The sequence below is a fragment of the Trematomus bernacchii genome, unplaced genomic scaffold, assembly GCF_902827165.1.
Source record: "Trematomus bernacchii unplaced genomic scaffold, fTreBer1.1, whole genome shotgun sequence".
NCBI classification, from domain to species: domain Eukaryota; kingdom Metazoa; phylum Chordata; class Actinopteri; order Perciformes; family Nototheniidae; genus Trematomus; species Trematomus bernacchii.
The window spans coordinates 4,424,519-4,568,697 of record NW_022987313.1 but is presented as its reverse complement, the minus strand read 5'-3'; the positions used below and the strand labels follow the sequence as shown (position 1 = coordinate 4,568,697).

General features: G+C 39.9%; 11 protein-coding genes across 17 annotated transcripts; 8 read left to right on the top strand and 3 right to left on the bottom strand.

Moving 5' to 3' along the window:
* Positions 1–765: 765 nt before the first annotated feature.
* LOC117476897 (uncharacterized protein C14orf132) lies at positions 766–25,623 on the top strand. Its single transcript, XM_034123619.1, has 2 exons — positions 766–1,018; positions 23,578–25,623. Exons 1-2 carry the CDS (start codon positions 992–994, stop codon positions 23,812–23,814), a joined length of 264 nt encoding a protein of 87 aa, XP_033979510.1. The 5' UTR covers positions 766–991; the 3' UTR covers positions 23,815–25,623.
* A 12,476-nt stretch (positions 25,624–38,099) lies between these two features.
* On the top strand, positions 38,100–40,931 carry LOC117477055 (B2 bradykinin receptor-like). Its single transcript, XM_034123768.1, has 2 exons — positions 38,100–38,281; positions 39,610–40,931. Exons 1-2 carry the CDS (start codon positions 38,262–38,264, stop codon positions 40,649–40,651), a joined length of 1,062 nt encoding a protein of 353 aa, XP_033979659.1. The 5' UTR covers positions 38,100–38,261; the 3' UTR covers positions 40,652–40,931.
* A 1,140-nt stretch (positions 40,932–42,071) lies between these two features.
* Positions 42,072–43,100, top strand: LOC117477263 (B2 bradykinin receptor-like). Its single transcript, XM_034123937.1, has one exon. It carries the CDS (start codon positions 42,072–42,074, stop codon positions 43,098–43,100), a length of 1,029 nt encoding a protein of 342 aa, XP_033979828.1.
* A 1,611-nt stretch (positions 43,101–44,711) lies between these two features.
* Positions 44,712–46,325, top strand: bdkrb1 (bradykinin receptor B1). Its single transcript, XM_034143617.1, has 2 exons — positions 44,712–44,778; positions 45,234–46,325. Exons 1-2 carry the CDS (start codon positions 44,761–44,763, stop codon positions 46,323–46,325), a joined length of 1,110 nt encoding a protein of 369 aa, XP_033999508.1. The 5' UTR covers positions 44,712–44,760.
* A 3,018-nt stretch (positions 46,326–49,343) lies between these two features.
* LOC117475977 (B2 bradykinin receptor-like) lies at positions 49,344–53,055 on the top strand. Its single transcript, XM_034122481.1, has 2 exons — positions 49,344–49,441; positions 50,760–53,055. Exons 1-2 carry the CDS (start codon positions 49,422–49,424, stop codon positions 51,802–51,804), a joined length of 1,065 nt encoding a protein of 354 aa, XP_033978372.1. The 5' UTR covers positions 49,344–49,421; the 3' UTR covers positions 51,805–53,055.
* Positions 53,056–54,048: 993 nt separating this feature from the next.
* Positions 54,049–57,640, top strand: LOC117477253 (psychosine receptor-like). Its single transcript, XM_034123925.1, has 3 exons — positions 54,049–54,733; positions 55,426–55,441; positions 56,615–57,640. Exons 1-3 carry the CDS (start codon positions 54,049–54,051, stop codon positions 57,591–57,593), a joined length of 1,680 nt encoding a protein of 559 aa, XP_033979816.1. The 3' UTR covers positions 57,594–57,640.
* A 7,826-nt stretch (positions 57,641–65,466) lies between these two features.
* kcnk10b (potassium channel, subfamily K, member 10b) lies at positions 65,467–81,288 on the bottom strand. 2 transcript variants are annotated; one of them, XM_034124201.1, is made up of 7 exons: positions 81,258–81,288; positions 76,945–77,360; positions 69,600–69,717; positions 68,173–68,333; positions 67,873–68,065; positions 67,064–67,206; positions 65,467–66,262 (listed from the first exon to the last, which is right to left on the bottom strand). In XM_034124201.1, coding segments are annotated over exons 1-7 (1,674 nt in total). In that variant the 5' UTR covers positions 81,259–81,288; the 3' UTR covers positions 65,467–65,620. The 2 variants fall into 2 exon arrangements, with proteins under 2 accessions (XP_033980092.1, XP_033980084.1); XM_034124193.1 differs by lacking the exon at positions 81,258–81,288 and adding an exon at positions 80,678–80,808.
* A 1,448-nt stretch (positions 81,289–82,736) lies between these two features.
* On the top strand, positions 82,737–88,656 carry spata7 (spermatogenesis associated 7). Of its 2 annotated transcripts, none has more exons than XM_034123256.1 (12): positions 82,737–82,943; positions 83,622–83,678; positions 83,785–83,874; positions 84,141–84,188; positions 84,683–84,786; positions 84,865–85,331; positions 86,002–86,047; positions 86,545–86,669; positions 86,774–86,824; positions 86,991–87,068; positions 87,194–87,251; positions 87,401–88,656. In XM_034123256.1, the coding sequence occupies exons 1-12, from the start codon at positions 82,901–82,903 to the stop codon at positions 88,034–88,036; spliced, it is 1,803 nt and encodes a 600-aa protein (XP_033979147.1). In that variant the 5' UTR covers positions 82,737–82,900; the 3' UTR covers positions 88,037–88,656. The 2 variants fall into 2 exon arrangements, with proteins under 2 accessions (XP_033979147.1, XP_033979155.1); XM_034123264.1 differs by having other exon boundaries at positions 86,548–86,669; positions 87,401–88,036.
* Positions 88,657–88,968: 312 nt separating this feature from the next.
* ptpn21 (protein tyrosine phosphatase non-receptor type 21) lies at positions 88,969–105,294 on the top strand. Of its 3 annotated transcripts, none has more exons than XM_034140658.1 (20): positions 88,969–88,985; positions 90,161–90,459; positions 91,570–91,739; positions 92,016–92,113; positions 92,999–93,066; positions 93,183–93,253; positions 93,498–93,585; positions 93,713–93,801; positions 94,249–94,336; positions 94,679–94,758; positions 94,880–94,987; positions 95,593–95,653; positions 95,794–95,875; positions 96,007–97,526; positions 98,470–98,610; positions 99,818–100,036; positions 100,975–101,103; positions 101,194–101,428; positions 102,074–102,234; positions 103,456–105,294. In XM_034140658.1, the coding sequence occupies exons 2-20, from the start codon at positions 90,280–90,282 to the stop codon at positions 103,582–103,584; spliced, it is 3,717 nt and encodes a 1,238-aa protein (XP_033996549.1). In that variant the 5' UTR covers positions 88,969–88,985; positions 90,161–90,279; the 3' UTR covers positions 103,585–105,294. The 3 variants fall into 3 exon arrangements, with proteins under 3 accessions (XP_033996549.1, XP_033996510.1, XP_033996616.1); XM_034140619.1 differs by lacking the exon at positions 88,969–88,985 and adding an exon at positions 89,180–89,353; XM_034140725.1 differs by lacking the exons at positions 88,969–88,985; positions 94,880–94,987 and adding an exon at positions 89,180–89,353.
* Positions 105,295–106,111: 817 nt separating this feature from the next.
* On the bottom strand, positions 106,112–109,649 carry fam98b (family with sequence similarity 98 member B). The gene is made up of 8 exons (XM_034140830.1): positions 109,408–109,649; positions 108,659–108,807; positions 108,445–108,573; positions 108,176–108,348; positions 107,712–107,792; positions 107,466–107,582; positions 106,610–106,777; positions 106,112–106,526 (listed from the first exon to the last, which is right to left on the bottom strand). Exons 1-8 carry the CDS (start codon positions 109,455–109,457, stop codon positions 106,287–106,289), a joined length of 1,107 nt encoding a protein of 368 aa, XP_033996721.1. The 5' UTR covers positions 109,458–109,649; the 3' UTR covers positions 106,112–106,286.
* A 1,765-nt stretch (positions 109,650–111,414) lies between these two features.
* spred1 (sprouty related EVH1 domain containing 1) lies at positions 111,415–143,228 on the bottom strand. Of its 3 annotated transcripts, none has more exons than XM_034141552.1 (6): positions 142,287–143,228; positions 130,394–130,661; positions 125,607–125,775; positions 122,149–122,195; positions 116,845–117,039; positions 111,415–116,695 (listed from the first exon to the last, which is right to left on the bottom strand). In XM_034141552.1, the coding sequence occupies exons 1-6, from the start codon at positions 142,316–142,318 to the stop codon at positions 115,997–115,999; spliced, it is 1,410 nt and encodes a 469-aa protein (XP_033997443.1). In that variant the 5' UTR covers positions 142,319–143,228; the 3' UTR covers positions 111,415–115,996. The 3 variants fall into 3 exon arrangements, with proteins under 3 accessions (XP_033997443.1, XP_033997515.1, XP_033997365.1); XM_034141624.1 differs by having other exon boundaries at positions 116,884–117,039; positions 130,394–130,667; positions 142,287–143,227; XM_034141474.1 differs by having other exon boundaries at positions 130,394–130,667; positions 142,287–143,224.
* Positions 143,229–144,179: the final 951 nt, after the last annotated feature.

The following is a 144,179-nucleotide window of genomic DNA, read 5'->3' as shown; positions in this document are numbered from 1 at the left end:
TGTGCCTATATTGTTGTTCGATTCTTACAAAATAATACGAAGCCGCAGATAGATAAATAAAATCTTTAAAATAAATAATAAATGGCTATAACAGGGAGTAAGGGGCTTTGCTCAAACAGTTCTAACCATCTTGATGATCTTATGATGGAAGCCGGGAACGACATAAGAAATTGACTCATACTCAATAAGGATGATGTGAACCAAAATTAAATCGTTCTAATGAGTTATACATACTGGTGTTACTTTATATCCTATATATATATTCTTAACTATGTTGTGTCATACAAAACAGGTATAGATTTTCCTAAATACATAAATATAAACAAATGCTCTGAGATTTGAATAGAAATTAAACAAGAGAGCAAAAAAATATGAACAAAAAAGGCCTAAGTCGAAAGAAAACAATAGTTGGACAAATGGACATGTGTGTTTGAAGGCACATACACGTTTCAATGAGTGGAGATTTCAATGACAATATTGTAGACACATTTGTTTGCATAAAAGACTGAATGAAAATCTAATACATAGACAAATGAAGAAAGAGAGAGAGAGAGCGAGAGAGAGTGTGAGAGAGAGAGAGACAGAGAGAGAGAGCGAGAGAGAGAGAGTGAGAGAGAGAGAGACAGAGAGAGAGAGAGAGACAGAGACTTGCACCTCCTTCGTTACATGTGACAGTCTAGCTCCCCCTCTGCCTCCCCCCCTCCCTCCCGCCTCACGCTCATGCCGTCTCGCGCGCGTCTACATCTTTTCATTTCTCCGTCTGCTTAGCTTCTTTCTGACACATCCTCCTCATTTCCCCCCGGTTCTTCTTTCTCGTTTTTTCTTCTTTCTTATCTGCATCTTCGACATGCTCACGTGAAGTCCACCAACTTGCAGAACACTGTGGATGCCGAGTTAAAAAATAAAAAATAAGGCAAATCGGGGAATAATAGAAACAACTACGCACGTTTGCATCTTTCGTTGAGTGCCTTGGCTTGAACCGAGCAACAGGATGGATCTGTCCTTCATGGCTGCGCAGGTGAGATATCTTTTCTCTCATTTGCACAAAGAGGTTCATCAGGTTCTAACTTTTGTACATTTATCTATTGATTTCATGGGCGTGGCCGGTCAACAAGTCCATGCACTTTATCAATTTTACATGTTCTGTACGTCTGGACACCATTTATCAAGCCGTTTAGCATAAATGGGTTCCCTTAACTGGACAATCAATATCCATAATGTGGCTAATGGGACTTTATGACACTTAGTACTCCCCTTCTATGGTATTTTAGTAATTAGTTTATATTGTTGTCCTTTATATGCTTTGTATAGGTTTTAGTTTTGGGGGATTTTATGGTCATACTGTACTTTTCTGTGTTTTATTTAATTAAAACTTTTTTTAATCGTTTTTTTAATTACATTTTATTGTTTTGTTTTTGCAGTGAAATTACAACAGTTTGATTCGACCAAGACCCTGTGGTCTATTGTGTTGAGGAATATGGCTGTTTGAATTGATTTTGGATTAATGGAGAGTGTTATTGTGCATCTTTTTGGGCATGTGGTTTGTTTCCATAGGAGCTGATAGGCTATTATTATTATCCTCTCCTCTCTCAGTGTCTGCCTGCGTATGGTTTGTACTGTGCCATTTTCTGTGCAACTGCTATTAAAAGACTTTACAGCATCATATTGGCTGCCAATGGCTGTTGTGCAGGACCGAAATGCCCCCAAATCTTTATAAATCATAAACCCCTGAATTAAATGTCATTGGAGCATGGAGCCATCCGAGAATACATTTTTCTTCAACATGAGAGGTAGAGTGATAACAGTGGAGAAAATGAAATCTTACATCCAAAAATAGTCAGCATTATTCATAATAATTATGCAAACTTTTGGTGAATGAAGTTATCAAAATCAGGGTTATAATTCACATTACTCTGGTGATCCATTGTCTTTAAGGACTAAATGTGCTCTTGTGTTTTTAGAAGCTGTATACAGATAAAATAGACATGCACATGAACCACACTTAGAGCAGCTGACAGCATGGGAAAGGCAGGTCAGCCTATGTATGTGGGCAGTCAGTTACTCATAATCACAACTGGGAATGGTTGAATACCACAGTGTTTGAACACACTCAGCTGGAGCCTGGGACTCCGCTGCCAAAGTAATATGTTTCTTCTGCCCTGGCGATGCATGAGGATGCACAGCTATGCAGAAAGCGCTCTCAGTAATGGTGGCAGACAATGAGCTGGCCTTAAAAGTAATTACAGAAAGCAATTTTAAAGAATGTGGAAACCATATTGCACAACACATTTGGTGAGAGCATTTTATTAACTTTTATTAAAAAAAGAGCAAATGTATTCTCAAAATGGATAAGCAAGAGGGAAACACAATTATCAGCAGTTTAGCATTACTGCAACATGTGTGATGAATTTAACCTACACTTAACGATGGCTGCAACAAAAAATCATAATAATCCCTGCAAATACAAGTACAAAAAAAAGCAGTATTAGCAGAAGGTTCAAATTGTCTCTTTATTGCTCCAGACATATCTGTTTTATCGTTCCTCAAATTAATGAGACAATACCATTTTCTACAATGTTTTAAAACTGAATGAGGTATGGATTGCCACTCAATTTATTACGCCATCCTGTGGCGCCCTCTTCTTCTGCAACGGTATAATTGTCTTCAAGTTTTGGTGCCACCTGCTGCTTGTCTTGACAAATGAACTCATAATTACATAAACGCAAATTTCGTTTTGCCATTTTTTTGTAAAAATGTGCCTACATTTGCTTTACATTTGTATGTATAATGTCAGTTAAAATGTATATGCTATGGGCCAGTTGTGTTAAGAGTTAAAATGCGAAGAGTCATGGTAGAAGGTGACAACTATTTAGTGCCAGGAGTCATGGCCTCACTTAAATAAGGCTCTGCTTCCAGTTCCCCATGACCCCATCTCATCAAACTTGTTTCCTACAGTTCATCCAGTTAACCTTTTCTCGGAGCATTCATATACACCTCGACCTCCAGACTGCAGACCCATCAGAAGGCTAATGGCTAATTTTACTGAGGTGAAAATCCTCCCATTGCCTTGATTCATTCACTAATGGTGACTGTGAATTAAGTCAGGAAAATATCCCTGGAGTTTTGAAGATTGACTTCACAATGGATGGTTCTTTTGACCATCCATCTCAGCGTAGCTCTGCCGCCTGCAAATCACTGAACCTTTGCCATCACTTTGACTCTTGAAGATGACTGATGCTGCCATAACTGTTCTCTCATAAAGACAGGGAAAGTTTTAAAGGGGTCTAACTTAGAGGACCTGGCTGGGTGTTTTCTCCCTGTAGCAGACGATCAAGAATAAGTATTTCAGACGATCTACTACTCAGTGTATTTAAAGAGAACCCATTAAGCTCATTAGTGGTATAGATCTTTCAGAATCTAATTTCCCGAAAAAACTAAGTCTGGCATGCAACAAAAACACATTCTCCAAGACAAGAGCATGCATCATATGTTTACCACAGAATACCACTTCAGACTGGCAACATAATTGGCAATTTGTTCACTGTTCTTGTGTTTAAATGATATTGTACGATATCACAGAAACATTCTAAATAGGTCTCTGCAGAACAATGGGTGCGCTTTGTGTTTGGTGAATCATTTGCATTTGGCAGCAATGCCTCACTGGTTCGAAATGAAAAAGTGCGTACTTCATTAGGCTGAAAGTGGTGGCATCCTCAAGCATAGCAAAACATGGATTAATAGGTGACAATCACAGTTAAGCTTTGAATACTAAGGTGGAATGCAATTTATTTTTTATCTTTTCAAATAGACTGAATTGTTTCAGATAACTTCCCTTAGCTCCTTATTAAGATCTATTTTTAAGGTGCCTTACTTTTTGCTACATGTATTTTTCAAGACCAACTGCACCTTTGCACTTTGTGATGTCGAAATTATTGCGATGGCAGATGTTAAGGCATAAAAAATGAGCCGGTGTGTTCCCTGGTCACTAACTGATGTTGAGGTCAAGTTTAAAGTGTAGTAGACGGGCTTCCTGGGCATTTTCCATTCTCAGCCTTGCTCCAGCTGACAGATCTGCCACACAGGACAGCAAAACCCTTAAGGCTGTGTCTATTCAGTGCACAGTGACCCACTGGCCTTGGCCTTTTACTCATTTATGCATGTGCACATGGATTGCATGCACACACAAACCCTTTTAAAAAAGTACTATTGTGGCATTTTTTTATCCCCATGTGTAAAAAAAGGCAAATAACACTCTACATGTGTTTCCTTTCCATTACTGTCTAGACAGTTAGGTATTGACCGTCTTGAGTTCCCTGTGGGCAAGGTTAAGGGGTGAACATATTCTAAATGTGGCTTACACATACTGATATTGATTTCTTTGGACCGATTTGTCTTTTAGGTAAAAGAAAATATATTTATCCAAACTAGGGGTGTGCCAACCACAATCTACTAATACCGGGACGATGGATACCTTATACAACCCCACTTCAAACAATCCAAGCTATGCCTTACAATGAGACGCTTAAGGTCTGTTTCCATTCTCTTCATTTGAGATATTTTGTCTTTTCATGACAGGCCATCAGCCGTTCTCATTACTCAATTACTTATTCAGTGAAGCTGTGGCTCTGAGTCATTCTACCTGACAGGGTCGTATATATCTGCCCGTGTTAGAGAGGATAGATGAGAATGAAAGGATGGGGATGGAAGGCGCAGTTTAGAGGCTCAACACAAACAGAGACATGTGTTAACCCAAAGCAACAAGAGCAGACAGGACTAGAAAACAGACCTTGTTATAATAATAGATCAAAAGATCTAGATAGTCAACACAAAAAGATTAGACTATTATACGATGAAAATTATGGTAGATATGGTAGATTGTTTAAATACATTGACCTGATGCCGCATTTATTTGCAAAGTTACTTAGATTATATAACCATTGAAGCAAATTAACTGTCATAATGATCATGGCTGGAGACATACAGTACAGTAGTGAGGAGACTTGTTAGTGCACCACTGATATGAAGCCAGAAATGGTAATGAAAGATGAATAGTTCACAGATGAGATTATTTTCCTATTAAACACACTTTGCAAAATAGCAGCCGCCACAAGGGCTATATCGAGACCATCTTTGTTCTAAATTGCATAAAAGATTCAATTACATAATCATGTTATCTCCCCGTGGATTCTTCACGCACGGACTGTCCTTTTTAAAGAATAAATATCCTGGTCTCTATAGTAGAGGCTTATTTGAAGTGTGTCATAATGGCAGACAAGCCTTTTCATTTATTGGACTTCATTTCCCCTCCGGTGTTTTGTCTGCCTTTTCCTCAATTGGTTTTATATAAAAGCTATATTCTTGAGATAGGGAAAAAACTCCCAAAGACCTTTCCCAGACTTCTTCCACTTTTATGAACCTCCATGGTTGTAAATAGGTTGAGAACACAACATTAACCTTAAATCAATTAGATGGAGCTGTATGGACTAAGATAATCAATGAATGATTTAAATAGATGAAAAGCCGCTCTTTGTTAGATCTGGTATCTTTATTTAGCGGCTGTCCCGGGTAGAACTGTCTAAGGGTTTAAATGTACTTGCACATTTCCTCCCTTCATGTCTATGCCTCCATTGTAGATATAAATAAAACTTAAATTGATAGAATAACGTTAAAAACCAAAGTGAGTGAGATTTGTTGTGTTTCGTTGTGAACAATATATGAAAGTGTTTGATGTGAAAGCCAGCAGAAGCATCAAAGACATTAATACGCTGCAACCGACCAGGATGCCATGTTAAAAAGTAGGTCCTTTAAATGAGGAAAATGTACCGGAAGCCATAAAGTGATGAAGATGTAACCCTGCTTTTCACAGCAGGGCCACTTTGTGGTTTACTTTCACTTGATGGATGCACTGCATGTAGAGAGGGAACCACAAAATACACTGGGGGCAGAAACATTAAGAACAAACACATTGTGCAGCATTTTGTTGGGGATTTGCTTTGGATGACTGATTTTTATGTCATACTCCCCACAATCAAACAAAACCTCATTAAAAAATGATGGTGTAGGTTTTTGTAACTGTTGCTTTTGGGGAGAGTTGCTTCAGCTGCAGGTGGTCGGGTTAAATTAGCAGCATCGGTCTCTTGCTGTTGAAGTGAGAAATCTTAATGCTCTCACTGGGAACTATTGACTTAGCACCAGGAAGCTGCAGGTCTCTATTTTTGGCTCTGATAAGGTTGAAGCAGGCGCCAAACAGCATGTAAACAGATTGAACATTTGCTTAACCCTTTCCCCTTAGCAGCAATTGTCCAATCATTACTTAGCAACCGTTACTAGGCACAGCAGGCCTGTGAAGGTTTGGAATTCACAAAAGGTTGAAACTCTTATAAATAATTTGCGTTATAGATAGATAGATAGATAGATCGTACTTTATTGATCCCAAATTGGGAAATTGTTTTTGTTACAGCAGCATAAAAGGCATTTTACAATAAAACAAAATATACAAGAATAGAAATAAAATAAAATAAAATAAAATATAAAATATAAAATATACATGTCAAAATACAAAATAGAAAATATACATACAGATATTATATATATATATATACAAATATATATATTCAAAATATATGGAATTATGGAGTATTAAATATGAAACAGATTATGTATGAGTAAAATGTACAACGTGGTTTTATTTCTAGAGAAACTATGGAGCAGAGAGTTCTCTTCCAGCCAGAGGTGATTTATTGTACAGAGTTATTGCAGTGGGCAGGAATGTTTTCCAGTATCTGTCCTTGTGACAGGGGAGCTGCAGCAGTCTGTTGGAGAAGGAGCTCCGTTGACTGTCCAGCTGCAGGTGGAGAGGATGGGTGGGGTTATCCATGATGGACAACAGCCTGTTCAGTGTCCTCCTCTCCACCACAGCTTCAAAGGGGTCCAGCTTGATGCCGATGACTGACCCAGCTTTCCTGATCAGTTTATTGATCCTGCTGGTGTCACCGGCTCTGATGCTGCCCCCCCAGCAGACCGCAGCAAAGAAGAGTGCACTAGCCACAACAGACTGTTATTGTTTTTTAAACTGTTTAATTACAGCCCAAAACCAAAATAAAAGAGGAAAAGTGTGATCCAAGATTGTTTGACCAATCCTAACATGGGACATTTCATACTATTATTCTGTGGGGTTCAGCTAAAATAGCTATAAATGATTCATTTGTTGTGAATGTAGCCTGATGTATTTATGGTAGCTTCTTTGAAATAGGAAGCCAAATTACCATCCTTTTCAAAATGAGCTTTTGAGGAGTCAATCTGCAATATCATTGTAAAAGGAAAAGGAAGCTTGACAGAATCAACCATAACTAAGGGCTTACAGAGGCGTTAGTTACTGGTTAAATTAGGGGTTCGGTTCTCACTGAGAATACAGTGATTGATGAATATAATGCGACTCAGCTGCCACAATACTGCACGTAATCTCCCAGTGTCTCCATGCTATCTCAGCTTACAATATGTTTGCACTGTAGATGCAAACATCTCCCAGCTGTTTTGAACCTGAAATGAATGATTGCATATTGAAAAAAGTCCTGGGGAGAATGAAAGGGAGATTTAATGGACTGTGACAGCCAAGTATGAAGTAATAACATCTTTCCCTGATAGACCTAACCCCCCTAACTGCATGATGCTTCCTATATAACTGTGCCTCTGATATTCAGCTGGTATGAATTATGGATTCCCGTATAAATTATCTATTCTCAACTCATCCTGACATAATTTAAAACAGCTTTATCCCCTGTATTGATATGTTCCTGAATTAAACAGATGCTGTGATTGAGGCTGAAACTTATGATTATTGACTCAACTTAAGAATAATACAAGAAAAAAAAGCTCCATGCACATAAACTTGAAATTGAAATTCAGCCCATGATCAGTTCTTTTAATTAAAGGGAACTCGGGATGTATTTATGGAAGTTAAGCATGCTTTGGTTTTTGTGAAGGCTCGCAAAATGGTGAATGACAGATAACAAACCATCAAGGAGGAAGCTGAGATGTATTATGATTGTAGTTAAATAGATCACCACAGATGCTGTAATTCATCATTACTTTGAGTTTTATTCATTAGCTTGCAGAACAGAACATTTAGTAATGTTTTCTATGGAGTCTCCAGCACAGCTTTTTTCTAGTTTGCCAAGAGTTGTCAATTATAATATTCTGTTCCCTGGGTTTAATTTCAGTAAATCTCCCCTGTATACACAAAGAGAAAAACATGTTTTCTTCATTTTTTAGACAACAGAATTTCTGGTGCAGCTTTTCAGCAATTTAAGTCAGTTCTCACCCCAAGCTTTAATACTCTAGTGACTTCAAACAATGCTTCTATATTAACACCAACAGCAAAACCTGCTTTTGATTTGATCTGTTTCGCTGGGCCTTACTCTTTGAGTCTGACCTTGGCTTTGTTCAAAGGAAGCTGCCCTGAAACTAATGACTATAGTCTTCAGACGGGCCTCTCTCTCCGCCCTTCCCGCTCACTCACTCATGTTCAATCTGCAAAGAAGCTGAGGTTATATCGCACATAATATACCTGCACTCTCCGAGAAACACTGTTGCCCTAAGAGAAAGTTAAAGTTTCACTGACAGTCTCAGTATGTAGCCACGGCTCAGGCACAGTCTGTAAAGAACCCACAGTATCCACACACCATCTCATTATCCTGGATTATATAACACCCGTCCTATTAGAACTCAATTACCATATTTCAGTCTTATAGCTCATTTGTGTCATATGCATCTGATCATTATACCACAAATGGAATAGTTTCAATTTCCCTGCTGATGAACTTCCCAAAAGGTAAATTACACCCGTCATCTGGGCATTACTTCAATCAGATTTATTACAGCTATTTTTGTCGTACAATGCTAGCCTCGCTTAATGCTCCACAGCTCCTATTATGTTTTATATGAAGCAAATCCGACCTTCTCATTTTGGGTGCATGCAACTTTAATTCCCCGATGATGAATCAGGCACTTACGGTACAGTCAGTTGTATTACGTATGGAAATCATTTGGAATGCCCGCTGGTATGCATGAGTGGTGGAGAAGTACACTAACTTGGATTTTTCTTAAAATGTTGAATTTTTCATGGTTCTTACAAGGAGTTTTTAATCAATTCAACGCTAGAGCTTCAAGCTTTTTTTCCCCAGATGCTTTTATGTGTTTGAGCTAAATACCATAATGTAGTAAACACAGTATCAGTCCTAACAATGCATCACTCTCAGTAGTGTGTGGCTCTTTGGTCTGTTGTGTTTCACTGTTTTACCCCTGAGCTATTCGCAACATATTACCTTATGAGGTTTCTCTGTGATCGCAGGCATTTTTCTCCAGTGAAAATGGCTCATTGAGTATTGAGCTTCACCTTGTAGTGCAACACAACACTGCATTATGTACGTCACACATCCATTTCGGCTTATAGCTACTCTGTTGTCTTTACACAGCACCTACAGGTCAATGCAATGTGGGATCACTATTTACTCACCCATGTGTAAACAATAAAACATTCAAACAATTGTAACATTTAGAAGAAATGATTTTTGTTTAGTGCTGCAATTGCTGATCAGAGAGTGTGAACACGGTGTAATTGATTAATTTCACACCTGAGACTCTTTTATGGGATGCTACCAGCTTACACACAAACACACGCCTGCTGTTCAGACAAGGCTCTGTGTCCTGACACCCACATCAATGTGATATATTTCCATCAGAGTGGGAATACAAAAAATCAATTTATTTGTAGCTGTTATTTATGGACAGTAGGTCCGTAGCAATAAATGCAGCTCTTTCAAGTGTAAGTGGTGTGTGTGTGTGTGTGTGTGTGTGTGTGTGTGTGTGTGTGTGTGTGTTGTGTGTGTGTGTGGTGTGTGTGTGTGTGGTGTGTGTGGTGTGTGTGTGTGCTGTGTGTGTGTGTGTGTGTGTGTGTGTGTGTGTGTGTGTGTGTGTGTGTGTGTGTGTGTGTGTGTGTGTGTGTGTGTGTGTGTGTGAGTAAGTGTGTTTTAATGCATGTAATAAGATGAATAAGTACCTTTGCCAAGGAATAATTCACACGATTTGGCTGATGCATACATGTGTTTTGTCACATTATCCATGAACTAACAAACATGCCTGACACTGTACGTGCTCAAACTAACATAAATACAAGGACACACACATACTGTAAACATCATATTAATTCAAGACTGAGGGCATGCAGAGTAAGGCAGCACCGTTGAACTGTTACAGTATCTGAAATCACTGTAACTAGGCCAACATGGCACTCGCGTGACAAATTTATAACACCCCCAGCAACCCCCTCCTCCCACGGGAGAAATAGGTACAGCGACCATTCATAAATGCGTATGCCAACCTGCAGCGGTATATGCTGCGCTGTAGCAGCTACACCAGTACATGCGGTAAAATGCTAACTTCATATTACAGCATTTGTGTTGTTACGCTGAAGGCAATTTAAACACTGAAGAAAGATTAGATTCAACCATGGCTTTATTATGACATTGGGCCTAATGCAATCTTACTTTTTTTTAGGTTTGCGTGAGATGTTATCACTTGAATTCAGGAAACTCGCTTAACTGTACCATCATGTTTTCAACCTTATGAATTACATGAGGCAGAGGCAGTACGCTTAAGTTAAGTTTCCCAACTAAAATGTTCTTAGGTTCTGCAGGATTTCTAGGCAAGTTCAACTCACAAATAAAAAATGCAAATTGTAGAACCTTAAAGTAATGTTGTAAAATTACAACCAGGGTTACAGGGTTAAGGGGGATGCTATCAGAAAAATCAGCAGACAATTGCAAAATAATGTGTTTCTAAAGCAAAGCAGTTCATCAATATTAGCGTACGAGAGAACATGTGACATGTTATTGATTATGAGAAGAGACAGGATGTTATAGCCTACACAAAGTTACACTTATAGTGCATCAGATGATGATACTGGACAGCGACCAGCATAAAGACTCGGAGGCAGCTGTCAGAGAATATTTCCAACAAGTTTATTTTCAAAGATATGCCAGTAAAATGTATGAAATCCAAAGAAAACCTTGGCGAGTCATGATGATCAGGATGTAGTGAACAGTATCAGGGTTTTGCATTAAGTTTTTCTTTCAGTATATATATATGTCATGTCTTTTATTTTGGTACATTTTTTGTGTAATTTTTTTATCTCCATGAGACCAGAGTGTCCTGTGTGAAACCAAAAGTCATTGTTTACTTATTTGAACTTATATACAGATGTAGCCACACATTTCGTATGTATGTTTAGTACTTATGTCAGCCCCAAACAATGACCTTTTTGATACATTTAACTAAGTATGTCTGTTGCCTAAACCTCATCAACTGTAAGCTTCCACCAGGAGTTTGATACTGTGACCTTACTTAGGGAGTAGATATATGTGATTGTAATGTAATTGAGAATTTGGTTTGGTACTTTTTATGAGCAAGGGTTGATTGAGTGCTAGATCTTATCATCTAAATTACATATTCAGTTGTAGAAAGGCATGCGTAGAGTAATGCTCTTTCTCTGTCATTTGCTGCAAAATGGACTGCCTTAATAAAGTAGTAGAACTACATTCAAGAACAACGTTAAGAGAAACTAGACAGATACAGGACCTAGAGTATTTGTTAACAATCATTAAATCAACATCACACTGGGAGGTGTATTGCCCAGGACCCAAGAAAGCGTATCGTGTTATCATGAAGTTGTTCTGCACTGCAGTAGTTTAGTTACACATGAAGCAAGAGGATTCAAGATGAGTCATTATGGACTGACAGCTTGCTCATTTATTGAACAGATTTAGGTGGTCAACTAAATAATTGTTTAAGTGTGCATTTTAACTTTTGAGTATACTTCAAAGTTGTCTCTTCCAGTGTAAAAATAAATATGTTTTCAGAACTTCCTAAGAGTTGGAAGTGGTAAACATCTCTACAAAGGGGATAATTAATCACGTTTCTCCATTAGATTGACAGTTTGTGACAGCAGCTAGCAGGCTATTACACAAGAGAGGAATAGAACAAGGGACAAATAATTGCAAAAGTGCTTTTATATGCTAAAATAGAGATGAAAAACACAAACAAAACAGCGATGAAGCCTCTGAGGAATTGAAACGTGTTATGCTTAATTTATATTTGACAGGAATACTGAAGGTTCAGAGGGGTCTCCGGCAAGAGCTGAGGTTGCAAAATATGTTTACGTATACACAACAAGAAAGACTGCAGTGTTTGATTGGCAGATAAGAAAAGAGGATTTTCATTTATATCAAATCTAAATTACATCTTTTATCTTGATATATTCCACACACAGGATTTTATCCGTATAAATAAAGGTTAGTGGTTGTATAATACTGTAATGACTGATACTCTCTTGTAGGTGTACTTAAATGTCTGCTCTGTTGATCTGAATTTCATCACTTAAAGGTGGGGTAGGTAAGTTTGAGAAACCGGCTCGAGATACACTTTTTGTTATATTCCATGGAATGCTCTTAACATCCCGATAGCAATGAATATCTTAAGTGCTTTGACAAAAAATCCATAAAAAAATGTCATCTGTGGAAGCCGTAGTACTGTAAAAAGCACGACCAATTATTTTAGCCAGCCCGGCTAAAATAACTGGATGGCCTACCTGCCTGTCAGCCTGTCATCTGTGCACAAACTTATATCGTGCCCTCATTAGTCATGTGCGCGTTCGTGTGTGTTGGAGGAGGGGCTCTGTAAGGAAGTGGCAGATTTGTTCCGGCTCCCACCTTTAAACCATGTAAAATACACTAAACAGAATAGACTAAAAAGGAAATAATGTCGACCTACAATTTGTGTGCTGTATGTTTACTTCAATGCAAACTGTATGTGCGAGTCAGAGGAAGATAAATTCCTCCCATCTGGCTTTCGTTCCTGAGTAACTTCTGCTACCTCTCAGTCTCATGTCCCGGTGGAGTTCTCTTACAGTACAGAAAGACACAGCACTACAGTGTAAGCCGCTGTAGATAAGAGCATCTGTCACATGCTGTAAATGTAAATGCTAATATTGCATGGTATGTGAGGTCATGAAGATCACTTTGGCTGTACGCAGAATCAGAGAGGATATTAAAGAGAGAGCTAAAGAAATGTTTGAATACAAAAAGGCCAGGAAAAACAAAAGCTAAAATGATTGAATGATTAACAATAATTGTAGAACTCTAATTGTAAAAATTAAATGCAAGTCATACGATAAGAATCAGTGGATTTAACTTTCCTTTTTAAAAACATTCTTTATCCTCAAATGTTGCCTGGAATTTGAATGATATGATGCAGTTTAATAGAAAACGTGAAGATGGTTGAGCTAAAATGAGAGCTTTTCATCTCCCATTGGGGTGTTTCTGCTTGCTCTGTATATTAAGTCTCACAGTCTTGGCTCACCCTCAGCAGAGTCTTACATGAGTGGAGATTCAATTAAGGGCTACCATCTCTCCGCCTGAACTGTCTCTGTACTGCACAATGAGCAGGCATGGATGGAGCCGTAGGGGCGTCTGACGCCAGCAACAGATACAGAGGGTGGTGATCTTTTTTCACCTACTCAGCCAGTTTTCTGACTGCTGCTGATATACACAACATACCTCAGGTTGGATAATGACTTGGACTGTGCTTTTATCAGAACAAATCTTCTGCAGTAAAAAGATTTCATTTACTATTTTATTTTAGCCATTCTTTAATTAAACACATTGTTTTTACATTTTTGACAATCTACAGTAAGACTTGTTTTAATCAATTCTCTCCTCATTGTTCAAAATGCAAATCAGCGGAGCAACTGTTTCTACTTTTAACCAGATAAATATTTACATTTTAATTGCATTTGAACATTTGAATGGTTTTCAGTTTTCTACCTTTCTTTCAAAAAACCCAAAATATAATTTAGGGTTTGTTTACATGGCTTAGTCATACAGTAGACCTTATTTCTTAAAGAGGAGATATTATGCATTTTCATGTTCATATTTGTATTTTGTGCCTCCACTGTGACATGTTTACATGGTTTAATGTTCAAAAAGTGCTCATACTTTCTGTGCTGCAACACCCCATTTACCATTCACATTCACAAAAATCTATATAACACACTACAGGAAATGGAAAACCCCAAAAAGCATAATAGGACCCCTTTAAGAATGGGAAATGATACAAAATGCGTATACTCTATTCCGTGTGATCAAACAACCTAAAAACAACTTAACAAAAAAGAGTGTGAGCCAGGAGACAAGCAGAGGCAGACTGATGGTAACAAGCTTTTATAGTATATTGTGTAATCAGCACAGGTGAGCTGATCCTCATGATAAGCACCAAATCAGGCTGCTGCACAGAGAGGCTCTCCACATCGAGGGGGTGCGTGCCAATTACCTTAATTGCATCCAGATTTTGCACCAATGCTGATAGCACATAAGCGATTTATTTTTGCCAGAATGTATTTTACTGTTAATCTTTTTGTCAATTCATGACTAAATACGGTTTATGATGTGAATTATGTATTACTTTAAGAAATTATTTATTTGCTAAGTTTTTTGTAGTTTAACTTATTACATTGGTATTCCTATTAGTCTGTTGCCTTCACTATAAAACTGTAGCAATGTTGTGATGTAGTTTCAGATCAGCACATAGACTTGATTTGCCATGAATGGAATCTGTCTGCTTAACAGCCATGAACATGCAAGAGGCAACATCTGACTCCACTGGGTGTGTTTTAATTAAAATTGCACATAATGTAAAATACATGTGCCCTGCATGGAGATTTTGAAGTGGTGTGCAACATTGCACAGTAAGAAATCTCTGTAGCTATAGCATGCTGTGTTCTTTGGTGTAAACTGTACCATAAAACACATGCTGCACATAATCCAGTTTATGCATATTTAAAATATCTGCTCCTTTAAATAATATATGGCCCTAGGCTTCAGTGAAAAAGCATTTTTCTGTAGATTTAGAGACGTATCTGAAAAAATTAAGGTGTGAATAGTTCATGAATCAAGTTGATATATGCCAAAATATAACAGGGATGTATTTATGTGCAGGGATTTGGCGGTTCGTAAGAAGCATTTTCATAAGTTGAACTATTTTTCTTCTAACAATAAAGACTATAAGGAAAGTGTGTTATATACTCTATATCGTTGACACGCTTGTCATTAATCTATATTTAGGTGAAAACCTTATGTTGATAAGTCTCAAATGTAGGCCCTAAATGATTGTCCCACTAAGACAGTTTAACACATTTTCAATTCAAAAGATAATAACTTTATTATCTTTAGTTTTCTAATCACACAAACTAAACAAACATAGCTTATGCCGCATATCACCAGGTAGCCAATCAATATAAATATATTGATTCTAATGTCTAGTTGGGTCAATAATACTGTAAATAAAGCATAAGCAGAATTGTAGTAGTGTAATCTAGAGAGTTGTCACCGATAATAACAATCAAAACTGAATAGATTGAGTGTTGCATCGTCTCTGATCTGAGATTCATTATCAGGAGAAAAATGTGGGTGCAGTCAGTGCTTCTTCTGCAAGATAAAGGGTATATTTGTTGTCTTGTTATCAACATGTAGAAGTCTTTCAACTTCCATGCTCAAATATTCCTCCTCCCGTCGGCATGTGTTGTATTTTAGACGATGCTGACAGTTGTGAACTGAGTCTCTGCAGCAAGCGATGTCACAGACAAATGCAGTACAAACATTCACATGTCAAGTCAGACAGTATGACAAAAGAAACACTCACACACAAACGCACACGCACGCACACACACACACACACACACACACACACACACACACACACACACACACACACACACACACACACACACACACACAGACACAGACACACACACACACACACACACACACACACACTCACACAAACACACAGAAAAACACACACACCACCTCTGTCTCTTTCACTCTTTCTCGTCACTTTCAATTCTTGTTCATCTGGCACTGCTTCTCCGTTCTCATCTGGCGAGAATAAGAAATCACTCTTTCTTTGTGGTGGATTTGAATGTTTAATAGCTGCGGAGTTAAGTTTCATCTCAAATGTCATCACGCAACTGCAAATTAGCAGCACATTTCACTGAGTAACAACTCCAGATGTGAACATGCATTATTTCCTCCACTTGCGTACCAGCGTGTGGCTGGTATTGTTTTCACCTTGTTACTCTGTGACTGTGTGTCATTATAACAACGGTGGTCTTTGAAACACCTAGCAGAAACTACCACAGAAGCCATTTTGAGTACCTTGCCAGGTGTCTATGTTTCTGTTGTTGGATAGATGTGGTTAACACAATAGCTTAGAGTAAGGAGACTTTACGCCCCTGGCCTGATATGGTGCCGTGGGAAGTGTGATTCCATTACAAGATGGTCTTTTAGCTGTGATTGTAGATAATAGACAAGAAAATCAATCACATTGAGGGTAACTACTCTATTGATAAAGGAAACATGAAGGTGAGACATGTATTATTCATAATATCAAAGACGTGTAATAAACGTTCCCTTGTGCTGCACAATTTTTCCCTTGAGCTGACAGGTTGACCAGGGTGTCAAGCAAGGATCACTTGTTCCACTTGTTCTTTTGAATCATAAGATTTATTGTTAAACGCTGCTGGGCTGCGTAGACAGTGAAAATCAATGAGAGCACAGCTGTAAATCTGACCAGCAGGAACCAGACCTGAAACTACAGGTCTCGCCACTTCTGTGCGGGTGAACAAGCCTCCTTAAAACCCCTTTAAATCTTCCTTCAGATTTATGTCAAAACTAGCTGTGACGTATGGTACAGACCAAATCTATTGTTTTGTCTTAGTAGCTGCTTTTGGCTATGATATTTTTCAATACTCTAATCCCATTTATGTATATCCCTGATCATAGGTGTTCTGAGCTGTGCAGTATAGGTTATAGATAACCTCACCTGTCAAAAAACTGTCCTCATTTTCATCTTATCTTTGGGACATTTTAGGCTTTGAGGAACTGTACAGCTGTAAAAAAACAAACAAAGACAAAGCAAAAATCGTATTAAGTTTTACTATAAATAATATAGTTTGTCTGAAATGGCTCCCTATTTACAGGATGTCAATACTTTCTGTCTGTTATTTGATATCAGTGTCTGACTTCTGAGTGAGGATGACTAATTTAAAACCCTAAACATTTTGATGAAAAATAACATTGTTTTATCTTTGTATGATTGTATTGGGGGTTAAAAAGCTGCATTTAATGCTTAATATAATGTAAGCTGACTATTAGGGATTATGTTGGGCAGTAAAAAGACAAGTGTCAACCCAACAGCCATGCATGCATTTTTCAAAAAGCAGTGCTTACCTAACTCCCAAGTCCACACACTAATTAAACATTAAATATATTTTGTTCAGTGATTTCCAAAAACACCACTGTGCCACAGTGCTTTGGAGATAACACGAGAAGTTCTCTGAAGTTGATATGAATACTCCCTTCAATTAAACCTGACCCATGTGACAGGTAAACGTTTATAAAGTGGAATAAAGCCAAAAACCATCTGATTGTGGATTACCATTTAGAAGCCCCAAGTCATAACGGAGTCATAACTGACCTGGACTTAAGGGATGAACAGAAACAGCTCAAGGTGTATGACATTGATACTACCTGTCCTACAGGGAGAACTCTCTCTGAACAGTGCTATTACTGTCTTGAAAAATGCATATTCAAGTTTGTTAAATAAAAGCTGTGAGATTTGGTTACATCAAACCTTGCAGTTGCTACATCGCTCTTTCTGCTTGTGTATTACGGTAATATGTAATCTGTAAAATCTGAATGTACTGTGATCTCAATACAAAAGTCAGATATAAATTAAAAAAGAAGATGACATCATATGGGAGACAGAGCCTACAATAACACCTGTCCAGCAGTAACGTAGTCAATAGAGCAGAGATGGTTGTGACAGATGGCTAAATAGTTTTCATTGATTGTGCGTGTGATGTCCAGCACAAAGTCTATGTTTGTTTGTTTGTAGCCTTTATTTAACCAGGTTAAAAAATCCCATTGAGATCAACGATCTCTTTTTCAAGGGAGACCTGCGGTACATCTAGTTACACATATAAAAACAAACAGAAAACAAAAGGACATCACAACATAATTACAGGGGTATACATTAGCAACCTATTTACATTTACTAATTTTCTTTGCACAGCAGGGGTCCTCAGTTTTCAGCTATTCAGTTTGTTCTCTCGAGTAAACCTTCAAGTTTGTTATCCACAAGGACACAAGTATCGACCTTTTCATTTGACCGCGTTTTATCCCTGAGGGCAGAACACCAGCTTGTTCTCTCTGATTTCGCTTCTTACCAGCCAATGCTTGAGTGCTTTTGTGGTTAGGTATATGTTTCGTCCTTCCCATTACCCAAATACATTTATTTGGTTTTTGCTTGTTTGTTCAAAAGCCATTTCACTGAGCTCTTACTGGTGGCAGCATCCAATCCCACAGGAGGCAATTACAGTCCATTCTATTTCACAATTACTGTGATCACCAGTGTAGGATGGCACAGCTCGAGGAACAGCTGGGAAGGATAAATCAAAGCTGTGAGAGCAGAGCAGGTGGAATTATACAGCAAATGGAGCTTCACTGTATCGTCTACCATAGATTGGGGTTTTCCTGTGTGTAATATTGCACAGGTGTAGTCATCACTCAGAACCAAGGAGGTGTGAAATATGCAAGTCAGGAGATTTTCTCTTGTTGGTTAATGGGGGGAGTTTTTTTTTTCTCAATGACGACACACAAGCTCTGCTCCGAAGCTCTCGGAAAGCAGTCTTGATGCTCATTTTACCCTTTTCTTTTACAGAGTCTATACAAGGTTACAACAAATGTTTACAAAAAATGCTTATATAATTACATGACATTCACACATTTTCACTCAGTCACTTTATTCTTCTTGGGTGGATCAGAAAAGCTATTGTTTTTAGCAGTGAACAAACAGGTTCATTACATCCAGCCGACAACCCTCATTTGCATGTCGCTCATGAAAACCAAGGAAGATTGTCATTAGAGGTGTGGTCTGGTCAACAGAGACTCATATACATGTGTCTGAGCGTGATGAAAGTGCATATAACATCATCTGGATTTTATCAGGAAATGTAATCCTTAAAATGGCAAAGGTAAATGGGGCCTATATATAATAAGGTATCTCTATTACCAATCATTCTAACATAACCAGACTACCATACTAATTAAGATAAAGTGATCAAAATAAGCTAGAATGGTCTGTTTTAAATGAGAGGACATCAAAAGACAACATTTGGGACATCTAAAATGTTTGTTCTTATCTCAATTCTGTCTCTCCTCTTTTTTTACCTGTTGCGTTTTAAAGGGCCCATGTCATGGCCATTTCCACTGATCATAATTCCATTGTTGAGGTATACTAGAATAGATTTATATTGTGCAATTTTCCAAACTCACATTGGTTTCTCATACAGCATCTCTGTAAACTACGTGTATTCACTGAATTTCACTCTCTGCCTTTAACGGCTCGTTGTAGCTCCAATAGCTCCAGCCCCCACCCTCCCTGTGAGCACAGTGTGCTCTGATTGGTCGGGACGTTGTGAATCGCGCTGAGCTCCGTGGAGGTGTTGTTTCCTTGTTAGCGATACACAGCCAAACACAGCCAAACTCATCCTGAGCACACACAAACTCACAGTCAAAGTAAAAACAATAAGTGTGGCTTGATATTGAGTAAGAAAAAGGTTGATAAACGCTGTGAGAATGGGTCTGCAGAGAGAATTTCGCCGCGATCCCAACTGTCTGTTATCAGCCTGCAGCCAGGGAGGAGAAATCAGCTGAGCTGCCTGCTCCGTGCACACAGATGTGTGTGTGAGGAAGTCCGTGGATTGGTCCATTTCGTTCCGGGTACGGCTTGACATCATGCCGTACCCGGAACTAAATGGAAGAATCAAATGGACAATGACGTATCTCCAACGAGGCGTTTTGGGGAGGTATTTTCTGTGTTAGAGTTTTACTCGCTACAGGGTGTACTTTGAGGGTTTGTGACTCTGCACACCGTTTACATGCATAAAAACCTTCATAACACACAAGGGGACGGGCAATAACCGGAAAAGCATGACATGGGACCTTTAATAAAACTAAACAAGTTAACATTATTTGTTTGAACACATTCTCCTGAGGTTTACATTTGCTGCATCTTGTATCATACGTAATGCTGAAGAGTAACACTCTTGAAGCCAAAGTGATATCTTCGAGGGTTTGCACACTAGAGAAGAAATGTATTGTAGAATAACCAAGACACACATTTTCACACAGTTTGAGTGTGAATCAGTTCACTTAGTTTTAATCTAAAGGTTAAAGGAAAGACTACTTCATAAGACGTGAAATAAAACCACTTTCCCTTTGCCAGGGGAATACTTGTGGAGTATTTCAGCTGTGTGTTCAGGAAGCTCTGTCCCAACACACTTAGCGTTCTGTGGGGATGTACTTGTTAAAGCCATTCTGCCATTGGTTTAATGTTATGCTGGAGAAGTGAGTGTGTATGGTTTCCAGGAAATGTTGGTCAGTGTAGTTGAACTTTATTACTCAAAGCATCCTTATATCTTAACAAGGAATGGTTTCCTGGCAGTAATGCTTGGGGCATGACCTTCATTCCCCGCATTAAGTGCTCAGATGCTTTAGGATGCTCCTTCTCTGGGTCTCTATTTCCCTCGTTTCCATTAATGCTTAACCGCTTGCTGTGCTAACCTCCATGCATGATCCACATGGGAGTTGTGGGCTTGGATGAAATAGATGGATGGAGGAGCAGGTCCCTTGAAGAATTATGATATACTAGTGACAAGTAATCGAAACGGCTTTCTAAATCTACTGCATATATATATATAGGCACACCATCTCCAAAAATAGTCAGCAATCAAATATTTAAAAATCAGGCTTACTGACGGGATATGTTTGCGCACACTCCCAGTATCCACTTCATTTTATCCGGTACACTTACCCATTTATGCAAACAGCTCACGCCTGTAGACAATGAGTTACTTATAAATAAAACAAAAATATGAAGAATGCAGACAGGGCTGAGAGCTTCGGTGATGGTCCGACTGAACGTTGGATTAGGCTGGATGTGGCTTTGAATGAAGGATAAGGTTTTTGACAGTGTGGTTGGATTTTTAAAAAATAAGATAAATCAGCAGCTATTTGATGATAGAGGTGAAACTTTCTATATACATATTATTGTTCTGGTCTGATATTTAATGCTATTAATACATGGTAAAGTTTCAAAGACAATTACTTTATTTTTCCATTATTGTTTGGTTTGAAGGTGACTGTATCAGCAGCACTACAGCTAAGTATGGTGATTATTATGTATTTTAAAATGGTACAACTCGAACATATATCTATAAAACATTTCAATTATATTTAGATTTCTGTTCATTTACGTGTAGTTTTGTTATAGCTTCTTATCAATAGTTGTCCAAACCGTCTCGATAATGCATGTATGTTGAAAGAAAACTCTGATGTATGTGTGTGAAATTATTTATTGTTTTATATGTTTTAGTTTTTCTTCTTTGTTTGTTGTCATTGTGTATGTCTTGAAATGTTTTATTAGTAGCTGTTGGGATGTACTGTAACTTGTAGGGGAGGTGGGATGGTTAACCACACCTGCTCTCATAGGCCAGTAGCATAAAAATAGATGTGATGTCTATTTTAATTATGAAGATCCAACAGAAATCCTAATATTGTCCTTTTCAATACGTTCATGGTTTTCAATCACTATGCCAGAGGAACATATTACTCTTTTGATATGAATCTTTTCATAACAGAAGACGAAATGTTGTATGAAAGGTCTTGATGACATGTTGTAGCAGAAGGAATCCACAGTGACTGAGTGGTGTGTGTGTGTGTGTGTGTGTGTGTGTGTGTGTGTGCGTGCGTGCGTGCGTGCGTGCGTGCGTGCGTGCGTGCGTGCGTGGGTGCGTGCGTGCGTGCGTGCGTGCGTGCGTGCGTGCGTGCGTGCGTGTGTGTGTGTGTGAGGGGGGGACCCAGGTTGCTGGACTTCATGCATGCCTGTCTGCCTCTATCATGCTCATGTGAACAGCAGGCGCTCCACGGGTTGTGTCATGTCTTTATTCTCCACCAGGGGCCAATGAACGTAGAGCAGCAGAATGCTTTCTAAACAGTGTTTTCCCCTCACAAAGACTGTCTTTGTGCATTAGCCTGTGTGTACATGAGAGAGAGAGAGAGAGAGAGAGAGAGAGAGAGAGAGAGAGAGAGAGGGAGGGAGAGTGTGAGAAGGACTGAAGGTGAGCAAATGAGCAAGCAAGAGAGAGTTCCTGTGTATGCGAGCGCTCGACATTCCTCCGAGGTATTTTTAGCATTGTTTTTCAACATCTTCAGCAGAGTCTGTTTTCTAGTCGAGCGTGGTACGGGTCTCTCATGCATTTCACAATCATATCCCCTGCTTTCAAGACACACACACACACACACACACACACAATCACAAATAATACTTTCTCACAAACACATGAAAGCATTTCGTTGCTTTCTGCTTTAGTGGCCAACATTAACAGAGAACTGATTGTCCAAGCAATAAATCATTTTCACTTCCATATCTAAAATATTTATTCCATGTTAATCAAGCACTGCTCCCTAAATACAAACACACACTCAGCGGTGTGTGAGATTAGAGTAGGACCCTGCACGCCTTGTAGCCATTTGCTAATGATGTCGTGATGCTGCTACCTCTCATTTCTTTTAATATAGCACTCACACTTGCTAATGCGTGACCAATAGGCAAACAATCTGGCGTGCAATGATTGGTGGAAAAGCCGAGATTTGCTTCCCTGCACTAGGACTGTTAAGTGGTTTGTTTTTATCGGGTTTAAATGACTTCTCATCTTTTAGCAATTCAACACTGTGAAAACATCATCACTATGCAAGCGGGTATGTGAGGCTACAACATGCTACACTGAACAATAACCTAAAAATAAATACACATATTCTTTGGCCTCAAATAAGTCCGTTTTAAAGGAGACACTTTGTCCATTTTCAGGTTCGTATTTTGGGGTGCTCCGATTGGCTTAAAGAAAGCATCCTTTGCAAGGGTAGTTCTTGAGGGTCGGAAAAGAGATAGGGAGCAATATATTCTAATAAGATGTACCTGACATACAGTAGGAAGCGGAGCCAAATATGAATGGCTTGTTGTTTTCTGACAGGCATCCTATAAAACACTGACTGGGTTGTCTTTTTCTTTTGGGTTCTTTGGCAGTCCAAATACCAAAATGTCTGCACACAAGCACTAAAAAAAAAAAAAAGATTATAATGTCCCCTACAAATATCATTACAAATTATTGGAAGTAGGATCAGTAATACGTAAAAAGTGCAATTTTAACTGTAACATGTAACTAAGGTTGCAGTGTACATTAGGTCATAGCCACATCCTTAGTAGCCAATGATGGATAAAGCAACACCTGAAATAAACACCAGATTTGAAATGTCTCCACATAGCATCTTTTCAAATGCAGCTTGACTAAAAGTGCCGAAATTGAAATGTATTCGAACTTTTCTACTTTTCCTCATCCCTTCTTAGATCCCAGTGATGACGGGGGCCTTCATGGACTCCTCGCCCAATGACGACTACAGTGGCGAGCATTCACTCTTCAACTCCTCGGCCAGCGTGCACGCCGCAGCCTCCGCCGCCTCGGTACACGGCCAGCAGGACGAGTCGCAGTCCATGTCCAGCGATGCCATCTGGTTGTGGATCGCCATCATCGCCACCATCGGAAACATTGTGGTGGTTGGCGTTGTCTATGCCTTCACTTTCTGATGAACATATGCTAAGAAAGACAAACACGCACACAAACACATCCTGCTTTCTCCAGATCTCTGGACCACCTGAGCGGAGCCTCTCTTCATGTCTCTCTCTCTCTTTCTCTTTTTCTCTCTGCCCCTGCACTTGGTTTTTGGATCAGTTTAAGCCCCTGAGGGTGTGGAAATTGTGATACTAGACAATGACATATACACTACTATATTTCTTTTTCAGAGAGAAAGATGGGACTTGGCTGCAATCGTCACAACCAAGCAATTTTGGATGCTACAACTTGAGAAGAAGCTTTTGTGTTCAACAGCTCTTCAGTTAAAAACAAGAAACATCAACCTGTGAACAAAAAATCAAAGCAATGTGGGTTTTTTCTTTGCCTAAGTTTGTTCCCATGTTTCTCCTCAGACAGCACCCTCATTTAAAATGCAGAGATGAGAATGGAGATATGGGGCTTAAGATTCAGGTTGATCCAGGCCATCTTAAACATCCTCCAGATAGTTGCTTTGCAATTCAGGCCAGTGCTGTTAAATGATGCGGCTGAGCAGAGATACTGAATGTTGAAACATTTAAAAGTGCTGGGATTATTTTCATTCAGACAGCCCCGAGGCCCAGGACATCAGAGCTCATTTAAGGACTAATTTGTTGATGGTGTGGACAATAATCATCAGTGTATATAGTATCTAAACACTTTTACTGACAGGAAACAAAGAAAAAAACACATTTAAAATCCCATCATCATCTCTAAATGGCTAACTCTATATATACAATGAATCATTACTTTATGATAATGGTCGTATTGTCAAATACTTACAGGATTAATCACTAGGGAATATTAGGAAATCTAATTGTATTGTCATGGTCTGTTCAGTCATGTTTAGATATTATCTACAGATGATAATGAAATACAATTTAAAGCACAAATTGAATCGCAAGATGACGTAGCCTACTAAACTTATTGCACCTTATTATTTTGTGTAGTTGTTTTTACAGTAAAGTACAGCTTATAAAGGTATTTCTTATCAATCAGAAGTAATACTGTCAACAGGGCAGATGTGAAGAATTGGTAAATGTATTTATTCAGAATCAATTTAACACTGAACAGATCTGTAGTGAACTCTGTGATTTATGTATGCTAACGTGAGTAGGGAAAGGACGTCTCAATTGGAAATCAAATGTTGTCACGTATTAAGCTACACCTATAAATTCGTCCAGTGAATCAAATGTCTCCATGGCAACTAATACACCAACAACTTTACTCTGAGACTATCAAGTATTAACCTGCAGGCACAGATGCAATTTATTCTGCTTATTCTGAGAATGTGTGCTTAGTTTTCACTGTTTTATTTCAATTTTTGAAGAAAGTAAGCTACATTAGGAGAACTGATCAAAAAAATCAAATGTGAATTTAAAGTCAGTTAGTAGTTTTCTTTTTGACAAAGAGAGAGAAATAGAAAGAGAGCACTCTCTGTTTTCAGTAAACTTATATTACTTCTGGGATTTATGGAATAACATCAATATGCTTTAGATGAAACAATACGAACTTGTCCTGTGAACACCATACTGTACATGTTCAAATGTTCATACACTGCGATTACAATGCTAGCTTACTGTATCAACTGTACCAATGTAAGGAGACATTCAGACACACTCTGTTATTATGAGTATACTTCTACAATGTTCAGAGAAGGACTTTTCAAGCCTGTTATTTTTAATAAATGGTTGATGTAGAAATGTATTTAGACATGTTGTAAACCACGTACACAATGCTCCTTTTGTAAAGATATATGCTATTATTAAAGTTTCTCTAATAATGCACTTTATTTTTACTCTGTCGACAGAAGATGCATTCCCCTTGACCTTAAGTGTCAAGTGAAGAATGATTCACTGGAAACATTGTTGGATAAATACAAACCTGTGGCTTTGTGCACATGCTTGATCGTGCAAGAAGGTGTTTTAGGTCCATCTTTTCTCCGCTTGAATCTGCTGGCATTGTTCCCGGTGAAGCTAACACGCTGACAGACATCAGCAGTCGATGCTGAGCCATCAGGTGATATTGATGCTTAGCGAAGATGGTGCCATCTGTCATTTTGACGCAGGCACATATTTTTTGGAAACCCCTCCATCTCTCTTCGTACTCTTATTTCTGAACCAACAGACTGTGTGGGAAGTAAAGACACTTACAAAAAAATCATACAATATTAAAAGAAAGGTTATGTGCAAAAATAAATGCTACAGGGGTTTTCTAAATGCAGTTAATATCCTACAGTTTGAAATCCTTATAGCTAAAATGACTTTACTTGATGAAGTGAGCTAACCATCTTACTGCAACAACAAAACTAGAAAAATAATCTACTGCCATGTCCGTGGCTTTATGAGTCTTTACTTGCATGCTAACATTTGGTAAGTAGTAAACACAAAGTACAGCTAAGGTTGATGATGGGATTGCCATTCTTTCAGGTATGTGGACATTTATTCATTATTATTCATTTGTGATCAAATTTGACTTAATGGATAAAGGCTATGGGAACAACAGAGTTGTGGGCAACACAGTTTCTAAGAATTCAGGAGGTACATGTTGAGATGTTTCACAGAATAAGTGGTGCCAAAGATAAGGTCACATGGGCATGGTTATTTTATGGCAATCCAACAACATTTTAGAAACTAAACACGTCAACCTGCAGAAGGAGGGGAACAGTAGCGATCAGGATTCATCCTCTCGGAAACATGAATGGTTTATACTGTATGGCAATCAACCGAGCAATTATTGAGATACTTCATTGCTGACCAAAGTGAGAGACATGCTGCTCGCGTAATAAAAAAAACGAAAAATGTAAAAAGAAGGTAAGATGTTTTTATCTACTTGCCAAACAGAAGTGCTTTTTTTTTACTTTACATGGGTGTATCCTATACAATTGTCCTGTAAGTTTGTGATGCTTTGCCATTCAAAATGACTGGAGGAATGATAAAGTAATCTAACATTTGTATCATGACTAACTTTGATCCACAGCATCAGAGGTGCTTTTATTACAGCAACAATCATATCCAGAACGGCTCACTCTAATAAGTCAGTGATTGCAAATGTCACCCCAGAGAGAAGTAATGTCAACAACATTTAGAAAGCTCATTCATAATTCCCTTAAACTGTACTGCTTAACCTTTTACACCACCTTACAGACTGAATCAGCCCTTTCAACACTGAAAAAAAGGCAGCTTAGTTTTATAAGTGGATCAGCCCCAAATTTCCATCTTCCATTTTGATCCTCCCCGCAGACGAGATATAGCTGCAGGAAGCAACTCGACACGATCATCAAACAACGTTTACAAAGTTTTTGCTTTACTTGTTTCTTTCCTCATAATCCGATCATGGGACTCAATTGGGAGAAGAATATAAAAGTCACCAGGGCCTTGCCACAGTCCCCAACTCCTTTAGTAATGGGAGTCTCAATAAATCCTAAAGAAAGATGAAATAGATAACGATTGACCTTGCCTTGGCTAATCTATGCTAATGCATGGTAATTATTAGACTTCATTTATAAGGTCTGCGCGAGATGAAGCCAGCTTTGCCTGTGAATAATAGATAGTGTCATTAATTTAAAGCCAGGAAGAGATTAATTGATCCGAAAAGTATGAAGCGATGAGGGGTAGGGAACAGGAGAATGTTAGGAAAGGTTGTCTCTCCTCCTCTGTTGCCCTCGAGTCTCGCGAATGTAACACTTCAGCCCAAGTCCTGTCCAGCCGAGAGTGACAGCTTGGTGATGAGGTGCAGGGTATGCTAATATATGCCAAGCCGCTTAGACACATCTTGTCAAACTGTCACTACAAAGACACATGAGAATGTACAGTATGGTTCTATACTTATCCTGTTCAATGACAAAGGCTTCACATTAACATCTACAGTATATAATGTGTCACATAAATATGCCCATAATAGCACTTTGCTGTTTGTGACAAAGCGCTGCAACAGTAAATTGAGAGGGAGGAGAAGATGTGTGTTATAGCGTGCAAGCTCACAGTCTGTGGGTGTGTGAGGGAGTGAGTAAAACTGGAGTTTCTTAGTATCAGGTATCAGGACACAAACTTCTCCATTAATAAGACAGCATCATGCAGGAAAATATAAAAATACACAATATTATGTTTACTTTTTCTACTTTTTTTGCACAACCAACTTTTTGAGACAATTCATAACTCAACTATCTCTTGAACCTAATCACCATTAATTGAGAACACCAGACCTTAGATGCAGCTCTATGACTGAATGGTTAGTTACATTTGAATAGATTTATTGATTAGTAATCATAGAGAAAATTGTAAAACACAATTGAAATTATAAAAAAATATGTCTTCAGGACATATCAACCAATAAACATTCAAAAAATATACTTATATGTGCTTTAACTATATAGTGGTATATACCATGATTAAATGTCTGAACAGTGTTTATAAATGCTAAATTATGGGTTAGGTTAAAGTCAATTGTTGTTTTGAGAAGGTGTTACTCTGTAGTCTCAATTTATGACCAAGCAGGGGAAGTTTTTCCTCCTGAATTTGGGATTGCTACAAACTTTATTCGACGTTCTTAAATACTAGGCTATCGTTTCAGCATGGGCACCTGACAGAGTTACTTACAGTGCAGTTTCAAAAGTTTAAAAACTGGACCAAACTTTGGAAAGTTGGCGCAGTATCTTCAGGCCTTGATTTGAACGTTTTCTACCTTCTGCACCTCACCAGATGCATTAGTCACAGAGTATTTTTTTTATAATGATGTTCCCAGAACTCAGCGCATCATGATATGGGATTGGTTGAGCAACAGGGACCTGAGGTCAAAAGTGTAATGGCTGTCCAAGGTTAGTGAGCTCATTGCAGCAGACCACAACAGAGGGAGGATAATGGAGAATCATTAGTTTGCTTCAAGTTAATTAATTTAGTTTTCTGACTCATGGGATTGGGTAAACGGAATCACTAATGGGCTTTTGCTCACTGTGTTTCCTGTTTGAGATTACTTTCCAAGAATAGGAAAGAACAACAGCATCCCACCTCTCTACGACACAACCTCTGATCAAAAGAGGCACTGGTTTGGCACAAGGTATCAGAGCGTAACATGAATTATGCTGTGTTTGCATCATGTGTAATCGACTCCGACGTTACAATGATAGATGTTTTTGATGGTAACTGCTTGAGCGCACAAGCAGGATGGAGTTTCATTCCCTGATCCGATCCAATGAAGACTTGAGGTACTGACAGCTGTCATCACACTAAAAAAGATAGTTACAGAGACATTGCCAGCTGGCATTGTGTGCCTCGTGGTAACACGAGAGGGAGAGCGGATGGTGATAAAATTATTTTAGGTGGGCTGCTACCATGGCAACAGCAGGCTATAATGGATTTGGACAGCACCTTTGGCTTGTGGCAGCCATTCCTGGTCCTTAATTCAGCTTGTGTGTTTCTTGGGTTTTTCTTCTTTCAACCTTTTATTTGTCACACACAAAGACACCCTCTAATGTTGCTGGTCATTACAGATGCTTGTCAATACAGCTAATTCCTTTTGATGAGGGGCTCACCTTCAGCTCTGATATGCAGAACGATTGAACAAGATAATAAACCCTGTGAGAGTTGTTAACCGATGATGTGCATCCTCAATATGATTTAATTTGTTAATGACTCTCCAATACGGAGTCGTAATTGAAATAATTGCTTCCCCGCTGATTTATTAGGTCTACTTGCCATTTGTTTAGGCACAAGCAGCAGCCGAAATGTAGAAGTAATAATATCTATTCCACTTCTGCATTACATTTTCCATTCTAGCTCCAATTGCATGTGATCGTAGTGTGGCAAGTTTTGCTGGGAACATAGAGTCTTTATTGCAATCCCAAGGGCTCCACCAACCCCTGATGCTACAGCAGTCTCAGGGAAAATGCTTCATTACTGTTACTCCATGATGGGAGCTCAGCATCACCCGTCATCCAAGGCGCCCTATTCTCTTGATTTAGTATCGCTCAGCCTCTCTCTCTATCTCTCACTCACTCTCTCTCTCTCTCTCTCTCTCTCTCTCTCTCTCTCTCTCTCTCTCTCTCTCTCTCTCTCTCTCTCTCTCTCTCTCTCTCTCTTATGGGAGAAGGACAAAGTATCTCTCTCGTGCTGATAACAGCCTTAGAAACTATTTATGAAGAAGGTGCCATTTTACAAAATGGCTACAGCCCTGCCCACCTGTGGCCTTTGCAAAGTATCTAACATAACAAGCGTTACAATCCGCCTGTAAAGTCCAAATAGCTTGATCCAGGATGCCACGATGGAGCCAAGTCACTGAAACAGTTTCTGAGGTCAGGGGGTCCGCCTTATTCCCTGTTGCGTTTGGTCCAGCATATCTGGCAGGATACCCAGAAAATTCAGTGGGCAGGGATCTTCTCAAGGTTTGTTTACCTTGTCCAATCCCCATTCTTCAATAAAAATAATGTTCTTGAACCTTGGTTATCTGTGCCACATGTAATGTCAATCAAATCAGGCAGCTGTTTTTACTATGAAGATTTAAAAAATGTCCACCTTGTGGTGGTGGTAGAGGAAAAAGTCAGGGCTCACTTAAATCAGTACGATTCATTCTCTATAGGGATCATTAATGTCTGCACAAAGTTTCAAGCTATTCAATTATCTTGACTGGAAATACAACCTACTTTAAATACAATTCTTAGAAAGTACCGGAGGATTTCTGGAAATAAGATGCCAATACCTCAGCAAACCACGGCCACAGCTCCGTCACTACAATGAAAATGTAGGACATCAGCATGCAGATCATTCAGGCTGTCACCATGGAGACTGACATGTATCACTCCAGCTGCCTGATTGGCAGTCACAGTTGAGTCTGTCTTTTTCGGTTGCTGGCCAAAATTAAAGTGGAAACCACAGCGGGGGTAATGGGGGATCCATTGAAGAGAGAGTGAAACAAGTAAAGAGACAGATAGACGGATGCAATGGCTAAAAGGAAATGACAGGATGATTTAGAAGAGCAACAATGTTATAAAATGGGAAGGGAAAGGATCGGGATTAACAGTGGAAACCTCTTTCCAGTTCCCTGTTTTGTAAAGGATGCGGTGTTCTCTCAGAGCAGAGATTGATTGATGTCATCTCTAAATCACTAAGTACCAAGGCAACCCTTTTTTCTGCAATTTGTATTCCTACCTTGTTATTTATGTTTCATGACAACTGTAAGGTCATTTCAGTACGACTTACGGCAGTAACGTGTTGAGGGATCTTCTTAATTTAAGTAGTACACTAGTATAGTATATATATATATATATATATATGGACTAAGGACAGTCATTGACTATCCCAACATTAGCCTTAATGTCATGAGGTCTCCCAGTTTAAAGTAAAGGTCCTTCATTCAAGTGAAGTAAAGGTTCACAAGTATAATAATCACAATAAGGCGTCAAAGGTAACGATTATAAAGAATCGTTCATTTCAGCGTTTAAATATAATTGTTTCTCAGTGGTGGATAGGAAATGTACTTGAGTTCTCACTTTGTGTTACTTTATACTTTATACTTCTATTCTATGACAAATCAGAGGCCATTATTGCACTTTAATTACAAAGTCACATTTGAGTCAATGTACTTGAAGTAGTGCTTAATGTTATGGAGTATGATAGCATATTTTAGGCAGACCAGATAAGGGTAATTTCTGGTCAGAAATCAGAAAGGTCACATCCTCACAAACCAAATATTTCAGTATGAGAAAAATAACAGGTCTTATGACACGCACATGGACATAATGTGTGTGTTAAGTATGTAATAGTTATTTTCATACATGTTTTATTGGGCCTGTGTATAAAAAAGAGGAGGGCTGACTGTCTGCACACTTGGTCTGTTGTCTATTTTATATCCAAAGCTCACACTTTATAGTTCATCCAGTAGAGGGCTCTATATCAATCATTTGTTCAGACGGTGAATCAAGGATGATGAGGGTAAACATTATTTACAGTGCATTACAAACTGCTCACTGTACCAGCATGTTTTCAAATGTAACTTTTTAATTTCATACATTTTAAATATACTCACACTAGTGTCTGATGGCATAACAGTGTAATGATGCTTTAAATCAAACAAAGTATAGAAATAACACAGCATGTTGTTTTTATATTTAGACTACACTGTTTACATAAGGGTCCATGGAGCATATATGTGTAAGTACAATAGATCCTTTTTTTATTGCAGGGATATTGCACAGACATTGCTCTGTAAAGATAATATGGGTGATTTAACAGTGCAAGATGTTCATTGAGCTGTGTAGCACCGGCTAGAAGGAACAAGTTGAAGGAAATTGATTACGTGCATGGTGTGAGGGGCCTGTGGGGATTACTTCTCCTACCTATCTCAGACTATACATCCTTTTGTTTTTGACATAAAATATCATTCAAATATATTGTTATTCAATTGATGTGTTACAACAACACATCATGGATTTCTATCTAGAAGATCTAGAAGCAAATCAATTAAATGAAGGTTTGAAAAAGTTTGAAAACATATGCCTCTATGTTTTAAAGGAGGTTTTCTTTTTCAATAGAAGCTGTTTCAAGGAGGAGACGAAGCAATCTTAAGTATCACTGTACTGTCAAAAGTAATGCAGTTACACAAGCAGTCATCTGTTTTGTCCCTCTGAGGCAAACATTTGTAGTCTGTCAGTCGGCATCAGAGTAAAAAGACATATTTGACAAGAGCTGTCTGTGTGTCCGTCTGTCACGTTGCATTTAATGTAATTTATTAGACATAACTTTAATGGTGGAAAATCTCAGAAGCTGACATCTTGTATAACAAATAGTTTCTATTGTGTTTTTTTATGGACTTTATGCATAACAAATGCTTCCATAGGAAATGTTCAAAAGATATTATGTGGCAAAGTAATTTGCTTGGGTGGTTTTAAGGAAATATAAGAATCACTCGCAGATGTTGAGAAACTTGTGGTCACTTAGAGTGTAGCCCAATAAAATCATTTGGAGTCATAACCACAACCATCCACTCTAATAGCGCCTGGATGATCAAATATTCATTCCCAATCAAGTGGCTTTCTCGCACTTAAGTGTCCCTCACTCAGTTCCTCTGTAAACTACTTAATTATTCTCCAAGTTTTCAGCTCGGTCATTGCGAACAAACATGTTTATTTTACCATAAATGGCAGATTTTCAGGCTTAGCTCAAGTATTTTTCTATTTGTTCTGACGTTCAAATCACAGAATGAAAACAAGACTAAGTCAGACAACAGATGTTTGGATTCCGCCCACCAGTAGTTTACTTAATGTATTGCATAATGTCTGGTTTGTTAATGTAAAAGAGGGATGTGAAATTGAAACCTTTTTTTATTAACTTCCAATAGTCGATGTGTTGATTTTGCGTTGCCTTTATTTGAAAGAAAGATGGAAATAATACATGAGCCATTTGAAATTCAAGAGGAAAATACGAGGGTAGACACAGATCACTATCCAAATCCTGTCTAAGCCTGTTGTGGAAAAAAGAAATTACCGTAAGTCCCTGTCTGTATAACAGTAAGTAAATAAATACTGGGTGGGCTGTGTTTTTGACGCCAGGAAAAAGTGAGCAGTCAGACACACATTATTAGAAGCATCGGTTGAATTTCACTTTCTTTTTTAAAAATGACTTATTGTTCCATGGCTGGCTGCATTAGTGGTATCACACAGTGTTCGTCAAAGTTGTATTCGTGGTTTCGGACATGAGCCAAGCCGGCCCGGGGCCACTACCAACATCAGTCCCTGGGGTTGGACCGATATCTCTTTTGAGGTCTCATTCACTCCCCATTCAAAGGCCCTCATTGTAGCTGACAGCTGTGAAAACATTACATATAAACTACACAAGAATGTATGGCTATGAATGGCTTAAGTCAGTGAGGAGTACTGAAAGAGGGAACTGGGCCGAAATCAGCACCAAGTTATGGAGCTCACAGCCTGGAAAAAAACATTAAGCAGACAGGCAGAAGGAGACAGGAAATGAGCTGAGTATTTTTGAAGAGAATCATGAGCATGGCCGCCCCCTCGTCCAGACATTAGTTTTATACCTCATTACACACCACTGAGACATAACTAACGGCAGCAGACAGACGTTGTAGTCTGTTGTCATGATAACTCAAGGACCTTTCAGTTTTATATGATAAATTACTTTAGAGTCTACTATGAAACAGTTATATATTGTGAGAAATCATTGGGTGTGTCTCTATATGAAGGATTAGCCAAGGATGGAGGCTTAAATCACTAATATTAGGCTTAAGTTTTGAGGCTGTTACATCTTATAAATGATGTATGTGGCCCAACACCTGTAAGAAATCGCTTCACTTTCTACACATAATTAAGGTTTAATTTGCTGAGGTTTGAGAAAACCATTGTGTTTTGTGGTGCTCGTGTCATTATTAAATTACAGCCTTCTGGTAACTTTTTCTTCTCGCATTGTTTTGGTAACATCACTCAGAGCACAAGCCAAAGACCAGTGATTTCTGGGAAGCAAGCCTGCAGAACAGAACATTCTCTTAAAAACTTTATAGTTATAGAGGTTTATATCTTTTTCCCTGGAAGTTTGTGCAATTACCTTTGTGGCTCAAACAATTACCAGAAGTACCAAAAGGAACTGATTTGGATAAGTTTGTTTTTTAAAATAGTTTCAACCTTTCTGTTTCTAATTTACGTTTCCTCATCTGACTCTGTGAGGAAGCACACACTCCCTCACTATCATTTGGATACACTATTTGTTTGTAAAGAAAGGTAGGCAATTTTTTTTCAGAATTGTCTTTATTTCATTTAAAGTTAATAATATAAATGTACATAGGCAAATTAATATACTATGTATTGAAATAAATCTCACTTCTTAAAAACACATAATCACAAAATGAAACACCATTTCCTTTGTTCAGACCTGGAAGCCATCTTGTGCCAGTGCTCAAAGGGGGAACACGCCTCTGGAGTACTCGTCACATGTTCTGTATGAGTAGGAGGAGTCTTGGATGTGATTGGTCAGAAAATGTGGGATGTCATGTATGCCAATTAACTTACAAAAATAAAATATCAGTTTTGTTTGTTTTGAATGTACAATCTTTTTTGTAGATAAAGTGATGTATTGACTTAGGCTTTGAGGATTTGGTTTGTTTTGTTTGTGTTATTTTTGTGTTTAACTCTTCACTTCCCTTTCAGAGTCATGCCCTGATTGGCCAGGATGAATTAGGGAAGGCTGGCAATCAGCTATAAATGTGACTGGGAAAAGAGTTGAAGGGTGGCATTTTTTTTTCCTTGTTGGTGAAAGAGCAGCACAAGGCATGTAGAGAAAAAGCAGTTTATGTTTCTGAAAAAGAAGGTTTTTGTTGATTTAAAGAAAACCCTCTCTCCTTGTGATGTTTTAACACCTGCACCTCACATTAAAACAGCCTAATTTTACTGTTTTAGATTTGGTTGAAAGAGATACGGCCAAATGTTGTTTTCACTGCAGAAATAATACTTCAGTCATAGCAATTCATCTACCAATACATGTCTACATATTTTGCATCTTAGGTATGTTGCAACATTTTGAATAAAAGGAACCAACAAGCTTTTCATGTTTATGTTTGGATCAAGATATTTAATTGTATGTGATATATGCATTGTATGCATCACTCCCACCCTCATCCACCTACACTGGTTGCCGGTCAAGTCCCGTATATCGTACAAAGTACTCCTCCTTACCTACAAGTCCCTCCATGCCCTTGCCCCCCAGTACCTATCGGACATCCTTCACCCACATGCCCCACCCCGGAACCTGCGGTCCTCAGACTCTGGCCTGCTTACCATCCCCCGCACCAAACTGCGAACCTTCGGGGACAGAGCCTACAGTGTGGCAGCCCCCACCCTCTGGAACGCTCTCCCTGCGGAGATTCGCAACATCCCCACACTCGACGCCTTCAAAAGGGCCCTCAAGTCCCATCTGTTTGCCAAGGCTTTCGGCCCCTAATCGATCTGTTGTTTTGTCTGTCTGACTTTTGTTTTGTTATGTTTGTTTTTCCTATATTAGTTGTAAAGCGACCTTGGGTCCCTTGAAAGGCGCTATATAAAATCAAGCTATTATTATTATTATTATTATTATTATACAAAGATAGAGGAAATATGTTGTGTATCATTCTCTATTTGTAAACACAAACATAGCTTTATTGATTAAAACTATTAATATCATTATGTCTCAATTAGGACATTGACAGTCTTAAAAAACAACCAAAAAAAGCAATACAGAAAGAACAAGGTTCAGAGAGAAAATGAGGACCAAAGCACCTAAATGAACAATTGATATCAATGTAGATATTCAAATATCTGTCATATCAAACGGGGACTTCCATTGTTTGAAACATGGGTGTTGAATAACAACACTTGTTCTTGTGTTTGGATATCCAATATCCGTCTAATGTATTTTATTCCAAGGAAATGTACTGTAAAAGTGTCATGAGTGGGAAGTCAATAATATACTCAGTACACAGACCAATCTATTATACAAGTGTATAAAAACATCCGTCAAATGGGACATAAGATTTAGATTCTTATTATATCTAAAAAGAGGAAAGGGAAGCAGGACAAAATGAGGAAACGATATCTCTGTTTCAACACCAGGAAGTCTCATGACTGGGCTGTTATTAGATTCTATGTTTGACAGCCTGACCTGTCTTAGAAAATTAATGGTGGGCGAGAGAACGGCGTCAGAATGGCGCCAGCACCAACTGGATGCTGCTTCAGATGCTGCCAAAGCACTGGAGGTCACTTCAAGGTTACCACTCAAATTGTCCTTTCACTCAAACACAGTTAAAGGAGCATGTGTCTTAATAACAGGTACATTTACATTACGGTAAAGCATGAAGGTCTTCTTCCATGTCTGTGTGTTTTAAGGACCAACAGGAAGTGGCATAACTGAATCATTATCATTGCAACATGTCTTTTTTTAAATCAGTCATGCATTTACTGCACGTTAATCATATGAATGTGACACACCAGATCAGTTTTCACACATTATTGGCTGCCTTTAAGCCCCATTGTGTATTCTAATCAATGCTAACTAGAAAATGGCCTTTTGGCTAAAGTGAATTCTCCCTATTTAGCTGCACTGTGAGATCTTAATGTCCCTCAAATGGCCATGTTGTTCATCCCAAATGCTGGCTCTGAGATAAAGACCTCAGCCCTCAGCCCACAAGCTGATAATCACAGGCTTGATGATTGAGTCACCAGTCAATCTTCCCGCACACACACACACAACCACACACAGCATAGAAAATCGAATTAGTCAATTATAAATATAGTTTAGTATATTTGAAAGATAATTGAAGGGGTCAATATTACATAACATAAGGAGGAACGGACTGAGTCCTTATATAGCCGTAAACAACAAATAGGAAAACGTTTTTTGTATTGTTATAACATAAATAACTTTGCTGTTCACAATTTCTACCCAATACATAACACCCTGCTTTCAGCAATAGAACAGCATGTGGAAAAAAAGCCACCATTATAACTCCAACCCTGTTGTTTTGGTTAAGTCCACCCTTTGGAAAACTAAGCACACTCATCCTCATGCCAAACTTGCAATGTGCCGGGCCAGGGGATTGTGGACACATGACGGGAAATGTTGGCTATGTTTTTAAGTGTTTTGTAAAAGCCTAATGTGGGAGAGGATCTTCAAATGGTTAAGATGATCTAGTCTAGCAGTGTGATTCATTGCACATTGTGTTAATCGTTTATAGGCATCAACATTAAAACATTTGTTTTCGTGATACAATGATCTGTTCTTGAAAATGACTTTTGTAAAATGCAACAATCAAATATTGAATTGGCCATTAAACTGGTTATGTAAGCCATGGTTTTAAGTTTACAACAGTAACCATAATGACTATCACAACGCCTTTCTAAAACCATTAAAAACGTTCAAACCAACCTGTAATAACAAACACAATGCAGTGCAGTAACTGGATGCACAGTAATCAGTGCACACACATCATTTAAAGGCTTTCATCATAGTCCAAGCTAAAATAAATTGGACTTTAATGCTGAGAAAATAACACCACTATGCTCACATGTGAAATGTCTATGCAATGGGATTTTGGTGTTTATACTGAAATTCTCAAATATCCACGCAAAGACAGATGTCACCCCTCCCACTTTGAAACTGTATACTTCCAGCTCAAGTGGCTGCAGGAACTAAAACATATTTATATAATGAAAAACATTTAGCAATAAAAAACTAAACGTGCTAGATGACTAACGCATATACATGCTGTGTGTGATGACGAGGGCAGGGGACAAACAGGAGAGAGAGAATGCAGACAGAAGTTCCCTGACATCCTTTTAATTACAGTTTTCTATAAGAGAGCGAGTCAGTCACAGACAGAGGAGAGTAAGGGAGGGTTACTGGAGCAGTCGTGCATCTGGAGGTTTCACATCTGGACTTAGGACTCAGGAGCAATGAATCTTCAAACTACAAGGTATTTATAAGCTTTATTTAGTTATTTATCGTGAAATATGTATACATGATATTTTTTCATGCATGGAAATATCTATAGTTTCAATGTCAATGACTATAAAAGTTGTTTTGTAATGACATTTTCAGATTTATTCTACTTCTTTTGTCAAGATTTATTGAGTAACAAAATATCTTGATACATAATGGTAACATATACAGTAAAATACATCCAAAACGTAGCATCTCATTTATTTAGTTTACATGTCAGCGAGCAGTAACCTCCCTCTCTTTTGTGCTAAGTACATTACGGTTATTTTTTTATTTTTTTCGACTATGCTGATACATTTAAAGTAACAATTTAAAATGTGTTGATTGAATCGAAATTTGAAAGAAAATGAATGAAATAACATTTATTGTGTTGATTATCTGAGCTCGAATTTTGCCCCTAAGCTAAAAACCAAACATTTAACAACAAACATTTGGCACTTTTCAAAAGTTGATTGTACATGCCACAGAACTGGTACCTTCTACATACTGTACAGTAATAAAAACAATAAAAACAATCTATTTAAAAGAAAAATGGGTTTAGACCTACACTCTTAAATCGCAGCTCTATTGTGATTGATTCTCAATAAATGTAGAAACATCCTCATGTACGTATCATTAAAAAATACAGTTGACTTTGATGTAAAGGTTCAGTGCAAAACAGACTCCCATGACAAAGATGATAGCCTATCTCATATTGTGCAGAGCAAAGCCAAATTACCCCCGGGGGAAATTAGGATGAACAGAGCCCAGCATGTTGCTCATTATGTGGAGATGGTGACCACTGTACTACGCAACTTAGATGCAAATACAATGGAGAGAGTAATCGATTGATGGGTGGCGGAAGGACTGCTGATGGAGCATTTCAAGATTACAATGCAGTGATCAGTAGTTCTGCCAGCAGTTAGATGTACAGTGAGCGGATGCATATTTAAATTCCCCGCTCTGTGTTATGATTAAGTTCGAAGAGATCAAAGACCTTAGAGACTACATTCGTATTTTAATGGTTGGTTATGTCATTTTAGTGTGGTACGATGCCCAAACAGCTTGGGAGTTATGAAGCTCAGGGGAGGACCCTATAAAGACCATTTCCCCACAAACAAATCACACAGTTTAACCAGGTTGAATGATGCCAGGTTAATGCAGTTAATTCCCATGGCTTTCAGTATTTATGCTAAGCTAGTCTAACCAGCTTCACATTTACTGTCATAAAAGGAGTATCGATCCTTTGACCTCCAAAGATTGTATGAAAATTATGTAAACGTTTTTATTAATATCAATGTTTAATTTACTTTTTTTCCACAGCGTCCCATACCTCAGCACCACAGCTTTCAATGGAGACCAAAACCACACCAATGGCACAGACTGTCCTCAACAGTACGACTGGGAGTGGCTCCACACCGGCCAGCCAGTGTATATCCTCATCATCACTGTGGTTGGGATTGTGTTCAACGTGTTTGTCCTGGGGGTTTTCTGCTTCCACAAGAAGGCCTGCACCGTGGCTGAGATCTACTTGAGCAACCTGGCGGCTGCTGACCTCATCCTGGTGGCTTGTTTGCCCTTTTGGGCTGTCTACATATCCAATGGTTTCAATTGGCCTTTTGGTCTGTTCATGTGCAAAGTCGTCAACCTGGGCATTAAGGTGAACTCCTACAGCAGCATCTACTTCCTCGTTCTGATTAGCATAGATCGCTATGTGGCACTTGTTCATACAATGTCCCATGCCAGAATGCGTCGGCCAAAATATGCCAAACTGGGCTGTCTGCTGATGTGGGGTTTCGGCTTGCTCTTGAGTGTACCCACCATTATCTTCAGGAGAGTGAAATATTTCCCTGAGTATGGTGTGAACGCATGTTTTCTGGACTACCCAAATGTCACTGCAGGACTGGTCTTTGATGGGATTTTGATAGTTTTTAGCTTCATCATCCCCATTTTGTTTATCTCATTCTGTACTATCAAAATTATTCAGGCTTTAAAGATCCAGGCGATAGAGAGGTTCAATGCTCAGAACACGGAGAGGAAGGCCACCAATCTGATGCTGGCCGTCCTCCTGGCATTCCTCATCTGCTGGGTGCCTTTCCATGTGGTCACCGCACTAGATGTTCTCTTAAGAGCTGACATCCTCGGAGGATGTCACCTGGAGTCTGTCCTAGATATCTGCAATCAGATCTCCACCTACTTAGCCTTCTTCAACAGTGTTCTCAACCCCATTCTTTATGTCATTGTAGGAAAGAACTTCCGTAAGAACGCTTGTGAACTCTTCCAGCATTGGAAAATTATTAAAAAAAACAACTATGAATCCTCACGTTCATCAAACCTGTCAGCTACACTGAAGACTTTGGTGTAAAATACTACTTTCATAATCACTGGAGTACATACAAATACTTATTTTTAAGAAATGTAGATATATGTGCAGGGACATAAAATGTCTTAAATGAATTGTTTTCTCAGTTTATAACAGTTGAACTACATGAATTAAACTAAACTTGTTTAAAACATTTCCAAACAACTGTATCTTTAACATACAGGTGATGTGATATAAATCAGCCTGGAGCTGTACAATTATTTATTTAACATACAGTTAACATATCCTGTCTTGTATATATTTGTTTTTGTTCTGAATATAAAAGGTCCAAATAAAAAATACTTATTGTTTTACAGATGCCTCGTGAATCTTTATAATATATTTAAATGTTGATTGGAACACATAAACTAGAATGTAAGAGAGAACCAACAACTGCTTGCTAAGTGTTTTCTGATGTTATGACTTAGTGTCTGCAGAGTTTAAAACAGTATCATGTCAAAGAGTTTCCAGTGCTGATACACAAACATTCCTCTTTTTGTTGGCTGTATGGACTTCGCTTCACGTTTCTTACCACACCACCATTTAACTGCCCGATGTTGACTCATTGTGGGCTGTGGGCAAGGGTACACCCCTACTTGTCCCTTAAATTAAGGCACGTCTTGCCAAACAGGAAATCTGTGTTAGGAGTCTGTATTTACCACCATTGCCAGAGCTGGAAAATATTGTGAAACAGAAAAATGCAGGCGGACAAAGTTACCTCAAAATAGAAATGATGCATGCAAAAAATACACTGTTTGACCTTGTTGCCTCTCTGGATTTTGCTAATTTGCCTAGGTTGCTTGATTTTACCCTTTGAAGGGAATGAACTTTTAACTTTATAATGCTTAAAGGTAAGGGAAATACAAACTTAGAAGGCAATACAGTATGATAACGTACTCCGTCAGTAGCAATCCATGGTAGTTGACTCCAATGTCAGCTTGCCTTTTAACCTGTAGCAAGAAGCTTGAAGTTTGGCCCAACAATGTGTATATTCTCTTCTGAAAAATGGGAAAACACAATAGTTTAGTTAAGCATATATTCCCTTAGACAACATCTGAGCAGATGCCAGTTACATTGTAGTTATGCTGTATGTGTTTGTGAATGCATGCACGTACGTATTACAATGACAGACATATTCCATACAGTATCTGTTGCTAGGACATCACTTTTTATGTTGGCATGAGCAGGCTGTGTGCTCTTACTGATAAACCACCATTAAATCACTAACAGTCCATTAAATCTATTATTCCTTCTCACCTTGGAACTAACATTATGATGTGAATGTAACAACAGAGACATTTAACCTGTGTTGACACAGTTGAAAGGTTTTTACTTGTATGTTCACTTTGAACGCAGCCTTTTTTTTTCTTACTCTTAAATCGTTGTTACTGTGGAACGGCCTTCACATTGAGCCACAGTTCTTATGGAGACTGCCACGAGAGATGAGCCTGTCTGCAACCACACAGATGCATGGGACTGGGTTTACACCATGCAGCCTGCCTACATGTCCATCATCTGCCTCTTCGGAGTGATCGGGAACTCCTTTGTGCTATGTGTGTTCTGTCTCCAGAAGCGACGCAGCACTGTGGCCGACATCTACCTGAGCAACCTGGCAGCAGCTGATCTCCTCATGGTCTCCTGCCTGCCGTTCTGGGTAGCAACCGTTATCAACAAGTTCCACTGGAGGTTTGGGGAGCCCATGTGCCAGCTTATCAACATTGTCATTGGGATGAATTATTATTGCAGTGTGCTGTTCCTTACGCTTGTGAGTGTAGACAGATACCTGGCACTTACCAGACCCCTAACCCATGGGAGAGAGAGACGGGCCTTCTGGGCACATGGGATTTGCTTCACTATCTGGATTGCTGGGGTCTTGCTCAGTATCCCTGCTGTCTTCTTTCGCTCCGTACAGTTTTTCCCTGATCTGGGCGTTGAAGCATGCTACCTAGCATATCCACATGAAGGCTGGAGACTGCGCTACAACGTGACTGTCAGCACTGTGGGCTTCCTTATCCCCGTTCCTATTGTGTCCTTTTGTAGTTACCACATCACTAAAGTCCTTCGCCACAGCCAGAAGCTGAGACAAGGAAGCAGAGGCAGTGTGGAAAGCAAAGCGGCATATCTTGTTCTTGTTGTTTTGGCTGTGTTTATTCTCTGCTGGCTGCCCTACCAGGTTTTGATCTTCTTGGACACCTTGGATCATTATGAAGTTGTCTCTGGATGTACTTGGGCGTACGTGTTGGACATTGGAAACCAGTTGGCTACTTACCTTGGTTATAGTAACAGCTCATTAAATCCTTTCCTGTATGTGATTGTGGGGAAGCACTTCAAGCAGAGGGCAAGGGAAGTGTTTAGACGTGTGCTGTGCAGGAGGAAAAGGCAGTGTGGGAAGTCCGGTCGCTCCAATGCCAATCTCAACTCAACTAAACAAACAGAGAGTACTAAATTCTAAATCTACACACACACACAAAGAGAAACGTTTTACCAAAAACAGCTGTTAAAAGAAAACAGTATCTATCTAGCTATCAGTTTAAATGAAGTACAACAAAAACACCAATTAAAGAGTCAATCATAAATCCACTGCCATTTGAAAGCCATATTTGGACCTTTTGGGAATACTCTTATTTGGTTTTTGCTAGAGGTTATATGACTAGGTCAATACTACTCTTATTTATAGGCTAAATGTGGAGATACAGCCAGAATCCCATTAGCTTAGCATAAAGACTGGAAGATGGGAAAGGGGTTATCATTGTGGTCGTGAGGTGACAAAATGTGCCTACCAGTACCTCTAAACCTCACTAATTGTCATAACATCTGTGTTTGATACAAAAACTTTAAAACCATACTATGTCGTTTTTGCACTTTTTTAAAGAATTAAATAAATGAGATCATGTGATGATACGTGATCTTAGAGGACCATCTTCCAAGGCTTTTTCTTAAGTAACTTCACATGTTGGAATCGGCTCTATAACTGATGCAACAGATATTAAGAGTAATAAATATGTCATACATTTTATCCTGCCACTGTGTTATACATGTACGTATGAAATATATGTTTTCCTTCTGCAATATCAATATAACAGAAATGACGTGAATAGTATATATCACCCACAAAACATTTGAATTCCAGATAATAAAGTTTCTATTAGGGCTCTAATAAAGATGTTTTTCAAGTGAGTTAAACTATGTATTGACTGTTTCTTGTTTTCAATAAAGTATCATCTATAATCCTCAAAATCAAAAAGTGTTTTTGTTTTGATAATAATGAACTGTGACAATGAGCGAGATTTCCTTTCAAAAATATCTAACTCGTCTGCATGATTCAAGCATGCTGTTATCATTTTGACCATAAAAGGATTTACTGCACCTTCATACTCATTTTTAGATGACACTTCCCACTGCATACTGACAGCAACACTGTTTATGTTGTATTCTGTCTCTGTTTGTTTGCTATTTAGTTGTTAACCATATCAAGTTGTTATGACGGCTTGAGTTGGAGGGACATTTAGAATAGATTAGGACAGAATAACATCACGGTACAAGGATAAATAGGAACATGACAACATTTGTTGGGATTAATTAGGCACATTTATTATCTGTATATGCAAAGGTAAAACTGATACAATAAAAAACACGTCAATCCTGATAATCGATTTGATCAGTTGGATAAAGATTTCTATCAACTGCACGTTATCTTCCCTTTGGACACGAGAATTGTTGATGTGATAACATAGAAACACTCTGAATCCCTCTTTCACATTATCATTCATTTGATTTTTCATATAATAAAAGACATACAACTACCTTACTGCCTTCCTTGACAGTCTGCACTACTGCTAATGGAGTTGAACACTCTCCAACACATTTGGTGTGATGCAGTTTCAGGTTGTCTATGACACTATTTGTGCATAGAGCACATTTTTACTCTCTCCTAAACAAGTTGATATATTGCATACTTGGCGAAGGGTGAGGAAGAATGCAACTGTATACAAAATCGTTCGTAACAGATCTCTCCTCTGACTTGCTTTGCACTCTCACTGGGATCTCAGTGTACACATGAGCCCTGTCCCAGACGTGCCTGTTATCATTAGCATCCTGAAAATAGGAGGAAAATGTTCATGAACCACACGGTAAGAACTTATTCATTCCATATTATTTCCTTTTTTCTTTTTTGAACATCAACATATGTACTTTAAAGATACTCAGAGATGATAGATAGTCTTTCAGCATAGACTAAGAATGACAATTAATTATGTAGACTGTTTAGCCTTTTTGGTAGCACAAAATGATTTAAGTTACCACATGAAAACACATTTCAATCAGGAGCTTTGACACATGTTGTCAAACTAAAGGAAAGTTAATCAACTGCTTGTTTTTTCTCGGTCACTTAAGCTATCTAAATTTAAAACATGTCTATCATGAGGGCAACATTTTTATATTTTTTGTATTTTCCAACATGTCTCATTTATTTTTGTTGAAGCTAATATCAAATGTTATGTCTCTGATGCAGTAGCTTTCAAAACGTGTTTTTCTCTCATTAAAAACGTTTTACTGATGAAGCATGCCTAAATATTTTGTTTTCTAGCCTATGGAGCCAATTATGCTTGTAGTTGTGGGGACAGTGTGGTCTGAAAACAGCAGTGCGTCCCGACCATCAGAGTTTCCTATCACTGCAGAATGGGAGCTTGTCCGTACCATCATTCCCCCGTACATCTTCATGTTGTCTCTGTTAGGCCTGCTCTTAAACATCTTTGTCCTGGGTGTGTTCTTCGCCCACAAGGATCGACTGACTGTAGCAGAGATCTACCTGAGCAACCTGGCGCTGGCTGACATTATTCTCCTGTGTGCCCTCCCCTTCTGGGCGATGAACATCCTCAACAACTTTAACTGGCCGTACGGAGACGCGTTATGCAAACTGGTCAACTCCATCATCATCCTCCATTTCTACACTAATATCTTCACCCTGGTCATGATTAGTGTTGACCGCTACCTGGCACTTGTAAAGACCATGAAGGCCAGGTGGCTAAGACGGACACTCTATGCCAAAGTGATCTGTTTCCTCCTGTGGATGTTAGCTCTTGCTTTGAGCACGCCAACAATGGTTCACAGAAAAGTGACGTACATCCAGGAGATCGGAACAATGTCCTGTATTTTGGATTATAGTCAAGGCGACTCTTGGAAGTTGGCCCATCAGATTCTGATGAATGTTGTTGGCTTTGTACTGCCTGTTCTGATAATTGTTTTCAGCAGTGGGAACATAATCAAGGCTTTAGTTCAGAGAAAGGAGAGGGTTGCATTCCATGACATTAATGACACAAAAGCCACAGTACTTGTGTATGCTGTCACACTACTATTCTTACTGTGTTGGGGCCCCTTCCAGGTCTTCACCTTTCTCGACACACTCTGTGATGTCAGAGTGCTGGATGAGGAATTGTGGTTCCATGCTCTCGATATAGGAACCCAGGTTTCAGCGTATCTGGCCTTCCTCAACAGCGCCCTGAACCCACTGCTGTATGTCTTCTCAGGGCAGTACTTTAGGAGGAAAGTTAGCGCCATCTACAGGAGGACCAGACATTATCGCAGAGGATCAGATACGACAATATATCAACGCTCAGTTGTGTCCACTTACATTAACAGAACAGAGAAAATTAAGCTAGTGGTCATTCTAAATGCATAGGATCCCATTACATTCTCGACTTGCATAGCTGATTATGGGGAAAATCTTTACAGTATACAGTACAGGATATGAGTCTCATAATTGTGCTTTCATGAGACAGTTAATGGTGTTATATGGTTAACTAGCACTATCATCGGATGTTTCAAACTGTTCTTATGCATACATAATTAACACAAGAGATAATGGCTGTAATTTGCAAAAGACATAAAAGCAGATTTTATGTTTACACTTATATCATGTTCTGAAGAAATGCAGGATGTATCTGACGTAATTAAAATTACTCGAGAAGTGCAGTTTACATTCTGCAGGCTAACCAAAGAGAAAGGCCACCCATGTACTTTGTGTGTATTCACATTCATAAATCCCCTTGTATGGTATATATCGTGACATCTTAACAAAACATCTACTCGGTGACAAACACATGCAAGCTTTTCTTCAGTATCAACAGTTATTACTCAAGTATGTTTGTGTCTTGCTGGAATAATGTGTGCAATCAACTCAATTAAAGTACTAACATGCAAAGACATAGCGTAAGGCATAACCTGTTGCAAACTCATAACTTTCCCAAACTTTTGTAAATGGATCCAAATGTATGTATGTATGTATTGTAAAAACATTGTTGACACCTTCTGTTACATACATTAAACAGTATTAGTCAAGCAGGCCCTCTAACAGTGTCTAATTCAAGGGGGAATATGTGCCCTTCTCTCTTTGCAAGATATATGTTTCCTGAGTTTAAAAAAGCAACCACATTTCTTATCTTTGTTGACCTCCAATGGTCTAATTCCTCACTGTATTTTACAGAATCACGCCAGGTTGTGTCAATGTTCACTCTATGCAGAAAGCTAACTTGTATTAGTAAAGTCTAATAATTTGAAGTTATTAGTGAAATTCACTCCTGAACAGAGGCGTACAGTAAATACTTTAAAAAGCGTAATAAGATTATTTATGAATGAAAAATGTACATAAGCTACTGAATAAACATGAGTATACAATGAATTAATGGTGAATGTATAGATTCACCATTAAATTATTACAGTAAATTATATACAGTAAATTAGATAGTTGGCTAATTATACAAGACCAGTTGAGTGATTTAAAACTTCAACAGATGAAACACTTCTGGAAATCAATGCCAGATAGGACAAAGAGGTTTAATATGGACAAAAAAAGGCAAGGAGAGAAAAGAAGGGGAATTACGATTAAGAGAACAATTCAGGGTTTCCTCTGTCAATTTTGTTTATTCATTACATTACATTGCATTTAGCTGACGCTTTTATCCAAAGCAACTTACAATAAGTGCATTCGACCAAGAAGATACAAACTTGAAGAAAACAGAATCATATAAGTACATCAGGTTTCATAGAGCCAAAACATTTCAAGTGCTACTCAACTGGCTTTAGATAAGCCAGTCCTTTATTAGTATATAAGTGCTTTGTTAGTAATTCTTTGTTAGTAATTCTATCGCTCGAAGTGGAGTCGAAAGAGATGAGTTTTCAGTCTGTCCCGGAAGATTCAGTAATGTAAGGAGTGTCCAGATGGCCAAAATAGAATAGACCTCTATGCAGCCTCACCCTTCATCTGATTAACATTTAACATTATAGGGTTAATTTCACTGGTTTCCATCGTTTTATGCTCAGAGGCAAGCCAGGAGGGCGGAGCTGATTCCCTTAACATTCACTATCTCCTGCAGGATTTTTTTTTTCTGCTTAGTATTTCATAACTTTTCCTTATTTAGTGAGGACAAATGGGTAAACATAAAATGAACATGATTTTTTTGTTATATGTCAATTTGACCCCAGGCTGTTTCAGTTGTATAAAAAATATAAAAATGTCAACATTTTACACATTTTTGTGTTGATTGTGTAGGATGATATTGAGGTGACAAATACATGCAAATGTGTTATTGTAAAAAAAACTACCCTCTGCTTTATTTATCTAATAACATACTGTACCTGAAGTACAAAAACCACTCATAATTTACATAGTGGAGGGGAGAATACTATATACTATACCAATATATACTACTACTACTATAAACTTTAATGATGTATATGTCCCGCATATGGTTCTCGCGATGACAGGGATGGGGGGGCATAATACCCACATTCTGAGACCTCTTATATTTGCAGCAACATTTTACACAACTTAGGGGAGGGGAAACATACTAAAGCTCACATAACAGCCTTCTTCTTCTGTGTGGTTTCTCCTATTTGTTTCTCTCTCAATTGAAAATGAACCTTGACGAAAGGGTTTTCTGTCAGTGAAGTTCTGTTCTGGGGCAGTTACAAGTGTAGTCCAAAAGGAGAAGCAACAGAAAGCCTTTTGTATCTGACACTGGAAGGGCAATATTTCCATATTGACCCAAAACACAATAAATGTAACTGTCCTTGATAATGTAAATAGTTTTTTCTTAAATACCAACATTGTATTTGGAAATAAAATAAGTCCTTTAAAAATAGCAAAAAGATCTTACTTTAACATTTTATTTCAATCAGTTAGATTTTATGGTGATTTATATATTTTTCGATAGTCACATAACAGGAATGTATAAAGGGGTCAGTGGGGGGGAAGATTGGGGAATATGTTAAGTTTAAACAGTTTATGAATTCTGGGTTTTGGAGAAAAGGCTGTTTTCCATGCAATTTAGGCAGACAAACTCAGCTACTTCTCTTACATCTCTTCTCAAAACTCAATTTTGTTTTCTGGCTTTTTCTTAATGTAAAACAGTTTGAAAATGTATTTCAGAGGTACTTTTTTTTCTCCCAGTTATTTCTTTATTAGTAGAGTCGAATGTAGTTTAACAACTCTAACATACAGGTCAAGTATATGAAAAACAATCTTGACCTTAATTTAATGCTCAAAATATCTGTGACCATATAAGAAACAAAGTTGAATATAATATGTAGACACAACTTAACTGAAACCAGAGTGAGGATGAAGGCGGGGTCTCAACAGCTTGCAAACATTAAGGAGTCTGTCTGACATCATTTTTCATTGGATTCCTTTCCCTTTCAGAGAGCGTCTCAGAGGCAGACCGAGGACAATGAAACACTGACTGAAGTACTGAAGCAGTGTATCTGCACAAGAAGAAGAATGGCTCTTCCGTCCACAAGGTAGGCATTAACATTCATATGGTTTGCATATTACTTTCTTAATGTTTTACCACGATTGACTGTAGTTTGAATGTTAGCATGGGTTATAAATAAGGTTCAAGGTTCAAGGCTTTTTTTTGTCATTTGTACATAGCTACAGTGTAGTTATGACAATGAAAATCTTAGGTCACAGGCCAACACAATAAAACAGAAGAAACAGATCAAATAGTGCAAGTAAATCAAATAAAATAGAATATAATAGAAATAGTGCAGAATAGTCGATATACAAGTAATTGGAATATTGATAGATATAAGTTGCAAACAGATTAATGTTATGGATGATGTTCTTTCAAAAGTTCAGGTGTTCAACAGTCTTAGTCGGTACCGCCTGCCAGACGGCTGCAGACAAAACAGATGGTTGCTGGGGGTGGTGGGGTTCTTTTATAATCCTGAGGGTGTAAATAAGTAACATCTGTAATGTGTTGTGCTTTGTACGATACAGACTCATCATGAAACTCATCATGAAACTGAGAATGGTTTAATATCGGCGCCACATTTAGACACAGTTCAAATGGAAGACAGTAAACATGTTTTTTCCAACAAATGAACAGTTCTCTAACTGCATAGTTTGTGTCTCAACATGTTGTTAGATGAGGGTTAGATGTTAGACGATGTTGAGGTGTGTACTATGTTAATGAATATTAGAATGACTCTTGATGCATTTATATTGAAAACATTTAAAATAGTAAATCAGTGGTGGCAGGTTTGGACATTTACTCAACTACTAAAATGATAGTAATTTCTGCTAATGTATACTTCTTTACCGTTAATCTGCATATACAAATATGATCAAATATTAAAGAGAACAATCCCAAGAGGGCAGGGGCATCCCTTGGATTCCACTTCAAGTCAGAGCATGTTTGCCCTCCAGCGATTCCTTATTTTGCTGAAATTCAAGATATGCTATAAAATTCCACAGAATGAATGACATATTCACAAAAGTTATAACAGGAAACAGCCTGTCAAGTTGCCGTGGGGAGAGAAATAAAAAGCTTGCAATAAAAGTTATTCATAAAAACATTTCATACATTTTTGTTTTGCTTATACATAAACATACATGTATAACATCCTTATTATTATTTTGTCACCCTTTTTATTCATCATAAACTAGTCTGGCACCTGCATTAAACTTGGAATACAACTATTTCACATTGTTCAGTGTAACTGTGTATTCAAGCATTATCTCTGCAAAACATATTTCAAAGGAAATGTTGAAGTTAAGTTGAATTTGTGTTTGTTTAAACATTTTGTCTTGTTTGCCTTCCTCTTACTTTCACAGCATCCTCGCTGACTTCAACACTACTATAAATGGACAGCAAAACAACATGAATGGGAGTCAGTGTTATAGTGACAAACCAAATTTTTGGCACACCTCCGTGCTGCCGGTGTATATCCTGCTCGTCGCTGTGCTGGGAATTGTGTTGAATGTGTTTGTCCTCGGGGTTTTCTGTCTTCATAAGAAGTCCTGTACCGTGGCTGAGATCTACTTAAGCAACATAGCTGCTGCTGACCTCATCCTGACGTCCTGTCTGCCCTTCTGGGCTGTGAACGCAGCCAACCAATTCAAATGGCCCTTTTCTTATCACCTGTGCCGACTGGTCAACTTTAGCATCAACATGAACGCCTACTCTAGCATCTACTTCCTCGTTTTGATAAGCATAGATCGTCGCGTGGCACTGACGGACCCTCTGTCCCATAAAGGAATATCTAGGCCAAAATATGCCAAACTGGGCTGTGTGCTGGTGTGGGGTTTCGGCTTGCTCCTAAGTGTCCCCACACTTGTCTTCAGGGAAGTGAAATATTTCCCTGATATGCAATCTAATATATGCTATTTGGCTTTCCGAAATCTCACTGAAAGGGCTGTGTTTAATGTGATGCAGTTTACATTTGGCTTCATCATCCCCTTTTTCATCATCTTCTACTGTACTATAAAGATTCTTCAAGCTCTGAACAACAGGATATTTGAGGGGTTAAACACCCAGAAGAAGGAGCAAAAGGCCACCACTCTGGTGCTGGCGGTCCTCCTGGCGTTTATGATCTGCTGGATGCCATTCCACGTGACAAAGATATTACTTTTGCTGCAAAAAGCTAAAGTCCTGACAGGGTGTAGCCTTGAGTACACCCTTAACATCTGCGGCCATGTCTTCACGTACCTCGCCTTCTTCAACAGTGTTCTCAACCCCATCCTCTACGTCATTGTAGGACAGCAATTTCGGCAAAAAGTGAGGGGACTCTTTAAACAGTGGAGATCTACCAGAAAATCGTCCGTTAATATCTCATGCACGAACTCAACCCAGATGAGTATTGTTAGACCTCAGTTGTAGGACTGAAGGGCATTCCTTAGGAGCTGTTGTTTTTGTTTACTTACTTTCACATAATGAAGTTATTAGTCATGTTCCCCGAAGAAGATATGGAACAGTAACTTAGTTATTTAGAATGTAGTCAGAATACACATTAAATACAATCCTGTCTGATGAGAGGATGTTGTCTCATACTCAGACCTTACTTTTTATTTCAGAATTAGATTGGTCTCTCCAAACAGTTTCCTTCATCTTATCTTCTTTGAGCAACAGGAGGAAACCGAGGGGAAGGAGGAGAAAGATAACCATAACATTTAGCAACATGTAAGCGCTACTAACATGAATAGACCAGAGGAAATCAATGTTGTGGTCACCTTTTAATGCATGGGATTATTACAGGATGTGGGAGCCAATTTGTATGCCATTAGTAATGTAATACTCAAAAGAAATGGAGACAGACTGTGTTTCTTTGTAAATGCATGTTATGAAGTCTTTACATGACACATCTTCTGTGTGTGCATGTCTGTGCATATGTGTTTCTGTGTACTGTCAAATGCTGTTGATCTTACTTTCTTTATTATATTTTTTATATTTTAATGTACATCTGAAAAACAAACCCTATATTTTTTTAACTATTTATTTATTCTCTTGTCTCTGTCACTGTTACTCATGTTTCCTTTATTCAACTCCAGAACATTAATCAAGTAAGGGTTTGACTTACACAGTCAGGTTGGTATTTGTTTACAATGTGAACAATGTTCTCTACGTTCCATGAACCACCTCTGTGTATCAATTGTTCAACTATTTGTTTAATTAATTGTAATACCTGGAGAAACATTTGCCTACCTATGAATACACTTACACCTATGTCAGTGTATAAAGACAGGGTTTTTTTGCAATGTTTTACTTTGCATGATGTATAAAGTTACAAATCTGTTAAGAAGTTAATTTAATTCATCAAGCAAAAGGCTTTTATAAGTATTACTTCACATTGGTTCTTATTTTCATAAATGTTTTTCTTGGTTATGATAACATTTTAGTTAAAAATGAATTCCTGCTATTTGTTTATACAATGTCATTACTATACATCTGAATCATGCAGTTTGAAATCAAGCCAACACTATAGCAAAAGGATCACCTTTTTTTGAAGTTTATTTAAAATTGAGTATGCATGCCCAAGTTATAATAAGGTCAAGGTTGGACTGAGCTGTGAGTTTGTTAACTTAACCAACCAGTGTTGTTTTATCTTATAATCATAAAATGTGTATTTACTGAGTTGTTCCCTGTAATTGCTGATGTAAGAAAGTAGTGACAATACAAGCAATGAGTCAGACTTAGTGATCAAATCTGTATGATTGTGAAAGCTGTTGGTTGTTTTTAACCTGGAACATTTGTATTGACGTTGCACTGTTCCCAGATCTTAACTCATTGAATATAACACTTTGCAAATGCAGGAGTAGCCAAAAGAAAACACAAGAGAGTGAGATTAGAGAATAACTTAAGAAAAGCATCCACACTTCCACACTCCAGATACATTCTCTTCACCAAACTTTAACTCCAGCTACTTAGTCTTATTTGGTGAGCTTAGATTCCTAATTATTGGATAAGTAAACGTTCAACCCTCTCAGCCCTCTCAGGCTTTTTAGCGTCACCATATTCTTGTAAATGTAGACAACAATCCGCCCCCTATTCCGTGTTGCTGTATGGCCGGCCCTTTGCTCCTGGCTTGCCTGAGGAGCTTTGCCAAATTTCCTATCCAAATTATATACTTTTAATTAAACTTTAAAACATTTTTGAATTAAATAATAGATAACTTTCTCTCTATATAGATCATAACATCTGAGGTTAATGGTAGAACTACTGTAGCTGACAACACAGTGCAGTTTCCATTTAATCCTACAAACACTCAGGTACAACGTAATGTTTTGGTTGACCTTATCATGATCTTTGAAAGCTGCATACAATTACAGATGACTACAATGAAAGCATTGGATGCTGTTTATATTATTAGCATGGCCAAACATTTTTTAGCAGGAACTATTTGCATTGCCAAGCTTATCTCAGTTCACCAGAATACAGGGCTCTCCATTTCAATCCACATTCAGGTTTGGTCATCAACGCGTGAGGATGGACGCAGCTAACCAGACCAACTCATCTACCTCCTGCACCGTGGAGTCCTCAGTGGAAACGCACATGTATCCAGCTGTTTATTCTCTTTTTTTTATTGTGGGCTTACCGGCTAACTGCCTGTCTTTGTATGTAGCCTGGATGCTGATGAGGAATGGCAACAGCATGGCAGTCTACCTCTTCAACCTGTCCATCTCTGACCTGCTCTACACTATCTCTCTGCCCGTGTGGATTGAGCTGGCCCTGCAGAGACCTCTCGGTGGCCTTTGCAGTTTGGTGGCAGTGATCATGTACAACAGCTTCTACGTAGGCTCGGGCCTCCTTTGCTGCATCTCTGTTGATCGCTACCTAGCAGTGGTCTATCCTCTCCACTTTCACTGGGTCAGAGAGGTGCGGACAGCAGCAATAGTGAGTATTGCCCTCTGGACTTTGGAGATTACCATTCACATCATCTTGCTTGACCACACGGGGGCACTGCAAGCTTTCTCCTCAAGAAAAGTATGTGAGGAGCGAATACCCATGACACAAGAAGACGGTAACCTCGCCCTTACACGTGTCACCCTGGGTTTCTTGGTCCCTATCTTCATCATGGCCTTTTGTTTTCAGCAGATCATGCAATCGCTCAAAAAGAACACCTCAATTCTGACAGTGGAGCGCAGGAAAGTGGGACTGCTGCTGTTTTACCTTCTTCTAACCTACATAGTGGCTTTTATGCCCTACCAGATTGTCATGCTGCTGAGAGCCATACTGGAGCCAGGGACCTGCTCCTGGGCCACAAGGCTTAGAGATCCATACCTGGTCACTGTTGCCACGACAACCATAAACAGTACACTGGATCCCATAATATACTGTTTAATCAGCGAGAGCGCTCAGAGAGAGATAAGGAAAGCTGTAGAGAAATGTTGGGGAGTTTTTCTGAGAAGGACATTTTCAGACAGTTCTAATCAAATTCAGTCAGTTTCCTAACCGAATTATCTATTTGTTTACATTTTAACCCATAATTGCAAATCAAATTAAATGTTAATGACAATTTTGTATTGATGCGAGGATGTCTTAGATAATTTAGAAGAGCACAGTGCTGTTTCTATCCAGGAAGGAAACTAAAATGTATCCTATGTACAGTAGGGGTAGTACATTTATAATACTTTCAATATAAATACAGTCATTTACATTTATATTTACATACACAGAGATGTTGTTTTTCCACTTCTGAGTGGGTATTTTATAACTGTAATGTACTGCTTTGTTTGATTTTGAACAAGATCATATTGGCCTTTATTTACTTAATTGATTTTATGTCTGATAATAAAACTTGAAAAGCAGGAAATCTAGATAATCTTCCTCTTTTTTTATGTTTAAGTTAATTTCCTTTTTGTGGGTTGGTATTACTTTGGAAGATCATTATTTTATTAGTTAACCTTTGATTGGCTAATAACATTTTTACTCAGAGCAAGGAATGTGGATTTTGTCCCCCTGTCACTTACACTGACATTTCTTTATGAAGGGATCTCCTTGTAGGCAGCATGGACCGGATGTAACAGCAAACAAAAAAAGCTCAAAAAAATGTATGTGCCTATCATTTAGGAGCAGGTAGGCTCAGCCAACATTATTACGCTATGGAAAAAATAAGTCAAACAGCCTTTATCAGACACTAATCAGCATCACCTTTACCCGGGTTCATGTCTATGTTGACACACCAAACATGAAGACAAGCAGTGTCATATAGACTTAGTTATTAAATTAAATCTGACATGTGGTCTGTAACACCGGTAGTTTGTTCTGCCATGGCCTGTCACCCAGAGTAAGACATACGGTACTCAGGGACGACTCTTCCTGTTCCTCTGATCCGCCTGACCAAGCAGTGGAAGAGGAGACAACCGAATGAATCCACTCTGCATCTGCTTTAATGTTTTCATGTTGCTCTTAATTACTTTTATGGACATCATTTGGAGCGGAAACACTTCTGAGTAAAGAGTAAGTAGATCTTTATATGAGTTCAATTTAATTGATGGTTTATTTGATCTGGCTAGAGGAATACATGAATGTTTATGGTGCATTTGAAGCCTAAGTATAACAAAGGTTCTTCATGTTCTAGCCCATTAAGTAGCCTTTTATTAGTTATTGCTAACCACTCAAAATGCATTAGTTTTAGATTATTGCCCACCTTCCAGGGGTCTATTGGTTTTGATGCATTTCAGAAAAGTAAAAAAAAATAAGTTTAGTCTTGATTTGACGTAGATAGTCTATGATAGCAAACATTTGATCAACAATTGCTTTTGTCACACCGTGTTTTTGTAATGCAGAAATGCAGGATGTGTTGTGAAATGACCCTCTTCCATAAAAGTGCAACATTAGAGATTTTAAAACGACATACTACTAAGTTTAAAGTAGACGACTACTAAAGCCAAATGTTCCCTGGAAGGTGAACAAACAAGACTTTGTCCAATATGTTAGTTAAGGAAAAGCAATCTGTGATTTATTTGTTAATACAAGTGAATCTTTTGGGAATTTAAACAGTCGCTACATTACATGTAAGTATGTCACTGCTATGAAGTTGAGAAGCTCAGATAAGACCTATAGGTTTTTGAATGTCAAATTATAAAGTAGCAGAGGCAAATATATTTGAATTTTTGTTCGTAAGCGTGCCACAGAAGACATAATTGAATGTGACATATTTGCTTATTTCGTCCCTTGTTTCTCTGCAAAGGTATGAGCACATAAACTCCACATCTGCAATGGAAAACTTAACCCTGAGCTCAAATCATTCAGAATGCTACCCAGTTGATAGCGCTTCAAGGAGGAGGTCGTTTATGTTTTTCTACCTGGCTATCATCGTCACTGCCATCCCATCCAACGCCTTCTCCCTGTACGTGTCGTGGCAGCACATCAGACAGAAGAACGGTCTCGGTGTGTATCTATTTAACTTGGCCCTGAGTGACCTGACCTTCACCATCGGCCTCTCCCTGTGGCTGGACTTTCTGTGGAAAGGACTTTGGGTCCACGGAGGCTACGTTTGTATGCTATCTGTCTACTTCCTCTACACTAACTTTTACACCAGTGAAGCTCTCCTCTGCTGCATCGCTGTTGACCGCTACCTAGCAGTGGTTCACCCCTTTAAGTACACTTTCTTGAGGAAAGTGAATACTGCAGCAGCAGTTGGTGTTACCATTTGGGTGTTGGTGTTCTGTTTCAACGCTACAACCATCTCTTGGGAGGACTCATACCATGAGTACAACAAGTTTGCAGTGTGCTTTGATATTTCTCTCCCGCTGTCAGGGAACCTTGCCTGGGCTAGTGTAGCACGCTTTATCCTGGGCTTTATTATTCCCTTTCTCCTGGTGGTGTTTTCCACCTGGGGGATCTGGGAGGCCGTCAAATCCAATCAGGCCACAAAGGAACGAGAACGTAAACGTATCCTAAAGCTGCTGACAGTAGTTCTGCTCTGTGTTTTGTTCTGCTTTGGGCCTATCCACGTCATGATGCTCCTCCGCACACAAATGGATGACTGCAGGGAGGTTGCATGGCTCCTTTACCCATACAAAATCAGCATAGCTCTCTCCAGCTTAAACTGCCTTGCAGACCCTCTCCTTTACTGCTTTATTACTAGAACGGGGAAGGCAAATGTCAATCAGGTTGTTCTATTCTTCCAGGTAAAGAAGAGGAGCAATGATGAAGATGTGGTGTAGTTTTAAAAAAAGTAAATAGCTAAACTATATGACAAATGTGTGGTAAGCTTTAGAGTTAGAGATTAAACTATATGATCCTGAAGTTTGTATCAGTTGCAGACACTTGGTCAAATGTGAGAAAGTTGTCAACTGGCAAAGATTCTCAGCTATTACGCGACAAAGTTGGCAATGTTGATATGTGTCTCGTTGACGACAAATCTCATTACACTAAACCAAACAATGGGTTACTCTGTCTCTAAAACAACTTCCTGGTACCGGTCTATGGCACCCGAACCCCAGAAGAAGTGGTGGAAGAAGTATTCTGTTTTTTCTCTTATAAAAATACTTTTAACATTCTGTGAAAAAGACAATCCTGCATTCAAAATCTTACTTAAGTAAAAATATATACAAAGTATTATAAAAAATATGCGTACTCCCTGCTGTTATGGTCCCTTGATGTCAGTCTTTAAAAAAGAAGAAGTTTAACTACTGCACATAATAAGTCTCCTTAAGTAGGTTAAATTCTGTTTTTAGGATGTGTGCCGTGTCACACTTCGACCTTTCGACACACACATACATCGTTCTGCACACACCAACATGTTTAAACTGACAGTTTACTTTGCTTGTACTGTACACCTCTGCTATCACGGCAGACAGCTGTGTATACACTTTATCAGCATGGACTTACATGCAACAGCTGTTCCAAGGAGGAGTATTTGTCTAACATCAAAGTTATTATTTTATATAAAATGTTCTCTATATACTGTAAACCCAAAGAAATGCAAATTTGACACCATTTGTAGTTTGAATAAAGCATGAGTAGGAAAACAACATTTATAACGAACCCATTGACTTTAATCACTGGACTATGACCACACATTTGACTGGGGTTCCATTTAAGCCTTTATATATACAGTCTATGATTTAAGCTTATCTTACAACACCATTTGAATTTTGGCAAAAAACAAAAGAGTGGTTGTCAAGGGAAGAAAGGCTCTTTTCAGTAAACAGAGAATTGTTTTTATAAACTGGTCAAATGTGGATATATGTGGCTCTCTAGTGGACAATTATAGTAGTGCAGCAAACCATTTACACTGTTTACACTTTGAACAGTGGTTCATTTCCATTTGCACATATTGTGTTATGACGCAACCTGTAGTGTTTTATGTACTCCAATTAAACCTCAAATGGTGAATATGTGTCTTTTTTTAATAACATGAGTGAGGATCTAAAAGGTGGCCTTAGGTGGTCATTCTGGTATGTGTAAAACACAGAAACAATACACAGTCATGCAGCTCATACACACATGCATGTACAAACATACAAACACACATGCACACACAAACTTTGCAGGTATTAAAATGACACACAAAGTTAACCTATAGAGACCAGATTTCTGTTTCCAGATGACAGGTGAGTCCCATTAATGTACACTCACAATAATAATAATAATAATAATAATAATAAAAAACATTATATAGCGCTTTTCCTGGTGCTATTATATATACATATGTAATGTATTAAATGACATCCTCAGAAGTGGGCAAATCTGCAAGATTCCCCATCTAACATTTCCCGTGTGTAACATTTGACCTTCATAACAACAAAGTCAGGCAAGGAAAGGTGTCCTTCCATGTTAGTCCTTGTCTTGCCTCTTTATTCCTTCCATCCATTCATCCATATCAGATAATATGCTTCACCTATTGCTAAATAATCAGATGGAGGTTATAAAGCCCATTCGAACATCCATCTTCACCTCTCACCTTCCAGTGTCCTGGACTCTGTAATAGACAGCCTTCATTATGTAAAGCACAGGTGTATGTAGGGATAGAGTTAACTGAGGACCAATGGGCTTCTTAAGTGAATCCACCTGGATGTTGGCAGAGATTCAACAGTCGCTTAATGGTATGAGGGTCTGCTCCTTCTCAGGCATGATCCATGAATGGTGGTCTTTTTTGTGTAGTCACATTTAATGAAACATGATGCTTGTTGGAATAACTAAGTGTACAAAGCCAGTTGCAGTACTGTAGTTGATCCTTTGTTCAAAGTGTTGGGGTAAAAAACATCAACAGTGAATCCGTCTGTATTGACCAGATTACTCCTGGTATCTTGTCATTAAAAAGATCCACCTCTTTGGTTGGAAAAAAACACATCTCGAATCAGGATGCACAGCCACATTTTGGCCAATCCCAAGCCTGGCATGCAGCTGTGAGCGATGTTGGCAGGAAGGCTGTGGGGGCGGTCATGGTAACGTACACAACCATGTACCTCAATCTAAGCTGAATACGCAGATGTGCTGAAGAAAGGAAACAGATGGAGAAATAAAGTGTAGAGTCGTGATGTCAATGTTACATAAGCCATTTTTTATGTAAACTTATAATATATCAAATATGTAGTTTTACCCCAGTGATTTTAATCGTGTTTATACATCTATAGACTGCACTTGCTACACCTGTAATACATCCTTCTTTATTGACTGTTTAGAATAAAGACATGCAGTAACCAGAACTGAAACAGAAATGTAGTCTCTATCTCCACATTTAAAATCTAGCTCATAGGCTGAAGGCTTAAAGAAGAATCTGTCTGTAAATGTAGTTAGTTACTCACCTGCCAGACACGTTGTCAGGCAGATTTCACACTTCTCTCCCATTGCATTTCATGTCAAGCTTGCTGGGCTCCTCCTGTGACTGTCTGACACTCCCCGCAATTCTTCCTCTTCATCAGGGAGGACACTGTTGCTCTAAGCACTTTCACACTTTCCACACAACAGCTCCCAATTCCAGCAACAACTCTCAAAATCTATGTGGGATAACAAAAAGTACTTGAAGGCAGGGGGTAGTTGTTTAGCTTGTTCATTTCAATAGACATCTCTGCAACACAATACATAATGAAGACGACATAATGTCAAAACGATTTCTGTTGCTGAACTTATATGGTTGCCATACTCAGTTATCTGAAAAAACACATATGTCTGTTATACAATGCTGGTTGTACTCTTTTGTCCTTTGCTACTTTTGCAAGGCTTTCCTTGAGGGTGAAACATGATAATTTACATGTTTTAGGGGAAGTGAATGTGGGCATGAATCACAATTACAATCCCTCTACTTGATCAATGTTTAACAGGCAGTGCATTTGTTTTATGCTCTCCATCACACACAAGTGACTTCCCTATCTGTTGTTACCCTTGCTGAGATTGCCTTATTAAAGATCACTTGTAGATTCAGATGTGTGTTCATGTATGCAGGCCCATCCCTGCAGGGTGAGACACAAAAGCTATTTTCTCATTCATACACACACTCTTACAACATACAATTCTTCATAGTTTTGTGATTGTGCGGAGGCCCTCGGGAAAATTGCACAGCTCTCTAATGGCTCACTAAGAGCTGTAAAGCAACAGCACTCTGATAGTTGACATCAGTTAATGTTTCTTTAACTGTCACTGCGCCAGACAAAAACTGGCCCCATAAAAGATGCTATTTGGCGTCAAAGAAGTTGTAAGGCCATGGAATGTTCAGTTGGTCTCACTCTAGCAAAGTGTCATGATTTATGGAGGCCAGATGGATCAATATACTTTGCCACATTCATGCTTCTTTCTATTGCATACAAACGCCAATTTCAAACCACTGCATACATCTTAATGTTCAGGTTTAATTTTAAATTGCACCTAAGACTGCATGTACCAATGGGACATATGCATTCTTCTTCCTTCCCGGCTTTCATTTTAACCAGTCATAAAAGGAGGCCTTTGGGTGCAATCAGATGAGGGTAGCCACCCATCACACTTTCTTTCATCCCCTACGGGGGGTAAAAAAACACAGTTGATAGAAGGAGGTTCAACACTATGCACACAGAATGAACAGAGGTAAAAGGAGGAAGAAGGGAGCGGTATAGGAAGACCTGCTCCACCCCACTCCTTCCTGCAACCTACGCTCCACTAATACCAACCTCCTGGCTCGACCAATCAAAACCAGGCATTGAACATGGGGCGACAGAGCCATTCTCCCTCCCTCTGGAAACTCTCTCCCCAAACACGTTCTTGCCAGTTTCAAATCTAAACACACCTTTTCAGAACTGCTTTTAATGCATGTTTCATATTGTGCTATATATATTTTTGTGTGTTTTTTTTATATAATATAATATTATATAATATAAAGTGTCCTACCCATTTATTAGAGGCTGCACATGCACAGTTTTATTAACAAATAACAATGAATATGTTAATATACTACATAAACGATCTTTAACTAAATAATTTACATTCTTGTACATTTTCTATTGAGGCTCTGAAAATGTATTCCCACACAAATGTGCATCATCAATCCTGCTTCAGCTCATCCTTCAAATCATGAAGCATGACATCATGTAATACAATGTCATATTTATAACTGGGATTGTATAAAGGGTGAAAAATAGTTTCTGTTACCTCAGAGCAGTGAGTATTCCAGTTGATCAGGTTCACCTGTGCTTTCAAATGTAACAAGATGTATTTGTTCTTAGTTTTCAGTGTGACTGTGTTGGGTGTTGATTATCTCTGAGACTGTATTCAGTGGTGGTGTTGTGAGAGATTGAGTTATATTTGAAAAGTGTTTTCTTACATAACAATGTATATGGGAGGCACAACCTTTAATGGAAATACAAAACATCCTATTTTTAATCTAGTTATAATTCCTGAATTGTATATGTGACTATTACTAATTGCATTCATGGCACTTTTAATCATCACCTCTTGTTTGTCCAGATATTTCAGTTTCCTGTGTGTCTTCCAGCCTCTTCCGTATTGCCGATTGATTCTCCAAGGACAAGAGTAAATGTGGGGAGGGACAGATGTAAAGATGGATGGGCAGAAAGATATTGAGAGACAAACAAAAAATAGAGGGTGGGGGGCAGAGTTGGCTGAGGTCACTTGCACCTTGAGGGGAAACCAGCGTGCACACACACACACACACACACACACACACACACACACACACACACACACACACACACACACACACACACACACAATTTATAGCTCTGCCTTTACTGACTTGTCTCCCTGATTAATTATATTGTGGAGCTGTCAGCTGCTCTTTCTTCCAGGGTGCCTGAACACACTTTGCCACACACGACTCTGACTCCGAGCAGTAGACACGCACTGATGGAGACCTTGGGCTCCAGCATCCTTTAAAACGCTAGTTAGCTACAAAATAATTAATTCTGTAATTTAATTACACACATGCAGCATCAAGGCAAATTCAAATCAAGTATATCTTGTTAGGCTCAAATGTTGAAAGGAAGGGCAAAAGTGAGAAAAAAACTTCAATTTTGCAGAGAAGCAATGCTTTGTTCACATATTGTGTTGGAATAAAATAAGTCAATTGATAGCATTTACAATGTGAGTTTGAGTAGGAAAGAGACAAAAATAACAATATACAAAATTGCTGTAGAAAATGCTATCATTGAATAATGTCATCTACTGTATAGTAGAGCACTATAAGAGCACATAGGGTTAGGGTACTGTATATTTAAAAACATGTAAATATATATAATATATATATATATATAATATATATATATAAAAGTATACAAGGATAATAACATTATGCTACATACCTTGCTAAAGGACCCTTCACATTGTTTTACAGTATATGTCACATAAATGAAGTCCATTATGCTAGAGGTCAAATTTAGCCATTAGTGTTAAATGGACCATAATTCCTCACAGCAACCTGCCAGTAGAAACCCCATCGACCAGAAATGTGCGGTGAGAAAAGCAAAATGCCTGAAAGATAATTGTGCCAAATACCATTAAGAAGCTTCAGTTTCAGTTCATGCTCTTTTGCATTCTGGCTCATTGACACACTGTCTTGACTCATTGCCGACAGAACAAAACAACCATTAACGTTGTAATTGTCACGAAACAACTATCCGTGTTCTAGTATCACAAGTCATAATACCTGATGTGAAAAATAAACAATATTTATTATATTTCATTTGCAGCAATAACTCTAGAAAAGCAACGATTCCCAGAACAACATATAACGAAATAATATGCAAATTGTTGTGTCTCGTCAAATGTGCTAGTTATGTTTATGTATTTTGTCTGTAATTTCCTGTTTTATGTTGTATTTACCTCTTGTCTTTCATTTCAGGCCCTGTTTCTTCCTCCCCTTGTGTGTTTTTCCCGCCATCATCAGTGTCTGCCTCGCCCCTGACTGTTTCCACCTGTTCCCACTCACCTTTAAATAGTCCTGTCTCTCCCCTGTCCTGTGTCAGTTCGTCTTGTTTGTTTCCCCGAATGGTCGTGCCAAGCCTCTACTCAGAAAGGATTGCTTTCTCTCATGTCAGGTTATGTTATTTTCTTGATTTCTGTAGGCTTACGTTTTTTCTTAAGTTCTCCTTTTGTTATGCCTAGGTTCTTTCCTCCTTGTGAGCGCTTTTTGTTTATTCCAGCACCTACTCTGTTAAGAGGGATTTCCTGATCATTGGAATTAATAAATACATGTTATTACATTCAAGACTTTGTCTCCGGGTCGTGCATTTGGGTTCATCAGTTTGTGTCGAGGTCCTGATACAAATACTTATAAATTGATATAGTTACAACAACATTTTTAATTACCTGTGTAGTCTTTATTATTTGGAAAAAGGCACTCACTACATTTAATGTGATCTGTTCATAAAATAAACTATACACAACAAACTTGTCACAGGTCATGGTCAAAGGAAAAGGTTAATGATATCAGATGAATAGGTTACGAGTACAACCAGTGTGTACTTTGTCTTTAGTAATGCATGCAATGCTATATTCAACGTATAGTGATACGTTGAATAATTCAGTAACATTTCAAGAAGGCGTTGAGTAGTGCCAGTGCCTATTTGTAAAATGCAAATATGAATTGGTGATGTGTCAAACATTTCAGTCAGTTAATGTAGGAACAACAGCAAAACCCATTTCAGTGTGAAGACGATTGAAGCCACTGTGTGACTGTGTTCCAGACAAAATAAATACGATAAAAGAAACATGTTTTGTTCATATTTTCGATTCTATGAAAAATGTAACTCAAGTGCTTGGCTGGTATAAAACAAAGTAAACACATATACAAACATGCTTGATGAGTAAAAAATCAACAGCATCAATTGAAAAGTAGTTGAAGTCGTCAGAAGACATGTGTGATAAAAGTGAATGTAATATACAAAATAAGTGTTTTCAACATGGCGGACAATCTCATAGCCAACGGTGATTAAATGCGTCTATCAGGTGAATTCCAGCTTGGTGTATTCTTTTTTTACTAAATGTTAAATTAAGCAGTACATTTCATTTTATGAAAACATTATTACAGCTGTATTTCAAGCTTTCAAGTAAGTCAATTATCTGCAATGCTTGTGGTTTAATAACCATGCACAATTAAGGTGAATAGTTCTTTTTTATGAGCTCTTATGTAGTAGTTTAAGCCCTAAGGCTGCATTTTCAAAGCCACATACCATGTAGGAATACTTGTACATGCCAGGAAGGTAAATGCTTGTATTGTCTATTGATCCAGCAGAAACACAACCTTCCACCCTCCAGACATTGTAGTCTTTAAGCAGCAGAGCTAAAAATAGCCAACACAGCATGAAACGACAAAGCGGCGATCGATAGTGGTTTTGAAGATGGATGACATTTCACTAGCTCTCTGAATGTCCTGCCCACATCTGTAAAAAATAATATTCTGCATTAAGTGACAACCATTGCCCAAGTGTCTCTTAAGAGTCGTCTGGAAGACAACCAAACTGGATTGATAGCTCCCGTAGAAATGAAGGTTCTTAAGTAGCCCATTCTACAGTAACATCCCATGTGAGGTATTTTAACTAAAGCCTCTTCTGTCTCTTTACATTTTTGGCAACACATTTCTTTCTCATGGCTATGGCACAATGACTGAATTTCCTTGGGAGCAGTTATGATGTAAGCGTAGGAAACAGAAAGGCACATTTACTGACATCTCAAAGGTCCATGCACTCTTTTTCTGCGTCTCTGTCTCTGTGTGTTTCACTCTGTCTCTCTGTCTCTGAAGCACTCGATTATTCATCGCCTAGTCGTTCTCTCCCTCTTTTACGTTCACTGTTGTGAACCCATTCAACTTGCTGCGCTCCATTGCGTAATGTGACAGGTTTGTCAGACTGGTGTTTCCCTCTTTTCTTTCTCCACTTTCCTCGTCTGGCTCCACATCTCCTTCTTCTTCCGTCCTCTCCTCACCCAGCATGGCATTATTTATTCCTAGGCTTGTCCGTTGCACATCTTCATTAATGTTCCTCCGCAGTTCACGGTTCTTGTTGCGTCTGGCCAGCTTGGTAAGGGATCCAAAGCGCAGGTTGGAGAGATTCTCCTCTGAGGAAGATGCTGTCTGTGGTGTTTGCTCGCTCGCCTGATGGTCGTACGCCTCACAGGCCCCCTTCAGCCTCAGGTTGTTGAGCTTGGTGTCGATGCTCTCCTGAGAGGAAGTCTTGAAGCGAGCAGCATCCAGACTGGCAAACAAGGCCCTCTTCTCAGGAGACAGCATGTCCAGAGAGAGAGCTCGCTGCTCCAGGCCCAGCTGGCGGCGCTCCATGCTGCGGATGGTGGCGGCCCGCTGGAGCTTGTCATGGATCTCAACACTCAGGCGCCGCCGCGTTTCACGAAACTCTGCTCTAACATTTGCCTTCCATTCAGCAGCATGAGCTTTAATCTCCCCAACCTGTGACGATAGTGCAGAAAGGAAAGGATCAGGAATCGGTTTCAGAAAGCAAATGGTGTATAACATGTAGCAGCAAGACATTGTATCATTGTATCAAAAAATGTTTTTCTTTAAAGAATTCTAATTCAGCTTTTGCAAAGAAGTGTGAGTGATGGGTACCTCGATGATAACAAAATGTTCTGCCAACGTTGGTACAGTTTTGTTTTTTTCACTTTAACCTTACCAACGAAATCTGAATAAATGAAGATTTTTACAACTACTTATACCTATACAGCGTTTTCATTTCATTGTCTTCTATTTGGACGATGCTGAACAACTCAAACAATATAGCAGCCTGTTAGATACCATTTTGACAAGAGCTAATCAGCGATTATTGGGAGAAATATAATCAAATCAAATCAAATCAAGTTTTATTTATATAGCACATTTTTAAAACGATTTTTGGTCGAGCCAAATTGCTGTACATATAATAATTACCTTACAGTAAGGACACTTTACAGCAAATATAACAGCACAGTTTGTAAAGAATATCAGTATGAGAAAACGACACCCTCTGTCCTTAGACCCTCACATCGTACAAGGAAAAACTTCCGGAGAAAAAACCCACAGTTTAAAGGGAAAAATGGGAGAAACCTCAGGGAGAGCAACAGAGGAGGGATCCCTCTCCCAGGACGGACAGAAGTGCAATAGATGCCGTGTGTAAGAGATAATACATTTTAAGAGCAGAAGGGTAGAGAAGGCAGTAGCAGGGTCGGAATTTCTAGTTCTATTATAGTTTCTCTACAATTGTATGAACCTCACCTCTTCTTTGGTCTTTTTGGACAGTACTCGAAGCCAGTCTCCAATCATGCTGAGGACAGCCGCAAAGTATGCTAAACCCACCAAGATCCAGAACCACACCAGGGGTTTGTACCACTGCATATAGTCGATTCTACGGTCACCACCTGGAGGGGAAGGAAAAACACCAAATATGTAAGTCATGATAGTTAAATTAAACAATAATCTACAACAGGGGTCGGCAACCTTTTTGATATGGGGGGGGGTTGAGGAGCTTGACGCTCGTGAACTATCAACAGGAGGGCGGGGGGAGCATATTATTTCAATGAGAGATGAGCAGATCGCCACTGGGCTTTCAACTAAAGACACAGCCACGCAAAAACTGCGGTATTTGTACAGCTCCTTATGGGTACTGCAATTTGTGAAGTGCTTTCCTTCGTGGTGAAACGATCAGCCCTGCACCACGGAGGAAAGCGGCAGAAAGTCACCTGGAGTTAAAGAGAGCGGGGCTGCGTCGCGTGCATGGCTTCCTTCTGCAGGTAACGGGGAGACGCGCTCTGGCGGCGGTCTCGTTCAGGATCCGAAAATACAATTTAAATATTGTGCACACTTATTCCACTTATTCCTAGTGTGCCACTGGTTACGGTGCCGCGTGCCAATGCTGGCACGCGTGCCAGGGGTTGCCGACCCCTGATCTACAATCATGAGATACAGTACAATTCAGTTTTCAATCATCATCAAATGTTGAGATTTCCTGCTTTTTTTCTGTTTGATTTGATATACAAAATGTTGGCTGGAGAAAGAAAACGTTTTTTAGTTGTAGCATGATCTACCTGCCACATAGTCTCCTATTCCCACTGTGGTGAGTGTGATCACAACAAAGTAGATGGCCTCTAGTGTGGTCCAGCCCTCGATGTGTTTGAAGACGACAGCAGGGATGGTGACAAAAACAATGCAGCCAGCCAGAATGAACAGGATGGTTGACGTCACTCTGATCTTAGTTTGGCTGATCTGTTTGTGTTTTTGCTGAAAAAGACAAACAGGGGATGCCATTAGAACAATATAAGAAGTTAAAAGAGGATAACAACTGGCAAATAATAATAAAACAATATCTGAAACTAGCTTAAACTCACCCTGAATATCTTCTCAACTCTCAAGATGCTTTTCACGAAGATGGTCCCCAGCTGGTCTCCAATCCCCGCCAACAAAAAGCCAAAGAGAGGGATGCCAAATATGGCATAAAGGATGCAAAGGATTTTCCCGCCCTCCGTGCTTGGAGCTATGTTTCCATAACCTGATAAAAACAAAGAAAACACGATTATAGAATCATGGCCAAGTGGTGAGGGGGAGGGGGAGTGTTAGGATGAAAGCAATAGAAGACAATCAAGACCCTCTTAACCAACAATCAATTGAAGTCCATATCATGCTACTGTTGCAAGGGTCTGTAGTAAATAAGCTCCTCAAGAAAAAATTATCCTCCTGAGAGATATTGCATTATTATTTGACAGAGATACCAGGCCAGGGAGACACATAAAGGACAGTTTCATCATGTATATTTCTAATGCAATTGAATTGAAACTCATTGAAGAGGATACATTTTTACATTTGTAACATGTTTAATTTAAAGCTGTGTAGGGTCTTACTTCTTGTATTCTCTTAAATCTGATATCTAAAAATCTGATGGATGTTAATGAAGCAACTAAAAACGACTGTACAGTAGCGTAGTTGAAAATCCCTAGTTAATTCAATCTCTGGACCATAACAAGAGGTTCGGGACTTTGTGTTTTTTCCCTTTTATTTGAAATGAAGGAACATGCAGCTAATAGAGAAATAGAAACTTTAATGTATCATCTTGATGTTGGAATTATAGCTCCTATATGGAACTATATCTATTGTAAATATTCAAAGCATCAAGAGCCTTTCAATTTCATTACAAAATATGTTTGATCAATAAATAGTTTTTCTTGTTAGAGCAAGTAAAAAAAGCTCATAGAGAGACATAAGGTGAATTGAAACTAAATAATCTGCATAAGCAGTGTGTGTTTTGAACTTCACCGGTTGTTAAATCCCATAGGGGTTTGTATTGCATCATTTAGCATTAGCACCACCTCATGAGGGTGAAAGGATTTGTAAAACTCACCTGAGGATAGCAATAAGAGGCAGGGATTTACACAGCTTTACAGAAATGTGTGTTGAGAAGCACCTTCGACAAACTGAAAGGACAAAGCCTTTCAAAAGTATTCTAATCCCTTTTCAAGGTCTTGCATATATAACTCATGTTGTTGTTTGGTTCATCACACAAATATTTGTTTTTTTCAGTGAAGATTCCAATTTTTAGAATAGTACTAATGTCATATTGTTTTTCTCTACACACAAGCAGTGTTAGGATTCTATAGAGCTTCAAAGTGTGGGTCACTTTTTAATTGATTGGGTAAAAAGTGTATGGCCATCTAAATAACACTTTAGTCTAATGAATCCGTCAACACCTCTATGATATGACCTTATGCAACATAACTATAGCAGAAATGAAAGCATTAGAGTGGATTAATCAAAACGTTACCTATGGTTGTGATGACAGTCCCAGCGAAGAAGAATGCGCTGCCCATGTCCCAGTAACTGGAAGTGTAGGATGTGTTTCCAATAGGACTCACTCCTGCATTCACAGCATCTATAGCATGCTGCAATTAGAATATAATGGAATATAAATTAGATGGAGACAATCCTAGATGCATGTCATAAACTGATTATACGTTCAGCTAAGTAGATGCAGTTAAAATAAATTAAATCAGTTCAACATTAGTGTATCTGCCATTGGAATCATGCTGATGTGATCATGGGTGTGTGTTACAAAACGCTGTTGTGTTATAACATTTAATTAAAAAAGATTAAAATAAGCATTGCATTGAACAACACACATACAAATCAGTAAATGCGGAAACATCTATGAGATCTGTTTCTCATTATTCAGTGTCTGACTCTTCACACAGAGCAGTGTCTGCATTCTAACCCACTGCATGTTTTTACACTTCACTTCACTGACTTAATCTACATTGACTTTCACTTGCAGCAAACAGACCTTAATCTATTTTTTCTTCTATGTCAGGTTTTCCTTTACTCCCGGAGCTTTCCTTTATGTCCAGCTTGTCTAGGGAAACATTTAGAACCTACAGCGCTCTCACACCCTGCATCATTATTCTCAATGATCTAATTATGAGCTCCATTATGTAGCAATAACAGTTAATACACTATCTTGAATTATTTCTAAATGTTCTGTTTATGGGCTTTTTATGAGAATGGCATTTCATTTTCTTATCTCTGTGGACATTAATAGTTTGCATTTTGCTTCTGGGCTCAACATCACTTTCTGCTGGCATGAAAGTCATGGTTGCCATTGGTAAAAAAATAGTGCATTTACCAACATCCTGAATTCAGGGCAGCCCCCCAAAACTATCCATGCAAGCTGTTAGTAAAATGCACGTCCATCTGATCAAATATGTATCAACTCTTTTGACATAGCCTACATTTCAAAGCAGACAGAGTAAGGGATCACTTCCACACTGCTGCACCTGCCTACTCATAATCATGCATGTGATTACCTCAGCTCCATCAGTGCACCCCCCCACCCCCACCCCCACCCCCACCCCCCCAGACAGACTTTGGTATCTGAAATAGAGTCATGCCGACATAGCCTCAATATAGGAGCCAAATCTGAGCGGTAATTATATAATAAATCCCAAATAGCCTAATTCTTGAGCCAAGAGAGAGCTAATAATAGCCTCACAATATATCTGAATACTTGATGAGGAAGTCTATTTAAGTCTCCAGTTTTCACAGCCAAGTTCACACTGCATTAGATATGTGGAAAATCCTCTTTATCCAGGGGCACTTATGAAACACGAGGATGCTGACGATGATTTGTGTTGTTGTGTGCTAATTAGGACGCAACTTGTGTTATAATGTTACAGCAACTCTCCTCCTATTCGATTGCACAGAAGATTAAGCACACAGACGTTCTTGTAGACACACAGTCAACCCCAAATGTTTGTGACGTGCCCTTTGCTAATGTGTGTTTTTATATTCTTCACTTCAGGATCAATAAAGTGCAGGCTAAATCACTGCAAATCTGTATCCTCTCAGTGTGTCCTTCTGCCCCACAGCAGGTGACAGCAATGATCCAGCCAGCATGGTGCCTCGCTCTCTGTGAGCCGGTGCCAAGCTCTCTCCCCTGCAGCACTCGCTCTTTGACTAGTATCTATAACTTCTTCTGAACCACTTTAAAGCATTAAAGCTGCCTAAATGACTGCCAAACTGGAAGACTCTGGTCCATCACAGATAAGGCTAATCATCAAAACAGTTTGTAAAGTGAGCAAAGATAATCAAAACCCAGCTTTGATACACACATATATTTCCTTTTTTTGCACAAAATCTCCCTGGTTTGTGGTTTTATTTAACATGAGATATATATTTTTCCATATTTTTTACAATTCACTTTTTAGTCTATTCGTAAAGTCATTTCATTAGTTTAGGAACTTTGTGTCAAACCCTTGCGGAGCCTCTTTCTCATGAATCACTGTAGACCTTTAATAAAGCAGCCTAACTTTGACAATCATTCTCACAAATAACTATACATCCATATAACAAAAATAAAAATCATGTAAATCATGCTGTGAACAATTATTATGTTGTTATTTATGTGTCGTGACATAGATTCCCTGCAGGTAGTCCAGTGTTTTTGAAAGTATTTTGAAGATTAAGTGAGTCATCAATAAAAGAGACTTGACTGGTGGCAACAACAGCACGGCTCCACACTGTGCCAAAGAGTGAGTCATCCCGACAGCGCTGGAAAAGCCAAATTGGTCCGCTGCCTTTGTGGGCGCCCAGCGGGTAGGTGGACAGCACAGATGCTGAAGCAGACGTGAGTGAGGGGGTCAACAGACATGCATTGACAAGCACACACGAACACACAGACACACACTGAGCCAACATGGGTTTTGGAGCAAAGCCTTGCAAGTGCTTGGTCTATACACCGTCTTCTTTTCGCTCACCCACACACTAGCTGTACATTTACACACATGTCTCTTAAAGTTGCAATTTTTCAATCAAATTTTGCCAAACATTCACTGAACTGTGAGTAATCACTGCCGTGTCACCATAGAGGATCTTTGTTTGAGTGACAGGCTCCACGCAGCAGGAACGGACCGATAACAGAACCTGTGACCAGACAGACTCTATGATGGAGTACTTGTGAAGAAACATGTCCTGAAGGCCTTTTTTTAAGACAGCCAAGGGAAAGAAGTGTTATTTGTCAGTTCGAGTTTCACACATGGCACGATTTTCGTTATTTTATACTTGAAGAACTGTCATAGCTTAGTAGAAGGATATCTGAAGGAACAGTTTGAAACTTTGGAAATTCACTTTCTTACAGATGATTAGCAGAGAAAACTGAGAGAAAACTCTGAATCTGGTACGCATTATATCTGCAAACAGTTAGCTTATCTTTATCTAAATCATGATACGTCACTTGTTTAATCTGTAGACAAACATAAATGTAAACATGACATGTTGTAGTTTAAGGTTGCTTGGGTCACTGCTTCTTACAAAAGATAATCTGGCACATAAACCATAACTTGCATTTTTTACAAATAGTTTTTTGCGCGTTTAAAACACTTAAGATATATTATATTTTTGGCAGATTCTGTTCAGTTTGGGCAGACCTAGGCTACATGTCTCCCTGTCTTTCCAGTGAACGTTAGGTTAACTGGCTGCTGGTACTAACTTTATAAACCATATCGACATAAAGGCAGCGGTATTGATCTACTCATTTAGCTCTCTGCAGAAAAGCCAATGGATCAACTCAAACTTAATCTGATCTCATCATAGTTGTACAAGGACTATACAAATCCTATATTTTTTAATACATTCAATTTGGCAGAGGTAATATTGTAAATTAGTTCTAAAACAGTTTAATAGAGGCAAATAACTGGTGAGACATGCCGTCATAGATGTTATGTCCTGTCTCTGGATCTGATCATTAGTCAGCTGCTGCTGCTGCTTGGGGCTACAGGAGGTCTGTGACTGCTGGCCTGTGCAATAAATAATTGATTCCCTCCGGACCTCAGGCACACCTAAAGGTTTTTATTTCCAAACATCTCCCAAGGAAATACTGTCATTGATTTATTTTCACAAACCCGGGATAGCACTTTTGTGGTTTAAAGGTTGAGTGCTGCGAGGGAGGAGAAGAAAGGAGGCTTTTCTGAAATAGAGTAACAGAACAGGCGTGGGTGTGGAGAAGGAGGGAGAGACAGATCGGCAGTACAATATTTACTGGAGCAGTGTTGAAGAAGCTAGCGTCAAATGGAGCCATTGTAGCAGAAAGTGAAGCACACCAAATGCCTTTGGGGTTATTTTAAGTTAAAGATGATCAGAGGGGTTCACTGGGGCACTAACCTACATGGAAAGCACATTATGCAAAAAAGCTCTCTTTTTCACAATCTACTGTATTCATGTGATTTCATATGTTTTCTGCTGAATTATGCTAGTGAGGTACTACTTAGGCAGGTACAAGGGATTTGCCATTTGGTCCTTGTGTCACAAACATTTGCCCTCAAAGAAATGAACCCACATAGATGCAGAATCCCTCCCTCTCTTTCTCTTGAGAACATTCTCTGCATAGGAGTGTTTGAGTGATCTGAGTCCCGCTTTTTTCTTTTGCAGCACACCCTCACAAATCAAAATTTCAACACAGCAGAGTGCAAGCCGTCAGATCTCAAATTATTTTCCAATCGCGCTTCCAGTTATCAGCTTGATGTATTGACCTTAAATCTCGACCTATAATATCAGAGAACGGCGTAAAGCATTGCCATACACTGTGGTATAAAGCGGCTGACACCACAAAGAAATGCCCAATCAAGTCATGATGTGATGGGCATGATTTGTTTCACAATCTGCTTGTTATCTAGTCCAGTTCACACAGGTATTGGTTGATAATGAAAGCTTCTTATTCTGTATTAGAAACATGTGGAACATTGCAGATACAGCATGATTTATGTCGACCTGTGTCAAGGGTTGTCACTCATGTTTTTAACAACAAGCTGTTTAATCAAGATACACATGTTAGAATGAATCATTCTTAAGGTTGTCATGATCTGATTTTATGATCAGACAGACATTGATGTGATGCCAAGAATAGCGTTAAGGATTTAGGGTCCATCTGCCCCAGAAATCTCTCTGGATCTTTCCAGTTGAACAAAATGTCTTGTTAAAATAGAAGAGATATCACACACTGTTTTGGTAGAAGACAGAGAAAAACTTGGCTTCAAACGTTTCTTACAGCAAAGACAACAATGCTCTTGTGGCCGTGAACTAGTTTCCTTATTTAAAACGTGTGGGTGTAGTTAAAGCCTCACTCTGGAATATCATGCACAAATACATGTATTGTTGAGGGTATTAAGATACAGCTTAGTTATACAATCTTGATCTCAAAACAACCCACAATCTGTTGTAATAAAAAATGTGGGTTGATTACTATTACTAGTACTATGTGTTTGCTCAAGTCGAGTCAGGGACACAACAACATCAATGTAGACCTGCAATTACAATTCACCTTTCTCCACTCTAAGCAGCTGTAATCCACCATAAAAGTGATAATGACCTTTTTCACTAGGATAAACAATTGCCCTTACTGTGTATACTGGTTACTGTATATACTGTTATGTAACATTCAACTGTACACAGTAAATTTGACTCAAATTGAAGAAAATTTTACTCTAAAAATATAACATTTGGTCCCAACCTATATAGAGTAAAATGTACTCTTTGTTCAGAGTTGTATTTTTAGAGTTCATTTTACTCTATTATGTGCTTAGATTTGACTCTGCTTAATGGTTATTTACTCTATGTAGTGTATATTAAAAACAACTCTACTGCCATTTTACTCATAATAGAAGATAATTTTACTCCCAATAGAAGGTCATTTTACTCAGAATAGAATAAATGAACCATAATGATCTTTACAATAAAAAAGGTCAATAAACCAAAGTGCTTAAGGAACATGAGTGGGCGTGTGTGAAGCTGACCATTGAGCGGCCCAACCAAGCAAGGAGGCAGAGGCAGAGAGTTCAAATACAACCCGGTGTGGGCATTTATTCCTCTTTGTGGTACAGGATACACAGCCTCAATATGACTGTCTCACGTGAACACAGTCACCAGCCACCAGGACCTCACACACACACACTAACAGGAAAACAGAACCTAAATACACACAGGACTAATCAAACCAACAAGACACAGGTGAGGAGGGAGGAGAAAACACAGGGCACCAGGTGAACGCAATCACCAGCAACAGACAAGACGGGAGGGGGAACACTTTTCAAACTAAAACAGGAAACAGAGACAGACAAACTAAAACATAGACAGATTGTGACAAATATATGCATAAATGACATATAATCACATGCTTCCTGTGCAATGTTTTAGCGTGGAACAAATGAATATACTTCGCCAATAATGAAGCTATATAATCCGTAACGGAGACCGAGATCAATGGCCCCAGAGATCACCTCCGTTACAGCGTGGTCATGGTTTAACTCCAATAGAATTGACTCTGCATTTTTGATCGCACTCTAGAAGCTATGAGTAATAAATACACTCCAAAATGATTAAATATCACTATTTCAGAGCAAAATAGTAATTACTCTGGAAAAAATACTCACCAATATTTCCTGTGTATGTGCTAGCAGGTCAAGTTGGTTTACTGACATATGTGAAGTGTCACTGAGAATTATGGGTATCTCTGTGGTGACCCTGAAGGTATTAATGTGCTTCCCGCTGAATGATGGATCTGCCTCTAAGTCTTCTCGTGACATTTACCCATCAACCACGGGGGCCCAGAGCATGGGAGTGTCTTCTGTCACATGTGTCTATAAATAAGCATTATCGGAGCAATAACAGCACTCTGGAAAAGGTTGTGATTGAGTTCAATACAACCCTTAAAACCTAAATCTTAATTTGAGTGACTAGACATATTCAAACCATCTCCTTGCATACCTATGTGGAGGTTAATTGCGACTGAATAGAGAAGTACAATAACAACGAGTCAAGGTATTGGGTTCTAACAATCATTTTTTTAAAGAAAGAGGACTTCACTGCTCCAAGTAAACACCTACACAATTTCTAAAGGTTACGAACAAAAAATGGACATAGAAGTAACGAAGCAGTATTATCATTTTTTTGGTTAATTTCTTACTCATTGTCATTTCTACCCTTGTTATTCTAAAAATGTTGATTATAGCAGCTTTTAGTCGAGGCTAGTTAGTACAAATAATCTTTGCAAATCAGAACTCTTCAAAAATCAGCAATCAAGATGTTTTACTCAATATTTAAATACAAAAATTGCTATATCTATTATAAACAAACATGACAACAATTGTTTTGAAAAACGTAAACAATTATACTGTAAAATTCTGCAAAAAGGACAATGACATCAAAGTTTTGACCTTCTGGAGGACGGTCTGGACATGAAAGACAGTATCATCCAAGATTTTCATGTGAAAAGCTAAAGAAACAAGATGTAATTAACCTGAGAACCTCTAACTACCTCTGATAGCAATCACCATCTTGAAAACTGCTGCTACAAAAAGGTAAGTCCTCTGATTTTCTTCCTCTTATCTACCAATCACATGGAATGGCACTCAGTATCAGATAACTTTCATTAAATCCCTCTGATCGTTCTATCCTCTTACAAACTAATCTTTGGATGAAGATATACTGTGATGAGCAGATACAATAAACGCAATGCACAATCAAAGGGCTGAATGAACAGATGAAAGGAAGTTCAGGTCTGCTAAATGTGCAGATTTTTTTTTATCTAAAATTACAGAAGCTTATCTCGACTTTCAATCCCTTACCTTGATGAGTACCTCGAGCTCTTGAGGAGTAACACACGGGTTTCTCTCCAGGAACGAAGCCTTCTCCAGAGTGATGCTGGTCTTCTGGTTGCTCTCAAACGGCTGCTCCAGCGCCTTGAAAGCCAGACCTCCGCAGACCAGGTAGAGAACGACCACGATGAACACGGCCAGCACCGTCTTCCACTTCATCACTGAGTGGAGCGCGGCGGCCATGCCGTCACAGCTGGCGTCCATGCTGGCCACAACGCTGGCAGAGCGGGAGGAGATGGACAGGCGTGGCAGTGGACAGTGACCATTGGCCTTAGGATCGCAGCTCATCGGATTCTGCATGGTGGCCACACTGGCCTGGACAAGACTCGACTTGGCCATGCCAGACTGGGCCTTTTTGGGAGGGACCAAGTTGGTTTGGACCGCCACTAGGAAAAAATTGGAAAGAAGAGAATATTGTTTTGTTTGTCATTGTATTTGAGGATACCAAGACATAAACTGCAATCCTGTATCTTCTGAAAGGGATTCTCTGATGATTTTATGCAAATAAAACTAACAGACCATTCTTGGCTGAAGGCTTTGAATCTGTTACAGACAGATTGAGCTTTGAGAACGATTCCTCTGAGATTATGTTTTATGATAACACACTAATTGTTTTTACATTCATTTGTTCTATGCCCGACTCTGATAACAAGTCTTTTGCAATAGTAAAAATACTCTATGGAATGAGTTTGATTACAGTATTTTCTCTAACCTTTAAGCTTTCATGCACATCAAATGCATTAACATAAAAAAGGAGCCAATAATAAAAAATGTCTGCTTCCCAGGTACAATAAGTAAAGCAATATAGCTTTTCAATGTTTCAAGTCCAAATTGGGTATTCATCAGGTTCATACTGTAGGTATCAACACTGATTGTTTAACTCTGTTAGTAAGAAAGGCCTCCAAATATTGTACTTTTTAAAAAAAGTTAATCATTTTAAAGGGAGGTCTTGGGAAATATATCACTGTGCAGGTTTGGACTCCCCGAGCACAAAGAGAAATGTGTATCTGTTTTGCACATTGAACACGACATTGGACATAAACACAGGCTCATTAGCCATTACAACCTATTAGAACGTAATTTCCCTTCTACTCTGAGCTGATAAAGGGCTCTTCACAAAGCTAACACTTAAAGCTATCAGCATAAAGGACATATTCAATACGCTCCACAGCAGTCATCTCACACTTCACACACTGAGAATTTGGTTTGGGTTTTAAACATAAAAGACACTATTTCTGTGAATTGCAGTCTCTGCGCTACCACCTCAAGAAAACCTTGTCATCAAATTATTGTAATAAATGAAAAAAATTGAGGTAACAAGCATGAGTCTGCAAAACGGAAAAATAAGAAAATACATTTACAAATATCTAAAACATAACACTTGCAACCAAACCCTCACAATATTGCTAAGAGGAGGTGAAAGCTGAGTTACCCTCTGCTAAGAAAGCAGGATTCAATTGTGCTAATTCACTGTAAGAGGGGGTGGGGGGGATGAGTGCCACTTTCAGTAATAGGTTTCTGTGTGGGTTTTTATAATAATGCATGGGTGCTGGAACAGGTCAACGAAGTGGCAAGCAACACCTTGGAGGTGGCCACATGTAGATTCCTTTAATGTGTATAACGCATTGAATAAGCTATTCAGAGCATCAACCTTCACCCCTGACGCCCCCACCTATCTTAGATCGGAGAGTGCGGCATGCCTCGAGCCATGGGTGGAGCCTGTTGGCTTTAATGTTGGAACTCTTGTATGTAGGAACACAATATGGATATGTTTGAGGGATACACTCTTTTACTGGTATGGGATCACTAATGGGATATTCTAAGTACAATGTATCCTCTCACTCACACACCCCACCTTGATGAGTCAAGGGCATCCAGGAAGTGTCTCATTCTCTGCAGGAGCTATGAATCTTGTTAGTTAATGCCTGTATCATGAGTGAATCAATAACAGCAGAGTGATGTCAAGCTTAAGAAGGTGCAAAACTGCCACTTTCAATTTGTACATGTGTTTAAGGGCAGTGGCTGGCTATTTTTTGAAAATTAGATGGATTGGAAAATTAGGACTGAATGCTGAAGCAGAAGAAAGAAAATAACACATCAATATTGTATGCTGCATTTGATCTTGATGATAGATGTAGATTAACTTCAACTGTCAAATGAATTGCAAATTGGGCCAAATCAATAACTAGTTACACTGAGACAAGAATGCTTCTCATCTCATCTGAAATGTAATAAATCAGTTATTTGCAGCAGAGTGACGGCAGCTATAGGCAGTTCAAAAACATGGATATTATTGAGTTTAGTTCAGCTATGTAATAGAAAAACCTAAGAGTAATAAATAAATAAAGCATAAATAAAAGGTTACATGTCTGTCAAAGTTTAAAACCATAGGGGCAAAATCAAACCGGGGATAAAGATAATTGTCTTTACATTTCATATTTTTGAGGCTCTATCGCATTCATAGAATCCTTTTCCAACAAATGAGTTTTCTTCATATTGTTTTTTGGTAATTAAATAAGGTCTGAGTGGGACACCGTAATTTGTATCTGATAGTATCTCTCTCTCAGCCCTTCCTCTGTTTCCAGCAGGTCTGGCCAAAGCAGAGGTAATGTTGCACTCACTGGGTCCATAAAACAATGGAAAAAATATCAGGATGCTAATGAGAATTCTAATGATAGCAATTAAATGTTGCATTTATAATGTAACACACTGTTTAATGGGGCACAGTTGTGGTGGGACAATAGAACCATTCAATTTGTCAACATTTCAGCATACAAATGCACATTGCGTGTAGAAAAGCATTATTTACCCAGTGATAAACAAAATGCAGAAACAGTTAACACGAGGGAGCATTAACGGTTGGTTCAGGACTCTAGGCTCAGTTCTTCCCTGGGGTGCAAGGCAGGTTATAGGCGTTGAACTAACCAGCTGGGACCAACATCTATCATCAAGCCAGTCTGAATCACACATGAAGGCCAAGTACTTCCGGCAAAAAACTGATTCCAAAATAAAACTGAGTACGTTTCAAGGAGTGGTCCTGCTAACTCTATATCACAAAACAAAAGTAGAACAAGTAATTACAATATTATTCAAAGACCAAGCAAAATCCTCATGTTTTCTGTAACCATATGTTAGACATAATAAGATAAGTCAACTCACATTCAGAGTAGTCATGGCCAATTTCCTACGAGATTAATTATGTAATAAATAATCCACTGTCCCCAGCCATCTTTGGTAGTTATAATTGTATATATAGTATGTCTTATTTTGTAGGACAAGTCATATAGCCAACATTATTCTTCAGCAGCAACTGTATATGCTTTTATTTTTAAACTAGTTCCGGTTTCACGCAGGTTACTCCTGATAACTTGATTTGACTGAAGCTCCGCTCTCAGCAGCGTCTCCATGCACAACTGAGCACAAGGAGGATAGAGAATTAAGAGATATCCCCAACATCATTGTCGCTTGTTAATGTCCATATAGAAACACAGACTACACAGAAGAGAAAACACGAAGTGTAATCAGCTATAGTAATAGATACAAAATAGTGCAAAAGTGTTCAATCCCTTGAATAATGCAGCCTGGTGTAAATTGGTGTGTCTCCATGAGATGTTTCTGAGACTAGGAATAGTTTAAATGATTAAATGACATATATAGCCTATATCTAAAGTTATCAGATAATAAGAAAGCATTTTTCACCAACCTTGTTCTGGTTCCCAGTTAACTTGTTTCCTTGGGGTTTCTATTGGAAATTTCATCTCTGTTTTTGTTCTCAATCAACACGTAAGGGACTTTCAATATGATTTTAAAAATAAAGAAAAATATCCAAATCACAAGGAGTCCTCCAGCATCTCCGGGACATCATATGTTTGTGGATGGTGGAGTAAATTGTACGCAGGAATAAACGCATCGTAAAACCGCATTGTCTGCCTCTGCTGTCCCCCCTCCCTTTTTCTCCTCCTCGCTTGGACGCGCGGTGATAGTCTGACAAGAGAGATCCTTGAGAGACCTTTCATGAGCTGTCGCACAGGAGGACCAAACCACATCATGTCTCATACCCGAACACACAAAAAACGGGTTGGTCCGGTCCACAAACACAGCCACAGGGTGTCCAAAAAAGCAACTTTACGCCAGAAGGTAGAACAACGGGAAGGGATGCTCTCCTCCCTTCCATTCCCAAAGCTCTACTCTACTCTTGCTGTAAATACCTGGGGGAAATGTGCCTCTAGCCTTGCATCGGTTACATACTCACACATGTTCATAATACATTTTTGAATACTTACTGTTTTGGTTATTCCCCAAAACGGGATTATCTTCTCGTCATTTGGCAACCGGCAACGGAGCACATGGCGCAGGGCGGCAAGTCAGAGCTGCACGGCAAATCAGCTGCAGACTCAAACCATGACATCATTCACATGTATGGGAAAACGTTTAATTATTTATGAACTTCTACAAAGTCACTTCCTCCATCCAACATTGTAGACATTTGTAGAAACTGAATTGAGCCTGAATTTATTTTTGATTATGGCCAACTATGCTGTTTAAGTCAAGTTCACACTGCAATTAAGAAATCCACAATCGTTTGCTTGTAAATGACACGAGGGGTCAAAAGGTTTATAAAACAATACAAGGAACACAGCAGAGTTAACAATACGCTGCTGACATGCTGTCCAACATGCACTCAGTTGAATCAGAATGTATTGCACTCTGTGTACTCCCACTACCACATTATATATAAATGAGGCCACTGGTTTTGTTTTTTAGCAGGCCAGATGGTGTGTTTGCCTCAAACCGTCCTCAAAACAGCAAACCAGTAATTAACAAGAGGCTATCAGCCAGTAATTAGGACCATGCACATGAATAGAACTAACAATAATAGATTCAATATAAGTGTGATAGATAGATAGATAGATAGATAGATAGATAGATAGATAGATAGATAGATAGATAGATAGATAGATAGATAGATAGATAGATAGATAGATAGATAGATAGATAGATAGATAGATAGATAGATAGATAGATAGATAGATAGATAGATAGATAGATAGATAGATAGATAGATAGATAGATAGATAGATAGATAGATAGATAGATAGATAGATAGAGATAGATAGATAGATAGATTCAAACCCCACTGCAGTCAGCATGTCGTTGTGTCCCTGGGCAAGACACTTCACCCCAAATTGCTCCTGTGGGGATTGTCCACAGTATTGAGTATGTAAGTCGCTTTGGATAAAAGCGTCTAACAAGTGACATGTAATAATAATAGATAGATAGATAGATTGGGAAATTCTATTCTATAATTCTATTATAGTATAGAAGTTGATGGAGCCATTATCTCTCTTGTCCCCTCTTCTGGATAATATTTAACTAAACTATTAGGCAGACAATTATATAAAATGCAGTGCAAGTTTAAAGCCATTTCTGGCAAAGGGGCTACAGTTCAGATGCAGTTTATTTTATTGGTGGAAGAAGTGTTCATTCAGCTATTTGTATAGTTCTACAGAAATACTCCTGATCTTGTTCAAGTATAAATACAAAAGCAAATATTTGATATTTCTAATGTCGTGGATCTGATTGAATTATGAGTTATAAACGTTATGCCTTGTAATAATAATAATACATTTGATTTAAATATTGTTGTTTTTGTTCACTATTTCCTTTCAGGTGACAGGTGTGGGGGTGGGTGGTTGGTGCGTGACTTTCCTTAGGCATGAGCGTGATGACGAAAGCAATCATAGCAACCAGCATGGCGACGGGGAAGCTTTGCTCCGCCACTCATCTGCTTATAAACTCGTATTAGGCTGTTACCGTTTCGTTACTTGATTAGCTTTCAGCGTTAAAATGTCCGTCGTTAAGTACACTGTAGTTTCTGGATGTATCCAAGCTCTACCGTCGCTGCCCAATAGTATTTCTGAGGAAAATGGGATACGCTGAGTGTAACATTACCATGGAATCGAGAATAGGTATGCAACTACTGTTAGCATTAGCTAAGCTAGCTGTTTGGCTAGTGGATCAGCTGCATGAAGCTAATTCAAATTGTGCCTAGGCAGCTATGTGAAGATCAACTCTGGCTAACTCTGTATAAGCTCACGAATGTGGCTTCACGTTTATGTAGATAATGGTCAGCCCTTTACTAACTTAGCTTGTTAAACTTGAAATCTATAACAACACAGTAGCGTTTAAGCCTGTAACACGGTGCTTCTGATAAAGCTAGCTAAAAATAGGTTACTTTATTGTGGTACATTTATATGGTTCATAGTACACGTGCTAATGTATTTTCTCAAAGATGTTCTTCTTAAAGTTCAAATTAAATGTATTTCTGTAAAAAAGGATGAACTATTTTTTCAGATCACATATTTGTTGATAAGATATCTGTTCTGAAAAATATTGACATATTACTACTACTTGTAATAACTGAGCAAGAATGGAAATGTGTAGAAATACAACACAAAACGTGTTTACCCCATAGATTACCCCCAAGACTGAAGGACTGTTAAATAATGAATTTCAATAAATTATATTTGAATAGTTTAATGTAAATAAATAATCTGTTTAATATTTGTTATTGATTAGTAAGCACATATATAATTCAGTAAGTTATAGCATGTTTAACATGTCAACATGCATCTGTTTTCATTCAGGGAGTGTATCATCTGGAGGGGGCTGCAGTGTGAGAGGACGAACTTCAAAAAGTAGCCGTGAGTAATATTATGCGCTTATATTATCATTTAAAACATTAAAATGAAAGCTTGATTATATCATTTACTGCATGTTGTATGTGTGTTTTCTGTCTTGCTTTTATAGCATTCTGCCCTCGCTCCTCCAGCATGTTGACACAGTCCATCGTAAAAGACCACATGGTGTCTCATTACAAGAAGGTTTACTCAGCTAAAGGTGAGCTACATGGCAGGAATACATTATGATCATTACATTGACATTCCGTAAAACAAACTAAATCAGCTCCTGAGAATTCTGAATAACTAGTTTGGTCATGCAATCATGGAAAGCTTTTAATCTTGTTGAAGCATGTAAAGCACTTTGTAATTTGATTTTGAAATGCTCTTTATAAATAAATAAAAAATACTGTTATTATTAGTGGTTGCAAAGTAATTGGATTCATTTTCTGTTGTGATCTTAATTGTGTTTGCCTCGTTCTACAGCTGCCATTGATGCCTCAGTACCCAAAAGCCTGATACACAGTGTAAAGTGTAAGTTTGAAAGTATCAAATATCACATTATTAATTACAATTGAAACACTGTTTTGCTGCTGAATTTGGGGTGTACCTTATATTACCATTACTGTTTTTCTATTTACAATATATTTCATTCTCATTTTACTGTCACTATAATATAACCACAACCAATCAGATAATGGTGTCTCACTGGTTATCAAAGACCAAAACGTTCTCTTTAAACCCAACATTTTGCCCAGTTGTTCAGTATTAAAGTCCGACCTGTTTAGTTTTACAGGCAGACAGGCTGACAGTAGCCTCAATAGGCAATAATGCAATGCAATCACTGATCCTGTTTGAGTACAGGATGTAGCTCATCCTTATCCATACTGGTAAAGTAATGCTCTCTTCTAATGGCTGTACTATAACAACTTCTCTCTTGCCCCTTTCATACCCTGCACTTAAGTACAGTGAGTCTTGGCCTATTGTTGACTATTTCCTGTGTCTATTCTTCCGTTGCCTGTTTCCAGACAATGACCAGATCAGACAGGAGCGGTTGAGGAGAGGGGGTCGTCCTCAGTCAGCCAGCTCTCTCTCCCAGAGGAACAGCAGAGCCTCCTGCTCACCTGCCCAGGTAAGAAATCAAGACAGATTCACTGATGTGTCACTCAGAAGCCAGCCATTGTTTAAAAACAACATGTTTCCTTTTCAGAGTAGATTATCTGTGCAGTATGATGACAGCCGCTACCTCTACTCAAGGAGTTCCTCAGTATCCAGCCCAGGGTTCAGCTCCTCCTTCCATGCCAAGGAGATAGTTTATCCATCGTATACAGTGGATTCTGACAAGTTCTCTCATCACATACGGCCAGCTTCAGAAATAAAATACCGTAGTCCTGAGGCAACTTCACACAGAAGGCAGTCAGCATATTCAATGGGAGCTTCAGGAGATCACAGTCACTACACGTCTTTCCAGGACCCTGTTCAGAAGACTTACAGCGGAGACTTGCTCCAGAAACATTCACAGCACTTTACCCAAGACAAACCCTTCACCCCTAAGACCCTGAAGTCAGAAAAGAGTTCATACCTTTCACAATATCGCTACTACCGAGCTCCCCGGAGGAAACCTACTCAGGATAGCACCAGCTCAAAATGTATGCGACAGGAGACATATCATGGAAGGTACTTACCACGCATCTACATCAGGGTGTCCGCGGGGTCTTAAAAAGTATTAAAAGTTGATAAATCAATTTAGAGAAAATTAAGGCTATTAAAAAGTATTAAACAGCATTTTCAAGGTATTACATTTTGTAGCTTGTTTTCAATAAGTATATCAATTGTCCAAAGAGGTTGTATTCTAAAGTCTGCCTGAATGTAATCATTGCGTAGGTGTGTAGTGTGATTCTGTGTAGTTTATTTATGGCATCCCGTTGGATTTGACGTCATCTAAACAGGACATCGCACGCTCACTGCTTGATAGCGCGCGAAGGTCCGTTTACGCCGGTTGTTAAACAACATCGTTATGGGGAAATGCAAGTTTGCGTCCAAATGGTTGGAAGATAAGCAGGAAGGACAATCAATACTGTATATAGTAAATGTGAGGTAAAGTGTGTCGCCAATGTAACCGGTTAGAACTCGAAGTGGCGATGAGGTCTTAAAATGTATGGAAAGGGTCTTAAAAAAGGTCTTAAAAGGTATTACATTTGACTTCAGGATTCCTGCATATACCCTGTACATGAGTCTCAAGGGAAAACAATAGATATACTGTATGTCTTTAAAACATTTTCTTAACCTGTAAAACATGTGTTCCTATGTGTTACAAATAACGTGAATTCAACCTTTTTTTATGCAGCACAAAGACCAAGGAATACACACAAGAATTCTATGAGCCATCTCAGGTAATTTTGAGGGATTCATTTGATTATTGAAATATGTTTTCCAATGAGTCTTACAATCCTAGTACGGTGTCAACTTATCTTTTGTTAATCAAATTATCGATTTAACCCATCCTTTTGTATTATGTTTAAAATGGGTGGAATGTTTTTTTCTCAAGTTATTGTTTGTGGTTTATCAAGGTTTTAATGCTTGCGCTGCACTTCCCGAATATCAATTAAGATATTTAACATTTACATTAAGCCTTAGCTGTTATCCCATAATTATTTCCAAGATCATAAAAGCCACATGTTTAGTGTGTCAGAGGGCATTATGTGGTGAAGTAGCCACATACAAATAGTGGTTTATAATTATTTGTTGCTCAATGTTGGTCATAAATCCTCGAGTTGTTTATCATCCCTTTAGACCATGAAGAACTTAAGTATTTACAGCTACATTAAACATTTAATCCTGAGGCAGTCTTGGCAATATTTAATGTCCTCATTCAATCCTTTTTGTTTAGCAGGGATTTCATACAGAGCACGAGTGGTCTGAAGAAGAATTCAATGGCACATATTTCTCTGCATCGAGACAACAGAGTCGAGCACACAAGAGCAGAGACCGTGATTTATTTGACTCCTCATCCAGGTGAAATCACAGATTGTAAATGCTATGTTGCATTTTAAACCAAATGTTATACCTGGTGTATTTTGTGTTTAAAGCGCTAAAATAATTAAATTCTCATTTCTTAGGGGCTCACTGGACGGCGATAAATCTTCCATCAACAAAAGTTTATCTGCAGAGTAAGTTCTCTTTGATAATGTCTAATCCTTAAACAGCTTTTAATTCATATAAACCAAAGCTCTTGCCAGATGTATAGGGGTTGACAGTACGATGCTTCTGTGATTCTTTAGATCCATGAACAATAATGTCTCTGGGAAGTTGCTAATTCAAATTTTTGTTTAACAGGGAAGAAGAATTAATGTACCTCGAATTCATTTCTGCTGTAACAGAGGATATATTGTCCAATGGGCACATCTCTGACAGGTTTGTCATGTTTTCTATGAACCGCTTTGTTATGTTACAGACATTTACAGGATGGCACTTTTTTAATAGGCATGTGTTCCATATTTGATTATATTGTTAAACCATCTGTCTGTGTCCTCTTCTAGGTTCTTAGACCGGGTGATGAATCGCCATATCGACATGAATCGGCATCAGCTTGATGTGGTTAGTGACTTTTTGCAGAATATGTTAAGCAAGTCTTTTTTAAGTGTTCGGTTTACAGCTTTAAATGCAAAATACAAATTTAAAAGGAAATGTAAAACATTGTCACAAAGGACTTTTTTCTTGCATCGGATTATATTGTTTGTTTTTAGGGTAAAATGCGCCACCTTCTGGATGTGCTGCGTAAAGAGTTTGAAGAGCCAGCCAACTCATTCACCCCCAGTACAGAGCTAGAAAAAAAGAAGAATGATCGGGGTGATTCATTCTTGCCATATGTTGGATCAGGAGGGAAACAAGAAAATACCAAAAAAGATGATGACCTTCTCTCCTATGCATCACTTATTAAATCCTGCGATTTGCAAGATTATGCTGATCCCCTCTTGGTGTCTACACCCTTATACTCTCCTGGAACGACTGCTGCCTCACCAACTGAAACAAACGAAAAGGACGAAGCAGTTGACAATCAGGAAGAAGGCAATAGCTCTCCTTGCCTCAGTGACCATGTTTCTAATAATATGGAAATCAGTGAAGAAGTCCATCAAAATCAAACAGGCACAACTGAGTCAAACAAAGAAGTCACCTCTGAAAACCATGAAGTTACCCCCATAACCAGTGACCGAGACCAAGAAGAAGTCAGTTATGATGGACAATCTAAAGAACTTGAAGATCTGGGGAGAAGTTTGTCAGAGTCGCTTCATGTATCCAGCAATAAAGACCACGGCAATGAGGATACTGTTGCTGAGCAACCTGCACATTCAGTTGCGTCTGTCAGTGATGACGAGTTCTGAGTTTTAGCTGTATTCTGTGATTGAATGTTCTTTTATATTCTTGTTACCAAGTGAGTTTTTTTTCCAGAGAGAAATTTAATATTTGAAATTTCTGAAAGTATAGTTTTGTATTTGTGATTTATCACTGGTTGTGTTGTGTTGTCAACATTGTTTTACAAACCCCACCAAAATGGTGTTGTTCTATTCTAAAAAAAAATGTTTACAAAAATAAACAGGGTTTTTCAAGTACTACAGAGAAATGATGATTTCTAATTTGGGATATTGTAAAGTGGCCACTTACTGGCCGTAGTGGTATATACATTTTCTAGAATCTAGATGGTTGCCCTGAGGTATCTAGTGAGAATAGAAAATGTGCAAATGATAGCCCATAGCACTGATGTCAGATGTGTGAAATATGTGGTTTCATTTTGATTTAGTCGATTGCAGAGTTTACCTATAGTCTTAATGTAGCTACTGTTTACATTTGTTGATTTCCAAAAAACAACAACAACACTTGTTGTAAAGAAACAAACATTTTCCAGTGTGTTTGACTTGACATATGCCTCAGAGATGTAGCAACTAGGAGATGATTGTCACCGGAAAGTGTCTTTACAATTGCAATAAATTACTATTTCTTTTGATCCTTGTATGCTGGCATTTTTTATTATTAACACTTTATTACAAACTGATAATTATTCGATATGCAACCTGCAACAAGCGCGGCCATTATTACCACATTGAGGGGGACTTTTAAATCGTAGCAAAAATAATCTATGTTTGCAATTACAGCTGTCAGCCGATGTAAAGGTAAACAGACAGGTCAGCGGCCAGCAGTTCCAGGCAGCTGTCCCATTTCTGGCATTTTCACCGCTCCGCATTCCAGCAGTGTGATGTCATGGCTCTGAAAACCTAAGTGTATTCCTCCGCCACGGAGGCACTATAATGCATTTTGAAACGTCTGTTCAAACAGGTACGTTTAATCATATATTGTGTATACAATTATTGAAAAGTCGGTATATATTCCAATGTTATAAGGTGATTTATAAGATGTTGAAGGACAGCTAATATAGCTATAGTGCCGCGGATGTAGACGGAATACGCTTGTTGCTCTTCCAATCCCAGGAAGCGAAACACGCTTGGAACTTCAGTGAAGTTAACTGTTGGACCAAGAGGCATGGGGTGCTACGTTAGTTTTGATCCACCAACAAACTACAGACCAACAGGCTGTCTCTAATTTAGAAACATATCTAAACAGTAGAGTGAGCCATTGACCTTGATGGCGGAATCCGTCAGGACTGAATCCTAGTTGGACTACTTTTTTGCATCTGGTGGCTAACGGTAACGTTAACGTTTTTGCCCCAAATATTTACCGGCCGACGTCAGCTTCCCAAGGGTGTCGTCTATTTGCTGGAACACAAGTTAGCATGCTAGCATTCAAGCTAATTTGACGCTAGTTGTAGGTAACGGTTCAAGTTATGGATGTATCAAAACGACTAACGAAAAGTAGGAAGTTAGAGCGGAAATTAACATATATTTGGGAAACCCATCCTTTAGTTTCAGTAATGCGAAGTCGTACTTATAGAGTATAAACGTTGTAATACAATGGTTGTATGTTTGAGTTGGAAAGCAGCAGGGATTTTGCAGTGTTGTGTTCGACAGTAGTAGCTTGCTGCGTATTGAATCTGGTTGCTCTTGTCAGTGTTTGTATCAGACTATTCACTGGAGGGGTTTCATTTGACCACAATCGTGGAATATGGCTTGCATACAGTGTTATATACAATGTAAATGACACAGGTCAGGAGGCCTATTACAAATAGCTGTCTATCGATTTGCTTTAAATGTTTTTTTGAGTGTAAACTTAGAGAACTGCATTATGAATTTGTAGCAAACTCAAGCCAAGTCAGGTATTTAAAAAAAAAAAGCCTAATTTAAGAAGATTACTCTTCGATAAGTCTTGTGTTGTCTGTTCTGGCGTCTGGTTCAGGGTGACAGACTGACTAGCTGTGAATAAACTGTTGTAACATACTCTTTAGTGACGAGTAAGAACACTGGTTGTGATTCATCTTGGCATTTATCATCCTATTCCAAGTTTTCTATTTTATATCATGTCATTTTTGTGAATTTATGTCTCTTCTCTCTTTTCAGATCTGTCTGTTGATGATGAACCTCATGAGATGTAACATTCACACCGTTTTCGAGGGGACAGCAAGGAGAACTATTTCTCTGGACTAAGTGAAGAGCTCCCTCTTGGAAAAGTGTGAAACATGCCCTTGCCATTTGGCTTAAAACTCAAAAGGACTCGAAGGTATACTGTTTCAAGCAAGAGCTGTCTTGTCACTCGGATTCAGCTGCTCAATGGAGAGTTTGTTGAGTTTACACTTTCAGTGGAGAGCACTGGGCAGGAATGTTTGGAAGCAGTTGCTCAGAGACTTGAGTTAAGAGAGGTATGTCTGTTTTTTCATCCAAAAACAAGTGCAGATTATTCTCTCTTATATACTTTTTGAGTCTCATCTCAGATACTTATCTTTTGGAAATGTGTTAATTACATACTCTGTATTAATATGTAATAACATGCATGTTATCAACTCATCACAACTTGTTGCCCACATTCACTTTATTTTTTGTATTTCCTTTTAAACAAAAGTTCCAGCTCTCAAATCATGAACAATATGTTCAAGACAAATTGTGAGTCAGAATTGAATAATGCAATGAGCTTCATATGTGCATTTGGTCACCTGGTTATCATGAGCTGAAATAGATGCTGTCATTGTTAGACACAACTCAAATTAACAATAGATACTGCTATACAAACAGGTGTTTTGCCTGTGAACATGCACTAAATCACAGTGTCTGTTATTTTGATGCAAAGTGGCTAGCGGGACTAAGCCTCTAGCCACATTTAAACGTTTTCTTGTATTCAGAGCAATAACCATATTGTTTTTTTTTTATATCACTAGGTTTTTTGTGTGCAATCATGTGGTTCTCGATCCATCTCTCGTAGAGCATGTTCTGTCACTTTACTTGATTTAGGGATGATATTTACAACCACTGTCTTATTTGTTACTCTCTCCTCCAGATCATTATTATTTAAACACATTTTTTATTAATGTCCACATAGCATTACATAATAGTTTCCAAACAGTGCTGTTATGTTGGCCATGTTTCTAGTTGTGATTTGAGAGTTGCTGCAAATCACAAAAGGCCTCTTTCAGCAAATGTGTCTTTGGTAGACAGCAAGCCTATAGGGGGTTACTTTTCTTACCAATGTTTATTGTGAGATGTTCAGGCAGTCACAAGACTGAACAGGGACTGCCAACAGCCTATAAATCTGGGAATGTTTTTTTTATAGGTCTTCATAAGTGTTTAATGTAATGATGTGCAGTATTGATCTAAAGCAGTCACTCAATATTGTTCTAAAGTTGAATATGTTTAGTGTGCATTCATTTGGGGTTCAGTACAGATAGTAAAACCAAAATTCTTCAGCAAAATGTCCTTAGGGTTTCTTTGATCACAGCATGCCTAAGGTGTAATGTTTTTGCTTCTCTGCTTGTTAGATAACATTCTTCAGCTTGTGGTACTTCAACAAGCAGAACCAGCAGAGATGGATCGACTTGGAAAAGCCGCTGAAAAAGCAGCTGGACAAGTACGGGCTAGAGCCTACCGTTTACTTTGGAGTCGTGTTTTACATACCCAGTGTCAACCAACTGCAACAGGAGATCACAAGGTGAGGTTTCGTCAGTGGTACGAGGTCTCTTGTACTAGGCCTATTACCGTAGTGACAATTTATACAATTAATGCCAATCAAAGAGGTATTTTGAGATCATTTTGCCAGGTTAAAGTGGCCAACAAGAAAATAAGTTCATCAAGCACAGTTGATCAGTGACTTCATTTTACCTATGTTTGTTTTAATGCACAAATCCATTCAGAGCAGTCATTTATTTTTTTGTTTTCGAGTGCTTGTTTATTCCCCACAGAAGTAACTCTCTCTTCTTCTCCACAGATATCAGTATTACCTACAGATGAAGAAGGATTTTACGGAGGGCCGGATCTCTTGCTTACCAGAACAAGCTATTCGTTTAGCTAGCTTGGCAGTGCAAGGTAAATAATAAATACATGATACAAGTCGAGAAAAGAAACGTGGGTTTGACAAGCCTGGTGTTTCCTGACATAAAGCTTTAGCGAAACTTGTCATTTTAAACATCGACAGGCGGCTTTTGCTAGTTCAAGTTTTTTCCCCCAAGTATTATACCGCACCTAACAAGCACCATTAAACCTAAACCAGTGGTTAAATGGGTCAGTGGTGTGTTTGTGTGTGAATGTGAACTCTCCTTGCAAGAGCTTTAGCCCTGACACGTCCTCCCACTTCTGGCCAACCAGAAGAATCTCAAACACTGCTGGCAAAGTTAAATCAGGCTCTGCAACTTACTGGCCTGGGTGTTGGAATAGCACAGCCTCCGAGATCACTTACTGCTGCGGCCATCTTCAAATGACTGACCAGCATGCATTATGTACATTTTAAGAAAAGCTGTAAGAAGCTTCTTCCAAGTTTACTAAAGATAAGACACTGCTCAAGTTGTCATGCAGACTTTGCATGACTTTAAAAGTGCAGTGGGCAGTTCCTATTTTCTCTCCCTGGCTGGGGTATTTTGGAGTGAAGGGCAGTTGTAGCGTTTAAGCAGGGCTGATTCCTGGGATAGCCAACATAGTTGTGAATGTTGCCAGCAGACAGCCTGAAGCTAATAACAGCTTTGGACTTCTACGTTGTCAGACGCTAGAGCAATCCCCCTTTCTTTACAAATGGGCCCCTCCTCTCCTAAAATGAGTGGCACTGCAGCTTTCCAAGAGGTATTACAGCATGCTGCAATCCTTGAATGTCTATTTAGGCTTGTACTCAATGCAGAATCGGACATGTAATCGAGTCTATTCAGAACGCGGTGTTATGCACAGTATGCTCATGAAGTCTGTCTTTTTTTTTGTACACAGCTGACTTTGGAGACTTCAATCGATATGATTCCCAGGATTTCCTCCAGAAGCTTGCGTTGTTCCCTATTGTAAGCTTTTTTTTAGGTTTTTTTATTTACATGTGAAATGAAAATTGTTGAGGCTATTGTGTTCTTATTTGTATTTAAATACCAACATTGTTTCAACCGTGATATTCTCTTTGCAGGACTGGATCCAGGATGAGCGTGTGCTTGAAGAGGCCACTCAGAAAGTGGCTCTTCTGTATCAGTCCTACAGGTGAGCATCAGCCGGTCTGTACTGTGTGGATAAACAGACAAACAGCTTTGCATTTTGCACAGACAAACGCAGTCCTTTTTGCATCTATAAAGCCACACAGCTTTTTTTATTATCTTTCTTAATTTAGAATCTTACTGAGGCCATACAGTTACTACCATGACTTATTGCAATGCAGTGATTCTTTCTTCGTGTTTTTGTAGGTGAATGGGTTTTGATGGTTGTTTTGTCCTGTTATCTTTTTCAGGGGTTTATCAGCTCCAGAGGCAGAGATGTTGTACATGCAGGAGGTGGAGAAAATGGAAGGCTATGGTCAGGAGAGCTATCAAGCCAAGGTAAGTTAACACGTTGCTTTGATCCCCGACAGCTCAAACACTGAAGAAGACTGCATACTATGTGTCTGGATTCTTTCACCTCAAATTATGTCCTGAATGTCTTTATCCTCTCCACGCATCTAAACAGGACAGTACAGGCACAGATGTTTCCATGGGGTCGTGCCTCGATGGCATCTTTGTCAAGCATAAAAATGGCAGGCCGCTTCTTTTATTTAGGTAAGTGTAGCCAGAAATTGGTTCCAAATTATCTTTACTTCTAACAGTGAAGAATAAAGGTGTTCAAAATGTTGATTCTGAGAAGTAATTGTTTTGAATCTGTCAGTATGAAATGAGTTTATGGCGCAGCTCACAGCTATTCTTGGGTTAGGCGGTCTCCTTTTATGTTCCTTAATGCTAGATCTGAATGTGGAATGAGTCAAGTAAAGTAACATTGTTGTAGCATTATCTGTCTGTCTAGTGGGTGTACATTCTTGACCTTCCATGAACTGTATCTATCTACATACCATTATAGGTACTGCATACCTTATTTCATAGACTCCCACATGCATTGCTTAAGCAGTCCCACAGTCTCTTTAAAAATGCCACAAAGTGATGTGACTGCCATGACATGTGTTTTTCTTTTCCCTCTCTCTCTCTGCCACCGTGCTTTAAACGGCTGCGTAGGTGGAATGAAATTAACAACATGAGTCATAACAGGTCCTTCTTTGTCCTGGAGCTCACCAACAGAGAGGAGAGTGTCCAGTTCCAGACAGTAAGTCTCTGCTGCCATTGCACCTTGTCTCCCCTGCTCGTCCCCGGAGACATTTCAGTCTCTTATTGAATTTGGCTAAATTAGACATTGCCATCGTCAGGGAGCTGAGCATCAGCTAGTCTGAACAATGCACCTGTGTTTGTGTGTGGGCGTGGCTGCTGCTAGGGATGTTTGGGTATGTTACTTATGTGTTGATCATAAAGTCACATACCATTAGCCGAAACTCAATGTAGCAAGTATTTGATAGCATACAGAGGAACAACTTTACTTAGAGATAACTAAGCAAACACCACCTTTGTACTACTTGTGTTAACATCTAATGTTTTTATTTTCTTTGTGTAGGAAGACATGGAAACCTCCAAATACGTGTGCCGGATGTGTCTGGCCAGACTCAAGTTTTATAAGATAAACAAGAGTAGCCTGTAAGTGTTTTTTTTTTAACATGTCTAGCCTAGTTCCTGTCTCTTTGTTCCTTGTGGTCTCGTGCATGTGTCTCCTCTTCGGTGTAGCCTCACTTCTATCCTCCTCTCCTCCTCTCTTCAGAGAGGAGTGTGACCCCCTGCCTTCTGAGGGCTCCCAGAAGTCCCTTCTCACTCTATCCTTTCCTCGCTTTCCAATGCTCTCTCGTCCCTCTCTGCCTTCTAATAAGGGGTGAGCATTACAATCAGCCCTGCCCATAATATTTGACATACGGCTGTTTAGCAGGTGCCAACACCAATCCCTTTGTGATTGTCTAGACAACACTGCATCAACAAACAAGCTCCCTTCTTTGTAGCTGAAAGGGCCCTTTGGTTGTAATTCTTGTGTATCAAAATGAATACAATTTAATTTTAAAGTCTTTTTTGTCAGCACTATTTGTGAAATCAAGATGATCTTTAAGATTGTTTAAAATCTTGGCATTACCTGTTCAGTATTCTCTCTTACAGTAATTCATTTACTTTTTAAGTTTATACAATATTTGATTAAGTTGCTCAGCTTCATGTATTTAGAAAATATTCTACAAACAGAAATGTGCTCCGTTTATGAGTCAATCAAAAATAAAAACACATCGCATGACTCTTCTCTTACACCACGTGTGCTGGTGTACTTTAAGACATGTGGGAAATGTTGCATGGTGTTCTGGAGAAGAGTTGAGCGATGCGTTTTTAAGTCTGAACTTAACCATTTCTGCAGTGTGCTGTGTGTGCAATGAAAAGAACGTCTTTAAAAAGATATTTCAAAAAGTTATAATAATACACATTTGTTTTACCCACCAGCCAAACCCAGCCTGTCGTTGTGAACCCAGTCAGACGGAGGTCCTCTACTAGAATTACTCTGGTAATGTCCATGCACATATTTTCCTGATGATTTTCTAGCTTGCAGTTCAGAACATGATGTATTTTCCAATAAAGACTTATTTTTAATCATTTTCTCAGATCATATGAGCTGTCGTTGAATTCCTCTCTTGTTTGTTTCAGCCAAAGCCTCAGGCCTACATGATGCCCCCTCCACAAATGCACTACAATGGTCATTTCACAGAGCCTTACACATCATCACAAGGTAATTAATGGCAACTATGAACCTGAAAAGCATTAGAAGTTTTTTCCTTCAACTACATTTAATGTTGCATGGTTTTATAAATGTAATCCATTGTCCATGTAAGGATGTGTTTTTAATTTGCTTTCTCACAGACAACCTGTACATGAACAATCAGAACGGTTATTACTACCACTCCCAGACCAGCCTGGACTGCTCCCCTCTGGAATACAGCAGCGGGGGGCGGTTACGTAACGGCAGTGTGTACAGCGCCCACAGCACCAGCTCTCTCACTAATCCCCAGCACTACCTCCAGCCCTCACCCATGTCCTCCAACCCCTCCATCACCAGCGACATCACCAGGCCCGACTATGTCCCCTCGCATCGCCACAGCGCGCTCATCCCCCCGTCCTACCGCGCCACCCCGGATTACGAGACAGTGATGCGTCAGAAGAACCGCGGAGCAGGATTTGGGATGCTTTCGTCTCAAGACCACCGACAGAGCCACTCCATGAGGAACCTGAACATTGGTAACTCGTACGCCTACAGCAGACCGGACCCTCTAGTTTACAGCCAGCCAGAGATCAGAGGAGAGCACGGCGGAGCAGCCCCCCACCATCACTATCCCTTCCACCTGGGCTCCAGCTTCCACAGCCCCTCTCCTTACCCCTATCCCACAGAGAGACGGCCCGTAGTGGGGGCGGTCAGTGTCCCGGAGCTCACTAATGTCCAGCTGCAACAGGCACAGGAGTACCCCGCCCCTAACATCATGAGAACACATGTGTACCGACCACCTCCCCCCTACCCGTACGCCCACCCCCGGCCCGCTAACAGCACCCCTGACCTGTCGCGTCACCTCTACGTCAGCAGCAGCAACCCAGACCTGATCATCACCAGGCGTGTGCACCACTCGGTCCAGACCTTCCAGGAGGACAGCCTACCAGTAGCCCACTCCTTACAAGAGGTGTCGGAGCCTCTTTTCAGCGGACCCCCACAGAGACACCCTTACCACGCTCAGAAGCGGAACTCCATTGAGATCGCTGGATTAGCACACAGTCTGGAGGGGATGAGGGTGAAGGAGCGCACCGTGTCTTCCTCGGCCGCCGAAACGGTCACGCCCCCTCCCCCCCTGCGAGGCGGTCGCTCTCTAGGCTCTCATCTCAACGTGTATTTGGAACGCATAAAGACGGACGAAAGGGGCGACATTAAGGAGGACGTACAGTACGGACACAAGAAGTCCCTTTCCGACGCCACCATGCTGGTTCACAGCAGTGGGGAAGAGGAGGAGTTCGAGGAGGACAGTGGACGCCACACTCCTCTTTCCCAGGATGCACTAGAAGCTGTTCCCGTGCAGCCGCCCCAACAGCACAACAGTTTGACATCTCTGTCGCTCCTTCAGCAACAAACTCCCACAGAGCCGCCTCCTGCGTATCCCATCGGCTCCTCTCTAGACCCCACTATAACCAGCTCCTTGACTTACAACGTTCACCCCCAGAGCCAGGAGGGCGAGCCTCTCTACCTGCTGTCAGATTTACGACAGCCCAGAATAATGCCCTCAGTGTCTGAGGGAGACCTGAGTGGCCAGGCTAAGCAGAAGACTAAAAAAGACTTCAAGAAGAGGCCTGTGTCTGATGTGCCTGCCGGGAAGAAAACAGTGGAAGGGTTGCCCCCTCCGGTGAGTGCTGTTCCCAGTTACATCACATTCTCAGCATAGTGCAGTAGTTAATCATCCTTATGACATTTAGACATTTCTCCAGGCCACCTCTGGTTATAGATATCGTATTTCTCTAGGCTTCTGTATTACAAATTGGCATGAAAGCAAGATTGAGGATATAGCAGCTATTTATTTGTTTTATTGTGGTCTTACAACTAGGAATGGGAATGATTAATCGAATATTGGAAATTATTCAAGTATTCGAATATGAGTCATGAATATTTTTATTGTAATTTATTTTTATTTTTTTTATGGGAGGGGTGCCTAAGTTGATTACATATTATCAAATGGATGAATTAAATGTATAATACGACAGTGCCATTTTAAATATCTTAAGAAATATATGAAAGAAAACTTGGTTTTGTTTCTATATTTATTTGAAATGTCTTTTTTTTTAAACATTTAAAAAAAAAAAAAAAAAAAAAAACATTTATAGGATATGTAAATTCTGTTAACCGTTTTTTTGGGGGTCGAATATTCTAATATAAATTTGCTTTCAAATTCCCATCCCTACTTACCACATCTTATCACACTCCAGCTCTGAAATGTCTTTGAAGTTGCACTGTAATAATACCTCAGGAAACCTGCTCCGAGCTTGCTATAAAAGTGTTTTGTTCTCAGACATGTGTTTTGCTCATTTGAAAGTCACATGAGTATGCACCAAGATAACATTAGAAAATCTGAACATAGTGTTGGAGTCAGTTTCAGGGGCCAGCTCTCAATGACGCAAGCACGCACACTATAACAAAGAATGTAGCTGGAGTACCTTGTAAAACCGGCCAGGTGACATTCCCTGAGCAAACACCCAGCAGGCTGTGTGGTCCCGCCCCTCTTGCATGCTGACTCCCTCACAGCGACACATCATCCTCACTGTTTCTCTGTCTCCTCTCTGTTGTCACACCAGGGCATGAAGAAAGGAGCCAGGTCAGAGTTCAAGAAGAGGGGCCCAATGAAAGAGGCTTATCTAAACGGCCTGTCGGTGTCGAGGCAGCCGATGCACGAAGAGGTGAAGGATGAGCCTGAGAGAGCATCCAATGACGAGAGGGTAGGACAACTTTCTGTCGTAATGGTTTGCTTCTTGACAGACAGATTTACAAATACAAATAAAACGTAGTTGGATGTATGTAGGCAATGGAAACCTAAGATATGTGAGATGTGTTACAGTATGCTTGTACTCATTAGCAGGTTCTACTGTTTGTGTTTATATTCACCTGCTGCTAGGTGTAGCCTTGTTGAACAGGTACATGGGCGACAACGTTTTGTCAATGTTCTTGTTCTGGAGGTTAAACACAGCTCAACTGGTCAGCCTAATTAGTCTTGATGCTTGTTGCTTTAACACCGATGTTACATTTCCATTTCCAAAATAAATGAATATGTTGATAATGGGATCTGTGAGCATACAGTAGATTCCCAAATGTCTCATACACACAGGATTGTAGAAAGATGAAAATATCAACCATACATATCACTCACATTTCTTTATTTAGTTATTATTTCTACATGGCTTCTTTATTTATTGAAATAATTCATCTCCTTGTGTCATCCGTCTATTCATCATTTACAAAACTCCACTACTGCACATCTATATCTTTTAGATGAGCATATTGAATCTTCCTTTTAGTGCTTTTGAAAGTTTCCAAAATAACTAAGCAAGAATGGTGCTACATGTTTTCCGTTTTTACAGATTGGTACAAAAATATGAGTAGCAAATGGATTTAAATGGATGTTCACCGTGGTTTTGTGTTGTCTAATTTGCTTCAAAACGGTCTTGGGGCTGAACTTTTAAACTTTTAAGCAACAACCACATTTCTTACATACTCTCCAGAATCAGAAAAATGCCTTGTCATTCAATACCACATTTCAATACCTAAGGAGTAAATTGCATTAACATGAGTGACTTGCTTGTACCAAGATCAGATGATGCTGGGTTTAGAACATTTTTAAACTACACCCAGTCTTTTGATAACATTCACAACTGAAAGCTTTGTCCTCTTATAGCAAGCACAACTCAGAGTAGTTCTGCCCTTATAGAAAGTAAAACTACAATCATAGAAAGTTAGGACAATCCTATTTATGAAAATGTGTCTCTGCTGACTCAGATTGAATTCTGACCTGCTATACTGTATATGTCATTGCAGCGTTTATGTATACATAATTGGGATTGGGCCAAGGAAGTGCAAACAGGGGAAGGTTGTTTAGGAGTCAGGACTGCATCACCCATTGTTTCCTGTTTCCTCGTGTGTGTGTGTTAGTGTAAGGTTCTGGAGCAGCATATGGAGAGGGGAGAGATGCTGAAGGAGTACGACAGCATCCCGAAGCGCCGCCCGGGGGGGGGGTGCTCCATCGCCCAGCTGCCGGAGAGCGGAGACAAGAACCGCTTCCAGGACGTCATGCCGTACGATGACACCCGAGTGGAGCTGGTTCCCACTAAAGAGAACAACACGGGATACATCAACGCGTCACATGTTAGAGTAAGTTGTCTTGTCTCATGACATATCACATGTTCCTGATTTTGTTTCATAATTAGGACAACAAAGCACTTGGAGCAGAAACGTTTGCTCATGATGATCAGTAAAGTTGCTGATACGGCTGTTTTACTCTGGTTTATTTGTCTTTCTATGAATGTAGGGTTGGGTAATAACGGCAAAAATCAATATGCATTGTTACGTCAATAAAACAGGCTGATAAGCTTTTCCAGAAAATCCATTCCAAAGAAACGCCCTACCATTATGTCATTCTACATGTGATGCCAGTGTAAAATGATATATAATTAAGTGTTTCCACAACACTGACCTTACTGTCTGACTCAGAGCAAAGGCATACATTTTAAAACCATGCCACTACCTTAGAAAATTCGGTTTGGCTTTCCAATACAAAGACTATTTGTTCCTCCTTTTTTTAATTTGAGATCAAGGGTGGTTTTATGTGTTTGAACAGCTGTTACTATGTAGCTGCTTCTCAACCACCTGCAGAAAATCACATGCAGGACCACACTGTCAGTACAGGACTGACTTTAAACAACAATGGAAATACTTGGAATTTAAGAATGGCCTGCTTTTTAAATACAGGATTTGTGAGGGACTGATGAATATGATTAAGTAATTGGTTGGGAAGAGTAAGTTATATTCCAAAAACGTAAGCTATTCGTAAGCATGATAACACTAAACTTTCTCTATCCTTTGAATAACAAAGTCTAAAAAAAAAACACCTGCAAAGTCCAGCTCTGATAACAAACCCATGACTCTGTTTCTATGGCTGCTGATGCTTCTCATTCACTCTTCATTATCAAATCTATGACACAATCAACAACAAAAATCTATACTGTTCTCTAGTTGTGTTTTTTTAGAGAATGTATGATGAGTACCTGTGACTGGTGACTGAAACATATCCCCCTCTCCTCTCTCATCAGATAACGGTGAATGGGCAGGAGTGGAGCTACATAGCGACGCAGGGTCCGATGTCCAACACGTGTCCGGACTTCTGGCAGATGGTGTGGGAACAGGGTGTCTCCATCATCGCCATGGTCACTGCTGAAGAGGTGCGGTTTCATAACACCAGCTCCACATTTTCCTTTCACTCCTCATCATTACCTCGATTGACCTTTTAGTTTGTCCTCTGCTTCCTCCAGGAGAGCGGCCGAGAAAAGAGTTTCCGTTACTGGCCGCGCCTCGGCTCTCGTCACAACACGGTGACGTACGGCCGCTTCAAGATCACAACGCGCTTCCGCACAGAGTCCGGCTGCTACGCCACCACCGGGCTGAAGATCAAACACCTGCTGACGGGCCAGGAGAGGACCGTCTGGCACCTGCAGTACACGGACTGGCCCGACCACGGCTGCCCAGAGGACTTCAAAGGCTTCCTCAGTGAGTGGGACCCATATCTGTTTATCCTTTATGTTCAGATATCTACCAGGAAGACTGAACAAGTGTATTCATTGGTGGCATCATTAGTTTGACTTAATAATAGTAGACTAGTTTTGATGGAAATTGAGTTAAACTCTCATAGTCTTAAAAAATAAAATGTTAAGTTCTCTCCTGGCATTTATTAAATCCTTAAAAACTGATCTCAGATTACATATTTGGCATGTAACATGTAACACATTACTCTACTCATCTGCCTCATTTAGATGAATAGGCACTGTTCCCTTTTCCTTGAAAGCTTGGGAATTTGAAAGAAAAAAAATCCATGCCTTAAATATTGTCTTTATTAGATTAATATAGACATGGATAATTGAAGGTGCCTGAATTTTGTATATATTTTGTTGTATTTTATTTGACTAAGCCTAAGTATATGTTCAGTGTTGTAACAGTATTAACGTTGATCCTTGTCCCAAACAACCCTGTCTTTAAATGTATTGTAATAGAGCCCGGAGATTCTTTGAAAAGTATTTTAATTTAATTGTTTAGATTAGTATTGGAACTCTCTAAGAAAGTTACTAAGTAGATTTGTATTGGATATATTCATTGATTGTGTACCTACTTAAAGTTGCTGTCCTCATGTTTCTGCAGCGTACCTGGAGGAGATCCAGTCTGTGAGGAGACACACCAACAGCATCAGTGACCCAAAGAACACCAACCTGCCGGTGCTGGTGCACTGCAGCGCGGGGGTGGGCCGCACCGGGGTGGTCATCCTGTCTGAGGTCATGATCGCCTGTCTGGAGCACAACGAGGTAACGTCCCCGCTGAAAAGACGACCTCATCTTAGGGTGACCAGGTGTCCCGCTTTGTGCGGGACTGCACAGCATTTTGATCATTTGACCCACACATTTAGCCGATGTCCCGCATTTGATTGACAGTCACCCGTCTAAAACAAGGCTTTTATACAAAGGTGTGAAGAAAACGAGAGGGCGATCACCATTAGCTGTGTCAGATGTCAATCAATCAACAGAGAAATGTATTAACTTATGGGTGTAGCCGGTGGAGGGAGATTCCCAGAGAGTTATTGTCAGATTTGCCAGAATTTCTGTTAAATTGCGCATGGAGGTGAATATGTTTTGAGCGACGCTTCACCGAAACTCACAAGAAACGCCTGGCTCATAAAGAAAATATCGATCTATGGATATATTCCTCCTGAAACCAAAAGAGATGAGGTAACAGCAGCTGATTTAATTAACGTTTAGCACACAGGTCAGCAGACTGGGTGTTTCTCAATCGCGAGTAAAGCTGCTTCAGAGCCACTATTTCAAGCATACTACGTCATCGAGTGAAGGCAAAGTACTGTTCCAATGTCCAGCATACTTGGAAATCTACCGAGCCCGGCGTACTCCGTTTGGAGAAATATCGAGGCTGCACATGAGTAGACTCCGCGGTCTTAAAATCCCCACAATGCTTTGCGCACGGACCAATTTCCAAAATCTGTGGCGGAAGATGTAAGGCGGGGCCTCTCATATGACGCACACCTGCACACTTGCTAGCCTGTTCCACTCTTTGTTTTCCAAATGCCAGGAAGTATTCTTGACTCGCTTCTGAAGCAAGATGCTCGGCAGACATGTGCTACCAAGCAAGCGTACTCGCGATTGAGAAACACCCTGTGGCAGTAAGCTAGCTCCGGTCATTTTTTTCTGGTCATAATAATTTGTTATGTTAATTCCATTCAAAACAAATATAATGAATTCCTTCACTTGCATAGTTTGTGCAAACATTAAACCAAAGTAAAGCGTTGTTATTCATATTTATAAGATAATAGTTTAATAGAAATGTTTATTCTTAAGGGTTAGATAGACGTTATATATACATCTAATCTAGCTCTTAGCAAAGCAGTAACATGTCCCGCATTGTCCCACCTGTTGCTTGTTCTCACCTGGTCACCCTACCTCATCTGGAGTCAATATTCTTTCAACGTCTCGTGTTCCTAGATGAAACTGTCGTACTAACTGCTCGTCTTGTTTCAGGCGCTGGATGTCCCAAAGTTCCTGTTGAAGCTTCGTCATCAGAGGATGATGATGGTCCAGACCTTCTCTCAGTACACCTTCATCTACAAAGTCATCATCCAGTACCTCCGCAACTCCAGGCTCATATGAGCGTGTGTTCAACCCTCAGCACACACCACCATCATCACAGGTTATTGAAGGGTGGAGTCTGCCCCAGGTCTATGCCAAACTGCACTGTGATGATGATGCTGTATGAAACTGCTCACTGTAGCGCTCCGATTGGTCAAGTATTAAAGTCAGGCGTCTGAAGGAAGGATGTGTGGATACACAAACAGGAAGCGATGCCACATGAAGGAGCATAAAGACTTACGACCTGCCTCTAAACAGTATTATATATATTATTTTTTACATACAATATTGCTTAATAAAGCCCAGCACTTTTACAGTACTTAGCTGTACACGATGAACCAATGTTAAGCTGCATTATGAAACTCTTTAGGATAGATGGGTTTAAATGAAGAACATTGGTTCTGATAATGAAGGACGTTTCTGTAGTAATGAAGTGGATAAAGAGCTAAATCATGAGTCATGTGACTCATATAAAGGTTTATTACAGAGCCCAGATCAGGTGGATTTGAACTTCATCAGTGGCCTGTGGTGGTGCAAAGGTTTTGTACCTGCATTTAATTTAATAGGAAACAGAAGGATACCGTACGGTCGGATTCGGTTGCGTAGCAAAAATAAAACCACCAAACACAACAGGAACAATCTCCTATCCTCAAAGATGGGGGATTGATGGGTTTGAGAAGCAGGTGTGAGGCAAAAGTCCAATTGGATAAATCATTTTGTACTGTTCATTATTTTTTTACAATGAGAAATCCGAGTGCTGTATTTTAGCCAGATCAAGATACTTTAAGATGTTATTACAAGACAAAGTGCCTACATATCTGCGTTTAAAAAGGACTATTATTGCATCATAAGAAGGAAATGTATTAGTTTTCTTACTCAGTGTAATTTAATGCGTGTTTGATTGCAGTGATGTTTTTTTTACCGCCAATCAATACAATTTAGAGACAGAAATGGCAAACTATGATCCTAATAATTATTTAATTTGGTTCATACCCTTCAGTAGTGACAGTTTGCCATTATTAAATACATAGAAATGGAGCAGTGGGGCCATTTGACAGTATTGAGAAACAACAGTGCTCAGTGACACTTTGACATCCGGACTATCTTTATTTTTATTATTATTCCTGCTGTTACAAATAGCATCCTGACTTTTAGTGAACACTTTCCTTTCCTGCTCGAGCTACAGAGCGTATTTAAAGCCAATTATGAATTCACCTGTCCAGGAACAATGCGTACAGGCGAAGTTTACATAAAGTCAAACTACTTTTTAGCAATTAGAAATATGTTTGCCTTTATCAATGCAAGACACCAATTTAATTTATAATGTGGCCAAAGTGATTTTTAACCCCTTATTTGTCTTACCTTGTTGTTGGTGTCAGACGCGTGGGCAGTGATCTAACTTAACTGGAGGAAACTCATCTGAACTGAAGTTGAGATGAGTTCAACTGGATCTTTTTAAACGCCCGTATGAATTTGCTTCAGGTTTTTGGTTTTAAGATACTGAATGAGTCTTAGTGTGGAGACTGAAGAGTGATTTTGGATGCCAAGGTGTAACTGTTGTCCATGTACAGGTCTGTTGTTCATAATGTACACAATGTAAAATTCTGCTTTTATGAATATTGGTTATTGTACAAACTGTATAAACTATCTATTGAACAAGAAATGGTATGCCATTGGAAAAAAAGAAGTGTAGAAAATCTTTTCAGCCAAGAATAAATATTTGGAAATACATTGTTTCTCTATTTAATTCATCACACACATGCCCCCTTGTGGTAGGAATTATTCTGCCTCTGTTTCTATATCTGTTGCATCAAAAATAAGAGTTTACTTTAGAAAGAGGTCTTTATTAAATAAATTCAGAGGTGGAAAAGATCACAGCTGGTACAGAATCTTCAAGGAAATGAGGCGAGAGCTGATCAGTCCAATCTTCTGATCCTCAGTTTTCTAACAGGTAGCAGTGATTTCAGACAGATGTGTTCTCTATCCTTAAATCCCTTTATCACTTCAATAACACATGATTAAAAGGGTAGCGTGTTATTTTATGCCAAGAAAAAAACATGTGTAGTGTCTTTGTTCATCTCATCAGTGGTTCCTCCCTCTGATATCTGTCGAATTGTAAGCTATGTCCCAAATTCCAAACTAAATGTATACAATAAACAGATTTCCATAGTATCCTTTTTTGCAGATATGATAAAAGAAAATACACCTACTGAACTGGATATAGTTTTCCCTAGATTATAATAATAAATTAGGTTAACTGGGGCTGTTTGACTAACATCTGCTATTAGTTTTAAAGTTATGAACAGTTCACCCTTTTCTTAAGTTCATTGCATTTTGGGAGGACAGGGTCCATCAACACTCAAAAATAAAAATGTTTTCCAGTACATATACTTTAAATATGTTAAATGTAGTTACGTGTACAGTCTAAACACAATACACACTGAAGCATCCTTAGTCAGTATGAAATATGGATTTGGGACACAGTTACAGAATTGTGGCACAATGCCGCTGTTAAATCATTTGCTCCTGTGCAAAAGAAATTCTAAAATGATTGCTGTTATTTTTACTCAAACACTGATGAGAAAATTAAAAAGGCAAAATTAAGCACAAATGAAAAAGTAGAAATACTGTTACTTTTTCTTCCTCGATGGAGTTCAGTTCATGTCCAATATGATTTTTTGATCACTTATATAAAAAAAAACACAAGATAGTGTCGGTCGAAACTAATACTGGTACCGTCCTCTCTTTCCTCCTTGTCCACCATGTCCTCCTTGGTTCCTTCCACCTCCTCCTCCACCTCCTCCACCTCCTCTCCAACTGCCTCCTCCTCTTCCACCACCACGGCCTCCCCAGCCACCACCGCGTCCGCCATCTTCTCTTTTTTTCCAGGATGGCATCTCAGGAGCCGGGGCTGATATCTCTGAGGGACGTCCTCCTCTGTCCGGGACCCTCCCCATTAGAATCTGCGGACAAGTGGACATAGAAATGGTTGGGAAACATCGAATGAATGGCATTTTGTTGAAAGAAAGGAACCGTTCTTCTGTACCTTGTTGACAGCGCAGCTGGTCTTCTGCGTGCTGGAGCCGCTGCTGGTCTTCACCACGTTGCAGATGTCCTCTCTGGCCGCCAGCAGCTGGGCCATGTCCACGATGGACTGCGGCTTCAGAGAGTGTCTCCTGGGCTGGTAGGCCCTCGCCATGCTGTCCACCCTTACCTAACAACCACAGGCACACACATGGGGTTAAATCAGCTGCTAAACACACATTACTTTGCCATTAGGCATATATTATGGGTCTCAGATCTATACAAAACATGTCTATGATGTTTTTTGCTCAAAATACCAAACAGATCATGCATTTTAGACATCCCTCATATCCCATATAAAAAAGAGGAGGGGGAGCTTGTGCCTGCTCAGAATTCTACGAGATACAGCTAAATGCTGCTGTGATTAAATGGTGGGTTACTTTTCCTGCTTACACAGGCTCTCTCCAGTACAGGTTAGCTCTGAGTGTTAGCGATGCTTGCTAATGTAAACAAAGACCATATTACTTCCAAAAGACATCGCACATTATTTCTGATAGGGCCGTGGGTGTAAAGCCAGCCCACATTTCTGATATTACGTCATATCGGATGCAAATCTGGATCAGGTCCGTTGTACCCCCGTTTTTAGAGATTTGGGTACGGAGGAAAAGAGAGAGGGTTTTATTTTCTGACATTTTGCGAGTTCCCTGACACACCGGGGACAAATATTTATGTATAAAAGACATCAAAAAGTGCATTTTGCATGATAGGTCCCCTATAAAGAATCACCATCTTCCCCATATAGTCATCAGTTTAGATTCCCATGTGATGGAGAAAGAGGACAAAGAACATTATGATGTGTAGGTTTTATATAAACATGCCTTGGCTCTGTCCGACCACCCAAAGGACTGAACTGTGACGTCCAGCCGTTTGATCAGCATCCTGCGCCGACACTCGTACTCTGAAGACAGAGCTGCGTTAATGTTGTACAACTTCTCCTGCAGAGATAAAAAAACAACAACATTATAAACCCACCTTTACATTGAACAATAAAACCCACCTAGCTACTAATATACAGATAAATAATCGTTTTTAACATGGTCGATTTCATTATTATATCTACTTACCCATTGTTCACTGTGTAGAGATTTCTTTAGTACTGGGTTTTCAATGGAGCCATCTGGAAGTTCTTTAAGTACTTTTTCAACCTATAATGACACACAGGGTCTGTCATACACACAAGTCTATTGTTCATTTAATTTACAATAGTGTTTAGGTAAAGACAAGATCAAGTTGAAGGGTAGATAGTATTGCAAACAGGACCTATGAGAAAATGGAAAGCAAAAAGTACTTATGGATCAATTTAAAGCCTTAAACATTGCAAATAAACTTTTTTAAATCAATATGAAATGTGTTAGGAAGTCAATGCAAGTCTGCGAGAAGTGGTTTGAATATACAACAATGTTCAAACCACTTTGTTAACATCATGCACTCGGGACACCATTTTTGCTAGCTTTGAGGACTTAAGACTAACAGAGAAATGCTGGTGGCTTTGACATAAATCTACTTAAATGATATTAGATAGTCCCACCTTGTCTTGGATTTGAGACAGAACCACTGCTGCGTCCTGTCCTCTGGGCCCCGGCAGGTTCAGTGTCTCACAGATGACCAGGAGCTCCTCACAAACAGGACCCTCTTCTTGTTTACGAGAGTCTGCTTTGCTCCTCACAATCTGAGCCGCCTGGAGCTCAGAGCTCAGAAACACTTCATAAGACACACAAAGCATGTCAGTTACTCACTGAACATGCAGACAACTTGTAGAACAATTAATGGAATACGCAGTAGGATGTGATTACATACAGAGACATTTGAGATGATCCTTTGTATTCTGCACACTGCCTTTGAGAATCCCTGAAACTAGATCTCCATAAGGACAGTGCAGCTCTTTGAGCAGACCACTCATCTCCAGCTGAAGGCTGTCCAAGTCTTCTAGAGGGAGGCAGACAGGAAACAGGTTGAGAGGAAAACAAGACTTCTGAGTATCACAATCAGGTGTGAATGGAGGTGAGCTAACCTGGACCGGAAATAATGCTCTCCTCCAGATTACACAGCGGCTTCAGGCTGGAGGCCAGCCACCGGCACAGCTCCACAAACTCCGGAGAGGACAGGCCTCCCTCTGCGGCTCCGAGCAGCGCCTTCTCCTCCAGCAGAGGACCGGCGTAGCTACGGAGAGAGAGGAGAGTCAAATCACCACATATTAACTAGATCGTTTAACCCTCCTGTCCTGTTCGTTTCTCCCTCCTCACTTTTGTGTTCTCGTCTGTTTTAACTGCTCTTACATTTACACAAAAAACGTTAATCAGCACAGCATTTTAAGCTGTAAAAAACAATGTCTCAGACCACTGGTTTAAACAAATAACTGAAGTGAATATACAAAGAATAGACAGTCAAAATGTATTCCAAAATGAACATTTTGCTGATTTGTGGGTGTTTACTATCTGATGGATGAACATAAACTAGGGTTACCCCATTCATTTCCTTTTGCGGTCATTTTTGACAGTGTGGCAATCAGCAACTTTATAATTGTATATGTTCAAATGCCTAATGTGGAGGATATTATAAGGCCTTGACGCAAAGAAAAAATATAACACAATATTTATAATTGATGAAAGTAGTTACAATTTGACCAGAACACGACAGGAGGGTTAAACCAGGTTCTCTACAACTTGCTAAATAGCTTTCACAGCCACTCTGCCTTTTGTAAACACGCAGACTGATAACATAACGGTGTTGATGCTAAATGCTAACAGCACATTAGCTTACCCAAGCTCCTCCAAAGAGTCCAAAATGTCGCACTCCATCGTTAAATCCATAGGTGTTTTTGATATGTTTTATACTACTGAAAACATGACGACGTTACGGATATAACACTGTCAACATGTCCAGGTTTTTGCACCCATTCATTTCTGCGTCGCTCTCCTCTCATGCCTTTTTGCTGTTCCGGTTACTGACGTGATCCGGAGGGAAACCAGCGACTTTCAATCTATGGTTCCGCTGCAATGGTTCCGCCCTATACTAGCTGTGTACTCTCCACAATAAAGGATCTGTTTATCAAAACGTGTAATAGAAGTGGCGTGGGAGTAGGAAATAAACAATTAAATGTAATAGAAAATGATTCGAGTCGTCAAATATTTTGGTAACACGCTTTAAGAATGATATACTGGTTTATATGTTGACACTTGTATTCTTAAAAATACAACAGCCTTAAATGTATTTTGTTGTTAAATTACAAAAAAACTGAAATCCTGAAAAGTTTAGATTTTGGAGATATTTACTTTATTTGTAATACTTTCTAATGTAAAACATTGATCTGCAAAGTAACAGAAACAGTAAATGTAGTGCAGTAAAATAACACAAAATGTAATGTTTGATGTAGTATAGCAAAAGCATAAAGTCAGAGAAAATGGAAAGTTCATAAAATGTTATTACATAATTAGGTACTTAAACGTAAACATACGCCTAATTAGGTACTTGAGTAAACATACGTACTGCCTAATACCATTGTAGATCTTTGTTAAAAATGTCATTCAAGGTTAATCAAAAACTTCATTTACCATATGCGTCATAAAGTACTTAAAATGTTGTTATAAAACGCAACTAGACCATGAGACGCATTTCTACTCCAATTTAAATGACATTATCTATAAACATAAACACAGGCATATACCACCTTGTCACTTCCTTGAAGCCTTTGGAGTAGCAAACAGTTATTTATTTCAATGTATATTTATTCAATTAATTATTATAAATTAGAGAAAAATGGAAATCAACTTTTTATTAAGAACAAAAGTGGCGTCTCGTTTTGTCTGAGTAACAATCCAACAGTCTAACATATGGTTTGAAATGACTTAAAGGTCCCATGACATGCTTTTCTGGTTATTACCCCCCCCCCCCCCCCCCACACACACACACACACACACAGCTCAGGCTGAGTTCCTCGTGTCTCGCAGACCCCACGCAGCAACCAGGAAACAACACCAGTAATCCAGCTCACACTGTCCGCTCCTCGAGCCTCAAAGGGCGGAGCAGCGAGCCCCGCAACGTCCCGCCAACACGGCACCCAGACCCCACGCAGCATTCTCATCTGTTTGTCATCACTGGTGTTATTTTCTGGTTGCTAACAAACGCCATTGTAACACATAATCACTGATGTTCCGCTGTAACGGTGGTGGACTCATCAGAAGAGAGTGGGCAAGCTGACCAAACAGTGGGCTCATAGGGAGGGGGAGGCAGGAGCTCCAACAAGCCGTTTAGGACAGAGAGTGAGTACATATACTATACAGAGATGCTGAATGAGAAACCAATGTGATTTTGGAACATTGAACAATATAAATCTATTCTAGTAGACCTCAACAATGGAATTATGATCAGTAGAAATGGCCATGTCATGTGACCTTTAAGAAACAGAGAACATGGAACCAAATAATGTATGCCATTGTTGGTCAACTGACCTAAACACACACATTGTTTGTCCGGAAATGTTGAAGCTACATCTTCTATGAATAGAGAAAAGGGTTTCAGCTCTACTTCTGGTTAATTTAGCGGTCTGGATTTTACAGACATTAAGACCGATAAGCATTTCAAATGCAGAAGTCGACCGGAGATTTCAGTCTTGATAGTTGATCTTCATGTTTTTTCAAAAGAGGAAGAAGGTTATTTAAATATTCTGACCACAGTACACTTGACCTTGGTGTATCTTCACAAAACAACTCATTAGTATTCATATAACATGGATGACTGATACAAAAAAGGCAATGAAGCTTACACAGCAAAAGATTAAAACTCACCATTTTATTATGATAATGTTATTTGATATGTCAAATTACAAGTGTATGATGTAACATAAAAACAGTTACAAACATATGTATGCATATTTACATTATATATTTATGAAAAGTAACGAGCTACATCTGTATAAAGAAAATACAACTATGACATGAGTTATTGGGACTATAAATCATATACTTGGTATTCTCGAACCATGAGAAGAAATACCTAGACGTGTAGAAACCAATAGAACCAGAACGAGAGATGTTAAATTATAAAATGGAAACTAGGATGGACGTGAGGCACTTTTTTGAGGTTGTCAGGATGTGAAAGCCGATGGCATTAAGAAACAAATAGATGCACAGGAAAGAAATATGCACAAAGAGAGTGAAAGAAAGAAAAAAAGAAAACAGGCAGTGTTTACAGAATAGTTAAGAGTAGTACCATTTATACTGCAAGTTTCAAAACACAAATGTCTTCCACTATTTAGAACTAATCACATAAATGTTACATCAAGCGCTGTAAGATGAAAAAAAGCTTACATATAGTATCATCAGTGCACCAAAGCATCGGAGAATTGAAACATAACCACTCAACTGCTGTGAAAAGTAACCTTTTTAAAACAATACACTGAAGAGAAACAGGTTTATATAGCTTTTTCTTTTTTTAAATCTACACAATGTCAAGAATGTACACTTGTATGCATTCCCAAAGATATGCACAATTTCCAAGATTGAAAGAGGATAAAAGACTAGCAGCAAAGTGGTTAAAACTGAAGTCTTATATAATGCAGGTCAAAAAATATATATATTAAAGCAGACAGACACATGTTGCATATATAATACAGTACATGACAGGAAGTTGCACTGTGCTGGTTAATGCAGAATGAGAAGTGTTATTTCAGCATTCTCTACACTTTGTATAAATGCACGTCCTACATTTTTGCTTCTCAGCCAGCAAGTTTTAATCAGGTTCATCAAACCTTGGTTCAGCTTGCAATAATGCAGGGCAATCCAATTACAATGGGAGAATATGACAACCATCCAAACATCTGGTTACACACCAACCCCGCACGCACACAGCCAGCACACTGGAAACACACACACGTAGTACACACACACACACACACACACACACTCGTGGGCACACAAGAACGCACATTTATAGTAACACTCGCGCACCCACACACATGCACAAGTGTCCACTCACACAGAGCAATCAAACATTTAAAAACTCACTGTCATGGTTATATGCTGTTGGAGAATTAGGGTTTAACAGTCGTTCATAGCTGATTTTCTCTGTCAACACAATAAAATTAGTGATTGTATCTAGCAGCTTTATATGTATGTATGTATATATATATTTATATATCAAACTTTTTTGAAACAAGTGGACTGCCACTACTGTACCGTGTTAGCACTATCCTTCCTTCTACCGTACAAAACTATAGAGAAACTCTATTAGAAGCTCAATAGTCATTTCCATCACAAACGCCCTCTACTTTTCAATGTGAAATAATACTAAAAGGTGACCTATGTACATAATGCTGTCAATTGAAGCTACGGTATATGCTGACAGCAACGATAAATACAGCTCTATCTTTCAAATGTAAAAGACAAAAAAGCTGGGATTATTATCAGAACTTAAATATAGTGTTAAGTATTTACAGGTTGTTTGGAGTTTGGTACCAGGGGTCGGTCGTCTACATCTATAATCGCGTTAAAGTGTCCTATCCCGTCACTGACTCAGTCTGCAGAGAGGTCAATGTGTTTCCCACGTTAGAAAGTTTGCATAGAAAGTAAAGGGAGCATCGGTCGGGGGGGGAATTAGGAAAATATATGTTTCTCCTGTAATCTGAAGTGCCATTACTACTATTATTTTAGCCAGGAGGGAGAGGAGATGCATATCTGTTAGCAACATGGATGTCATGCCAAATCTGCTGTTAAATACTGCGGTGAATCACAATTAGCATTAATTTCAAACATGCCAATGCCTTAGTTAGGAATCATTTCTTCAGTTATTGCAGCTGGACATCCAGGCTGAACTGTTATAACTGTCGGGAGTTTGTCGTTGTTCAGGACTAGTTCGAGTCAACATTTAGTTAGTTGAGGAAGCCAGTTCAATTGAAATATGTTCTTCTCTTTTGGGCGGGAAATAGGATTCAAACACAACTAGACTTCCTGTTTCCCAAAGGATCTTATAGATGTAGTTTGACATTTTGGGAATTGTGCTTTCTTGTTGAGACAGTGAGAAGATTGATACCACTTTCATATGTAGTCTTTAAATACGAAGCTGCTTCGCTTAGCATAGGGAAGCTTAACAGGTAACTGTGACAAAATCCTCCTACTGCCACAGCTAAAGCTCACTAAATAATAGATTATATATATTTTTACTTGAAAAATGGCCAATTGAGGTTTTACAGAGAATTGGGCGAGTTATTCTTTGTCCAGGCACAGTACCCTCATGGTGACAACAGGACTTAGTCTAGTGCCTGTTCAAGAAATAGTCCCACACATGACCCGCAGTAAAACCCCAAATTGTCATCTTTACACTTTCGTGTTTATACTAATTAAACAAATGATATAACCTGTTAATCGGTTAACTTTAAGGTGCTATAAAGCAGAGTTGAATACATTGTAATGGAGCCAGGCTATCCGTTTCCCCGTTGTACGCTAGGCTAAGCTAGCTCCAATTTAACAAAAGTTACAATAGTGAGTAGTTTTGATCTTCTCTGTAAAGAAAGCAGATAAGTGAAATTCCCAGGATGTTAAACTTTTCCTTTAACAGTTCGATCGTCTCTTTGTTAAATAGACGCTTCAGGAAACAGGACGCGGTTACAAGTCAAAGCCTTAATCACAAAGTCAGAGGTGACATGACACCAGATCAACAGTGCATATGTAGACCTATGCACACACATACACACACACACACACACACACACATACACACATACATAACACTTGTATGTTTAATAGCTAAGATACTCAGCATTCCTGAAGCAATGCATTCATTCATCCTGTTAAATGAAGACATACGGAAGGAGTGAACTTTTGAGGAACAAAGAAGTTCTACATTTACACAGGATGTGCGGGGAAATGAAAAGAAAACAAAAAAAACGGATTCATGGGACAAACATGGACATTTGGAGAGGGTGCTGCAACCAAAGCTTGGAGAGCAGTGCTTTCAGGAGGAGTATTCCCAATGGCAAATTAAATGTTATATTAGTCAAATATATGTACAGACTAATTATAAAATCTAAAAGGATTCCCAATAAAAGAATAACCTAATTTAAGTGCCTCATCATTAAACCAAGGAGCACTGTAACCCATTTACTCACCGAAACAAAACTTGCTGGTTGAGCAACATTTCAGCCTTTGTTTAAAAAATAATTATAAAATGAGCAGGAAAATAACAAGTAAGAAATAAAAACACCAATTTCACAACAGCAGTAAATAACTGGACTAAAACTGGAATTCATTGGAGTAAATCAAATCGTGGCTTCAAAATTTAAACGGTTCAAGATGTTTTAATGCTATTTAAATGATGTGGAAAAAACTATTTCGGGGAACTCTGCATGGTAAAGTCATTACCATTTTATCCCTTCTAATCATGGAATCGATCCCTTTTTTTTTGGAATGCAATCAAATAGTCTAAATCACCTCGGGAAGGCAAGGTAATCGTTTTTAACATCTTATAATTCATGTCAAAAGCAATACCAAGCTGCACCTTCAGACACAAGCTGTCACCTTCTGAATTTGTTCAACATTCGATGGAAAGGAAAACAAGGAATTGGCCATACATCCACCACAGAAACATCTCTTAAATGTTAAAATTACACTACAAAAGGTGGTTAATGTACCACAAGAACTTGAGGGGGTTACCTTTACTCAGGGGGGGGAAAACCATTTCTAGTGCACTTTTCTCTGTCTAGTAATTACATTGTCAGCAAATGCTTAAGCCATGAAGGAAAGGCCACTGTTACCCAACTGTAAATTCACAAAAAAGCAAGAACATATCCCTTTTAGCATACTCAAACAGCAAGTATTTTTTCTGAAACGCAGAATAGTTTTGTTTTCTTTTTTCGTCGTTAAGTTGTTTGCTCTCTGTACAAAAGACAATTTTTCCTTCATAAAGTTACACATTTCTTGCAGTAGAGTCCTGACATTTGTGGCCTGGCTTTGTCAATGCATGAGTGTGAATGTGAGAGATAGGTTTGTGTGTGTGTATGTGTATGTGTATGTGTATGTGTGTGTGTGTGTGTGTGTGTGTGTGTGTATGTGTGTGTGTTTAGTAACATCTCCAAGTCTATTAATCTTGACGTTGCCTGCTGCTCCTCTCCTCAGTTTAAGCTCCTGAACATAGCTTGATGCTCAGAGCTCCCACAAAGCATTTGGTTTGTCCTCCACCGCTGCTTGTCGGCGACAAACACAAACTGAAATCTCCAAAAGCCCTCAGAGCTGGGGATCAACAACATCACCCCGTCTGAGAGGGGAATGAAAAAAGGATGCCGGCTTTTTTATTTTTCCGCATTTATCCACTTCCTGTGTTAGCTAGCTTTGAGGATGTCCCAGAGTACGTTGTGGGGTCACCCCGCCGCCTTGTGCTTTCCCCCGCAGCAGCGGCAGGCCTCCCCACAGTGGTGGCAGGCGCGCAGGGGCAGGTAGCAGCACATGCAGGGCGCGATGAAGGACAGCGCCACCAGGGCCAGCCAGCGCAGGCAGAACTGCTCGTCGGACGTGTCACATGAGCAGGGGTCTGAGAAGTCCCCCTCGGAGTCGGACATGCAGTGGTACAGCATGCTCTCGGCGCAGAGCATGCAGCTGACTTTGTAGATGCACTGCTTGATGGGGTCGGGGGCGTCCTGGCACTGCCCCCGCCAGTTGTCTTCGTGGTTGAACATTTCCCGACAGTAGATGCAGCGCGAACGCTCTCCGTCCTCTCGCCGCCGCCGGCCCTTTTTAGACTTGAGCAGGGGCGAGGGCTGGGTCTTGATGGCTGTGTCCTTGCCAAGACCCAGACCCATACCTGTTCCAATGCCCATGCCGGGGCCAGAGTGGGGGTCCCCACACGGCCCATCGGGGAAGAGATACTCGCACTTCTTACTGTCTAGTTTGTGGAAGGCGGTGGGGAAGTCCATGTCCTCGCGGTCGGACTCCTGTTTCCACATAACAGGGTGGCGGTAGTCCTCATAGCCGCGGATGAGCACGTCTTTGCGTGGGTTGATGCGAACAATCTCCTCTTCGTCCATGTGAAAACTGACATGACGAGTTGACTTGAAGGAGACCTTGATGAGAGGAGAAATGGGGAATTAGTGGGATTATAAAACAAGAATGGGAAGTGAATATGAGAAATACTTCATTCATAGAATCTCACAAGCTTTAATCTTCCTCTTAAAGATCCAAAATGTTGCAATTTTATGTAATTTTTACAAACTTTTGCAGATGGGTGAGTTTGTGCTGGGCAGAAGCAGACCTGGGGAGGCAGGTAGCGGCGGTTGCTGGAGTTGAACTCGTCGAAGGGTTGGGCGCGGACGTAGCAGCCCCTGAAGGGCTCGGTGGAGACGACGTTGTTCAGGGGAGAGAAAGGCTCTTTCATTGGGGTGCATAAGGAGGGAGGCTCATCACACACCTGCAGAAATATCAGAAACAAATCATATTAGTAAATGGAGAAAATTCTATTGAAAAATACCTGAAACACACATCTCATATTTCCGCTTATAAGGATGCATGAAGAAAAGAGACAGAAATTGAATACTTAGCTCATAATAAATGTTAGTTCAAACCCCTTAAAATGCATTATTCTCACATTCTGTGTTACCATTAAATTGCCTCGAGCACAAATGGATTTCTGGACCACAGCTGTTTTGACTCGGGGTGTGTAGGCTGTGTGTTCCACTTGTAACCACCAGAGGGCCTCCTGCGCCCACGCTTGGCCAAATGAGAGTGCTGTGATGACTCAAGGCCCTTCTGTTAAGAACTCCGAGTTCCCATCAGCCTTGCATGTGTTCCCACAAACATTTTAACTGATGCAAAATCTACAAACACTGGCCTAAAAAAAGAGGCGCTTGAATTATGCGATGAAAAAGAGAAATGTTGGAAGCCATGTGAGGCTGAGCGAATATTTCTTACACCTCATGCCAAACTATCTCGCAATTACACGAGAGAAGCTCAATGTTGACATCAATCGGAAAGAGAAGTCTATAAATAACATCTCGTGAATGCCACAGTTGACATTAGAAATATGAACACAGCAAAAGAATAAACATATTTCTAGTAATACATAGTTATAGATCCAATAGAAGTGGTCCAACACTTCCGTACTCATGGCAACAACATCAAAAGTGATGGCTATTCATGATTCATGCGTGCAGGGGTGATGAGAGATGGGGGAGGATTGTCAGTTATTACATGAAGAGCTGTGTGATGATATTTCATGTCCAGCATTATTTCAGGACAACCATCTGTATAATTCCCAGTTACATATGCAGATCACTTGGAGATAAACTGAATTAGGCATGATTAGAATCACAAGTTGTTCCTTATTTCTCAGTGCAGTCTTTCATAGATAGAAACTGTCCAACTAAACTGCGAAATAAAGGGTATTCAAGGGTCTATATCTCTTCGCACATGGACACACGTCGAGGCATATCTCCACACGTACCAGTTCGATCCAACCATATTCAAGCCTTGTACACACTGGCTAGCTGTCCCTCTTTTCCCACACACACCCCGACCTCATCAAGGCAGGGTTAGTCCTCCTCTCTTCTCCTTCTCCCACCCTCTCCCTCTCTCTGCTCTGCGTGTGGAGGAGGCTGCTGGCTCTGGTTAGTCAGTGCCGTGTGTAAAGTAGCCCACGCCAGTGCTTTAACGCACAGCGGAAATCTGGTTTGCTCCCAGCTGCTGCTACAGTAATTACTGTCCTGTGGTTGCTAAGAGATGCTTCCTTTGACTTCTTTTTTTTCCCTCTCTTTCTCTTCTTTTTTCCCCCCTCCCTCTCCTCTGCTTGCACTCCCCCCCCCCCTAGACTGCTAACACATGGTGTGTGTATGTGTGTGACTTTGCTCCCTCTTTGCCTCCAAACATACCAAGTGGTGTAACGCACATCCACAGCGTCTGCAGGGGAATGTGAGGAATAGGAGACAGTGGAGGGAGAGAAGAGAAAGAACAGAACAGGAAAAAATGACTTTGTGTTGTATTTGTGTGTGTGAGAGAGAGAGAGAGGGAGAAAGAGAGAGAGCGAGAGGCCAAAGAGTCTGCCGAGGGAATGTCATAAACCAGCTCCAGCTGGAGAAATGCAGCACAGAACTTAAAAAGCCAGATGACAGCTGTGTGTGTATGTGGGAGAAAGAAAGAAAGGAGCGAGGGGTGGGGGGGTGAAATGGGAAACAGACTTGGGCTTCCTTTTAAAGCGCTTGCCTAAGCCCCACCATTCAAAGGCATGCGTGGGGGCCAATCTGGAGCTGAGCTGACCCTAGAGATGTGGCTGGGTGAGGGAGGAGAGGAGAGGAGGGGAGAGGAGGGGATGGAGGTGCTGGGAGCCCGGGGCAACCTGGCTGCACACCAACATCAGGGGTCCGTGCACTTCCGCCCTCAAAGGCAGAGGGGCTCGGGACAGGGAGGGCTGGGGTCCATGTACTGGAAACTACAGAACATGCTAGATCTCTGAATCACACTGAGGAAAGAGGATGTGCGTGCTCTGGTGGTTGATCACAAACACTTAATGGTGTACTTCTTTAAATATGTGTTTATCACACTCTAAAAATAGGGATCGGCCATCATCTTGTTACCTTCAAAACAAAGAAGTATAGCACAGCTCGAGGATACACCCCATCAACTTTGTTGCAGAGAGTTTGACAACAAGACTTTGTAGGTTTGATGTGAAGCTTCAGCCAGCAGCTGGTTAGCTTAGCTTAGCATAACAATTGGATCCTAATGTAACAAAACCTGCTTACTAGCATCTTTAAAACTCACATATCAACATGTTACATCTTGTTTATTTAATTATTTTAAAGTGTTGGTTGTGGTTTCTTTGCCCCAACCATAAAACCACTGCATGTCATTTTAATGCTTCAGGTTTTGTACCAATTAAAATAAAGTGATATACCATTGTTAATTAGCTATCTTCTGAAGGGGATGGAAGGGCATCACATATTGTTACAATGGGAAAAGTTCCGGTCTTTATGCTAAGCTAACATTGCAGCCTACTGTAAAGCTTCACATTTTACAGATGCATGTGAGAGTGGTATTAAACGTATCTAACTTAAATGAAGTACAAAGAAAAGTGTATCAACACATTTCCAAAGATGTCAAACTATTCCTTTAAACATATCTATTTCCTGGCTACAGGTGCTTCACAGAGCTCTATTTGAAACGTTTCTGGTCTGTGAGTGAGGCTGTAAAAGTCAACTGGCCAACAAAACCTCTGTGTACTAAACTGATAAGAGAAAACTTCCTGCCAGCGCTAAATTAGATGCGGATGTTTTCCTGTGGCATTCGAAAAAAAAATACAATTTTTTCTTTGTACTAGCGGAAGGACTGTGGTGGTACGGAATAATTCCTGGCAGTGGGTCATCACAGCTGAGTAGGGTGTTGTGCAACTAGGTTTTTTTTAATGGGTAAAATATGTTGGATGTGCATATAGTGCGTGTGTTGTGTGTTTCTGAGTGAGAGGAAGAATGTGGTAAGCTTGTGAAGGGCATACAAGTGGGTGCTGAGCCTCGGTGGGCAGGATGTGGGCGGAGGACGACCATCTTCAACGCATGTACATTAACACACTCACACACACAATTCACACACATGCACAAACAAGCCTGCTCTCACACACACACAAGTCAAACGCTTCTAGCAATGCAAGGCTATGATGGATTCCAGAAAATTCTAAGGACAAGCGATTCTTTTTTTTTTAGAGATGTCTGAATCTAATCAAAGGAATAAACAAGGCTTGATGGTGACCTCCGATGCTGATGAAACGCTGTCCGTTCTCAACAAGGTCAAGACAGGAATGATCTAAAGGGGGCCGCAAATAACACAAACTAAAGACCAGAACAAAGAATTTTCTACTACTTTTTTCTCTACCATCCACCAAAATCCTCTCCAACCCAGTATGCTGTTGTTTATCAGGTGATCTTTGTGAACAGTGGTATAACTTTATGATGGAGCGTAGAGCAGCACACCTTGTTGAGTGCTGGTATGTGCTAGCTCTCTGGCTGCAGCCACTGGTTCACTTCTCTTTCTCTGTAGCCCAGGTCTCCGACCGCAACATTCGGATGCCAAATCACCATGGTGACACCCTCGGTGGCTCACTCACTGAACCTTGTGAACACCCCCTTCTATCCCCCCTCCCGCTGAACCCCCCCCCCCCCCCCAGCCCCTGCTGCCTAGCAACAGTGGTGCCATTGGATTTCCTGTATGTTCAGGCGGATTCCTTAAAGAGGAACTTCGCCACAGGAACAGGAACGCAGCTCTCCCTCCTTCTCCTACATCGTACAGGATGTGAGACACTAGGCAGGTCAAAGGTGATGACATCCTCTGACTAATGCTCAAAACTACGTTATGGGGGGTGCAGTGTGATGTCAAAGTTCTGGTTCAAGCTTGTTGAACTTGAGGGGCATTTTACATCAATCAGCAACACATTGAATTGTAATGCAATGCCACATAACTGCAATAAATACTGTTAATAATAAAGTTATCTGTGTGTCGACTCATTCTTTATCAAGTTTTTAAGATAATTAATGACCTTTGTTGAATGAAAATCTCTTAAAAACAGTGTCAGCAGTAATTCATAGTTAGTTTCAAGTATTGCAGGACTATTGTGTGTTTATTGTCACTCAGTTTACGTGTGCATGAAAAGATCTGCCATTCCTTCCACGATGGATGGTGTCTTTTCACCTACTTTACAATCAGAAGCAGAACAGGTGACTGACGTTCCCTAACAGATCCGATATCTAAACCAAATGAACATGGGTGGAGTAGACTTGAACTATATACCTACTAAAGAGAACACCGCTATCTCAACCACACATGTCGACCTGTCAATACATCGCCACATGCCAGGAAATATAAACAACTCTTAACATAATGCTCTCAAAAGTCCTGTCAACAAAAGAAATAGATTCAGTTTGGAGGACAGGGAAATCACAGAGCAGTCTTGCCAAGCTGCTTTAGAACAAACAGCTCCTGAGGCAATAGTTATTATTTCGGCATCAATTCTAACAAGAGTGACAGCTACCAAGTTAGATTGATAGAGACAACTAAGCCTGTCCTAGCACATTCGCTGGCCAACACCCAGCTCCACCTCAAGGTCTGCTTGGCACTGGTTAAACACCTGTAAATCTCCAAGAACAACTGTTAGAAAACAAAGGCAGGTGTCAGCGCCTGGGTGGGACGCATCAGGGCTCAAACATATGGCTTGGCTCAAGTTCGAGCTATGACCTGCCTTCGTTTTTTTAATAGTGAGGGAACGTTGAGTAATAAATCCAACTTTAAAAACCTTCAGTAGGTGCACTTTAACATCCTATGATCCATTTACCATTCCACAACAAAAGGATACTTTATAGAGTTAAATGTCTCCTTTTTTTGTGAATGGGTTTTACAGTGAAAAAAAAAAAAACATGAACATTTTTGCTTAAAAACAACCACAGCTCTTCAAACTCAGCCAGGAACAAATGCATGTGATTTCAAGATAAAATATATTCTTTATAGTCAATCTTTTAGCCTCTCAGCTTTATATCACACTTACCGGCAGTCCATCCTCAGGAATATCCCCTTCCCCAAACGGCCGAAATCCTGAAGGAAAAACACAAAGTGGAAAAAGATGAGTGGCCTGTCATCATTTGATATGCTTAAAAAACAACAACAGAGGAACTGTTACGGTCATATGAGCAACAAAACGCTAACAAAAGGAAAGTACTAACAGCTCAACATTTAAATGAGCATGTACCTTGATTAAAACATCCTCACACAGTCAGCCGCCAATGTTATTAATGACATGTAGCATTAGGAGTTTTGGACAAGTCTGTAAGTACACATAGCACCAATTTTCTAGCATCTCAGATGGCTACATGTTTGATAAATTCAAGGAAAGACTTGTTTTTGGAACTCAACCAGTAGGGGGCAAAAACACAAGGAACAGTATGGTGTAGCAGTCATGTCTACTTGTACCATTTTCCAAGCTTAGCTATGTTTTCTATTAATTATATTGTCAAATCCATTCCACTCTCAATGGACGCAGACTCCTCAACAAAGCATATTTGAGTGAACAGATTTACATTGCTAATTCTTGTCAGGCCAGAAAATGACAAGACTTCTGCTTTCCTCTGACTGTGGCCTTATGGGGAAATGAAAGCTGCTTTGTGTCAGTGGGGCACACAGAAGTTAATGAAATATGCATGTCTAGAATAATGTAACCCCGACCTCGGCTTCAAACCCCCCATGTGCCATTTCCGCATCCAAAACACCTCTTCCACCAATGCTGGAGTCAGAGCTTATGTTTCAGGTATCAGGCCGACCATGTTACAGATTTTCATTACCACAGAGAATGAAACTGTGGAGGGTGTAACCGAAGGAAAGACACTAATGCTGCTGATATTTTTTAAATAATCGGTTGGTTTTTTAAACACTTTTCTACTTTTAAAGCATGGGGACATTTTCAAATTTAGAGCCCCAATAACATAAATAAAAACTTTTAGCCACACACGGCTCCTAACCATTTTCGATATTTGAGTTTCACATTAACTTAACTGCTATACAAATTTAACAGAATATTCTGATAAAAAATATACAATTTCTGCAAAACTACTAGTGCAAAGGATATAAGTTGAGGTCAGTATGATTTAGTGAATGAAGTACTATTTACTGTAATTATCACTTTACAGGTACTGATATTCAGAGTAGTATTGTGGTTTTACCAAGCCCTAGTAAACACACAACAATAAAGCAAACCCTGCATTCGACTATCATGATAAAAGAAAACACTGTTAAATAAACTAAATAGAAGAGAAGATGGTTGAGGCCATGGCCTTGGCAATGTTGCAAAAAAGAGGGATTAAACATTTTCCACTGGGATAAAGGAAAAAGCGTACCTGGGGCTCTAAGAGGTTCTGTTTAGAACTTAGGTTCACTTAATTAGGATCGCTGCGGCCTCATTTGAAGGACCGAGCATTGGCCTGTCTGCTGCATTCAGGCAGGAGAGGAATACAGCGAGACAGAGGACAGAATAATTCACTGGGCTGGTGTCAGACCCATGTCCATCAGTCTGTCTGTCTGTGTGCGTCTCTGATTCACATGAGAAAGGTGTTGGTGTGTCTGTATGCATTTCTGCACTACAGAGAGAAAGAGGCTTCCTGCAGCACGACTCTGGCAGTGCTGGGCCGCGAAGCTGCCTGAGCCATGTGCCCAGCGTTGCCATGGCAACAGAGGACTGCAAGACTGATACACACACGTGCACACACATACACACAGGCAAAACATATTCTCTCTCTGTCTCTCTTACACCACCCCCCCGACACACACACACACATTCATGCAGCAGTCCAGCAGCACCGCGATGCAACAGGAATACAGAAGAACCTGCCTGAGCTGAAGAGAGGCATTACACAACACTGGTAGAATACAGAAGATGCCCCATGAAGAGAAAGGAGAGGCGGAGGGGAGGAGAGTACAGCAGAGGAAGAGAGAGGAGGAGAGAGAGAGAGAGAGAGAGAGAGAGATGAGAGAGAGAGAGAGATAGATAGAGATATAGGAGAGATATATCGAGAGCGATAGTCTAAGCTCTTAGAGGAGCAGAATCAGAAAGAGAGAGAGAGAAGAATATCTCTCTATGATATCTGACAAATCTCAAGAGATCTAGACAACAAATCAGCATCACCTGCCGAAGCTGACATTCACAGGGAAGAGTTGAAGCATTTACAAGCAGACAGACACAGACTCTTGGTGAGGTGAGGGATGTGTTTGATCACGCTGACCAGCTATTAGAGATTTTCGACCCAAAGGAGACATGTTATGTTGTGTAATGGAAGTACTAATTGTGGGATCTTTGATTTTAAACATCATTTATTGACCAGCAAACATTGTTTCCTGTAAACCTACTGATATATCAAATTAAGTAAAACAGTAAACTAGCGCTCACACCAACCAAGCAGCCCTGACCTTCGATATGACACTGTCATCTTCTCATTATTGTAGTGTTTTGGATTGATCATTGCCTTTTGCAAAGCCAGCCACTCAGCTGTTCCCCATGCTTACCTGTTACCTAGACTGTGTGTGGACTTGTGCCCAGGAAGTACAAATCTCAGATAAACGCTTGTGGGCAAGAGGCGACTGATGCCTGGTGCTGATAAGCTTTTACGATGTTTTGCTGTACCTCCTCTACGCTCCCCAGGGTTCCCAGGTCTACAGGGTAAAGGAGATTATAGCTCTCCAGTCAGCCAGCCTCTTATGTAACACAGGGCTGGGTGGCAGATTGCTGAGCTGGCGATTCTCTTGCTAATTGGATGACTTTGCAACCTCTGGCACTGTACTAAAAAATATTGCTTATCAGGACCCAAAGTTGCTAAGTAAACTCAGAGACCAAGTGTTATATCTAGTTTAGCTCAAAAATAAAAAGTAGAAAAAGTAGAAAATTGTGGAAAGTAGAGCAAAACTTTTTTAATCAAACATTAGCTCAAACAGAACACAAGCCTAACCTGGTCAAGTTTCTTCTGCCATTATCTCAGGTTGCCACCCATTCAGTGTCCCAAGTCCTCCCCCCCCTCCCTCTTTCTTACCAACTCTCCCCCCTGTCCCATATCACCCACTGTGTTGCCCTGCCAGTCTCTACAGGAAGTGGGGACTTTATCTGGGCAGCTGGCACTGATAAGATACCGCAGGAGGGGTCATGCTTGGGTGAATGAGCAGGTATCAGTGGGGGAAGTCATCAACGCTAATCAACGCTATGCATCTCTCGTGGAACAGATGCTAGGTCAGCCATTACAAGCCAATGACAAACAGGCTGCAGACACCCGCTTACAGATGCATGCCATGTTCATACACATACACCCGTATCACTTTACACGCATTGGATGGCTGCCAACACACATAGAATAGTGCAGCCTCTGAGAGGGAATTCCAAACAAATCTGGTGTTTGGTTTTTGAAATCCGAAAACACACGCATGGACCATTGACAATCTGCTAACACACAACCGCACACACACACACACCTTGGTTGATGTCCTCAATGGCCCGACGTATGCCCCGGTCAAAAGCACGAGCGTCAGCAGGGCTCTGGAAAGTCAGTCCAAACTTCTTGTTGTTGATCCTCCAGTGGTGGAAGATGGGGTTGACCTTGTTGTATATTACGTCTTTCTGCAGGACACACTCCAGCACCACCTGATAAAACACACGGTGTCAGATTGAAACAAGGCTTATTAGTACTATTTTTGTCAAGCCTGAGTTAGTATGCAGTCTGGCAGTTGCATCATTTCAAAGGTTTAATGATGAAACTCAATGGGGAACACACATGTAAATCCTTCATCATACTCCCCAACCTAAGTTGTTTAAATGTGTCTCATTCAATTACTCCACATCGACATGAGTAAGAGAAGAGAGAGAAAGAGATTGAGGCTTGCATCTGGAACTGCACATAACTCAAGGGTGTCTAAAAATAGAGAAGAAAAATCATTCTAAACCCAATAATTTCACATACTCCTTTGGATAATTTGTAAAACACATTCTAAATGGTGGGGTTCTCATTACAGATGATGATAAAGTTGGAAAGCAGTGGTGGTGGCTGAATAAGGGGAGGGGGGGGGGGAGAATGTTTTGGAGCCAGGCTGCCCAAGTGTGTGGCGTGGAGAGACTGTGTTTCCAAAGCCTATTATTAATCAGGGCTACTGGGCCGCCGCCCGGCCTTCCTCTAGGCAGATTCAATGAAATGAGAGACGGCCATTACAGTCTTTGAGGTTTTTTTTACAGACGTGCACGAGAGGTGGCTTGTAGGGTGTGAATGTGTGAGCGTGCGCATGGTAATTTGCGTGAGAGAATGCGTGAGCACAGGAGCTGGTGTGATGAAAAGCTCAATGACCCGAGCGCTACACTTTGCATCTTCGCAGTGCAAATGCCTGGTCAGAGGATACCGGTCAAAAACCAATACTGGTGTAGTGAAAAGCAGATGGCAACGTTCCTCGTTGTTTCGGACAACAGTCAACGTGCACACTTTAAGAGGTTGATACGTCGCAGCTGTACGAGAGGTTGCTGATGATATGCGATACGCGTGTCATAGAGGGTGTACACAGGTCTACATTTCATTCTGAACGTCCAAGTGCGAGATGCTTTTTACACTTTGGTATACTCTCACAATATCCTTCCTCATGTCACTGTTGCATACATGCCTCCCCAAGAAAAGCAGGGCCAAAATGTTAAGCCTGTGTGTTTACCCAAAGCCAGTGGATGAGGGGAGTAAAGAAGAGAGGGATGGATGTGAGGAGGATCGGGTGGGGTGGGGTGGGGGTGGGGGGGCTCTGGGGCTGATTGTGGAGGCGAGACTGAATGGAGCCGGAGCAGGTAAGGTGAGCGCACAGCGAGGCCAGCAGAGGAGGAAGTATCACAGTTGCATGGAAGGACGATACTTAACACCGCATTCCACACTGTGCTCAGAGAAAAGAGAGGAGGTGGAGCCAGATACGGAGCAGAGGCTGGAGATGTTAGAGGAGGAGAGGGACGGAGACGGAGACAGACGGAGGTGAGACGTGCCGAGAGTAGTGAAAAGATAGCGTGAGAGCGGAAATGGGGGAAGAGAGCGACTACGTTTACATGCATAGAAGAAAGAAATCAGGCTAGAATCTCTGAACACTGCCTCTGCCATCTTGTAATTATAAGATGTCTCGAAAACAACGCTCAAAATTAAAGGATATATTTTAATATCAACTATCTTAGAATAAACAAATGTGTTTTGAGCATTTACAAGGCAGAAATATAGATATAAAACATGACAAATGGCTTGTAATAATATTTAAGCACTGCGTTTTCAAGGTTTAGCAAGAAGCATTGGTTGAAATAGATGCATGTTTTTCCATACACCCAAGACTTCAAGATAATAAAGCATATTTAGCTAGCAAAGATAAGTTTAAACAATCAAATTACAAGGTTTAACAGTAGAAATAAACATCTGTATCAGGTGTGCCCCTGCCTCTGGGAAAGGCCTTTTTAGAGTAGGCCCGGACTACACCACATTCACAGCTTTATCAATCAAAGGGACGCACAGACGATCGACGTCAGAAAACGAGGTGAAAGCTCAGCCAGCGATTTGTCATAATCCGAGAGCCACTGTGGTAAGTAATCATCAACCAATTAGATCTGTAGTTTTTAAGAGAGTCAGAGAATGGGAGTAGAGGAGAGAGGGAGAAGGGAGAAGGGAGGGGGCACGGAGGAGAGTGATTGGTAGCTATATGGAGAGCCAGCTGAGTCATCACCAGTACACTCTGTGCCGCATCACTGCGCTTATAGACAGATCCCCTCCACCTCTTCCGTCTCCCCGTCTATCTGGCTCCACCTCTGTTTCCTGCTCTTTGACTACACACATCTCTTTCCCTGATTCCTCTCATATCTTATGCACCCCAATCACCTCATTTCTTCCAGCCAGCATCACTCCTTTTGTGATTTCAAAAATAACTGCATCTCTGATCTGTTTCTTCCTGTATCTAGCTCAAGTTCCTATCAGGCATGGGAGATGTCATTGTGCCTATTCTAGTCTGTCCATTTCTGGCTGATTTTAATCACTGAAGTCTATCCCTGAAGCAGGATTTTCCCTTTTCTGTTCTTTAAATGTAACAAACCACAGTGTTATCGACAGGATTTCGTAAAAGACTACAGTAGATGGACATTTTTATGAATCCATAGTAGGACATATTAGAGTATGGGGGTCTGTCCTGGTCTACGTAATTAGACGAAACAGCCCTCTAAACATTCAAAGACTTCTTCCCCATCTAATTCTTTTCCACATCACTTGCACAACATAATTGGGGTCTTTCATTTACCTCTGAATTCAAAACACTGATGTTATGGTTTCAGACAATACTGTGGTAACAAGCGCCGTTTCTTCCGCAAAAAGACAACGTGCTCTTATGTGGTTTTCTCTGTTGCTGTTGATTTAATTCCGCACTGTGCCTATGCTCTTCTGATGCCCTCAGACTGTCGGTAGCACTGTAGTTGACGCCAACACCATGGCACTGGGTGGCATCCCGACAGACCTCCATATGGTTGGGTGTTTGTTGTGGTGGCTGGGGGTAGACTCTGGCGTTGATAGGGGTGTTTTTACCACATCCCAGAGCAGTTTCCGGGGTCTCCGAGCAATGTCTATACCCTGTCTGAACAACAGCATTCCCGTCACACCCTTTCCTGTGCCACACACACACACACTTGGATAGCAACGTACAAACACAAACATGTCGTAAACACGAAGCGCGTATAAAATGCGCTCAGTGACAAAAGATAAAGAAGGTGATTTAGACGCCGTACTGTAAGAAGCTTCTAATGTTAGATTGTCAGGAGCCACCAGACTCTGAGCATCATGGTGGCCTCATCGTCTCCTGACATCTGACGGACAGTTCTCTCTCTCTGTCACACAAACACAGATTTACAGTCTCATTACCACAGTGCGGGATTAACCCAGAGCATCTACTGGATCTGTTTTAGATCTACGACACAGAATGAGTTTGTGACAAGAAGATCATGAGCTTTACAGCAACCACAGCAAAAGCTATAAGGATTAAAACTGCAGCGTACAATGGGATCTTTCGAAGCCTCATTGTTATTTCTGAGAATAATCGAATGACCACGCACTCTGCAGCTTACCTGTTTACTATGGTGCCAAAATATTGGAAATGAAATGGAAACATTCAAACTATTTACAGTGTTAGCAAGTAGACATTTCTAATAACGGCTCTGTTATTTTGCATGTAAATGTTAATAATTCAAATTTGGTGAAATGATTATAGGGCCTACATATTATGTTATATGGATAATTATTTTGTTGATTTAAAATCTGCCAAAAAAAGAGCAATACACTCGATGAGTAGTTGATTCAAAGATAACTGTTTTACAAAAAACATTACATATGTTATTTGTGTGAATATCTTTCAAGCAAAATTCCAAATATTTGCTAGTTCCAGCTTCTGTTGTTCTTTTTGTCATATATGATAATTCAGTATAATCGTTTATTGCAGCCATAGTTCAAGAAAACCCAGCTTGTTAAAATAAAGCATTATCTTTCTATATACATTTTGAAATGAAATTATTTTTCATAGGTTTATAAAACAAGCTATATCTGAAAACGCTTTTTCCTTATCCCTAACTACATTAACTTTAGCACACGATTGAGGATTTTTTATTTTGTTAGAATAACCAGGAACACGTTTTCTTGACTTAATTAACTCGAACATACAGCCGCCTTTACATTACACATCAAGTAAAAGGAAATGCTCATAAAAAGGGTAGGCAAATGATTGTGTACTCATGGAAAACCGGAGTGAGTGTGAATGTCCAGCCCCTATTCCATCATTTTGCTTCTTTTCCAAGCTCTTTGTGCGTTTTCCCACATCCCTCATCCCACATTCTCGTCTCCTGAGTAATCTGCCCTTCTCCTGATGATATCATCATGCATCACAGCATCAAGCTCCTATTTTCAGATACCTGCGCCATGGAGGAAAGCCAAATAACCACTTCCTGTGTGTGAGTGTGTGAATGAGTGTGTGTGAGTGTGTGAATGAGTATGTGTGAGTGAGACAGAGAGAGGGGGGGGGTCTAGCAAAGGGGGGCTCAGGATGATCTCATCCAAGAAAATGCACCATCTCTGGTTTGTGCACCTGAGTGTGCATGACAGAGTGGGGATGATTAAATACCCAAGAATGTAAACACATAAACTAGCTGGTTAAATAAATGGTATTAACATGAATTTATGAAGTGTTGCATGACTTATATGTTTCTCCATTATGAATGGACGTTCCCTTACCGATTTGTCTTTGAGCCGCTCGCCCTTGATGTGATATTCCACAGCGGTGGGGCTGGGGCTGGGACTGGGGCTAGGACTAGAAGTGGAGCTACACGGGCTGAGGTTGCTGCTGCTGCTGCCTCCGCTGCCTCCACTGTGGATGCTGCTGCTGTCCTCCGCCCGGCTGACCTTATAGACGGTGACACAGCTAAGGCCTCCGCCCGCCAGGGGAAGCCACCCACCACTGGAGTCATCCCGAGTCATTACCACTGCTCTCACACGCGCATAACTGTCACTGTGGAGAAGGAAAGGAAGGAGAGGAAGGAAGTAGGACAAGGAGAGGGGAAGGAATAACAGGAGAGGGCAGGAGCAGAAAGAAAACAATGCTTTTTAGTGAACGTAATCAGTAGCAATCAACATTTCAACATTTTCAGGGGGATTCTTTTATCACTCTTCTCTGATGACCTTTTATAGCACGATTAAAAACATCATCAAAAGTAGACAGCTTACATTAAATATCAGCCCACATAGTTCAGTTGAACTGCAGCATTAACAAGTTGTAGTACAGTACATGTACACAAAAGTGTTTATAAACGTGAAGTAAGGAACACACCACAAAGACAACATAAAGTTAGGAAATGGGTCTGAAATGTATACACCAAGTTATAAAGTTTACAAATCACATCAGAACTACCCTGTTAATTTGACTAAATAACTCAAAGGAAACTACTGGGGAATCTGGGTTGTGTCAAAAGCTACTACTAGCAATAAGCTATCCTAAAATCTATAGGCCAACTAAAAATAGAATGTGAAGGTGCAAAGTCCAGTATTCAAAATTGGGTTAAATGGTTATTTTGGTTTAAGTGCAGAGAGCAGACAACTGGATAAGATTTCTAAAGTCTGATCAGTGTATGTTTAACCCAGGCCCGAGGGTGACTGACCATGTGGACGAGTTCAGGCTGTGGTTGCTGCTGGTTTCCAACCTTTCCCCTAAGCAGGTGGTTTCAAACTACACAACGAATGACAGGGGCTCCACATCAACATCTTTCCTTTCTTATTGACGAGAATACTGCCGTCTCACTTCGTTCCCTTTAAAGGCTTTGAATCCCAGCATATTACATAAATGATCGACTTATTTGTATAGAAAACATGCTAATAATAAGCCACAAATACTTTTTTACAAAGCATGAATGAAAAATAGGAGAGGCCATTCACTTAATTGTAAAGGCTTTAAGTTTGAGTGGTTTACACACAGCTTACATGAGGCGGTTTGTACAAACATGCTAAAGCTTAGGGTCTCTTCAGACATTAGCATAAACATATGAGTCATCATTCAAATGTCAAACAGTTACTAAGTGGAAAAGGGCTGGACTGCCAGAATAATAATAATCCAGATATAAAAGGTTTGTAGAAAGGAATCAAAACTCATTGTATTGCTGTATTGATCCCAGCATGTCAGTAGACTATCATCTGATGACCCCCTCCATTTCACGCCATAGTTTTATACTGACTATTATAAAAGACATTTATCTATTTATCCCCAATACAATTTTCCCTTCCCACCTCCTTTGCCTCTCTGTCCCTTCTCTTCAGAGTCCGATGTTTCCCTGATTATATAACACAGTCTGCATTGGGCCACCGGAAATGACAAAGGTCAGGGTGTGCTGAGGGCAGCATTTTGCAGACACTTCTGGTAACATATTAAAGGCAGTGGAAGATCTGAGCACGGATAGAGACGGGCGAAGAGAGGGAAGAATGTTCTGCCGGATGTCTTCCTGTGACACATTGCTCTCTGGCCGACGTCCAGGTTGACCAATGAGGGTGACGTCACAGGGTCTGAAACGTTTCCTAAATAATTTCTTCTCTGATGATGGCCAAATAGAAAACAGTGAATAAGGGAGAGAAATGTCAAAAAGTGACAACTAGTGGCTGCTCTCAAAACAGCTGCGTTCTCCCACATACTGCCTTTCCTCTCTTAATCTACTCCATAAGGCTAACCTTTGCCCTGTTGCCTTCCACACCCTTGGCAAACATCAATGCCCAGGTTATTGGTTATTAATTAATCCAAGAGCCAGTGAGCATAAAATCTGAAGCTATTTTGTCTCTTCATGTGAAGCTTTGATATCCTTGCACATGGTAATAGTTGACTAAAGTTCCTTCAAAAGGATTGATGAGCATGATGAATATGGACAACTCAATAATAACTGAATAAATCAAAGACCACACATTTTATTCTGGCTAATTCATGTCTGGTCAGACAAACAGATAAAAGTATAATAGTGTTTTTAAGACATAAGACAAATGTACTTCACTGCAATTTCTTTAATATACGTTAAAAGAAAAATACATACAGTACTCTACTTGCCCAACACTAAACAGCAGACCGACACACTTATGGGACTAGATAGAAAATATATTTTAGCATTTAGCAACTGAAGAGACAAATATTTATCTCAGGAATTGCTACAGACCAAAGATAGAGCTAAAAATAATCAATGTTGAACTACATTCATTAGGTGGCAGAAACAGAACTTGTAACAACTGTTTGCTAACAGGTTCGCAATATTAAATATAAAGTTGACAATGAGTCAATAGAACATTTATCCTTTTCATTTACTTCCATTGAATGATGATTAATCAAATATGAATTGACTTATGAATTACTCTTAGTATCTGGAAAATGGTTCGATGAGAATGACATTTAATTGATAAGTCAGCAAAGCTTAGCTGGCTTGCTATTACATGTTTTTAGTTATACTAAAAACAGATAGGAGGCTTAGTGAGGATGCAAGTCTTTTACTTTATATTAATGTTATATAATAGCAAATATAATGTCACCCTAAATTGTGTTTTTTTCTTCTATTTCCAATGAAATTAAGCAACTATTTTGCTAATCGAATAAACATAGGCAACAAAAAGAAAGAACGGAAAGAAGTGCTAGACAATAACAGTTGCATGAATTCCCTACTTAACAACACATTCGCAGGGATCTTAAAAAAAGATGTTGATTTTTAGTTGGAGGAAGGGGCAAAAAGCGAGTAATCAGGGAAGAGAGAGAGGAAGAGGACGAGAGGTATATGAGAGATGACGACAGTACTAGGATCAACGCGTAGATCTAGCCGAGAATGAGAGGAGGAGAGAGAGAAGAGGGTAGATATAGAGAAAGAGGCTATAGTGTTTTAGTGTACCGTGCTAGTTTAAAAACGAGAACGAGCCGAGAGGACTGAAGATTCGTGGAGAGAGAGATCGAGACGTGAGACCTTATTGAGATTAGAGCAGAGGCTTGTATCGGGAGAGGTGAGTTGACGTATGATGAAGAGAGAGGAGCAGACGCAGAGATAGAGTAGTCATTTCGATCCAGAGATGCGCCAGTCCGACGCGAGGGTGCAATCGGCGTAGGTCGCGCGAGATAGCGAGAGAGAGACGTGATCGCGAGTAGCGTCGAGAGCAACAGTTGCAGAATTTATAAATGACCAACAATATGGATTAATTGTCAACCTAAATGTACTAGTTTCCCCTCTCTCTCTCTCTCTCTCTCTCTCTCTCTCTCCCATGCTGCCCTCAAGCTAAACAGTAACTGGTCGTGGGAAACTGACAGAAAAACATCACCACAACTTACTTCCCCCTTGCAACTACCAAGAAAAACCCTTTCTGGTTACACCTCATAACAGCGTCACAGAAGTAGTGCTTAACCTTACACAAGAACCCCTGCCACAGCCCGAAAATGCATTTTGAGCAGTATAACGGGCAGTAAAAGAGGGAAATACTGCTGCTGTTACACCCCGCTATGGCCCCCAATAAAGGATGCGGGTGATGGGTGCAGGAGGGGCTGTCAGTCAGGCGGGGGTCCCTGGGGTGAACAGAAGGCAGGCGGTGGTGTCGCTCAGCCATGACCAGGGCACAATGACCAGGGCCTGACCCTTCAGACCTACCATCACACACATGCCAGCAACCATGACACTCACAGGGAGGGGGGCTGGGCCCAGAGAGGAAGTTAAGTGGGCTGTGTGTATACGTGCATTTTTGCATCTTGCTGAAAAACCCTAGCAACCTCGTTTTGAGAATAACTGTACCTAAAACTACTAAAGGTGAATAGTCAATAATAATTTAAAATGTCTTGTGAAACCTTCAGACCAACCACTCAAAGATCAACAAACAACTAAACTATAGATCTATTTAATAACATCTTTAAGACAGGGGAATACAAAGGTTACATCCACTCCTCTTTTCCCCCTCACATAAAGAATCTTTCCTTCCTTGTTATAAAAACAGTCAGTGGTCCAAAAAGATATTTGAGTGCAACCTGCTGCAACACACATATACACACACAGTTCAGAGTGGGACGGTGGAGACAAAGGCTGCCCTCCACACCCCTCGCTGGGAGCACACAGTCGACTGGACACACAATTGAGAGCGGAAGCAGATCAGCTGGCCTGGGCCTGAGAGATGCGGGGGGGAGGGGGAGATAGAGAGAAAGGAGCCCCCCGTTTCAAATTATTCCAAGTTATTCTGCTGGATGACTGACTTCATTTCCGACCAAAAGCAGGAGAGAAACACAGAGGGAGGGGTGAGTGAGTAACGGAGGACTGTGGGGAGAGGAGGAGGAGGAGGAGGATGTGGATGGGAACAGGGTGGAGACCAAGGTGACAGTCAACAGCTCCCAGCCACATGTGAATATGGCCTTTTTCTAGTCACAAAAAAGGATGTGCAAAGGCTTTTATGGCATCTATATAATAAGAGTTATGCGGTATCTTACTATTTAAAACCTTATTTGAAGTGAGAACAAAGTGCCAACAAAACACCATGACTTAAAGCGGAGTTAAGCCTACATGTAAAGAATATATTTTAAGAGAAGAGAAGGCGTGATGAGGGAGCACGTGCAGAGCAGGCAGGCCTGGGCCTCGAGGCCGGCTGCTCCAGTGTGTGGTGGAGAAGGGGGATCCTGGGACAACCATTTCCTAAGTTGACAAAGTGGCCGTTTGTCTGCTGCTCCGGCCCATGGCTCACTGGGCTCCAGCATGCCATCATGCTTTGCTCCTGTCTCAGCCTTGGGCTTCCCACCCCAGAGGGGAGTGGTGGTGGAGGGGAGTGGAGGGTATGAGGGGGGGGTATTGAGAGAAAGACAGAAGGGGGAGAAGAAGGGAAGGAGGAGAAGGAAGAAGAGGAGGAGTGCAGGAGGAGAGGAGAGAGAGAAAGGATGTGGCCTGAGCCCTGGGTGCCAGCCAAGTCACCCTCCCTTTCCTCCGCTCGGTCTCCCCCTTCTACCCAACCCCTCCCCGGCTGCCTCTTTCTACACAATGGCCGCTTCTCTGCTGAAATTTCACGTTATTGGATCCCGGGCCTGGAGTTTTGTCCTCCCACAATGTCCAGGCAGCGGAGCATGCTGCAGGGGAGACACACTCTGCAAGCTAAAAGCTGGAAAACCATTCCTCCTTTCATTAGCATCAGAAAAGGGGAGAAACCCCCCCCCCTCAACCTCTTTTTTTCCATCGCCCCTTTTCCTCCCCATCTCTACCCTGTATCAAAACCGAAGGAAGGCTGTCAAGCTTGGTCAAGCTCCACTAGTCCACTTTGGTTTGTAGGACATCCGAGGGGGGAGGGGAGGGGGGGGGGGGGGGGGGGGGAAATCATTAAAATATCATTGGGAAAATAAACACAAGCTACTTATCCCAATCCGATTCTATAGATTATCCTCCAAAGGGAAAGCAATCGCTAGGAAAGTAGAGGGGGGAACGGAAGATGGCGTGAAAAGCTGCTCAAGTGTGTGGCCATCTTTAACAGCTGTTATCTCTGAGAAAGTATGCTACTTTTACATTTCCTCAACGACTTTGTCCTTTAATAAAACGCAAGATGTCTCCATGTAGTCAGTTTAGATCAACTCTAAGGTTTGTAGATATAAAATGAAGAAATGCAACATTTGAATGCAGTCAAGAGAATGCAGTCAAATCTAGAGTAACTTGGCAACTCAGAGCTAAAGTTGTAAGTGGATAAAGTGGTACAGTTTCCTTCACTGCGTTCACGCCTCATTGAAGAAATAAATAACACACAATCTGGGACTCGACCGTCGATTCCAGCAGTGCATCTAATCTGAACGGTGCAAACTAGCTGGCCAATTAGCCATGGTTCAAATCCCCCAAATAACCAGTGGCAAACTCAAGGGCACAGACATACACAAAACAAACACCAACATGACCCAACATGGATGCAGAGCAAATTATAACACAAGGCCCAAACAAGACACTTTTGAAGGGGCTGTCTGTTAGCCATTAATAAAAAAAAAAGAACTAATAATGGGACAATGCCTACAGAAACACCAACAGGCAGCCAGCATCACAAGCCTGCTACATTAGCTGCAGTGAAAACCAATACGTTGGCTATAGAAAGAGAAGTGAAAGAGAAATTTGCCCTATCTCCTCTCAACACCTCAGGCTGCTGGTGAGTCATCCCGCTCACAAGAACATTCAGCTTAGCTACCAACTGACTCAGGAAAAAAAAAAAAAACAGAACAAGCCTGCTCTGCACTTCGTAGTGAATCTACACTTCACATTTACCACCATCCTTTCACAGAAATACCACCTAGTATGACAGCAGATGAACTGATCACAGTCACTTCTGGTAGCATCCGTCACAGATAGCAGTTAGTGGGTCAAATTAGCCTGTAACCCAAACCAAAGAGACCGAAAACAGCAAATGAATGTCAAAACTGCTCACTCCGACAGCGTTGCTACCATTGATTTTCTAACCAACCCCTCTATTACTGGATTGGGCCTGCAACCCCAACAACAATGTTCTAGGTGCCGCTGCGCCGTGGCACTATAAATCACAAGAATTCCATATGTGTATCAAATGCCAAAAAACTATTCTGAAACATCAATCTAAGCCACATATTGAGATGATCTTAATTTGAACCGCAAGCATTTGGAAAATTAAAACCTTGCGCTTGCCATTACCAAAAAGAAAAAAAAGAGGAACCGCAGAATTCGACTGGTGCGTCTCTGGTCTCCTTTGATGTAAGAGTAGTCCCAAGGGACCCTAAGCATCTACTCGTCATACTTACTCTGAAACCAAGAGGCAAGCAGAGGGAACAAGGCAGCCGTCTGGTTATGGGACGATCCATCAATAGAGCTCAACCCCAACTTGGGAAGAATAAACCACCAGACCATGATGACGGCCCATGGTTGTAAGGATAAACTGCTATGACAAGTTGTTAACTATTACAGCATGCCCTGTTGATGGGTAAAACATAACAAGTATCATATCAGAAACCAACTTATTAGTCTATCTTGAAAGTCCATTTGATTCACATTAAATCAGCTTTCCATAAAACCTCTGTCTCAAAGGTCTGTTAAAAGTCAAGAAGCTTAAAATAAGCCATAAAAACCTGTTTCAAACTCTGAATAAAGCCACTAGACAGGAACAAATATATTCAAAAGATAAGGGAAAATAAAAAGATATGTTCTTAAAGGCCTCCAGATGTAATCATATTTGAAAACTTCGCTCAATATTTTATTTATTGGATAACATAAAGCTATGGTTTCCCGAAATTCACTCAAATAGGATCCAGGCCTATCTCCCAGGCACATGCCAAATGTTCCCAGAGAAATAAACACACAAGTGTGTGCACCAACGCACACACACAGAACCCCCTTCCTGTTTTCAAAGTGTTTGGAAACTCAATCAAAGACACAAGGTTTAGGATTTACATCTGTGCCCTTTTATGTCTGTGGCCTCGCAGGAAAGAACCATCTCAGCCCAGCTGCAGCAAAGAGCTCACAACAAGGCCCAGCCTTCATGCTCCCGCATGCAGCACAACTGAAAACAATATCCACAATTCAGACACTTGGTGCTAAAAGCACTTCTTAGAGCCATTGAGATATGGTCTGTGAACATCAGAGGCTCTACTTGACAAAAAATAAAGACAAGCCGTGCTATCAGGATGTTGTGATGGAGACACAAAAATAATCAGAACGTTTTTTTTAGTCCAGGCCTACATACAGAGCAAAACACCACACCGGGTCTTTGTCTTGGAAATAAGAAATTAAGATTGAATTATGTTCTAAACGCACTGCTGACATTTATGCCATTTATGCTTGCTCTTAAAATACTTGAAGAGGAAATGAAAATTATAAGAGGGAAGTGGCTCGGGTTTAAAATACACAGGGTCCAGGCCTAAATCTGGCCATGGGAATGGAACAGTCCACCACTATACAAGGCCTGTTCAGTTTGTTGGCTTGTCTCAGTTACAGACAGTCCAAGCCCTCTGGTTATACAGAGGATCATTGTCATTAATCACACAAACAATACGACAGCATAAATATTCTGTACACAAAATAACTTTTAGGATTGTGCAACTCTTCAGTCTACGTAAATCAGGTGAAACTGAGTGAGATTAATATTGACACTTTACATTCTACAATGGCCTGTGTGTATATCTTAGACATGCATCTATGTCTAATAAAATGTGAGAACATGCCTAGCAACCAGGAAGATAAACTGCTGTTACAAGCGCCCTTATGTGTATTTGTCAAATAACACATTTCTGTAGTCTCCACCGCAGTCACAAGCGACACTTCCTCAAAATAATACAGAAGCAAAACTAAAGATGTGTTCAGCTCAGCAGACTTTGTCAAATGTAAGATAATGTCTGTAGTTAAGACTAGGCCAGCTAGTAAAGCTTAGTGTCCATGGAGGTCATACCCAACAACTGGCCATAACCCCAAATAATATACCATCTATAAAAAAGGTCCAGGAAATTATTTAGCTTAACATAAGGGCCACAGGATATAGGCAATTACCCAGGCCATAAAGCACTAACCCTAACAGCTGAAGTAGCTGTCTCCCTTTGTCGTTTCAGGACATGATGGGGGTTGTTTAGGAGGAATGTGTTTGGAAAGCTCTGCAACAGGAATGGGAGTGCAAAACAGCCCTCAGGTGATAAGATCACGACACCCACATTGGCAGATAAAACGCTGAGCTGTCAAATCAATCACACAGATAGGAAGAGGACACAGAGAGAGGAATCACCTGACTGGCAACAGACAATACCACCAAACTGCAGGAATCTAAAACAATGAGGCCATACCCTAGCTGTTATACGTTCAGAGAAACATAGAGGCATCTGGCCTGCACTGACAAAAATTTATTCATTTGACAAATTCTAGCAAAAAAGTCTGTAGGCCCATACACACTAAAATTATCAGCAGTTTTATTTTCTTATTGTACTGATTAATGAGGACAATGTAGCCTCTATTTGTCTAATTATAACCTATTTCATGTTTTGAAAAGGAAACTGCAGTTTAAAATAACAGAATTGTGATTTTTTTTGGCTTAACACAGCATAAGATGTAATTTCTAACAAGTTGTTCATGTATACAATGACGTTGTGAAAGAAATATCTAGAGTACACAGATAAAAGGTACCAGTACAGTGCACCTCAACAGACAAATGCTTCGGTTCAGATAAATATTTTAGATAAGCGTGACATTCAGCAGAGATGCAGCTTGCACTATACTTTCATAAATCTCCCACTTCTCCCAGCATAACCATAGCCCTTGACTAAAAAATTCACATTGGCCTTATATCACACTAACAACACACCCGAGAGCAGACGCAAACCAAAATCCGACAGGGCTTTATGTGCAGTCTTGTCATTTCAGCCTTGTGAACATAGTTGCACCAAGGCCAAGTAACATGTTCTCAGCATAGGGTGTGCTGGGAGCACTCCAGCTCGGCTTACCACCCATCATTCAGACAAAACCACTTCAGGACCATCTCGTCACATACTTGGTGGAGATTTTCAAATTAAATGTTCACGATGCAATACAACTACAAACAATTGCCATTTAAGAAAAGGCTGATTTTCTTTTACAATTTGGCAAATGACTCATCAAAGACCTATATAGTGCACAATGTCACAATGTAAAAAGGAACACACAACTGTGAAAGACATTTTGATTTGAAAAAGATCCCTGATGCTTAAAATATCTTATTTTTGTGAATCTGTTATTAGAAAGAGCATATTAAGGACAATATCTTCGGTAAAAACAAACAACTTACAGACAACGCTCTGTATTCTGTTCACTTCAACACTATGAATCATACAGTCAGAAAGGTGGTGTAATCATAGCAACAATGTTTGGATCGCTTCGCCATCTTAGCTGTTGCCATCATGCAGTGTGGAACAAATGCAGCATACTGTATCTTGCACATTACTGATGATCTGTAGCCGATGTAGTTCCCAAAGCAGGGCCTGGTGGTCCTGAGATCCAACCAAATCTAGGAATGCTTCCATTTCTCAGTCATTTCTCTCATTACGCTTAACTGGATGACAAAATGTTTTCAAAATGAGATATTTCACCCTTCCTACTAGCATCAATAATGCTAGGTTGTGACACAATTTAAGCTAAATCTGATTAACAGTAAAAAATCAGCTTATATTAATTAACCTAAAACAATGTGTAGTTAATTCAAGGTGAATTATTATCTATTTGGTGTGGATTCATATGAGGAAAAAGAGCTCTTTGACATATGTTACATAAAACACACTAGTGTAGTTCAAGGACAAAGCCTGCACACATTAAATCAATCAACCTCATTTATGCCACATAGATGGAAAGGGGGAAAAACATGGGTGTGTTTCGAACAGTAAACCATGACACTGTAAATGGCTGAACAGGGGCATATGACTTCCTCTGTGACAAATACATTATCAAAGAAAATCCTCAGAGATAGTGTACAAGCATCGGTTAAATAACGCACGCATCTGAAATAAAAGGCGAGAAGAGAAGCACTGGTGTTTATGTGTTATGTATTGTACAGTACATGCAGGAAATGTGATCATTGTGTGATCGTCGGTGCAATGCGAAACAGTGTACAGTGCTGTGAATGGGCAGGCAGGTACTTTATGAATGGAGGAGATCATGTGACCGCAGCACCTCCCGAAGCAGATATTTCTCACTGACTGTCAACAAGCGCACACAAGGGATCAGCCCATTAAAACAATACTAAAATGCGAATAAAAATGGGCGCGACGTGTACCAAAACACCTCATGTGCATTTTACAACAGATCCCCGTGCGTTGTGTGGATTTGGGTGTGAATGTGACGGCTTTTTAATGCGTTTTTATGAATGGAGATTGTGATATGTAAATGAGTGTGATTGAGAAAAAAAAATGGCATCTTCAGCCTTTCAACGTTGACATTGCCGCAATCGACTCGAAGGGTTTTCATTATAAAAAAAAAAGTCTGGACGGAAATACAAAACATGAATTGCACGATGCTTATCGATGCTTATATTCCAAGATCATAGCGGACAACAGTAACATACACATCTAGGCTGTGAATTTAACGCTTTCTGATGCTGATGTAACGCTACTGGTCAGACATGTAAAATCATATTTAGACTGGATTATTGCTGTGTACGTCTATAACGAGTGATCCCTCATAAACTGTCATATAACTGCCAATCTATAAAGCCATAATACATATGATGGGCATATAATGTTAAATAAATGATGTGCAGGCAATTGATAATATGCCTTTATATACAAAGCCCAAATACGAAGCATTATAGCAACCACGTTCATAAAACCAACATTATTAAGAATGAGATGGGTTTTTTTTCACAATGGGCCTATGCATCTGCCTGTCAGACACTGTTCTTGTGAGACTCATGTGTAGCTTTCTATTAACATACATAACAATCAGACAAATGTATTATAAGTATGTGCTTCTTATTGCTTATAATAGTAAAGTAAGGCGATAAAATAGCAGCTTCGCTCGGGTTAGAAATGTCATTGGGAACTGGTAGTGGATAGCTTATCGAGTAAAGCGTGTGTTAACATCTAAAGATAATTAAGTACTTGTCGTTGCAGCTGTACATGTAAATGGAAAAATGTGTATTAAGCAGTACTCACTCGTTGTTTGGATTTGTTGAATCTTCACTCATTTTTTCCTCACGGGGATCCAAATCCTAGCAATAGCATCGACGACGCAGTGACGGCGGGATAAAATACCACAAATATCACCATTTTCAGTCACATATAGAAATTACCCCCTATTTTGGATAGTAAGTAAAGGATGTAGAATGGGGCATGCCTGTGTAAGCGTCCCTTAGAAAGCCAAGAGGAGCTAGCTTCACGTTAGCTTCGCTGCCTGGAACTAACGTTAAATCGCGAGGAGGAATGACAACCGTTGATTCATTTTATCCTCCCTGGAAGTAAAATCCGACCACAACAAATGAGCCATCGGGATCATCCTCTTCAACAAGCACAGTTCCCCGCTTTGCAAAAAATGTGAATAGATCCTCAAAAAATGTTGCAGGCTGTAACGTTTGGCAGGTTATTTATGGCTGACTGTCGAGCATCCATTCGCCAACTTCGGCTCCAGGACAACACTTGAAAAAGCGCTGTGGAGCGTTGCTCCGTCAACGTGTCCGAGTAATTTGCAGTAAAGGCATCCAAAGCCAAAAAAAAGGGTTCAACTGTTTTCGATATGAATACTGACGGCGTAAAGCAAAAGCACCTAGACTTGAAATTTCCTTGAGAAGTTGGTGGACATCTGCTTTAATCGAACTCCATTTTCAACTCGGGGGGAATGAAACATCGGAAAACTGGGCGGATGTGTCGACCCTCGCTTGAGAAAATTAGATCCTTCCGCGACGTAGTAAAAACATAACACTCTTGCGATAAAATACGCTCAACTAGCACACAATATATTGGTTTTAGTTAAAGAGAAACACATATAGTACTCAACCGCGTCCCCTTTTAGCAATATGCAGTGCATACTGTGTGTTTCTTTCCAAAGTTGACCTAAAGTAGTCCCCGCACTTCCCAAAAGAAGTTTCCCTTCAATCACGCATTGATACAAGAGGGAAGCGTCTGTGTGATAGCACGCAAAATAGAAAATAATCTGGAGGAAGGACTTGGACTGACACAAACTCGGCCATTAACAATTTCTGTTGTTTTCTTTCAATAAAACAGTCACCATGATAGACCCTCCCCGAACCATTTAAACCATCTTAATTGTGGCTAAATGCTTGTAATGCACATTATAACGACTCCTGCAGCACGTGGAATTAAATTAGATCCTCCTTCAGATTAAAGCCTATTCAGTATTTTTTGTTATCTGTTTTTACTATTATTCAATCATGATGTTCACAAGCAGAGCTTCAAGACAGAATGTAAAATTTAGGAAATGTATATCTCAAAATGAGAATATTTTCTGAAACACATGTATCTCTAACCTATTCTGAGGGCTAGTTTGAAATTACAGCATGGCATTGTGGAGTAATGCAATAGCCCATAATGGTAAATAAAAAATGAGGCATGATATTAACCTCCATCAGCCACAGACAGGGGTTTTGATCAAGTCAAAGCTGCCCCTCCTTGCACCCCAAACGTCCCCCCAGGCAGCTGGAACACCCTCCAAAATAAAACACCCTCAGAGGCTACCAGAAAAATCCACGTGTGCACCTATGAATCTTATTTGCAAATGTGTTAAAAGCCTTGCAGAGCGAATCGGTGGCATGGTTGCGTAAGACTTAAATGCTATTGGATTTCTGTGCTGTGTGGAATGGCAAGAGATCAGGCTAAATGATTCTGCCTGGTTGTCATAGTGACAGCATGTTGTGTGAGAAGTTTCTTTGTGTTTCTCTGGCTTTCATACAGCTTGTGCCACAGCCTTATGTTGCAGCCATATAAAACACCCCTATGTGTCACTGTATATAGATAGCCTGTGCACACAGGACCCCCACATGTGCAGCCGTGACACATATTGTGCACTTCCTTTGGTATTTGATTAGATTTCCT

Excerpts from the sequence above, each read along its gene's own strand:
- LOC117476897 (XM_034123619.1), top strand. The coding sequence starts at position 992 with ATGGATCTGTCCTTCATGGCTGCGCAG. Across the intron at positions 1,019-23,577 it reads TGTCCTTCATGGCTGCGCAG|ATCCCAGTGATGACGGGGGC; the intron begins GTGAGATATCTT and ends ATCCCTTCTTAG.
- LOC117477055 (XM_034123768.1), top strand. The coding sequence starts at position 38,262 with ATGAATCTTCAAACTACAAG. Across the intron at positions 38,282-39,609 it reads ATGAATCTTCAAACTACAAG|CGTCCCATACCTCAGCACCA; the intron begins GTATTTATAAGC and ends TTTTTTCCACAG.
- LOC117477263 (XM_034123937.1), top strand. The coding sequence starts at position 42,072 with ATGGAGACTGCCACGAGAGATGAGCCTGTCTGCAACCACACAGATGCA.
- LOC117475977 (XM_034122481.1), top strand. The coding sequence starts at position 49,422 with ATGGCTCTTCCGTCCACAAG. Across the intron at positions 49,442-50,759 it reads ATGGCTCTTCCGTCCACAAG|CATCCTCGCTGACTTCAACA; the intron begins GTAGGCATTAAC and ends TTACTTTCACAG.
- LOC117477253 (XM_034123925.1), top strand. The coding sequence starts at position 54,049 with ATGCTGATGAGGAATGGCAACAGCATGGCAGTCTACCTCTTCAACCTG.
- kcnk10b (XM_034124193.1), bottom strand. The coding sequence starts at position 80,732 with ATGAAATTTCCAATAGAAACCCCAAGGAAACAAGTTAACTGGGAACCA. Across the intron at positions 77,361-80,677 it reads TAACTGGGAACCAGAACAAG|TGGCGGTCCAAACCAACTTG; the intron begins GTTGGTGAAAAA and ends ATTTTTTCCTAG. Across the intron at positions 66,263-67,063 it reads CCAAAAAGACCAAAGAAGAG|GTTGGGGAGATTAAAGCTCA; the intron begins GTGAGGTTCATA and ends CTATCGTCACAG.
- spata7 (XM_034123256.1), top strand. The coding sequence starts at position 82,901 with ATGGGATACGCTGAGTGTAACATTACCATGGAATCGAGAATAG. Across the intron at positions 83,679-83,784 it reads ACGAACTTCAAAAAGTAGCC|CATTCTGCCCTCGCTCCTCC; the intron begins GTGAGTAATATT and ends TTGCTTTTATAG. Across the intron at positions 86,048-86,544 it reads AATTCTATGAGCCATCTCAG|CAGGGATTTCATACAGAGCA; the intron begins GTAATTTTGAGG and ends CTTTTTGTTTAG.
- ptpn21 (XM_034140658.1), top strand. The coding sequence starts at position 90,280 with ATGCCCTTGCCATTTGGCTTAAAACTCAAAAGGACTCGAAGGTATACT. Across the intron at positions 95,654-95,793 it reads CCTCTACTAGAATTACTCTG|CCAAAGCCTCAGGCCTACAT; the intron begins GTAATGTCCATG and ends TGTTTGTTTCAG. Across the intron at positions 102,235-103,455 it reads CCTGTCTGGAGCACAACGAG|GCGCTGGATGTCCCAAAGTT; the intron begins GTAACGTCCCCG and ends GTCTTGTTTCAG.
- fam98b (XM_034140830.1), bottom strand. The coding sequence starts at position 109,457 with ATGGATTTAACGATGGAGTGCGACATTTTGGACTCTTTGGAGGAGCTT. Across the intron at positions 108,808-109,407 it reads GACTCTTTGGAGGAGCTTGG|CTACGCCGGTCCTCTGCTGG; the intron begins GTAAGCTAATGT and ends CTCTCTCCGTAG. Across the intron at positions 106,778-107,465 it reads GGTGGTCGGACAGAGCCAAG|GTAAGGGTGGACAGCATGGC; the intron begins GCATGTTTATAT and ends TGTGGTTGTTAG.
- spred1 (XM_034141474.1), bottom strand. The coding sequence starts at position 142,318 with ATGAGTGAAGATTCAACAAATCCAAACAACGA. Across the intron at positions 130,668-142,286 it reads TCAACAAATCCAAACAACGA|TGACAGTTATGCGCGTGTGA; the intron begins GTGAGTACTGCT and ends CCTTCTCCACAG. Across the intron at positions 122,196-125,606 it reads CATTGAGGACATCAACCAAG|GATTTCGGCCGTTTGGGGAA; the intron begins GTGTGTGTGTGT and ends TTTTTCCTTCAG.